Source organism: Nerophis ophidion, linkage group LG04 (assembly GCF_033978795.1).
Source record: "Nerophis ophidion isolate RoL-2023_Sa linkage group LG04, RoL_Noph_v1.0, whole genome shotgun sequence".
Classification (NCBI taxonomy): domain Eukaryota; kingdom Metazoa; phylum Chordata; class Actinopteri; order Syngnathiformes; family Syngnathidae; genus Nerophis; species Nerophis ophidion.
Window position 1 is genome coordinate 85,238,261 of NC_084614.1, and position 125,485 is coordinate 85,363,745.

General features: G+C 42.5%; 1 protein-coding gene and 1 long non-coding RNA gene across 2 annotated transcripts; one reads left to right on the top strand and one right to left on the bottom strand.

Moving 5' to 3' along the window:
• Nucleotides 1-15,348: 15,348 nt before the first annotated feature.
• On the top strand, nucleotides 15,349-115,364 carry LOC133552100 (excitatory amino acid transporter 5-like). Its single transcript, XM_061899430.1, has 11 exons — nucleotides 15,349-15,556; nucleotides 24,321-24,400; nucleotides 65,417-65,632; nucleotides 77,728-77,770; nucleotides 79,620-79,851; nucleotides 79,925-80,024; nucleotides 80,092-80,325; nucleotides 94,273-94,467; nucleotides 106,258-106,392; nucleotides 111,245-111,344; nucleotides 114,279-115,364. Exons 1-11 carry the CDS (start codon nucleotides 15,416-15,418, stop codon nucleotides 114,543-114,545), a joined length of 1,743 nt encoding a protein of 580 aa, XP_061755414.1. The 5' UTR covers nucleotides 15,349-15,415; the 3' UTR covers nucleotides 114,546-115,364.
• LOC133552101 (uncharacterized) lies at nucleotides 24,316-55,740 on the bottom strand. Its single transcript, XR_009806616.1, has 3 exons — nucleotides 55,696-55,740; nucleotides 51,429-52,000; nucleotides 24,316-24,424 (listed from the first exon to the last, which is right to left on the bottom strand). It is a non-coding gene; the product is annotated as an uncharacterized LOC133552101 (long non-coding RNA).
• Nucleotides 115,365-125,485: the final 10,121 nt, after the last annotated feature.

A 125,485-nucleotide genomic window follows, 5' to 3' on the forward strand; every position in this document is an offset into this window, starting at 1 on the left:
ATAAGCGTTTGATGAGCATACCTGAACTTTCTCCGTCATTTTTTCGGCTACTCGTGCCAGTTTTTTTTTTAAACATGTTGCAAATCCCAAATGAGCTAATATATTTGCAGAAAAATAACAATGTTTACCCGTTCGAACGTTAAATATCTTTTCTTTGCGGTCTGGTCAATTTCCTAATAAGCGTTTGATGAGCATACCTGAACTTTCTCCGTCATTTTTTGGGCTACTCGTGCCAGTTTTTTTTTAAACATGTTGCAAATCCCAAATGAGCTAATATATATTTTTTTAAAATAACAATGTTTACCCGTTCGAAAGTTAAATATCTTTTCTTTGCGGTCTGGTCAATTTCCTAATAAGCGTTTGATGAGCATACCTGAACTTTCTCCGTCATTTTTTCGGCTACTCGTGCCAGCTTTTTTGAAACATGTTGCAAATCCCAAATGAGCTAATATATTTTCAAAAAAATAACAATGTTTACCCGTTCGAACGTTAAATATCTTTTCTTTGCGGTCTGGTCAATTTCCTAATAAGCGTTTGATGAGCATACCTCAACTTTCTCCGTCATTTTTTGGGCTACTCGTGCCAGTTTTTTTTTTAAACAAGTTGCAAATCCCAAATGAGCTAATATATTTTCAAAAAAATAACAATGTTTACCCGTTCGAACGTTAAATATCTTTTCTTTGCGGTCTGGTCAATTTCCTAATAAGCGTTTGATGAGCATACCTGAACTTTCTCCGTCATTTTTTTGGCTACTCGTGCCAGTTTTTTTTTTAAACATGTTGCAAATCCCAAATGAGCTAATATATTTTCTGAAAAAACACAGCCGCCAGAGTTCAGTTCAAGCGGATCCAAGACAGCAGCCAGAGTCCCGTCCACAGGAAACCATCTCAAGCGGAGGCGGATCAGCAGCGTAGAGATGTCCCCAACCGATACAGGCGAGCGGTCCATCCTGGGTCCCGTCTTCAAACGTTATCTCCTCTGAGCCCGTTTGTTGTTTCGGCTTCAAACTCGGACAGGAGAGAGTTTGAACCCTTCTGATTAAAAGTTATTGAAAGAGTTTTGATAAGTTCTCCGGTTTGGATTTTACGCGCCTTCAAAAAAACCCCTGCGCAAATTTTCCTAAAAAATGCCATTTTTGCCTCTTTGAGCTGTAATTTGACCCATTTAAAATGCTTCAAAGTGCAAGTTAAAGCTCTACTATGCCAAGGGAAAGCCATTTATCAACAACATCCAGAAACGCCGATCTATAATTTCAACCCCTTAACATAATTCAAAACTCACCAAATTTTACACACACATCAGGACTGGCAAAAATTGCCATCTGATAAAAAACCAAACCCCAAAAATCAAATTTGCGCTCTAACGCCCCCTAGGAAAATACCCAAGCAAAACTTCTTGTAACTTCTGTTAGGAATGTCGTAGAGACATGAAACAAAAACCATCTTTAATTATTATTTGAAACTGGATTTTGCACGTCACAATAAAGTTATATAAGCCTTGCTTGTTCAATATCCAATGCAAAAGTTGTCCGGGTTCCTTTTAAAAGGTTCATTTGTTGAACCTTGGCCCGTGGATTGGTTCTGTTTAAAATTTTGGCCCACTCTGTATTTGCTTTAGGGGTTTTTTGTATATGAATGTTGGTAGAAGCGGGGTGTGAACTGGTATGGATTTCCAAAATGTTCAATGCGGTGGAATATGCGATGGGTTCTCGGCAAATGAACTTCGGCTGTGGGAACATATCTGGCCATCAAAATGAATGAGAACACCAAATCCGAACGACTCGTTCTAATCCCGGATTATCTGGGAGTGCAATCCAGAAACGGGGGGGGGGAAAAAAATTGGCAGAAGAAAGGGGATTATTTGACGGGGGGTTTGTGACAAACGACTGCTTGTTTACAAAGGAACGTGCACGACTGTCGGAGCTGAGGTGTTTAAGATTGCCATTAATTTGAGTGTGATGTAAGGATACCATCATGAAAAGCACATTTAATAAAAAAAAAACGGTATTATGGTCTTACCTTTACTTATAAATGAAGTCCATGCCAGCTCCTTCTGAAAAAAAAGCATCGATAATTTGTTTATAAAAGTCTTCCTCATCTTTCTTCAGTTCTAAAAGTTTAAGATTGCCATTAATTTGAGTGTGATGTAAGGATACCATCATGAAAAGCACATTTAATAGAAAAAAAACGTTATTATGGTCTTACCTTTACTTATAAATGAAGTCCATGCCAGCTCCTTCGGATCAAAAGCATCGATAACTTGTTTATAAAAGTCTTCCTTATCTTTCTTCAGTTTTAAAAGTCTCTCTGTCTCGATGGAGATCTTCCTTTATTACCTCCTTTAGAAAACTGTTTTATTTTAGATATGTAATCCTCCATGTTAAAAGTGCAAGCCAGACGAAAAAATAAACTCACTCTTGCTGCTTGTTGTCACTTCTTCCGCAGCCGAGTAGTCGCAAGAAGGATCACTAGCGCCCTCTACCACCAGGAGGCGGGAGTCATTCTATGACTCAGATTTGACACACGCAGCTACGGTATGTTAATAAAACATAGCTGCTTACTGTTCTTTTTAGCATATTCAGTAGCTTGGACCCACATCTGCGGTCCTCTCCAAGGTTTCTCGTAGTCATTCTCATTGGGTTGTGAGTTCTTCCTTGCCCTTATTTGGTTATGAACCAATGATGTCATTGTGGCTTCTGCAGCCCTTTGAGACACTTGTGATTTAGGGGTGTATGAATAAACATTAATTAATTGATTGACATCTCACTGGGTTGTGAGTTTTTCCTTGCCCTCATGTGGGATCTGAACTAAGGATGTCATTGTGGCTTCTGCAGCCCTTTGAGACAATTGTGTTTTAGGGCTATAAAAATAAACATTGATTGATTGATTGATGTATTGATTGATTGATTGATTGATTGACATCCTACTGGGTTGTGAGTTTTTCCTTGCTCTTATGTGGGATCTGAACCAAGGATGTCGTTGTGGCTTGTGCAGCCCTTTGAGACACTTGTGATTTAGGGCTATAAAAATAAATATTGATTGATTGATTGATTGATTGACATCCCACTGGGTTGTGAGTTTTTCCTTGCCCTCATATGGGATCTGAACCAAGGATGTTGTGGCTTGTGCAGCCCTTTGAGACACTTGTGATTTAGGGCTATATAAATAAACATTGATTGATTGATTGAAAGCTAGCTCTCCTATCAGCTAAACAGACTCAATAACTCCACGGGGACGTTTTGGTGAATTTACTGAGGACTTTGTGAAACTGAAACAATACGCATTGGAATATTAGCTAATGCTAACGTCGTTATCGTCATTACATTATGATAGCACGTACAAATACGCACGAAAACACGCCTACGGACGTCGAAAAAGAGAAGCTTTTAGTAAGTACGAATTGTTTTAGTTGTATTGTAAAACTTCAAAACGTTCCTGGTAGAATCCATACCGGTAGAAACGCTAAGGAGGACTAGAAGATGAATGAATGGTAATTCTACTTCCTGTTGAAAGCGCTATCGGTAAATGGAAGGACACTGCAGCGAGCGAACTTGTCCAAAAGATGGCGCAATAGCACAAACAATTAAAACACATTCTCGGTGTATTTGCCTGGGTTTTTTGAAAATGTTTCATTCTGAAAAAATCTGTAAATTAGCCGCGCCGTCTTATAAGCCACAGGGGTTAATGCGTAAGAAAAAAGTCGAGGTTTATAGTCCGTCGAGGGTACACTTATTAATGATGGAAAATATATATTTATCTGCGATTAATCGTTATTAGTTTTGATTTATCGACAAAATCCAAAACCAGCTTGAGTTGTTCAACAGTCCAGGTCTCCTTTGTAGTATTTTAGGCTTCATAATGGGCTACACATTCTCAATGGGGGACAGGTCTGGACTACAGGCAGGCCAGTCTGGTACCCCTACTCTTTTACTATGAAGCCTGTTGTAGCACGTGGCTTGGCATTGTCTTGCTGAAATAAGCAGGGGCGTCCATGAAAAAGATGGCAGCATATGTTGTTCCAAAACCTGTATGTACCTTTCAGCATTAATGGTGCCTTCACAGATGTGCAAGTTACCCATGCCTTGGGCACTAATGCACCCCCATACCATCACAGATGCTGGCTTTTGAACTTTGCGCCTATAACAATCCGGACGGTTCATTTCCTCTTTGTTCCAGAGGAAACAACATCCACCGTTTCCAAAAACCACTTTGAAATGAGGACTTGTCAGACCACAGAACACTTTTCCACTTTGCATCAGTCCATCTTAGATGAGCTGGGGCCCAGAAAAGCCGGCTGAGTTTCTGGGTGTTGTTGATAAATGGCTTTGGCTTTGCATTGTAGCGTTTTAACTCGCACTTACAGATGTAGCAACCAACTGTAGTTACTGACAGTGGTTCTGTGAAGTGTTCCATGCGGTGATATCCTTTACACACTGATGTCAGTTTTTGATGCGGTACCGCCTGAGGGGATCAAAAGTTCGTAATATCATCGCTAACGTGCAGTGATTTCTCCAGATTCTCTGACCTTTTTGACGATTTTACGGACCGTGGATGGTAAAATCCCTAAATTCCTTGCAATAGCTCGTTGAGAAATGTTCTAAAACTGTTCGACAATTTGCTTACAAATTTGTGACCCTCGCCCCCATCCTTGTTTGTGAATCACTTAGCATTTCATGGAAGCTGCTTTTATACCCAATCATGGCACCCACCTGTTGCCAATCAGCCCGCTCAACCTGCGGCATGTTCCAAATAAGCGTTTGATGAGCATTCCTCAACTTTCTCCGTCTTTTTTTGGGCCACAACGAAACACAACAAAGGCCTCAAATTCCAAACGAGCTATTATTTTTCTAAGAATAACGATGTTTTCCAGCTTGAAGGTTAAATATCTTGTCTTTGCCGTCTATTCAATTGAATACGAGTTGAAAAGGATTCGCAGATCATTGTATTCTGTTTTTATTCACCGTTTACACAACGTGCCGACTTCACTGGTTTTGGGGTTTTGCATGAACAAAATGCCATCTAACGGTCTGACAGCCCTAAACCGAACCAAGTCAGAGCAAACCGCATACAAATGTACTAAATGCTTTCAGTGGCAAAAGGGAATCCACTTTATTCCTCATTTTATTCTATTTTTTTCAACCTTGTTGAGCAAAATTGCCATACAGTCCAAAAGTGTGCAAGAGCTCTAAATTAAATTGCACTGGCCACCTGTTTTTATGCATTTTTATGCAACTCTACATGCCCCTAAAGCTGACCAACACGCCGGACTGTAGTCAGCTGGAGGCGTGTCTTAATGAAATTAAACAATGGATGTCCGCTAACTTTTTGCAACTTAATGCCAAAAAAACGGAAATGCTGATTATCGGTCCTGCTAGACACCGACCTCTATTTAATAATACAACTTTAACATTTGACAACCAAATAATAAAACAAGGTGACTCTGTAAAAAAACTGGGTATTATCTTCCACCCAACTCTCTCCTTTGAGTCACACATTAAAAGCGTTACTAAAACGGCCTTCTTTCATCTCCGTAATATCGCTAAAATTCGCTCCATTTTGTCCACTAAAGACGCCGAGATCATTATCCATGCGTTTGTTACGCCTCGCCTCGATTACTGTAACGTATTATTTTCGGGTCTCCCCATGTCTAGCATTAAAAGATTACAGTTGGTACAAAATGCGGCTGCTAGACTTTTGACAAGAACAAGAAAGTTTGATCATATTACGCCTGTACTGTATATACCTTTATATACATATATACATACATATATACCTATACTGTATATACCTTTATATACATATATACATACATATATACCTATACTGTATATACCTTTATATACATATATACATACATATATACCTATACTGTATATACCATTATATACATATATACATACATACATACCTATACTGTATATACCTTTATATACATATATACATACATATATACCTATACTGTATATACCTTTATATACATATATACATACATATATACCTATACTGTATATACCTTTATATACATATATACATACATATATACCTATACTGTATATACCATTATATACATATATACATACATATATACCTATACTGTATATACCTTTATATACATATATACATACATATATACCTATACTGTATATACCTTTATATACATATATACATACATATATACCTATACTGTATATACCTTTATATACATATATACATACATATATACCTATACTGTATATACCTTTATATACATATATACATACATATATACCTATACTGTATATACCTTTATATACATATATACATACATATATACCTATACTGTATATACCTTTATATACATATATACATACATATATACCTATACTGTATATACCTTTATATACATATATACATACATATATACCTATACTGTATATACCTTTATATACATATATACATACATATATACCTATACTGTATATACCTTTATATACATATACACATACATATATACCTATACTGTATATACCATTATATACATATATACATACATATATACCTATACTGTATATACCTTTATATACATATATACATACATATATACCTATACTGTATATACCTTTATATACATATATACATACATATACACCTGTACTGTATATACCTTTATATACATATATACATACATATATACCTATACTGTATATACCTTTATATACATATATACATACATATATACCTATACTGTATATACCTTTATATACATATATACATACATATATACCTATACTGTATATACCTTTATATACATATACACATACATATATACCTATACTGTATATACCTTTATATACATATACACATACATATATACCTATACTGTATATACCATTATATACATATATACATACATATATACCTATACTGTATATACCTTTATATACATATATACATACATATATACCTATACTGTATATACCTTTATATACATATATACATACATATATACCTGTACTGTATATACCTTTATATACATATATACATACATATATACCTATACTGTATATACCTTTATATACATATATACATACATATATACCTATACTGTATATACCTTTATATACATATATACATACATATATACCTATACTGTATATACCTTTATATACATATACACATACATATATACCTATACTGTATATACCATTATATACATATATACATACATATATACCTATACTGTATATACCTTTATATACATATATACATACATATATACCTATACTGTATATACCTTTATATACATATATACATACATATATACCTGTACTGTATATACCTTTATATACATATATACATACATATATACCTATACTGTATATACCTTTATATACATATATACATACATATATACCTATACTGTATATACCTTTATATACATATATACATACATATATACCTATACTGTATATACCTTTATATACATATATACATACATATATACCTGTACTGTATATACCTTTATATACATATATACATACATATATACCTATACTGGCTCACCTGCACTGGCTTCCTGTGCACTTAAGATGTGACTTTAAGGTTTTACTACTTACGTATAAAATACTACACGGTCTAGCTCCAGCCTATCTTGCCGATTGTATTGTACCATATGTCCCGGCAAGAAATCTGCCTTCAAAAGACTCCGGCTTATTAGTGATTCCTAGAGCCCAAAAAAAGTCTGCGGGCTATAGAGCGTTTTCCGTTCGGGCTCCAGTACTCTGGAATGCCCTCCCGGTAACGGTTCGAGATGCCACCTCAGTAGAAGCATTTAAGTCTCACCTTAAAACTCATCTGTATACTCTAGCCTTTAAATAGACCTCCTTTTTAGACCAGTTGATCTGCCGCTTCTTTTCTTTCTCCTATGTCCCCCCCTCCCTTGTGGAGGGGGTCCGGTCCGATGACCATGGATGAAGTACTGGCTGTCCAGAGTCGAGACCCAGGATGGACCGCTCGCCTGTATCGGTTGGGGACATCTCTACGCTGCTGATCCGCTTGAGATGGTTTCCTGTGGACGGGACTCTCGCTGCTGTCTTGGAGCCACTATGGATTGAACTTTCACAGTATCATGTTAGACCCGCTCCACATCCATTGCTTTCGGTCCCCTAGAGGGGGGGGGGGGGGGTTGCCCACATCTGAGGTCCTCTCCAAGGATTCTCAGAGTCAGCATTGTCACTGGCGTCCCACTGGGTGTGAGTTTTCCTTGCCCTTTTGTGGGTTCTTCCGAGGATGTTGTAGTCGTAATGATTTGCGCAGTCCTTTGAGACATTTGTGATTTGGGCCTATATAAATAAACATTGATTGATCTTGGAAGAAAACAGAATGCGTCGCGGTTTCCGTTTGCGTGACCTGAAACGACGGCCGGGTCCACGCCGGCAGAGATTACATAGCAACGGCGTGCAGATGTGACATCTGGGATGACAATTAGAGTGATGTCATACATTACACGGCCAGGAAATGAAATGAGATGTTTCTGTCGTCGTCTGCGGGGACGGTTGGGGGGTTTTTTATTTCCCTTCCTTAGACTCCCAACTATTCTGGTTTCTTTTGGACATATTTTTTTCCATTTACCTTGGTATTTTTTTTTTTGTCATTCGGCTGAATTGACCTGCTCTCCGCCGAGCCCGTCCACTCAATTAGCCGAGAGCTGAGCAGGTCATGACCACGCAGCTGCCTTACCACCTAATGCATTTTGGGTGTCTTTCTGTGGACGTAATCATCCGCCGGCAGTCGTTTCATTATGTCCTACAAATTTGTTGTGCTCAAGGTTCACTCGACAATCCGGCGGAGAAACGGTCTGCATGGTTGCTCCGTGCAGGGACGGCCGATTGAAAAGGAAATGTAGACTTTTGTATCCGTATCGATCGTGTGTTCGGGTTTTGGGCTAATTGCTGCGGCGTTGTTCGCAGTTTGTCCAAGTGGTGCTACCATGGCCATTGAAGGGCTACAGAGGGTCCGTCTAGGCCAGCGAGGCCTTCTCTGCTGGCCTAACGTAACCAGAAATTATAATAAAGATACAAAGTCTAATCAGAGGCAGTATTTAAGCTTGTCTTTGCCAGTCAGTCGCCCTGTGCTGACTTGTTTCATGCCTTGCCATAGTTTCGTGCTTCATGCCATGCCAAGTAAGTTATGTTTGACTTATGTTCATAGTCTGTTTATGCGTTAGCTTTCTTTCTTAGCCCAAGTTATGCCTCCGCTGTGAGCGATTTTTGTTTCTTTCTTTTTTTAGTTTAAATCAGGGGTAGGGAACCTATGGCTCTAGATCCAGATGTGGCTCTTTTGATGACTGCATCTGGCTCTCAGATAAATCTTAGCTGACATTGCCTGACACGATAATTATGAATAATTCCGCTGGAATTCACAGTGCTAAAAATAACGTTCAAAATATACAACATTCTCATGCATTTAAATCCATCCACCCGTTTCCTACCGCACCTGTTCAAGAAGTCGCATTAATGGTAAGAAGTATTTTATGTCCACCTGTCTCTGGTGGACAAAATGCCCGCTCACCTGCTTCCCGAGCACTAATCAGAGGCAGTATTTAAGCTCGTCTTTGCCAGTCAGTCGTCCTGTGCTGACTTGTTTCATGCCTTGCCATAGTTTCGTGCTTCATGCCATGCCAAGTAAGTTTTGTTCGACTTATGTTCATAGTTTGTTTATGTGTTAGCTTTCTTCCTTAGCCCAAGTTGTGCCTCCGCTGTGAGCGATTTTTGTTTGTTTCTTTTTTTAGTTTAAATCAGGGGTAGGGAACCTATGGCTCTAGAGCCAGATGTGGCTCTTTTGATGACTGCATCTGGCTCTCAGATAAGTCTTAGCTGACATTGCCTAACACGATAATTATGAATAATTCCGCTGGAATTCACAGTGCTAAAAATAACGTTCAAAATATACAACATTCTCATGCATTTAAATCCATCCATCCGTTTCCTACCGCACCTGTTCAAGAAGTCGTATTAATGGTGAGAAGTATTTTATATCCACCTGTCTCTGGTGGACAAAACGCCCGCTCACCTGCTTCCCGAGCACTAATCAGAGGCAGTATTTAAGCTTGTCTTTGCCAGTCAGTCGCCCTGTGCTGACTTGTTTCATGCCTTGCCATAGTTTCGTGCTTCATGCCATGCCAAGTAAGTTTTGTTCGATTTATGTTCATAGTCTGTTTATGCGTTAGCTTTCTTCCTTAGCCCAAGTTATGCCTCCGCTGTGAGCGATTTTTGTTTGTTTCTTTTTTTAGTTTAAATCAGGGGTAGGGAACCTATGGCTCTAGATCCAGATGTGGCTCTTTTGATGACTGCATCTGGCTCTCAGATAAATCTTAGCTGACATTGCCTAACACGATAATTATGAATAATTCCGCTGGAATTCACAGTGCTAAAAATAACGTTCAAAATATACAACATTCTCATGCATTTAAATCCATCCATCCGTTTCCTACCGCACCTGTTCAAGAAGTCGTATTAATGGTGAGAAGTATTTTATATCCACCTGTCTCTGGTGGACAAAACGCCCGCTCACCTGCTTCCCGAGCACTAATCAGAGGCAGTATTTAAGCTTGTCTTTGCCAGTCAGTCGCCCTGTGCTGACTTGTTTCATGCCTTGCCATAGTTTCGTGCTTCATGCCATGCCAAGTAAGTTTTGTTCGATTTATGTTCATAGTCTGTTTATGCGTTAGCTTTCTTCCTTAGCCCAAGTTATGCCTCCGCTGTGAGCGATTTTTGTTTGTTTCTTTTTTTAGTTTAAATCAGGGGTAGGGAACCTATGGCTCTAGAGCCAGATGTGGCTCTTTTGATGACTGCATCTGGCTCTCAGATAAGTCTTCGCTTACATTGCCTAACACGATAATTATGAATAATTCCGCTGGAATTCACAGTGCTAAAAATAACGTTCAAAATATCAAACATTCTCATGCATTTAAATCCATCCATCCGTTTCCTACCGCACCTGTTCAAGAAGTCGTATTAATGGTAAGAAGTATTTTATGTCCACCTGTCTCTGGTGGACAAAATGCCTGCTCACCTGCTTCCCGAGCACTAATCAGAGGCAGTATTTAAGCTCGTCTTTGCCAGTCAGTCGCCCTGTGCTGACTTGTTTCATGCCTTGCCATAGTTTCGTGCTTCATGCCATGCCAAGTAAGTTTTGTTCGACTTATGTTCATAGCCTGTTTATGCGTTAGCTTTCTTTCTTAGCCCAAGTTGTGCCTCCGCTGTGAGCGATTTTTGTTTGTTTCTTTTTTTAGTTTAAATCAGGGGTAGGGAACCTATGGCTCTAGATCCAGATGTGGCTCTTTTGATGACTGCATCTGGCTCTCAGATAAATCTTAGCTGACATTGCCTAACACGATAATTATGAATAATTCCGCTGGAATTCACAGTGCTAAAAATAACGTTCAAAATATAAAACATTCTCATGCATTTAAATCCATCCACCCGTTTCCTACCGCACCTGTTCAAGAAGTCGTATTAATGGTAAGAAGTATTTTATGTCCACCTGTCTCTGGTGGACAAAACGCCCGCTCACCCGCTTCCCGAGCACTAATCAGAGGCAGTATTTAAGCTTGTCTTTGCCAGTCAGTCACCCTGTGCTGACTTGTTTCATGCCTTGCCATAGTTTCGTGCTTCATGCCATGCCAAGTAAGTTTTGTTTGACTTATGTTCATAGTCTGTTTATGCGTTAGCTTTCTTTCTTAGCCCAAGTTATGCCTCCGCTGTGAGCGATTTTTGTTTCTTTCTTTTTTTAGTTTAAATTAAGTCATGTTTTTACCTAAATGCCATGTCCCGAGTAGTCCGTCTGCCTTCCTAAGAGAACGACCCCCCCCAGTCATGACATAAAATACTTCTTACCATTAATGCGACTTCTTGAACAGGTGCGGTAGGAAACGGATGGATGTATTTAAATGCATGAGAATGTTTTATATTTTAAACGTTATTTTTAGCACTGTGAATTCCAGCGGAATTATTCATAATTATCGTGTTAACAATGTCAGCTCAGATTTATCGGAGAGCCAGATGCAGTCATCGAAAGAGCCACATCTGGATCTAGAGCCATAGGTTCCCTACCCCTGGTCCAGATAATATGTATCAACTATGCTTGGGTGTGAAAACATGTCTCCACAGAGACATGTTTAAACCCGTTTTGTGAGTCCGTATGCAAGATGCTAGTTTGTGGGGGGGGGTGCCTAGAATGCAAAATGAAACCCCGCCCCGATTATCTCCGGAATTCATCTTCTCAAAATGTACTATACTCCATCCATCCATCCATCTTCTTCCGCTTATCCGAGGTCGGGTCGCGGGGGCAGCAGCCTAAGCAGGGAAACCCAGACTTCCCTCTCCCCAGCCACTTCGTCTAGCTCTTCCCGGGGGATCCCGAGGCGTTCCCAGGCCAGCCGGGAGACATAGTCTTCCCAACGTGTCCTGGGTCTTCCCCGTGGCCTCCTACGGGTTGGACGTGCCCTAAACACCTCCCTAGGGAAGCGTTCCTGACCAGAAGCCCGAACCACCTCATCTGGCTCCTCTCGATGTGAAGGAGCAGCGGCTTTACTTCGAGTTCCTCCCGGATGGCAGAGCTTCTCACCCTATCTCTAATGGAGAGACCCAAACTCATTTGGGCCGCTTGTACCCGTGATCTTATCCTTTCGGTCATGACCCAAAGCTCATGACCATAGGTGAGGATGGGAACGTAGATCGACCGGTAAATTGAGAGCTTTGCCTTCCGGCTCAGCTCCGTCTTCACCACAACAGAAAAATATTACAAATACAAAGGGTATAAAGAAAAGGGGACTCTCAGAGGAGGTACAAAACTTGGCTATGAAAACAAAACCTGCACTACGGCATGAATGAAGAAAAACGTACTTGGAACGGAACGAGAACGGGACATAGATTACAAGGGTGATGTCACCAGGCTGACTACCTGGCCATTGTGGTTTGGTGACTGCGGGATTAGGTCTCTGCTTTTTGCAGATGATGTGGTCCTGATGGCTTCATCTGGCCGGGATCTTCAGCTCTCACTGGATCGGTTCGCAGCCGAGTGTGAAGCGACCGGAATGAGAATCAGCACCTCCAAGTCCGAGTCCATGGTTCTCTCCCGCAAAAGGGTGGAGTGCCATCTCCGGGTTGGGGAGGAGACCCTGCCCCAAGTGGAGGAGTTCAAGTACCTAGGAGTCTTGTTCACGAGTGAGGGAAGAGTGGATCGTGAGATCGACAGGCGGATCGGTGCGGCGTCTTCAGTAATGCGGACGTTGTATCGATTCGTTGTGGTGAAGAAGGAGCTGAGCCGGAAGGCAAAGCTCTCAATTTACCGGTCGATCTACGTTCCCATCCTCACCTATGGTCATGAGCTTTGGGTCATGACCGAAAGGATAAGATCACGGGTACAACCGGCCCAAATGAGTTTGGGTCTCTCCCTTAGAGATAGGGTGAGAAGCTCTTTCATCCGGGAGGAACTCAAAGTAAAGCCGCTGCTCCTCCACATGGAGAGGAGCCAGATGAGGTGGTTCGGGCATCTGGTCAGGATGCCACCCGAACTTTTCCCTAGGCAGGTGTTTAGGGCACGTCCGACCGAAAGACCCAGGACACATTGGCTATGTCTCCCGGTTGGCCTGGGAACGCTTCGGGATCCCCCGGGAAGAGCTGAATGAAGTGGCTGGGGAGAGGGAAGTCCGGGCATCCCTGCTTAGGCTGCTGCCCCCGTGACCCGACCTCGGATGAGCGGAAGAAAATGGATGGATGGAAACAAAACAACGGAGTGAAAAAACAGGAACTAATGGAGTCTTGAAGTAATCCAACACAACTAAACAAAACAAGATCACAAAGACCTGACAAAAACAGTATAATTATTGTTGTAATTCACATGTCAAATAGTATTTGGCAAAAACCGGTTTGAACCGAGATTTGTGTTTGAATCCCCACCGCCGGATTCGGATTCCAAATTGAACGGCGAGTTTCCACAAGGGTTGACATCCCTCGTTTTTTCCTCCCGTTTCTCGGGTTGGGGAGGAGACCCTGCCCCAAGTGGAGGAGTTCAAGTACCTAGGAGTCTTGTTCACGAGTGAGGGAAGAGTGGATCGTGAAATCGACAGGCGGATCGGTGCGGCGTCTTCAGTAATGCGGACGTTGTACCGATCCGTTGTGGTGAAGAAGGAGCTGAGCCGGAAGGCAAAGCTCTCAATTTACCGGTCGATCTACGTTCCCATCCTCACCTATGGTCATGAGCTTTGGGTCATGACCGAAAGGATAAGATCACGGGTACAAGCGGCCCAAATGAGTTTCCAGGTCTCTCCCTTAGAGATAGGGTGAGAAGCTCTGCCATCCGGGAGGAACTCAAAGTAAAGCCGCTGCTCCTCCACATGGAGAGGAGCCAGATGAGGTGGTTCGGGCATCTGGTCAGGATGCCACCCGAACGCCTCCCTAGGGAGGTGTTTAGGGCACGTCCAACCGGTAGGAGACCACGGGGAAGACTATGTCTCCCGGCTGGCCTGGGAACGCCTCGGGATCCCCCGGGAAGAGCTAGACGAAGTGGCTGGGGAGAGGGAAGTCTGGGCTTCCCTGCTTAGGCTGCTGCCCCCGCGACCCGACCTCGGATAAGCGGAAGAAGAAGAATGGATGGATGGATTCTCGGGTTTCTTCGTTAGTGAAATAATGAAAATGAATACATCAAATTAAAGCCCCTGCGTTTAATGATCATAATAAATCAGCAATGGAAATGACATTGCAAATAATTGAAGGGATTTGTCGTACATCGACTTTCTGACTCGGTTTTTCTTTAGTCCGTTCAGTCTAGTGAATTTTGGTCGGCGTTCAACAATCCGCCGTCCAATTGTTCAGAGAGCCCTGTAATCCAGCCTTGGACGGGGAGTCGTGCGGCGCGGCCTAATAGGATAGCCGTATTAACAATAGCACCAGCTGTTGCGGGGCCCCCTGTCGGCCACCGGCAAGAGTGTAAGGGCGGGGGCGAGGCAGTGAGACGGGGGGAGGGGAGGTGATTGACGGAGATCAAGAGGTTGTCTGCGGGATGCTGTCAGTCTCATGCGGAACAACCTGGGAAGCGGCTCAGTTCGGAAACGGCGGAATTTGCAGACGTTGCTGATTTTTTTTTGGGGGGGGGGGAATGGGGGCCTGATTAGTTTTATTTACCCAACTTCAACTTGGTTTTTCTTCTTCACTTTTGTTTCAAACTGCGGCGCGGCCAGGGCCTTCCGCGGTGCACAGGTGGTTGGTTCTCGACCGTGAGCCGACTCAAAAGACTCCGCATGACTGAATAAGCCGCGACGGGGGGCCGGGGGGGGGCTTACTTTGGCGGATTGTTTTGGGTTTTTTTCTTCTGAGGAGGAGGGTTTACCGGGTTGCATTCAGGAACCCAGCGGCTTTAGAAGGAGCTGGTGGAGGATGGCAGTGGCTCTGGATGAAGTGTGGGGGCGGGTGAAGAATGTCTGCAAGCAGAACGGTCTGCTCATCCTGTCAGTGCTGGCCGTGGTAATTGGCTGCCTGCTTGGCTTCTTCCTCAGAGGCAAGCAGCTCTCTGAACAGGTCAGTTGATTCAATGCCTCCCTGTTTCCCGCCACCCCCTGTGCTATTTTCGAAACCGTCTGCTGGTACGAGAGATGACTCCCCTGTCAGGTGCCAGACGTTAGAGACTTGGGGAGCAAGAAACAACCAAAACTTCACACGTACACATACGTAAATCTGTGCAAGGGCACTCAGGTGACAACACATGAAGCAATATCCCGATAATGAGAAAATAACTATGCTTCAAAATCCATCAGGACAACCACTTGCTAGAGCACCGGGACGGTTGGTCCCATCAGTCTTTCCGATTGCCTACAGCTGCTGCTGGACTCATCTATGGATAGAAATTCCCGGTGAAGAGATTAGGAGTCAATCACTCACAGAGACACCAGGTCAACAACATCCGCATCCTTATATAATTCAGACAAGTCCGAAAGGCCGGTGGATTGAGACAGCTGCAGTTCTGCATGACATCTGTCTGCGTTCCTTTAAGTATGTCGTCTACGGATGTTCTCGTTCATCCAGGTCCTTGTAATCTCAGGGCGGTCCATCGAACGCCACTGGACTGTTTGGTTGGTCTTAAAAGACGTCTCGCCTCTCTTTGCGAGTAGGCTTCATCAGTTCATGCTCATAGGCTCGGATCTGTGTGATCTAGTCTTAGGCTTCGATTGGTCAGATCTAATCTTAGACTTAGATTGCTCTGATCTAGTCTTGGAATGTTCACATTTAGTCTAGTGGCTGGTGCCGAACCCCAAATATTTATCAATCAATCAATCAATCAATGTTTATTTATTTAGCCCCAAATCACAAATGTCTCAAAGGACTGCACAAATCATTACGACTACAACATCCTCGGAAGAACCCACAAAAGGGCAAGGAAACACATCCAGTGGGACGCCAGTGACAATGCTGACTATGAGAATCCTTGGAGAGGACCTCAGATGTGGGCAAACCCCCCCCCCCCTCTAGGGGACCGAAAGCAATGGATGTGGAGCGGGTCTAACATGATACTGTGAAAGTTCAATCCATAGTGGCTCCAACACAGCCGCCAGAGTTCAGTTCAAAGCGGATCCAAGACAGCAGCCAGAGTCCCGTCCACAGGAAACCATCTCAAGCGGAGGCGGATCAGCAGCGTAGAGATGTCCCCAACCGATACACAGGCGAGCGGTCCATCCTGGGTCTCGACTCTGGACAGCCAGTACTGTGTCGGAGCCACTATGGATTGAACTTTCACAGTATCATGTTAGACCCGCTCGACATCCATTGCTTTCGGTCCCCTAGAGGGGGGGGTTGCCCACATCTGAGGTCCTCTCCAAGGTTTCTCATAGTCAGCATTGTCACTGGCGTCCCACTAGATGTGAATTCTCCCTGCCCACTGGGTGTGAGTTTTCCTTGCCCTTTTGTGGGTTCTTCCGAGGATGTTGTAGTCGTAATGATTTGTGCAGTCCTTTGAGACATTTGTGATTTGGGGCTATATAAATAAACATTGATTGATTGATTGATACTTCATTCATGGTCATCGGACCGGACCCCCTCCACAAGGGAGGGGGGGACATAGGAGAAAGAAAAGAAGCGGCAGATCAACTGGTCTAAAAAGGAGGTCTATTTAAAGGCTAGAGTATACAGATGAGTTTTAAGGTGAGACTTAAATGCTTCTACTGAGGTAGCATCTCGAACTGTTACCGGGAGGGCATTCCAGAGTACTGGAGCCCGAACGGAAAACGCTCTATAGCCCGCAGACTTTTTTTGGGGCTCTAGGAATCACTAATAAGCCGGAGTCTTTATATTTACATTTATATTCCAAAACCAGGAGGGTGTGCTTGGGCAAGGATGGTTTCGCCCTATTCTCGTGAGGAAAAACAACTGTTTTAACGCAAATGAGCAATCCTAACCGTCAAAGCCCACGACAGTCGTCGAAATATAATCCCCCCTCGTTAGCTTCGAGGTATTTGCCGGTCCAAAACAGTCAAAACCCCCAACGTTGGCATTCTATTCCGTTGTAAAGAAATGGCATTCTGGACCCCTTCAGGGACCAGAATGTTTATAACCCCTAATTTTTGTTGGAGGCTAAATTGCAGGGTCGCAGATCACATCCTCTGTTTAGGGCTGGTTCTTTAAGTATATCGCGTGTAAACAAGACGAGAAAGTCCACTTGAGGTACGAGAATCGAGAGAAAATTTAAGGGTTCTTAAGGTACTGGATCAGTCACGACTTTGTGTTCAGTCTTGGAAGACATGTTGCTCATGCTCAAAGACTAGATAGGACAGCTCTAGTCTGGCACAGGATCTATAAAAACATGCACCACAGTTAACCCGAACAGTCCAGTCGTGATTGATTCAATGCCGTGGAGCTATGGGACATTTCACAGGATCTTTAAGTGTTGCTCACCACCAAAACGGAATATTAAGTACTGCAATTAGTACACTAATACAAACCCCATATCCATAAGAGTTGGGAAATTGTGTTAGATGTAAATATAAACGGAATACAATAATTTGCAAATCATTTTCAACCCATATTCAGTTGAATATGCTACAAAGACGACGTCAATCTCTAAAGGATATCACCACATGGGCTCAGGAACACTTCAGAAAACCACTGTCACTAAATACAGTTTGTCGCTACATCTGTAAGTGCAAGTTAAAGCTCTACAATGCAAAGCGAAAGCCATTTATCAACAACATCCAGAAACGCCGCCGGCTTCTCTGGGCCCGAGATCATCTAAGATGGACTGATGCAAAGTGGAAAAGTGTTCTGTGGCCTGACGAGTCCACATTTCAAATTTTTGGGGGAAATATTCGACATTGTGTCATCCGGACCAGAGGGGAAGCGAACCATCCAGACTGTTAGCGACGCAAAGTTCGAAAGCCAGCATGTGTGATGGTATGGGGGTGCATTAGTGCCCAAGGCATGGGTAACTTACACATCTGTGAAGGCACCATTAATGCTGAAAGGTACATACAGGTTTTGGAACCATCTAAGTGCCGTCTTTTTCATGGACGCCCCTGCTTATTTCAGCCAGACAATGACAAGCCACATTCAGCACGTGTTACAACAGCGTGGCTTCGTAAAAAAAAAGTGTGCGGGTGTTTTCCTGGCCCGCCTGCAGTCCAGACCTGTCTCCCATGGAAAATGTGTGAAGCGTAAAATAGGACAGCAGAGACCCCGGACTGTTGAAGGACTGAAGCTCTACATAAAACAAGAATGGGAACGAATTCCACTTTAAACGCTTCAAAAAGTGGTCTCTTCATTCGCCAAACGTTTATTGAGTGTTGTTTAAGTGAAGTGAATTATATTTATATAGCGCTTTTCTCGAGTGACTCAAAGCGCTTTACATAGTGAAACCAGTGTGGGTGACAATGGGAGCAGGTGGGTAAAGTGTCTTGCCCAAGGACACAACGGCGGTGACTAGGATGGCGGAAGCGGGAATCGAACCTGCAACCCTCAAGTTGCTGACACGGCCGCTCTACCAACCGAGCTGTACCGCCCTTTGAGGAAAAGGTGATGTGACACAGTGGTGAACATGCCCTTTCCCATCTACTTTGGCACGTGTTGCAGCCATGAAAATCCAAGTAAATTATTATTTGCAAAAAAAAAATAAAGATTTTGAGTTTGAACATCAAATATGTTGTTTTTGTGGCATATTTAATTGAATATGGGTTGAAAAGGATTTGCAAATATTCTGTTTATATTTACATCAAACACAAATACATATTTAATCATTTTTGTCAATGCCAATGTCTTCAAATAATTCCATCCATTGTAGTACACAAGTTTTGGCTTTCAGCCCCCGCTTGCCTCAACAAAAGTTCGTAGTCAACAACAAACTTGAGGGTGCTTTGTTTGAATCCAGCTTTTGCCGTATTATTCACTGCCGTTGTGTCCTTGAAAAAGAAGCTCTATTTTATATTTACGTGCGTGCGATCTACTGATGACATTTACAGACTGATGGGTTGTCACTTACGGCGCTCTATAAAAAGGTGGGGGGACGGTCAAAGAAAAAAAAAGGACTTCTCAGACTGGGGCCAAGGAAATAAACTTGATGGCCGATAAGCAAGCAGAAACTCATTACGACAAAGAAGCCACGCGACTTGCAGAAGGATATGGGCGAGGGGGCCCCGCGGTGGCGTAGCTGCTGCCTTTTTAGCGCCGCTCCAGCCGTCCATCACCCCTCGGGGGTTTAAGCGGTGGCAAAGGCGCAAGGTGGGGGTATTTGTACATTTGTTGTTCTTAAACTGTTTGACTATTTGCTCACGCAGTTGTGGACAAAGGGGTGTACCTCGCCCCATCCTTTCTTGTGAAAGACTGAGCAGTTTTTGGGGAGCTGTTTTTATACCCAATCATGGCACCCACCTGTTCCCAATTAGCCTGCACACCTGTGGGATGTTCCAAATAAGTGTTTGATGAGCATTCCTCAACTTTATCAGTATTTATTGCCAACTTTCCCAACTTCTTTGTCACGTGTTGCTGGCATCAAATTCTAAAGTTAATGATTATTTGCGGGAATTTTTTTTTAAATTTTATTTGCAAATCATTGACCCCAAAAAGGGAATAAGCGGTAGAAAATGGATGGATGGATGTATTCCGTTTCTATTTACATCTAACATAATTTCCCAACTCATATGGAAACAAAGCTTCTGGTTGAATTTTTGACCACTAACTCTTGACAAAATGGGTGTAGTTCAGCTAAATTTGTTGTTGTTTTTTTACATGGACTTGTTTCTTCAGCATTGTCCACACGTTTAAGTCAGGACTCTGGGAAGGCCATTCTAAAACCTTCATTCTAGCCTGATTTAGCCATTCCTTTACCACTTTTTGAGGTGTGTTTGGGGTCATTGTCCTGCTGGAACCCCCAACTGTGCCCAAGACCCAACCTCCGGGTTGATGATTTTAGCTTGTCCTGAAGAATTTGGGGGTAATCGTTCTGTTTCATTGTCCCATTTACTCTCTGTAAAGCACCAGATCTATTGGCAGCAAAACAGGCCCAGAGAATTATGCTACCACCACCATGCTTGACGGTAGACATTGTGTTCCTGGGATTAAAGGACTCACCCTTTCTCCTCCAAACAGATTTCTGTGTTACTGCTTTCAATTTTTCCTTCATCTGACCATCCAGATCCAGCATCCTGGGGATGTTGATGATTTGAACAAGATTTAACCAAAATATCTTATTTGAATAAATATTTTCTTAATTTTAATATTTTTAAACTGCAATACGCACAATATCATGCTAAAACTAAGCTAAGGATGCAAAGTCAATGGCTAAAAATAACTCCTTGCACCCTCACTCCGTACTGTACCTTAGCCCTTGGAACGGTTCTTGCCTTGAAAAGGCAATTCGGTCGTTTTGCACATCAGCTCAATGTCTGCTCGCGGAAAAACGGATATCCTAATCTACGATTTGACTCCCTCAAGTGGCCTGGAAAGCTGCAACAACAGGAGCAGGCTGTTCTGAAAACACTCCCTCCCCCCGAGGACTCCTTAATGATGGACGCTTTTGACCTCCCTCCCTCCCCCCGAGGACTCCTTAATGATGGACGCTTTTGACCTCCCTCCCTCCCCCCGAGGACTCCTTAATGATGAACGCTTTTGACCTCCCTCCCTCCCCCCCGAGGACTCCTTAATGATGAACGCTTTTGACCTCCCTCCCTCCCCCCGAGGACTCCTTAATGATGAACGCTTTTGACCTCCCTCCCTCCCCCCAAGGACTCCTTAATGATGAACGCTTTTGACCTCCCTCCCTCACCCCGAGGACTCCTTAATGATGAACGCTTTTGACCTCCCTCCTTTCCCCACGGGTACTCCTTAATGATGAACGCTTTTGACCTCCCTCCCTCCCCCCGAGGACTCCTTAATGATGAACGCTTTTGACCTCCCTCCCTCCCCCCCGAGGACTCCTTAATGATGAAAGCTTTCGACCTCCCTCCCTTCCCCACGGGTACTCCTTAATGATGAACGCTTTTGACCTCCCTCCCTCCCCCGAGGACTCCTTAATGATGAACGCTTTTGACCTCCCTCCCTCCCCGCGAGGACTCCTTAATGATGAACGCTTTTGACCTCCCTCCTTCCCCCCCCCGAGGACTCCTTCATGATGAACGCTTTTGACCTCCCTCCTTCCCCCCGAGGACTCCTTAATGATGAACGCTTTTGACCTCCCCCCCTCCCCCCGAGGACTCCTTAATGATGAACGCTTTTGACCTCCCTCCCTCCCCCCGAGGACTCCTTAATGATGACCGCTTTTGACCTCCCTCCCTCCCCCCAAGGACTCCTTAATGATGAACGCTTTTGACCTCCCTCCCTCCCCCCGAGGACTCCTTAATGATGAACGCTTTTGACCTCCCTCCCTCCCCCCAAGGACTCCTTAATGATGAACGCTTTTGACCTCCCTCCCTCACCCCGAGGACTCCTTAATGATGAACGCTTTTGACCTCCCTCCTTTCCCCACGGGTACTCCTTAATGATGAACGCTTTTGACCTCCCTCCCTCCCCCCGAGGACTCCTTAATGATGAACGCTTTTGACCTCCCTCCCTCCCCCCCGAGGACTCCTTAATGATGAAAGCTTTCGACCTCCCTCCCTTCCCCACGGGTACTCCTTAATGATGAACGCTTTTGACCTCCCTCCCTCCCCCGAGGACTCCTTAATGATGAACGCTTTTGACTTCCCTCCCTCCCCGCGAGGACTCCTTAATGATGAACGCTTTTGACCTCCCTCCTTCCCCCCCCCGAGGACTCCTTCATGATGAACGCTTTTGACCTCCCTCCTTCCCCCCGAGGACTCCTTAATGATGAACGCTTTTGACCTCCCCCCCTCCCCCCGAGGACTCCTTAATGATGAACGCTTTTGACCTCCCTCCCTCCCCCCGAGGACTCCTTAATGATGAACGCTTTTGACCTCCCCTCCCTCACCCCGAGGACTCCTTAATGATGAACGCTTTTGACCTCCCTCCCCCCGAGTACTCCTTAATGATGAACGCTTTTGACCTCCCTCCCTCCCCTCGAGGACTCCTAATGATGAACGCTTTTGACCTCCCTCCCTCCCCCCCGAGGACTCCTTCATGATGAACGCTTTTGACCTCCCTCCCTCCCCTCGAGGACTCCTTAATGATGAACGCTTTTGACCTCCCTCCCTCCCCCCGAGGACTCCTTAATGATGAACGCTTTTGACCTCCCTCCCTCCCCCCGAGGACTCCTTAATGATGAACGCCTTTGACCTCCCTCCCTCCCCCCCGAGGACTCCTTCATGATGAACGCTTTTGACCTCCCTCCCTCCCCCCGAGGACTCCTTAATGATGAACGCTTTTGACCTCCCTCCCTCCCGCCGAGGACTCCTTAATGATGAAAGCTTTCGACCTCCCTCCCTCCCCCCCCGAGGACTCCTTCATGATGAACGCTTTTGACCTCCCTCCCTCCCCCCGAGGACTCCTTAATGATGAACGCTTCTGACCTCCCTCCCTCCCGCCGAGGACTCCTTAATGATGAACGCTTTTGACCTCCCTCCCTCCCCCCGAGGACTCCTTAATGATGAACGCTTTTGACCTCCCTCCCTCCCCCCGAGGACTCCTTAATGATGAACGCTTATGACCTCCCCTCCCTCACCCCGAGGACTCCTTAATGATGAACGCTTTTGACCTCCCTCCCCCCGAGTACTCCTTAATGATGGACGCTTTTGACCTCCCTCCCTCCCCCCGAGGACTCCTTAATGATGAACGCTTTTGACCTCCCTCCCTCCCCCCGAGGACTCCTTAATGATGAACGCTTTTGACCTCCCTCCCTCCCCCCGAGGACTCCTTAATGATGAACGCTTTTGACCTCCCTCCCTCCCCCCGAGGACTCCTTCATGATGAACGCTTCTGACCTCCCTCCCGCCGAGGACTCCTTAATGATGAACGCTTTTGACCTCCCTCCCTCCCCCCGAGGACTCCTTAATGATGAACGCTTTTGACCTCCCTCCCTCCCCCAGAGGACTCCCTAATGATGAACGCTTTTGACCTCCCTCCCTCCCCCCGAGGACTCCTTAATGATGAACGCTTTTGACCTCCCTCCCTCCCCCCGAGGACTCCTTAATGATGAACGCTTTTGACCTACCTCCATCCCCCCGAGGACTCCTTGATGATGAACGCTTTTGACCTCCCTCCCTCCCCCCGAGGACTCCTTAATGATGAACGCTTTTGACCTCCCTCCCTTCCCCACGGATATTCGTTAATGATGAACGCTTTTGACCTCCCCCCCTCCCCCCGAGGACTCCTTAATGATGAACGCTTTTGACCTCCCTCCCTCCCCCCGAGGACTCCTTAATGATGAACGCTTTTGACCTCCCTCCCTCCCCCCGAGAACTCCTTAATGATGAACGCTTTTGACCTCCCTCCCACCCCCCGAGGACTACTTAATGATGAACGCTTTTGACCTCCCTCCCTTCCCCCCGAGGACTCCTTAATGATGGACGCTTTTGACCTCCCTCCCTCCTCAACGACACCTGGAGTCAAACTTTTGCTTGCATGCAGAACGGCCCCAGGCCTATGGACACTACATCAACACATCCAAGACAATGGGCATATAAACACACACACTTTCCCCCACCCCACGCCTTCACCACCGCTTGGTTCCCCTCCAGCGCCCCTCTGTTGCGAGTTGTCGTGATTGTTTGTAACGGCATTGAGGGTTTTTTCCCCCCCACTCCAGATGAGACCAGTCTAGATTGAATTTTTTGACTCATCTTCTTCCCCAGCGTTTTTACCTTTTTCCCATCTTTTACGGGGAGCTAACATTACCGTGTTCTTCCTGCAGGAGGTGAAGTACTTCCAGTTTCCCGGAGAGCTGCTCATGAGGATGTTGAAAATGCTCATATTGCCGCTGGTCGTTTCCAGGTAGGAGCAACACACCCCCTACACCTGTGACAGGGAAGGCAATAACATCGAATAAATGTCCAGTAAAAGTGTCAGAAATGCATTTTCTGTAGAATTGAACATTTTCTTCCCCGCCCGCGTTCTTTATGCTCCGACTTGTGGAGTTTTGCTATGCTTTAGACCAGGGGTCACCAACCTTTTTGAACCCAAGAGCTACTTCTTGGGTTCTGATTAATGCCAAGGGCTACCAGTTTGATACACACTTAAATAAATTGCCAGAAATAGCCAATTTGCTCGATTTACCTTTAATATATAAAAGCTATATATATATATATATTTAAAAAAATGGGTATTTCTTGTCCAGGGTGTACACCGCCTTCCGCCCGATTGTAGCTGAGATAGGCACCAGCGCCCCCCGCGACTCCAAAGGGAATAAGCGGTAGTAAATGGATGGATGGATGGGTCATTCCTTCATACATTTTCTTTCCTTTTAGGGAAGGTCTTTGGTAGAGAATAAATAATGTAAAATACACTTAATTGAACAGTTTAAAAGAGGGGAAAAAATTAAATTTTGAAACATAGTTTATCTTCAATTTCGACTCTTTAAAATGCAAAATTCAACCGAAAAAAAAGAAGAGAAAAACTAGCTAATTCGAATATTTTTGAAAAAATAAAAAAAATTAAAATTATGGAACATCATTAGTCATTTTTCCTGATTAAGATTAATTTTAAAATTTTGATGACATGTTTTAAATAAGTTAAAATCCATTCTGCAGTTTTTTTTTAGAATATATAACAAATTGGACCAAGCTATATTTCTAACAAAGACAAATTATTATTTTCTTCTAGATTTTCCACAACAAAAATTTTAAAAGAAATTCAAAAGACTTTGAAATAAGATTTAAATTTGATTTTACAGATTTTCTAGATTCGTCAGAATATTTTTATTTTATTTTAATCATAAGTTTGAAGAAATATTTCACAAATATTCTTCTTTGAAAATGAAGAATTAAGTTAAAATGTATTTATTATTCTTTACAATAAAAAAATAAATGTACTTAAACATTGATTTAAATTGTCAGGAAAGAAGAGGAAGGAATTTAAAAGGTAAAAAAGTATATGTGTTTAAAAATCCTAAAATCATTTTTAAGGTTGTATTTTTTCTCTAAAATTGTCTTTCTGAAAGTTATAAGAAGCAAAGTAAAAAAAAAATTATTTATTTATTTAAACAAGTGAAGACCAAGTCTTTCAAATATTTTCTTGGATTTTCAAATTCTTTTTGAGTTTTGTCTCTCTTAGAATTAAAAATGTCGAGCAAAGCGAGACCAACTTGCTAATAAATAAATAAAATTCAAAAAATTGAGGCAGCTCACTGGTAAGTGCTGCTTTTTGAGCTATTTTTAGAACAGGCCAGCGGGCGACTCATCTGGTCCTTACGCCAAATGATCCGGATACGAGAAAATGCATAGTGCAAGGAATTGTTTAGTACAACTTGTGTTATCTGCGATGAGGTGGCGACTTGTCCAGGGTGTACCCCGCCTTCCGCCCGATTGTTGCTGAGATAGGCACCAGCGACCCCAAAAGGGAATAAGCGGTAGTAAATGGATGGATGGATGGAAGGAACGTGTGTCATTACCAGGAAAACAGTGCAAAAAGTAACTGAAAATATGAATGAGGTTGGGTGTTGTTTATTTGTTTATAAATTGTGAATTACTTTTGGTTGTAATAGAATATCTAATTAAATAATTCATTTTAATAATACATTTTTTTTTTTTTTTACTTAATTCCTTGGCACTAACTGTGACTGGAATGATCCGCATGTGAGCAAATGCATAGTGCAAGGAATTGTTTTCATATGGAAGATTTGTTTAATACTGCGAAAAAACGGGTGTTGTTGAAAAAAAAATTGCTTAAAGGGGAACTGCACTTTTTAGGGAATTTTTGTATTAAAACAACACCCGTTTTTTTTATGCAGCTAAACAGTAAATAAATGTGATGAAAATAGTTGGATTCTGCCTTTAAAAACCTCCATTAAAGTTTTATACAGATTATATGAATATAGTAGTAACATTCCTATTAGCATTTACTATTTACGTATTACTTTTTGTTCAACATTAACAAGAACCAACAATCACTTACTGTACAAGGTCTGCTGTCATTGGGATGCCGACTGCTGAGATCTTCATATATTCCCATTTAGATGAAGAAAAGGGACTTGACTTGGACTCATGCACAAAGACTTGAGACTTGACTTGGACTCATGCACAAAGACTTGAGACTTGACTTTGACTCGTGCAAAAGGACTTGAGACTTGACTTGGACTCATACACAAAGACTTGACTTGGACTCGTGCACAAAGACTGGAAATTTGACTTGGAATAGCACACAAAGACTGGAGACTTGACTTGGACTCGTAAACAAAGACTGGAGACTTGACTTGGACTCGTACACAAAGACTGGAGACTTTACTTGGACTCCTGCAAAAAGACTTGACTTGGACTCGTGCACAAGAACTTTAGATTTGACTTGGACTGGAGCACAAAGACTTGACTTGGACTCGTAAACAAACACTGGAGACTTGACTTGGACTCATAAACAAACACTGGAGACTTGACTTGAACTCCAGCACTAAGACTTGAGACTTGACTTGGACTCATACACAAAGACTTGAGACTTGACTTGGACTCATACACAAAGACTTGAGACTTGACTTGGACTGGTGCACAAAGACTGGAAATTTGACTTGGAATAGTACACAGACTGGAGACTTGACTTGGACTCGTACACAAAGACTGGAGACTTGACTTGGACTCCTACACAAAGACTTGACTTGGACTCGTTCTCAAGAACTTGAGACTTGACTTGGACTGGAGCACAAAGACTTGAGACTTGACTTGGATGCATGCACAAAGATTTGAGACTTGACTTGGATGCATGCACAAAGACTTGAGACTTGACTTGACCTCATACACAGAGACTTAAGACTTGACTTGAACTCGTGCACAAAGACTGGAAATTTGACTTGGAATAGTACACAAAGACTGGAGACTTGACTTGGACTTGTAAACAAAGACTGGAGACTTGACTTGGACTCCTGCACAAAGACTTGACTTGGACTCGTTCACAAGAACTTGAGACTTGACTTGGACTGGAGCACAAAGACTTGAGTTGGACACGTGCACGAAGACTGGAGACTTGACTTGGACTTGTACACAAAGACTGGAGGCTAGACTTGAACTCATGCACAAAGACTGGAGACTTGACTTGGACTCATGCACAAAGACTGGAGACTTGACTTTGACTCCTGCACAAAGACTTGACTTGGACTCGTGCACAAGAACTTGAGACTTGACTTGGACTGGAGCACAAAGACTTGACTTGGACTCGTAAACAAACACTGGAGACTTGACTTGGACTCGTAAATAAACACTGGAGACTTGACTTGAACTCCTGCACTATGACTTGAGACTTGACTTGGACTCATACACAAAGACTTGAGACTTGACTTGGACTCGTGCACAAAGACTTGAGACTTGACTTGGACGCATGCACAAAGACTTGAGACTTGACTTGGACTCATACACAAAGACTTGAGACTTGACTTGGACTCATGCACAAAGACTGGAGACTTGACTTGGACTCCTGCACAAAGACTTGACTTGGACTCGTGCACAAGAACTTGAGACTTGACTTGGACTGGAGCACAAAGACTTGACTTGGACTCGTAAACAAACACTGGAGACTTGACTTGGACTCGTAAATAAACACTGGAGACTTGACTTGAACTCCTGCACTATGACTTGAGACTTGACTTGGACTCATACACAAAGACTTGAGACTTGACTTGGACTCGTGCACAAAGACTTGAGACTTGACTTGGACGCATGCACAAAGACTTGAGACTTGACTTGGACTCATACACAAAGACTTGAGACTTGACTTGGACTCGTGCACAAAGACTGGAAATTTGACTTGGAATAGTACACAAAGACTGGAGACTTGACTTGGACTCGTAAACAAAGACTGGAGACTTGACTTGGACTCGTACACAAAGAGTGGAGACTTGATGTGGACTCGTGCACAAAGACTTGAGACTTGACTTGGACGCATGCACAAAGACTTGAGACTTGACTTGTACTTATACACAAAGACTGGAGGCTAGACTTGAACTCATACACAAAGACTGGAGACTTGACTTGGACTCGTAAACAAAGACTGGAGACTTGACTTGAACTCCTGCACAAAGACTTGACTTGGACTCGTGCACAAGAACTTGAGACTTGACTTGGACTGGAGCACAAAGACTTGACTTGGACTCGTAAACAAACACTGGAGACTTGACTTGGACTCGTAAACAAACACTGGAGACTTGACTTGGATTCCTGCACTATGACTTGAGACTTGACTTGGACTCATGCACAAAGACTTGAGACTTGACTTGGACTCGTGCACAAAGACTTGAGACTTGACTTGGACACATGCACAAAGACTTGAGACTTGACTTGGACTCATACACAAAGACTTGAGACTTGAATTGGACTCGTGCACAAAGACTGGAAATTTGACTTGGAATAGTACACAAAGACTGGAGACTTGACTTGGACTCGTAAACAAAGACTGGAGACTTGACTTGGACTCGTACACAAAGACTGGAGACTTGACTTGGACTCCTACACAAAGACTTGACTTGGACTCGTTCTCAAGAACTTGAGACTTGACTTGGACTGGAGCACAAAGACTTGAGTTGGACACGTGCACAAAAACTGGAGACTTGACTTGGACTTGTACACAAAGACTGGAGGCTAGACTTGAACTCATGCACAAAGACTGGAGACTTGACTTGGACTCCTGCACAAAGACTTGACTTGGACTTGTTCACAAGAACTTGAGACTTGACTTGGACTGGAGCACAAAGACTTGACTTGGACTCGTAAACAAACACTGAAGACTTGACTTGGACTGGAGCACAAAGACTTGACTTGGACTCGTAAACAAACACTGGAGACTTGACTTGGACTAGTAAACAAACACTGGAGACTTGACTTGAACTCCTGCACAAAGACTCGAGACTTGACTTGGAATCAGACAAAAAGACTGGAGACTTGACTTGGACGCATGCACAAAGACTTGAGACTTGACTTGAACTCATACACAAAGACTTGAGACTTGACTTGGACTCATACACAAAGACTTGAGACTTGACTTGGACTCGTAAACAAACACTGGAGACTTGATTTGGACTAGTAAACAAACACTGGAGACTTGACTTGAACTCCTGCCCAAAGACTTGAGACTTGACTTGGACTCGTGCACAAAGACTGGAAATTCGACTTGGAATCAGACAAAAAGACTGGAGACTTGACTCGGACGCATGCATAAAGACTTGAGACTTGACTTGGACTCATACACAAAGACTTGAGACTTGACTTGGACTCATACACAAAGACTGGAGACTTGAATTGGACTCGTGCACAAAGACTGAAAATTTGACTTGGAATAGTAAACAAAGACTAAAGACTTGACTTGGACTCGTACACAAAGACTAGAGACTTGACTTGGATTCCTGCACAAAGACTTGACTTGGACTCATGCACAAGAACTTGAGACTTGACTTGGACTGGTGCACAAAGACTTGACTTGGACTCGTAAACAAACACTGGACACTTGACTTGGACTCGTACACAAACACTGGAGACTTGACTTGAACTCCTGCACAAAGACTCGAGACTTGACTTGTTCACCAAGACTTAACTCTTAACTTGGACAGGTGCACAAAGACTTGACTTGGACTTGTACACAACGACTGTAGACTTGACTTAGATTTATGCACAAAGACTTGAGACGTGACTTGGACTCGTGCACAAAGATTTGACTTGGACTCGTGCACAAAGACTTGAGACTTGGACTCATCCACAAAAACTTGAGATTTGACTTGGGCACATGCACAAAGACTTGAGACTTGACTGGAACACATAATATAGACTTGAGACTAGACTTGGACTTGTACACAAAGACTGAAGTTTTGACTTGGGCTCGTACACAAAGACTGAAGCCTTGACTTGGACTTGTGCACAAAAACCTTAAACTTGAATTGGACTCATGCGCAAAGCCTGGAGACTTTACTTGGACTTGTACACAAACTGTACACATAGAGTCTCGCCCTAAGCTCTAAGGTTCAGCTCCTGCGCCCCTCTATTTATTCAGGAGTTCCACAGTCAACATCCCTGAGGCTGCCTTTAAAAAGGAGTGGTCACATACGGGACAGAATGTGCTGTGATTTCACCTTGTCTCTGCTTGGTCTGCATGCTGTAGTCTTATCTGCGTTGACGTCTTTGAAGTCTTTGGCTGTTAGTGGGCTAAAACAACGATAACATCTGACAAAGTTTCGTCCTAGCACAGATAGAAAAGTCTAACTTGAGCACAATAGCTAATAACTATAGCAACGGGCCTTAAACATACTAAAGTTATGTAATAATATAAATACATTATTATTCAAACAGTGGTCGAGCGACACCGGGGACGTCCCACATGAACGCTTTCAACAAAAAAAAAGCTTTAGCACACCTTCTGGAGATGGTCTACTGCCTGGGACCGACTATTTTAGGCCCACGGCTCTTAGTCGTCTGCATGGGGTCAGTGATGTGTAACACACACACACACACACACACACACACACACACACACACACACACACACACACACACACACACACAACACACCAAAAAGGGCAAATTGTCAGGTTCAAACCCTGATGACATCAATGAAACAGACAAGAAGCAAATAAGCATGCAGAGACAGCGTTCAATTTTGCTCATGAGGAGAATGCATGGCGCTGCACACTTAGTCACAGTCTCGCTCTACGCTCTAACGTTCAGCTCCAGCACACCTTCTGAACGTTGTCTACTGCCTGGGACCGACTATTTTAGGCCCACGGCTCTTAGTTTTCTGCATGGGGTCAGTGATGTGTAACACACACACACACACACACACACACACAAAAACACACCAAAAAAGGCAAATTGTCAGGTTCAAACCCTGAGGACATCTATGAAACAGACAAGAAGCAAAGAACCATGCAGAGACAGCGTTCAATTTTGCTCATGAGGAGAATGCATGGAGCTGCACACTTAGTCACAGTCTCGCCCTACGCTCTAATGTTCAGCTCCAGCACACCTTTTGGACGTGGTCTACTGCCTGGGACCGACTATTTTAGGCCCACGGCTCTTAGTCGTCTGCATGCGGTCAGTGATGTGTACCACACACACACACACACACACACACACACACACACACACACACACACACACACACACACACACACACACACACACACACACACACACGCAAAAAGGCAAATTGTCAGATTCAAACCCCGATGACATCTATGAAACAGACAAGAAGCAAAGAACCATGCAGAGACAGCGTTCGATTTTGCTCATGAGGAGAATGCATGGAGCTGCACACTTAGCCACAGTCTCGCCCTACGCTCTAATGTTCAGCTCCAGCACACCTTCTGAACGTTGTCTACTGCCTGGGACCGACTATTTTAGGCCCACGGCTCTTAGTTTTCTGCATGGGGTCAGTGATGTGTAACACACACACACACACACACACACACACACACACACACACACACACACACACACACACACACACACACACACACACACACACACACACACACACACCAAAAAAGGCAAATTGTCAGGTTCAAACCCTGATGACATCAATGAAACAGACCAGAAGCAAATAACCATGCAGAGACAGCGTTCAATTTTGCTCATGAGGAGAATGCATGGAGCTGCACACTTAGTCACAGTCTCGCTCTACGCTCTAACGTTCAGCTCCAGCACACCTTCTGAACGTTGTCTACTGCCTGGGACCGACTATTTTAGGCCCACGGCTCTTAGTCGTCTGCATGGGGTCAGTGATGTGTACCACACACACACACACACACACACACACACACAAAAAAAGGCAAATTGTCAGGTTCAAACCCCGATGACATCTATGAAACAGACAAGAAGCAAAGAACCATGCAGAGACAGCGTTCAATTTTGCTCATGAGGAGAATGCATGGAGCTGCACACTTAGTCACAGTCTCGCCCTCCGCTCTAATGTTCAGCTCCAGCACACCTTCTGAACGTTGTCTACTGCCTGGGACCGACTATTTTAGGCCCACGGCTCTTAGTTTTCTGCATGGGGTCAGTGATGTGTAACACACACACACACACACACACACACACACAAACACACCAAAAAAGGCAAATTGTCAGGTTCAAACCCTGATGACATCAATGAAACAGACCAGAAGCAAATAACCATGCAGAGACAGCGTTCAATTTTGCTCATGAGGAGAATGCATGGAGCTGCACACTTAGTCACAGTCTCGTCCTACGCTCTAATGTTCAGCTCCAGCACATCTTCTGAGCGCGGTCTACTGCCTAGGACTGACTATTTTAGGCCCACGGCTCTTAGTCGTCTGCATGGGGTCAGTGATGTGTACCACACACACACACACACACACACACACACACACACACACCACACAAACACACAAAAAGGCAAATTGTCAGGTTCAAACCCTGATGACATCTATGAAATAGAAAAGAAGCAAAGAACCATCCAGAGACAGCCTTCGATTTTGCTCATGAGGAGAATGCATGGAGCTGCACACTTAGTCACAGTCTCGCCCTACGCTCTAACGTTCAGCTCCAGCACACCTTCTGAACGTTGTCTACTGCCTGGGACCGACTATTTTAGGCCCACGGCTCTTAGTTTTCTGCATGGGGTCAGTGATGTGTAACACACACACACACACACAAACACACCAAAAAAGGCAAATTGTCAGGTTCAAACCCTGATGACATCTATGAAACAGACAAGAAGCAAATAACCATGCAGAGACAGCGTTCAATTTTGCTCATGAGGAGAATGCATGGCGCTGCACACTTAGTCACAGTCTCGCCCTACGCTCTAATGTTCAGCTCCAGCACATCTTCTGAACGCGGTCTACTGCCTAGGACTGACTATTTTAGGCCCACGGCTCTTAGTCATCTGCATGGGGTCAGTGATGTGTACCACACACACACACACACACACACACAAAAGGCAAATTGTCATGTTCAAACCCCGATGACATCAATGAAACAGACCAGAAGCAAATAACCATGCAGAGACAGCGTTCAATTTTGCTCATGAGGAGAATGCATGGAGCTGCACACTTAGTCACAGTCTCGCCCTACGCTCTAACGTTCAGCTCCAGCACACCTTCTGAACGTGGTCTACTGCTTGGGACTGACTATTTTAGGCCCACGTCTCTTAGTCGTCTGAATGGGGTCAGTGATGTGTAACACACACACAAAAAACCCAAATCAGGCAACGGTTACATGCCGGGTGCTTTGTGCAATAAGCTACTTACAATCTGTGCACCGGCAAAGTCTGGATGAGAAGTTAATCCACCCCGCCCTCCCCGCTGTCTGCCCTCTACGTCCGTGTGTTTGGGTCTACTTTTTATCCGACGCCGCTCCACCTTGAAAAGGCCGCGGCGCGTCTCTACGTTGTGTTTTGCCTCGTTCTCCCGACCTATATATGGGCGGACCGGCTAATCCTGGTTTAGGATCCTAAAAACAAGCAGGTTGTGATAGTCCGAGTGGGACGGTGCGGACTGGGTGAGGCGCGGATCGGCTGGTCCACGCCGTGCATGGTTCAGTGGGGGCTTATCCAGGGGTGAAATAGCTGCCCTATAGCTTGCCTGTCCCCATTACCCCCAACCCCCCCACCCCCGCTCTCTCCCAACGCCATCTGCTTGCCAGCCAGAGAGGAAACCAGATTATCCCCGGCGACGCGTCATGCAGCGTCAATAGGCCCGTAAATAAATAAATAAAACTGAAAAAGGGACCGACTCATTGGAGCGATTGAAAGTACTCAAAATATAGAACAAAAATGCAAAAAACCCCAAACCGGTTCAATGTGTAATTCGTAAAAAAAACAACTAAATACAATGATTTGCGAGCCCTTTTCAAGCAGAGACAATATACGAAGCAATCAATCAATCATGGTTTATTTCTATAGTCCTAAATCACAAGTGTCTCAAAGGGCTGCACGAGAGACAACGGTTCAGAGCCCACATAAGGGCAAGGAAAAACTCACAACCCCGTGGGATGTCAATGTGAATGGCTAGGAGAAACCTTGGAAAGGACCGCAGATGTGGGTGACCCCCAAACCGTACCCCCATACCCACCTGGGGAAACCGGATGCAATGGACGTCGAGTGGATCTAGCATAATATTGTGAAAGTCCAGTCCATAGTGGATCTAACATATTAGTGAGAGTTCAGTCCATAGTGGATCTAACATAATAGTGAGAGTTCAGTCCATAGTGGATCTAACATAATAGTGAGAGTCCAGTCCATAGTGGATCTAACATAATAGTGTGAAAGTCCAGTCCATAGTGGATCTAACATAATAGTGAGAGTCCAGTCCATAGTGGATCTAACATAATAGTGAGAGTCCAGTCCATAGTGGATCTAACATAATAGTGAGAGTTCAGTCCATAGTGGATCTAACATAATAGTGAGAGTCCAGTCCATAGTGGATCTAACATAATAGTGAGAGTCCAGTCCATAGTGGATCTAACATAATAGTGAGAGTTCAGTCCATAGTGGATCTAACATAATAGTGAGAGTCCAGTCCATAGTGGATCTAACATAATAGTGAGAGTTCAGTCCATAGTGGATCTAACATAATAGTGAGAGTCCAGTCCATAGTGGATCTAACATAATAGTGTGAAAGTCCAGTCCATAGTGGATCTAACATAATAGTGTGAAAGTCCAGTCCATAGTGGATCTAACATAATAGTGAGAGTTCAGTCCATAGTGGATCTAACATAATAGTGAGAGTTCAGTCCATAGTGGATCTAACATAATAGTGAGAGTCCAGTCCATAGTGGATCTAACATAATAGTGAGAGTCCAGTCCATAGTGGATCTAACATAATAGTGTGAAAGTCCAGTCCATAGTGGATCTAACATAACAGTGAGAGTCCAGTCCATAGTGGATCTAACATATTAGTGAGAGTTCAGTCCATAGTGGATCTAACATAATAGTGAAAGTCCAGTCCATAGTGGATCTAACATAATAGTGAGAGTCCAGTCCATAGTGGATCTAACATAATAGTGAGAGTTCAGTCCATAGTGGATCTAACATAATAGTGAGAGTCCAGTCCATAGTGGATCTAACATAATAGTGTGAAAGTCCAGTCCATAGTGGATCTAACATATTAGTGAGAGTTCAGTCCATAGTGGATCTAACATAATAGTGAAAGTCCAGTCCATAGTGGATCTAACATAATAGTGAGAGTCCAGTCCATAGTGGATCTAACATAATAGTGTGAAAGTCCAGTCCATAGTGGATCTAACATATTAGTGAGAGTTCAGTCCATAGTGGATCTAACATAATAGTGAAAGTCCAGTCCATAGTGGATCTAACATATTAGTGAGAGTTCAGTCCATAGTGGATCTAACATAATAGTGTGAAAGTCCAGTCCATAGTGGATCTAACATATTAGTGAGAGTTCAGTCCATAGTGGATCTAACATAATAGATAGAGTTCAGTCCATAGTGGATCTAACATAATAGTGAGAGTTAAGTCCATAGTGGATCTAACATAATAGTGAGAGTCCAGTCCATAGTGGATCTAACATAATAGTGAGAGTCCAGTCCATAGTGGATCTAACATAATAGTGAGAGTCCAGTCCATAGTGGATCTAACATAATATTGTGAAAGTCCAGTCCATAGTGGATCTAACATAATAGTGAGAGTCCAGTCCATAGTGGATCTAACATAATAGTGAGAGTCCAGTCCATAGTGGATCTAACATAATAGTGAGAGACCAGTCCATAGCGGATCTAACATAATAGCGAGAGTCTAGTCCATAGTGGATCTAACATAATAGTGTGAGAGTCCAGTCCATAGTGGATCTAACATAACAGTGAGAGTCCAGTCCATGGTGGATCTAACATAATAGTGAGAGTCTAGTCCATAGTGGATCTAACATAATAGTGTGAGAGTCCAGTCCATAGTGGATCTAACATAATAGTGAGAGTCCAGTCCATAGTGGATCTAACATAACAGTGAGAGTCCAGTCCATAGTGGATCTAACATAATAGTGAGAGTCCAGTCCATAGTGGATCCAACATAATAGTGAGAGTCTACTCCATAGTGGATCTAATAGTTTGAAAATCCAGTCCATAGCGGATCTAACACAATAGTGAGAGTCCAGTCCATAGTGGATCTAACATAACAGTGAGAGACCAGTCCATAGTGGATCTAACATAATAGTGAGAGTCCAGTCCATAGTGGATCTAACATAACAGTGAGAGTCCAGTCCATAGTGGATCTAACATAACAGTGAGAGTCCAGTCCATAGTGGATCTAACATAATAGTGAGAGTCCAGTCCATAGTGGATCTAACATAATAGTGAGAGTCCAGTCCATAGTGGATCTAACATAACAGTGAGAGACCAGTCCATAGTGGATCTAACATAATAGTGAGAGTCCAGTCCATAGTGGATCTAACATAATAGTGAGAGTCCAGTCCATAGTGGATCTAACATAACAGTGAGAGACCAGTCCATAGTGGATCTAACATAATAGTGAGAGTCCAGTCCATAGTGGATCTAACATAATAGTGAGAGAGTCCAGTTCATAGTGGAGCTAACATAATAGTGAGAGTCCAGTTCCTAGTGGATCTAACATAATAGTGAGAGTCCAGTCCATAGTGGATCTAACATAATAGTGTGAGAATCCAGTCCATAGTGGATCTAACATAATAGTGAGAGTCCAGTCCATAGTGGATCTAACATAATAGTGAGAGTCCAGTCCATAGTGGATCTAACAGAATAGTGAGAGTCCAGTCCAAAGTGGATCTAACATAATAGTGTGAGTCCAGTCCATAGTGGATCTAACATAATAGTGAGAGTCCAGTCCATAGTGGATCCAACATAATAGTGAGAGTCCAGTCTAAGTGGATCTCACATAATAGTGAGAGTCCAGTCCATAGTGGATCTAACATAATAGTGAGAGTCCAGTCCATTGTGGATCTAACATAATAGTGTGAGAGTCTAGTCCATAGTGGATACAACATAATAGTAAGAGTCCAGTCCATAGTGGATCTAACATAATAGTGAGAGTCCAGTCCATAGTGGATCTAACATAATAGTGAGAGTCCAGTCCATAGTGGATCTAACATAACAGTGAGAGTCCAGTCCATGGTGGATCTAACATAACAGTGAGAGTCCAGTCCATAGTGGATCTAACATAACAGTGAGAGTCCAGTCCATGGTGGATCTAACATAACAGTGAGAGTCCAGTCCATGGTGGATCTAACATAACAGTGAGAGTCCAGTCCATAGTGGATCTAACATAATAGTGAGAGTCCAGTCCACAGTGGATCTAACATAATAGTGAGAGTCCAGTCCATAGTGGATCTAACATAATAGTGAGAGTCCAGTCCATAGTGGATCTAACCAAATAGTGAGAGTCCAGTCCATAGTGGACCTAACATAATAGTGAGAGTCCAGTCCATAGTGGATCTAACATAACAGTGAGAGTCCAGTCCATGGTGGATCTAACATAACAGTGAGAGTCCAGTCCATAGTGGATCTAACATAATAGTGAGAGTCCAGTCCACAGTGGATCTAACATAATAGTGAGAGTCCAGTCCATAGTGGATCTAACATAATAGTGAGAGTCCAGTCCATAGTGGATCTAACCAAATAGTGAGAGTCCAGTCCATAGTGGACCTAACATAATAGTGAGAGTCCAGTCCATAGTGGATCTAACATAACAGTGAGAGTCCAGTCCATAGTGGATTTAACATAATAGTGAGAGTCCAGTCCACAGTGGATCTAACATAATAGTGAGAGTCCAGTCCATAGTGGATCTAACATAATAGTGAGAGTCCAGTCTAAGTGGATCTCACATAATAGTGAGAGTCCAGTCCATAGTGGATCTAACATAATATTGTGAAAGTCCAGTCCATAGTGGATCTAACATAATAGTGAGAGTCCAGTCCATAGTGGATCTAACATAATAGTGAGAGTTCAGTCCATAGTGGATCTAACATAATAGTGAGAGTCCAGTCCATAGTGGATCTAACATAACAGTGAGAGTTCAGTCCATAGTGGATCTGACATAATATTGTAAGAGTCCAGTCCATAGTGGATCTAACATAATAGTGGGAGTCCAGTCCATAGTGGATCTAACATAATAGTGAGAATCCAGTCCATAGTGGATCTAACATAATAGTGAGAGTTCAGTCCATAGTGGATCCAACAGAATAGTGAGAGTCCAGTCCAAAGTGGATCTAACATAATAGTGTGAGTCCAGTCCATAGTGGATCTAACATAATAGTGAGAGTCCAGTCCATAGTGGATCTAACATAATAGTGAGAGTCCAGTCCAAAGTGGATCTAACATAACAGTGAGTGTCCAGTCTAAGTGGATCTCACATAATAGTGAGAGTCCAGTCCATAGTGGATCTAACATAATATTGTGAGAGTCCAGTCCATAGTGGATCTAACATAATAGTGAGAGTCCAGTCCATAGTGGATCTAACATAATAGTGAGAGTCCAGTCCATAGTGGATCTAACATAATATTGTGAGAGTCCAGTCCATAGTGGATCTAACATAATAGTGAGAGTCCAGTCCATAGTGGATCTAACATAATATTGTGAAAGTCCAGTCCATAGTGGATCTAACATAATAGTGAGAGTCCAGTCCATAGTGGATCTAACATAATAGTGAGAGTCCAGTCTAAGTGGATCTCACATAATAGTGAGAGTCCAGTCCATAGTGGATCTAACATAATATTGTGAGAGTCCAGTCTATAGTGGATCTAACATAATAGTAAGAGTCCAGCCTATAGTGGATCTAACATAATAGTGAGAGTCCAGTCCATAGTGGATCTAACATATTAGTGAGAGTCCAGTTTAAGTGGATCCAACATAATAGTGAGAGTCCAGTCCATAGTGGATCCAACATAATAGTGTGAGAGTCCAGTCCATAGTGGATCTAACATAATAGTGAGAGTCCAGTCCATATTGGATCTAATAGTGAGAGTCCAGTCCATAGTGGATCTAACATAACAGTGAGAGTCCAGTCCATAGTGGATCTAACCAAACAGTGAGAGTCCAGTCCATAGTGGATCTAACATAATAGTGAGAGTCTAGTCCATAGTGGATCTAATAGTTTGAGAGTCCAGTCCATAGTGGATCTAACATAATAGTGAGAGTCCAGTCTAAGTGGATCTCACATAATAGTGAGAGTCCAGTCCATAGTGGATCTAACATAATAGTGAGAGTCTAGTCCATAGTGGATCTAATAGTTTGAGAGTCCAGTCCATAGCGGATCTAACATAATAGTGTGAGTCCAGTCCATAGTGGATCTAACATAATAGTGAGAGTCCAGTCCATAGTGGATCCAACATAATAGTGAGAGTCCAGTCCATAGTGGATCTAACATAATAGTGAGAGTCCAGTCCATAGTGGATCCAACATAATAGTGAGAGTCCAGTCCATAGTGGATCTAACATAATAGTGAGAGTCCAGTCCATAGTGGATCCAACATAATAGTGAGAGTCCAGTCCATAGTGCATCCAACATAATAGTGAGAGTCCAGTCCATAGTGGATCTAACATGATAGTGAGAGTCCAGTCCATAGTGCATCCAACATAATAGTGAGAGTCCAGTCCATAGTGGATCTAACATGATAGTGAGAGTTCAGTCCATAGTGGATCTAACATAATAGTGAGAGTCCAGTCCATAGTGGATCTAACATAATAGTGAGAGTCCAGTCCATAGTGGATCTAACATAATAGTGAGAGTCCAGTCTAAGTGGATCTCACATAATAGTGAGAGTCCAGTCCATAGTGGATCTAACATAATATTGTGAGAGTCCAGTCCATAGTGGATCTAACATAATAGTGAGAGTCCAGTCCATAGTGGATCTAACATAATAGTGAGAGTCCAGTCCATGGTGGATCTAACATAACAGTGAGAGTCCAGTCCATAGTGGATCCAAAATAATAGTGAGAGTCCAGTCCAGAGCAACTTTTACTTTGCATAGTAGAGTTTTAACTTGCACTTACAGATGTAGCGACCAACTGTAAGTTACCGACAGTGGTTTTGCGAAGTGTTCCTGAGCCCATGTGGTGATATCCTTTACACACCAATGTGGCTTTTTGATGCAGTACCGCCTGAGGGATCGAAGGTCCGGAATATCGTCGCTTACGTGCAGTGATTTCTCCGGATTCTCTGAACCTTTTGATGATATTACGGACCATAGATGGTAAAATCCCTACATTCCTTGCAATAGCTGGTTGAGAAATGTTGTTCTAAAATTTGCCCACAAATTGCTGACCTTCACCCCATCTTTGTTTGTGAATGACTTAACATTTCATGGAAGCTGCTTTTATACCCAACCATGGCACCCACCTGTTGCCAACGAGCCTGCACACCTGCATGAAATAAGTGTTTGATGAGCACTCCAACACTTATATGGTCCCAACATCACAATCACTACCAGTAGCAAGAAGACAAAATGTGTTTTTTTTCTTTGCTTTTTTAATTAAATCCTTATTTGTTACTTAAAAAAAAAACAACCTGAAATATGCGACACATGCATTTGAGAAGTGTCTAACATGAAAGATCAGCGTGCCGAGTCTGTGCTTGTAAAAAGCCTGTTGCCTAGCAACGTGTGAGGTCATCGTCAATGGAGCTGCGTTTGTTGGCTTTAGCACTTTGTCGCTCTTTTGAATCTTTTCACCGGATTGTGTGTACGTTTGCTCGATAAAGAAATGGAATGTTCTTCCATGGCCGTCATGTCTTCTTGTCAACAAACGGGGTATTGTTTGGATGGCAAGTTTCTCACTTCAATCATCGATTTGTTGTTCAACATCCTTTTCACCAGATTGTGTGTACGTCTGCTCGATAAAGAGATGGAATGTGCTTCCATGGCCGTTATATCTTCTTGTCAACAAACGGGGTATTGTTTGGATGGCAAGTTTCTCATTCCAATCATTGATTTGTTGTTCAACATCCTTTTCACCGGATTGTGTGTACGTTTGCTCGATAAAGAGATGGAATGTGCTTCCATGGCCGTCATGTCTTCTTGTCAACAAACGGGGTATTGTTTGGATGGCAAGTTTCTCACTTCAAGTCATTGATTTTTTGTTCAACATTTTTTCACCAAATTGTGTGTACATCTGCTCGATAAAGAAATGGAATGTGCTTCCATGGCCGTCATGTCTTCTTGTCAACAAACGGGGTATTGTTTGGATGGCAAGTTTCTCACTCCAATCATTGATTTGTTGTTCAGTATTCTTTTGACCGGATCATGTGTACCTCTGCTTGATGGAATGTGCTTCCATGGCCGTCATGTCTTCTTGTCAACAAGCGGGGTATTGTTTGGATGGCAAGTTTCTCACTTCAATCAATGATTTGTTGTTCAGTATTCTTTTGACCGGATTGTGTGTACCTCTGCTTGATGGAATGTGCCTGCATGGCCGTCATGTCTTCTTGTCAACAAACGGGGTATTGTTTGGATGGCAAGTTTCTCACTTCAAGTCATCGATTTCTTGTTCAGTATTCTTTTGACCGGATTGTGTGTACGTTTGCTTGATAATAAGATGGAATGTGCTTCCATGGCCGTCATATCTTCTTGTCAACAAACGGGGTATTGTTTGGATGGCAAGTTTCTCACTTCAATCAATGATTTGTTGTTCAATATTCTTTTGACCAGATTGTGTGTACCTCTGCTCAATAAAAAGATGAAATGTGAATTCCATGGGCGTCATATCTTCTTGTCAACAAACGGGGTATTGTTTGGATGGCAAGTTTCTCACTTCAAGTCATTGATTTGTTGTTCAACATTTTTTCACCAAATTGTGTGTACATCTGCTTGATAATAAGATGGAATGTGCTTCCTTGGGTGTCATATCTTCTTGTCAACAAACGGGGTATTGTTTGGATGGCAGGTTTCTCACTTTAATCATTGATTAGTTGTTCAGTATTCTTTTCAACGGATTGTGTGTACATCTGCTTGATAATAAGATGGAATGTGCTTCCTTGGGTGTCATATCTTCTTGTCAACAAACGGGGTATTGCTTGGATGGCAAGTTTCTCACTTCAATCACTGATTTGTTGTTCAGTATTCCACTCTTGTGCGTGTGCATGTGTGGTTGTCTGCGGCGTGACAGTGTAGTGTTACACCAGTATATGTCATCGAGATGATTTTAGTGCGATACAGTTTGTTGCTCTCACCAGTAAAAAGATATTTCCTGCATTGAACTTGCTACACCAAAACAAAAATAGCCTGCCACGTTGCACCAAGCTATCGCTGACGGCGTTGGAACGGGCCTAAAAGTAATGAATTAGTTACTCATAAAAGTAGCGATGTTAACAACGATATACAAATCGGCTCGTTTTAGGTGGCTAGCAATGCAGCTAATGGGGGGAATCAGTTCTACCTATACAGCGTCAAGGTCACTTTCAACTCACTATTTCGGCTTCCGTCTGCATCCAACGTCTCAGTCTTCCTTCGGGCTGGCTTCTAGTAGCAGTGGTTCATCCTCAGTATATTCAGCTTCAAAAAGATAAGGTTGTGAGTCCTCATTTGTCCAAAAATAGTTGTTTTTGTTGTTTGTTAACAAGTCTGCCATGATTAGAACACACACATTTTTTTTTCCGGAAGGAAGAACACACATTTGATGCCGGAAGTCAGACGTGCGTTGCTATGGAAATAGAAATTAATGCGCGGAAGTGATACAAATGATCAAAATACGGTACATATTGCACATATTACATATTGTTATGAAGGTGTCTGTTACTACATTATATATATACTTGCAGTGTGTATATTGTACATATTACATATTGTTATGAAGGTGTCTGTTACAACATATATATATACTTGCAGTGTGTATATTGCACATATTACATATTGTTATGAAGGTGTCTGTTACTACATTATATATGTACTTGCAGTGTGTATATTGTACATATTACATATTGTTATGAAGGTGTCTGTTACTACATTATATATATACTTGCAGTGTGTATATTGTACATATTACATATTGTTATGAAGGTGTCTGTTACAACATATATATATATATTTTTTTCTGTGTGTATAGTTTACATGTTACCTATTGTTATGAAGGTGTCTGTTACTACATTATATATATACTTGTAGTGTGTATATTGTACATATTACATATTGTTATGAAGGTGTATGTCACTACATTATGAATAGAATTTCAGTGTGTATATAACACATATTACATATTGTTATGAAAGTGTCTGTTACTACACTATATATATTTATATACTTGCAGTGTGTATATTGAACAGATTACATATTTTATGAAGGTGTCTGTTACTACATTATATATATAAATATGTATATATATATATATATAAATATGTATATATATACATATATATATATATACATATATATAAAAGAGTAGTGTGTATATAACACATATTACATATTGTTATGAAAGTGTCTCTTACTACATTATATATATTTATATACTTGCAGTTTGTATATTGAACAGATTACATATTGTTATGGTGTCTGTTACTACATTATATATATAAATATGTATATATATAAAACAGTAGTGTGTATATAACACATTACATATTGTTATGAAAGTGTCTCTTACTACATTATATATATATATAAATATGTTTGTGTATATATATATATATATATATATAAATATATATATATATATATATATAAAACAGTAGTGAGTATATAACACATATTACAGATTGTTATGAAAGTGTCTCTTACTACATTATATATATACTTGCAGTGTGTATATTGAACGGATTACATATTTTATGAAGGTATCTGTTACTACATTATATATATATAAATATGTATATATATATATATATATATATATAAATATGTATATATATACATATATATATATATATATATACATATATATAAAACAGTAGTGAGTATATAACACATATTACATATTGTTATGAAAGTGTCTGTTACTACATTATATATATACTTGCAGTGTGTATATTGTACATGTTACATATTGTTATGAAGGTATCTGTTACTACATTATATATATAAATATGTATATATATATATATATATATATAAATATGTATATATATACATATATATATATATATACATATATATAAAACAGTAGTGAGTATATTGTACATATTACATATTGTTATGAAGGTGTCTGTTACTACATTATATATATACTTGCAGTGTGTATATTGTACATGTTACATATTGTTATGAAAGTGTCTGTTACTACATGATATATATACCTGCAGTGTGTATATTGTACATATTACATATTGTTATGAAAGTGTCACATTCCGTAGACTCCCAGAGACAATTAGTATCCGACGGACGAGACAAAGCTGAGCATGTGTCCGATGGCTGCCGTCATTCAATATTTGGCCTATCCGTTATCATCATAATTATTTTTTTTATTTGATGTTGTTGGTGGAAAGTGAATTATTTCATAAATTCATCATGGCTTAAGTCTTTGAAGGGTAGAAAAATGAACGTATCAACTTTAATTCGAAGACACATACACGTACTGATGGACCACTTCAGGTGTCAAGTGAAGTATTGCGTTTATTGAGTGATTCTATGACAAAGGACTGAGTACCTCGAACAAAAGGCGGGGTTAGGACACCTGAAGAATTCTGAACACACAGCGACACTCTCAGTCCTTTGTGAGTAACATAAAGACAACCACGCAACCCTAAGTGCGTCTTTCAGGAGGACAATGTTCATAAACGATAAACTGACTGACTATGCAAGAGGGGTCGGCAACCCAAAACGTTGAAAGAGCCATCCATCCATTAATCCATCATCTTCCGCTTATCCGAGGTCGGGTCGCGGGGGTAGCAGCCTAAGCAGGGAAACCCAGACTTCCCTCTCCCCAGCCACTTCGCCATTTTATACCAAAATGGATACATGGATGATACAGCAGAGGATTGGGAGAATGTCATGTGGTCAGATGAAACCAAAATAGAACTTTTTGGTATAAACTCAACTGGTGGTGTTTGGAGGAAGAAGAATGCTGAGTTGCATCCCAAGAACACCATACCTACTGTGAAGCATGGGGGTGGAAACATCATGCTTTGGGGCTGTTTTTCTGCTAAGGGGACAGGACGATTGATCCGTGTTAAGGAAAGAATGAATGGGGCCATGTATCCTGAGATTTGGAGCCAAAATCTCCTCCCATCAGTGAGAGCTTTGAATGGTTGACCAAATACTTATTTTCCAACATAATTTACAAATAAATTCTTTAAAATTCCTGGATTTTTTTTCTTTACATTCTGTCTCTCACAGTTGAAGTGTACCTATGATGAAAATGACAGACCTCTGTCATCATTTGAAGTGGGAGAACTTGCACAATCGCTGGCTGACTAAATACTTGTTTGCCCCACTGTGTCCACGCTTACCTGGGTCATGTCAGCTGGGCGGATTTAATGATCATTGACATTCTCATTTGAAACTCCGTGTGCGCTTGGTCAGTACTTAGGTGTCTCCGACCTCCGAAGTCAATATTTGTTCTGTCAATGCACCAGCAGATTATATTAGATAGTACTTTATATTAATTTGAGCGAGGATGAAAGATTCGTGGATGAGGAAAGTGAGAGTGAAGGACTAGAAAGAAAAAAAAAGACTATAGAGTGGAAGCGATTCAGATGTTATTTACTTATATTAGATAGTACTTTAAATTAATTTGAGCGAGGATGAAAGATTCGTGGATGAGGAAAGTGAGAGTGAAGGACTAGAATAAAAAGACTATAAAATGGGAGCGATTCAGATGTTATTTACTTATATTAGATTATATTAGATAGTACTTTATATTAATGTGAGCGAGGATGAAAGATTTGTGGATGAAGAAAGTGAGAGTGAAGGACTAGAAAAAAAAAGACTATAAAGTGGGAGCGATTCGGATGTTATTTACTTATATTAGATTATATTAGATAGTACTTTTTATTAATTTGAGCGAGGATGAAAAATTTGTGGATGAGGAAAGTGAGAGTGAAGGACTAGAAGAAGAAAAAAAAAGACTATAAAGTGGGAGCGATTCAGATGTTATTTACTTATATTATATTATATTAGATAGTACTTTATATTAATTTGAGCGAGGATGAAAGATTCGTGGATGAGGAAAGTGAGAGTGAAGGACTAGAAAAAAAAAAGAGTATAAAGTGGGAGCGATTCAGATGTTATTTACTTATATTAGATTATATTAGATAGTACTTTATATTAATTTGAGCGAGGATGAAAGATTCGTGGATGAGGAAAGTGAGAGTGAAGGACTAGAAAAAAAAAAGACTATAAAGTGGGAGCGATTCAGATGTAATTTACTTATATTAGATTATATTAGATAGTACTTTATATTAATTTGAGCGAGGATGAAAGATTCGTGGATGAGGAAAGTGAGAGTGAAGGACTAGAAAAAAAAGACTATAAAGTGGGAGCGATTCGGATGTTATTTACTTATATTAGATTATATTAGATAGTACTTTATATTAATTTGAGCGAGGATGAAAGATTTGTGGATGAGGAAAGTGAGAGTGAAGGACTAGAAAAAAAAGACTATAAAGTGGGAGGGATTCAGATGTTATTTACTTATAATAGATAGTACTTTATATTAATTTGAGCGAGGATAAAAGATTTGTGGATGAGGAAAGTGAGAGTGAAGGACTAGAAGAAAAAAAAAGACTATAAAGGGGGAGCGATTCAGATGTTATTTACTTATATCAGATTATATTAGATAGTACTTTATATTAATTTGAGCGAGGATGAAAGATTTGTGGATGAGGAAAGTGAGAGTGAAGGACTAGAAAAAAAAAGACTATAAAGTGGGAGCGATTCAGATGTTATTTACTTATATTAGATTGTATTAGTTAGTACTTTATATTAATTTGAGCGAGGATGAAAGATTTGTGGATGAGGAAAGTGAGAGTGAAGGACTAGGAAAAAAAAAGACTATAAAGTGGGAGCAATTCAGATGTTATTTACTTATATTAAATTATATTAGATAGTACTTTATATTAATTTGAACGAAAATGAAAGATTTGTGAATGAGGAAAGTGAGCGTGAAGGACTAGAAAAAAAAGACTATAAAGTGGGAGCGATTCAGATGTTATTTACTTATATTAGATTATATTAGATAGTACTTTATATTAATTTGAGCGAGGATGAAAGATTCGTGGATGAGGAAAGTGAGAGTGAAGGATTAAAAAGAAAAAAAAAAGACTATAAAGTGGGCGTGATTCAGATGTTATTTACTTATATTAGATAGTACTTTAAATTAATTTGAGCGAGGATGAAAGATTCGTGGATGAGGAAAGTGAGAGTGAAGGACTAGAAAGAAAAAAAAGACTATAAAGTGGGAGCGATTCAGATGTTATTTACTTATATTAGATTATATTAGATAGTACTTTATATTAATTTGAGCGAGGATGAAAGATTTGTGGATGAGGAAAGTGAGAGTGAAGGACTAGAAAAAAAAGACTATAAAGTGGGAGCGATTCAGATGTTATTTACTTATATTAGATTATATTAGATAGTACTTTATATTAATTTGAGCGAGGATGAAAGATTTGTGGATGAGGAAAGTGAGAGTGAAGGACTAGAAAACAAAAAAAGACTATAAAGTGGGAGCGATTCAGATGTTATTTACTTATATTAGATTATATTAGATAGTACTTTATATTAATTTGAGCGAGGATGAAAGATACGTGGATGAGGAAAGTGAGAGTGAAGGACTGGAAAAAAAAAGACTATAAAGTGGGAGCAATTCAGATGTTATTTACTTATATTTGATTATATCAGATAGTACTTTATATTAATTTGAGCGAGGATGAAAGATTCGTGGATGAGGAAAGTGAGAGTGAAGGACTAGGAAAAAAAAGACTATAAAGTGGGAGGGATTCAGATGTTATTTACTTATATTAGATAGTACTTTATATTAATTTGAGCGTGGATGAAAGATTCGTGGATGAGGAAAGTGGGAGTGAAGGTCTAGAAAAAAAAGACTATAAAGTGGGAGCGATTCAGATGTTATTTACTTATATTATATTATATTAGATAGTACTTTATATTAATTTGAGCGAGGATGAAAGATTTGTGGATGAGGAAAGTGAGAGTGAAGGACTAGAAAAAAAAAAGACTATAAAGTGGGAGCGATTCAGATGTTATTTACTTATATTAGATTATATTAGATAGTACTTTATATTAATTTGAGCGAGGATGAAAGATTCGTGGATGAGGAAAGTGAGAGTGAAGGACTAGAAAAAAAAAGACTATAAAGTGGGAGCGATTCAGATGTTATTTACTTATATTAGATTATATTAGATAGTACTTTATATTAATTTGAGCGAGGATGAAAGATTTGTGGATGAGGAAAGTGAGAGTGAAGGACTAGAGAAAAAAAAAAAGACTATAAAGTGGGACCGATTCAGATGTTATTTACTTATATTAGATAGTACTTTATATCAATTTGAGCGAGGATGAAAGATTCGTGGATGAGGAAAGTGAGAGTGAAGGACTAGAGAAAAAAAAAAAGACTATAAAGTGGGACCGATTCAGATGTTATTTACTTAGATTATATTAGATAGTACTTTATATTAATTTGAGCGAGGATGAGTGAGTGAGTGATCAGCAGCATAGAGATGTCCCCAACCGATACACAGGCGAGCGGGTCCATCCTGGGTCTCGACTCTGATAAAGATCCATATGAGATGGGAAAGCACGGATGGACTACGGACTTGAAATGTTATCCTGATATAACTTATCGTCAACTATTTGGTGAACAATGTTAGTGCCTACACTCTGGATGAGCTCAAGGCCTACAAGTCGCTCCAAGCCTACAATTACTTTGTGTGTGGATGGGTACAGGAAATGAAACTGGCTACAATGGAAGATAAATGTGGATGTCGAGCGGGTCTAACATGATACTGTGAAAGTTCAATCCATAGTGGCTCCAACACAGCAGCAAGAGTTAGGTTCAAAGCGGATCCAAGTCCGCAGGAAACCATCCCAAGCGGAGGCTGATCAGCCTTCCAGTTTCTGGACAACCTGCTCTACCCCCTGAGCACTGTGAGAATGAAAAGTCATTGGAACCTGGTCCACCAGGTCCTAGAGTAGATACCCTGTCCTGGAACAGAGCCGTGGGTGCAGTCTATTTTTGCGAGGGGACAAACAAAAGTCCTTTAATTCCTCAGGATTAACTAAAAAGACAAGCTTGACCCTTCATTGAGCTTTGGATCAAATGCGGATGCCTCTTCCCCGGGAAGAGAACCCTCGGCTTGGATCGTCGCTCTTTGGGTTTAGACCTCCCCGGGACAGTTGGCAGTGTCCTCCCGTGAACAAAGTCATTGTGTGCGCTGGTTCGAAAACCCTCTGCTAATGCAAGAACTGCAGGAACAGGCCGTTCTGTTCTCTCGGGTCAGGAAAACAAATGCAAGACCGTCTGGTAGCAAAATCACAAAGTTATTCAGGAAGTGAACACCAGACAATGTTGTTCTAAGGTTGAAATTATACACAAACTTATTACGGTTTCGGTTCAGTTTGGTGTACATGCTTAGTCTCTTAGAACCCCCCAGAATACCATATGTCCCAAAGTCTGTCGTGGTTCTTATCAAATAAAACGTAATGGCTCCAATAGCGCTGACCCTCCAAATAAATGCAAAAATCCTTAAATTTATTGACGAAATACGTCATTTTTGCCCAGTATTTCAACTCAAGGCCTACCTACTACAGAGGGGCCCGATCAAGTATTAACGCCGAATTAACAATCTCACTCTTGATTTTAATCGTATTTCATGACCAGCTCTAACCTACTTAGAGTTAAGCAGGATATACTTTTTCAAATAATTAAGAAACCATGTGTTAATCTCGAAGATTATTATCGAGACTTAGGTCAGGCTGGTTACCAAAATAAATACTAAACCGTCTGTACTACGAAATAAATACATCCTAATTTATTCCCTTTGGGGTCGCGCTGGTGCCTATCTCAGCTACAATAAGGCGGAAGGCGGCGTACACCCTGGACAAGTCGCCACCTCATCACAGGGCATATATATATATATATATATATGTGTATGAGTGGGAAAAATCACAACAATCACTACTTCATCTCTACAGAACTGTTTCATGAGGGGTTCCCTCAATCATCAGGAGATTTTCTTTTTTTATATCCATCCATCCATCTTCTTCCGATTATCCGACGTCTGGTCGCGGGGGCAGCAGCCTAAGCAGGGAAGCCCAGACTTCCCTCTCCCCAGCCACTTCGTCTAGCTCTTCCCGGGGGATCCCGAGGCGTTCCCAGGCCAGCCGGGAGACATAGTCTTCCCAACGTGTCCTGGGTCTTCCCCGTGCCCTAAACAACAGGCGTTCGGGTGGCAACCTGACCAGATGCCCGAACCACCTCATCTGGCTCCTCTCCATGTGGAGGAGCAGCGGCTTTACTTTGAGTTCCTCCCGGATGGCAGAGCTTCTCACCCTACCTCTAAGGGAGAGACCCAAACTCATTTGGGCCGCTTGTACCCGTGATCTTATCCTTTCGGTCATGACCCAAAGCTCATGACCATAGGTGAGGATGGGAACGTAGATCGACCGGTAAATTGAGAGCTTTGCCTTCCGGCTCAGCTCCTTCTTCACCACAACGGATCGATACAGCGTCCGCATTACTGAAGACGCCGCACCGATCCACTCTTCCCTCACTCGTGAACAAGACTCCTTGGTACTTGAACCCCTCCACTTGGGGCAGGGTCTCCTCCCCAACCTGGAGATGGCACTCCACCCTTTTCCGGGAGAGAACCATGGACTCGGATTTGGAGGTGCTGATTCTCATTCCGGCCGCTTCACACTGGTATATGTATATATATATATATATATACAGGAATGGGGTGTGAGTAAGCCAAAAGGGTGTTAATGTGTGTTACCGGATGAGTGTTACCTGTAGTGTTGAGGGAGAGGCGGAAGTCCAAAGGGCGGCAGGGCTGGCTCGGAGGTCCGTGAGCAGGCAGGTAGTCTTGGGGAGGACAATAGAGAGGCGTCAAAGTCCGTGTGCAGGCAGGAGCTCGAGATCCAAAAGGGGGCAGTCAGAAAGCCAGAGGGGAACACAGGGAAATGAGACCCACAGCTCGTAACGCGGGAACGGAGGTAGGCTGCTGGAAGACGGGGATAAAACAGCCTCCATTAAAAGTATTTAGTCAATAACATCAACAAAACTCACCTTTGTGCATTCATGCACAACGTTATAAGTTTGGTGGACAAAATGAGACGGGAAAAGAAGTGGCATTAATCAAGTCTTAGCCAACATACCCAGGGGGTTTACCTCGATCGTCTGCGGGGAAGGGACCGCCGTCGTCCCCGATTTTGCAGATTTCGTTGAGTTTATCGTTGGAAATGCATCTGCTTTGAGTGTCGCAGGATATCCGCACATTCTTGCCATCTCCGTCGTAGCATCGCTGTCGTCGGGAAAGTGTGCGGAACAAACGAGGGACTTTCTTCGCACATTCTTGATACCTTGAACATTGATTTAAATTGTCAGGAAAGAAGTGGAAGGAATTTAAGGGTTAAAACCAATAAAAATCAGTTCCCAGTAGCTTATTTTATTTTTCGAAGTTTTTTGCAAAATTTTACCCATTGTGGAATATCCCGAAAAAAGGCTTTAAAGTGCCTAATTTTCGCCAGCTGTGTGTCCACCCCCCCATTTAGGAAGATATAGCGACATTAGCTCGGATTCAGACTCGGATTTCAGCGGCTTAAACGACTCAACAGATTACGCATGTATTGAAACGGATGGTTGGAGTGTGGAGGCAGATAGCGAAAACGAAATTGAAGAAAAAAACTGCAGCTATTGAGCCAACGGGGACGAATTTGTCGACCGCCTTCTAACCAACGATTGCATCGTTTGACCACTGGAGCAACTTAAATCCGGCGATTGGTATGTGTTTGTTTGGCGTTAAATGTGGGTGGAGGGAAAGGCCGGATGCAAATATAGCTACGAATGTACATACAGCTAGCCTAAATAGCATGTTAGCATCGACTAGCCGGCAGTCATGCCGTGACCAAATATGTCAATATAAGTGAATAACATCAACAAAACTCACCTTTGTGATTTCGTTGACTTTATCGTTGGAAATGCATCTGCTTTGAGTGTCGCGGGATATACACACATCTCTGTGCCGTGTCTGTCGTAGCATAGCTGTCGTCGGTAAAATGTGCAGAACAAACGCATCTGTTGACCACTGGTGTACTTGAATCCGTCGATTGGTATGTGTTTGTTTGGCATTAAATGTGGGTGGAGGGAAAGGCTGGATGCAAATATAGCTACAAATGAGGAAAAAATGATGTGCATACAGCTAGCCTAAATAGCATGTTAGCATCGATTAGCATGCTGTGACCATTGATATGTCTGATTAGCACACTCCACGTAAGTCAACTGGAACATTTTAAAAGGGAACATTATCACAATTTCAAAAGGGTTAAAAACAATAAAAATCAGTTCCCAATGGCTTGTTGTATTTTTTGAAGTTTTTTTCAAAATTTTACCGGTCTTGGAATATCCCTGAATAAAGCTTTAAAGTGCCTTGTTTTCGCTATCTTCGAAGCCACTGTTCATTTCCCTGTGACGTCACACAGTGATGCTAATGTAAACAAACAATGGGATTAGCACAGCAAGATATAGCGACATTAGCTCGGATTCAGACTCGGATTTCAGCGGCTTAAGCGATTCAACAGATTACGCATGTATTGAAACAGATGGTTGGAGTATGAAAATATTGAAGAAGAAACTGAAGCTATTGACGCTATTCATAGCCATAGCATGGCCGAATAGCTGCGTTAGCATCGCCGGTAAAATGTGCGGACCAAACGATCAGGACTTTCGCATCTTTTGACACTGGAGCAACTTAAATCCGTCGATTGGTAAGTGTTTGTTTCGCATTAAATGTGGGTGGAAAGAAACGTAATATCGGATCTGGCTGATTAACATCAGGTGTGGCCAGCTGCCAATCAGCCACAGCTGAAGGGAAACAAAGCACTCAGGGAGACAAACAGGAAGCTGAACCAAAATAAGAGTGCTGACATGAACCAAGGACAGGAAATACTAAACACACAGAGGAGAAACTAAAACAGAGAAGAGAAGGAGGCAGGCATGGAGTGAGAAAACATGGTTTTAATATGAACAACTAGAACAAAACCAAACAAAAGGGTTCAAACCAAAAGCGCGCACGTGGGCGGATAACAAACAAAAGGCCTAGCGTGGAAGCTACCAAGTGTCTAGCAGGAAACAGAAAAACTGGAAACAGCTAATGGCTAACAAGAAAACACGAAACCAAAAAGCTAGGAGAAAACTAACTACAAATAGCTAACAGGAACAGCTTATCGCTACGACGACAAGGACAAACAGTAGCACGACAGGTAGTAGCTGTAATGATGACATCGACAAATCAGGACAGGTAGCAACGACACAAGAGCGACAAGACGTGACATCGACAAGACAATAATCCAGCACTGACTGGAGGAACAAAGCAGGTAAAATAGGAGCTGGCTGATTAACATCAGGTGTGGCCAGCTGCCAATCAGCCACAGCTGAGGGGAAACAAAGCACTCAGGGAGACAAACAGGAAGCTGAACCAAAATAAGAGTGCTGACAGGAGCCAAGGACAGGAAATACTAAACACACAGAGGAGAAACTAAAACAGAGAAGAGGAGGCAGGCATGGTGTGAGAAAAGATGGTTTTAATATAAACAACTAGAACAAAACTAAACAAAAGGGTTCAAACCAAAAGCGCGCACGTGGGCGGATAACAAACAAAAGGCCTAGCGTGGAAGCTAACAGGTGTCTAGCAGGAAACAGAAAAACTGGAAACAGCTAATGGCTAACAAGAAAACACGAAACCAAAAAGCTAGGAGAAAACTAACTACAAATAGCAAACAGGAACAGCTTATCGCTACGACGACAAGGACAAACAGTAGCACGACAGGTAGTAACTGTAATGATGACATCGACAAATCAGGACAGGTAGCAACGACACAAGAGCGACAAGACGTGACATCGACAAGACAATAATCCAGCACTGACTGGAGGAACAAAGCAGGTAAAATAGGAGCTGGCTGATTAACATCAGGTGTGGCCAGCTGCCAATCAGCCACAGCTGAGGGGAAACAAAGCACTCAGGGAGACAAACAGGAAGTTGAACCAAAATAAGAGAGCTGACAGGAACCAAGGACAGGAAATACTAAACACACAGAGGAGAAACTAAAACAGAAAAGAGAAGGAGGCAGGCATGGAGTGAGAAAACATGGTTTTAATATAAACAACTAGAACAAAACTAAACAAAAGGGTTCAAACCAAAAGCGCGCACGTGGGCGGATAACAAACAAAAGGCTTAGCGTGGAAGCTAACAGGTGTTTAGCAGGAAACAGAAAAACTGGAAACAGCTAATGGCTAACAAGAAAACACGAAACCAAAAAGCTAGGAGAAAACAAACTACGAATAGCAAACAGGAACAGCTTACCGCTACGACGACAAGGACAAATAGTAGCACGACGTAGCTGTAATGATGACATCGACAAATCAGGACAGGTAGCAACGACACAAGAGCGACAAGACAATAATCCAGCACTGACTGGAGGAAGAAAGCAGGTAAAACAGGAGCTGGCTGATTAACATCAGGTGTGGCCAGGTGCCAATCAGCCACAGCTGAGGGGAAACAAAGCACTCGGGGAGACAAACAGGAAGCTGAACCAAAATAAGAGTGCTGACAGGAACCAAGGACAGGAAATACTAAACACACAGAGGAGAAACTAAAACAGAGAAGAGAAGGAGGCAGGCATGGAGTGAGAAAACATGGTTTTAATATAAACAACTAGAACAAAACCAAACAAAGGGTTCAAACCAAAAGCGCGCACGTGGGCGGATAACAAACAAAAGGCCTAGCGTGGAAGCTAACAGGTGTCTAGCAGGAAACAGAAAAACTGAAAACAGCTAATGGCTAACAAGAAAACACGAAACCAAAAAGCTAGGAGAAAACTAACTACAAATAGCTAACAGGAACAGCTTACCGCTACGACGACAAGGACAAATAGTAGCACGACGTAGCTGTAATGATGACATCGACAAATCACGACAGGTAGCAACGACACAAGAGCGACAAGACGTGACATCGACAAGACAATAATGCTTGTTTATGGCAATAAATCATCTTTCTTACCTGCACCCTGCTTCCGGGCATCCATCTGCGAACCATGCGACACCTGTGCCATGCAAAAAAAAAAAAACGCAAATTAATCATTTAAAAATCGTACCATAGATTTTTATGGACTTTCGTCGTAGATTCAGACACTCAACGCTTGAAGAGTACTTAAGGTAAATACTTTACATCATACGCTTATTCTCCTTACTCTATGTTTGCTTTTAGGTCCAATCTTCATGCTGCACTTACCAGACCAAGGGAGATGTATTTTTTTTTTCCTTGAGTACAATTAATACAACCATTTTATGAACAATTCATTGACCTTCCACTTCGGCACTGCAGCACTCCTCTTATGCACGTTCAACGAGGTACACCCCTTTGTCCACAACTGCGTGAGCAAATAGTCAAACAGTTTAAGAACAACCTTTCTCAAAGTGACATTGCAAGAAATTTAAGTATTTCAACATCTACGTTCCATAATATCATCAAAAGGTTCAGAGAATCTGGAGAAATCACTCCACGTAAGCGGAGATATTCAACCAACATTGAATATCTGTATGAAAAACCGACATCAATCTCTAAAGGATATCACCACATGGGCTCAGGAAGACTTCAGAAAACCACTGTCACTAAATACAGTTGGTCGCTACATCTGTAAGTGCAAGTTAAAGCTCTACTATGCCAAGCAAAAGCCATTTATCAACAACACCCAGAAACGCCGCCAGCTTCTCTGGGCCCGAGATCATCTAAGATGGACTGATGCAAAGTGGACCAACCCAAAAAACCTCCCTTTTTGTCCTGAGCAAGACACTTCACCCTTGCTCCTGATGGGTGCTGGTTGGCGCCTTGCATGGCAGCTCCCTCCATCAGTGTGTGAATGTGTGTGTGAATGGGTAAATGTGGAAGTAGTGTCAAAAGCGCTTTGAGTACCTTGAAGGTAGAAAAGCGCTATACAAGTACAACCCATTTATCATTTATTTATTTATTATTTTTTCATGACAAGGAAAAAATAAAGAAAGAAAGAACCCCCCCCCGCCCGCCGGGCTGCGGGACAAATTATCAAGCGTTGATCGGTCCGCAGCTACAAAAAAGTTGGGGACCACTGCCTTAAATGGCACGGTATCGAAAACCGACATCAATCTCTAAAGGATATCACCAAGAACACTTGTCACTAAATACAGTTAGTCGCTACATCTGTAAATGCAAGTTAAAGCTCTGCTATGCAAAGCGAAAGCTATTTATCAACAACATCCAGAAACGCCGCCGGCTTCTCTGGGCCCGAGATCATCTAAGATGGACTGATGCAAAGTGGACCAACCCAAAAAACCTCCCTTTTTCATGACAAGGAAAAAATAAATAAAGAAAGAACCCCCCCGCCCGCCGGGCTACGGGACAAATTATCAAGCGTTGATCGGTCCGCAGCTACAAAAAAGTTGGGGACCACTGCCTTAAATGGCACAGTATCATCAATCTCTAAAGGATATCACCAAGAACACTTGTCACTAAATACAGTTGGTCGCTACATCTGTAAGTGCAAGTTAAAGCTCTGCTATGCAAAGCAAAAGCCATTTATCAACAACACCCAGAAACGCCGCCAGCTTCTCTGGGCCCGAGATCATCTAAGATGGACTGATGCAAAGTGGAAAAGTGTTCTGTGGTCTGACGAGTCCACATTTCAAATTGTTTTTGGAAATATTCGACATCGTGTCATCCGGACCAAAGGGGAAGCGAAGCATCCAGACTGTTATCGACGCAAAGTTGAAAAGCCAGCATCTGTGGAATTTTCCACCATTCTTCCCAAAAGAAAGCATAAGAACAAGTACAAAGCCCGTTTCCATATGAGTTGGGAAATTGTGTTAGATGTAAATATAAACAGAATACAATGATTTGCAAATCCTTTTCAAGCCATATTCAGTTGAATATGCTACAAAGACAACATATTTGATGTTCAAACTCATAAACTTTGTTTTTTTTTTGGCAAATAATAATTAACTTAGAATTTCATGGCTGCGACACGTGACAAAGTAGTTGGGAAAGGGCATGTTCACCACTGTGTTACATCACCTTTTCTTTTAACAACACTCAATAAACGTTTGGGAACTGAGGAAACTAATTGTTGAAGCTTTGAAAGTGGAATTCTTTCCCGTTCTTGTTTTATGTAGAGCTTCAGTCCTTCAACAGTCCGGGGTCTCCGCTGTCCTATTTTACGCTTCACACATTTTCCATGGGAGACAGGTCTGGACTGCAGGCGGGCCAGGAAAGTACCCGCACTCTTTTACTACGAAGCCACGCTGTTGTAACACGTGCTGAATGTGGCTTGGCATTGTCTTGCTGAAATAAGCAGGGGCGTCCATGAAAAAGATGGCGCTTAAATGGCAGAATATGTTGCTCCAAAACCTGTATGTACCTTTCAGCATTAATGGTGCCTTCACAGATGTGTAAGTTACCCATGCCTTGGGCACTAATGCACCCCCATACCATCACACATGCTGGCTTTTACACTTTGCGTCGATAACAGTCTGGATGGTTCGCTTCCCCTTTGGTCCGGATGACACGATGTCGAATATTTCCAAAAACAATTTAAAATGTGGACTCGTCAGACCACAGAACACTTTTCCACTTTGCATCAGTCCATCTTAGATGATCTCGGGCCCGGAGAAGCCGGCGGCGTTTCTGGATGTTGTTGATAAATGGCTTTTACTTTGCATAGTAGAGCTTTAACTTGAACTTACAGATGTAGTGACAAACTGTATTTAGTGACAGTGATTTTCTGAAGTGTTCCTGAGCCCATGTGGTGATATCCTTTAGCGATTGATGTCGGTTTTTGATACAGTGCTGTCTGAGGGTTCCACAGTCACGGTCATTCAATGTTGGTTTCAAACCATGCCGCTTACGTGGAGTGATTTCTCCAGATTCTCTGAACCTTTTGATGATATTATGGAGCGTAGATGTTGAAATCCCTAAATTTCTTGCAATTGCACTTTGAGAAACGTTGTTCTTAAACTGTTTGACTATTTGCTCACACAGTTGTGGACAAAGGGGTGTACCTCGCCCCATCCTTTCTTGTGAAAGACTGAGCATTTTTTGGGAAGATGTTTTTATACCCAATCATGGCACCCACCTGTTCCCAATTAGCCTGCACACCTGTGGGATGTTCCAAATAAGTGTTTGATGAACATTCATCAACTTTATCAGTATCTATTGCCACAATGTTTATCAGTTGAACATCAAATATGTTGTCTTTGTAGCATATTCAACTGAATATGGGTTGAAAAGGATTTGCAAATCATTGTATTCTGTTTATATTTACATCAAACACAATTTCCCAACTCATATGGAAACGGGTTTTGTAGCTGCAAGACCCGTAACAAAACAATGTGTCCAAAATATATTTACCATTGTGTCAGGTTCATCTATTGTATTAAACAAGACGAGAAGAAAATAATTCATCAAATTTGGCTCAATTTGAGGAGAGACGCCCGGACAGACTACACTCTTGTGCAGTGTCTCAGCACGCTCTGGCAAAAGGTTGTCTTTCTCCCCCTTTATTTTGGACTTTCTCTGACCACATGTCAACAGCTGTTTCATAAGGGACGAGGGTCGAGTACAGTTCACGGAAAAGGTCGTAAAACAGTTCAAAGAAAGGAGTTCAAAAAAGGAGGTCGCCTGGAAGGGAGTCGCGTCCTGCTTTCTCTTCGCGTTTGCAGTTCTTGGGTCAGACGATATCTTTCTGTTTTATTACCATACATGAAAGAAACAGGAACACGTTCATGTTGCCTCCCACCTTACACGGCGGAGTTTTACGAACCTTACTCTTGGTAGGTTCAAAGACGGCTTTTGGTCTTCTAGCTGGTGTTGCGTTTGAACCAGATGTTCCTCGGAGGGAATTTAAACTGCTGGTCACCCCCAAGTTCTTTTGATGACACATACGCTGATTTTAGATGAATCCCAGACAGAATAGGTATTTTGACATTTTATTCCAAAGCTTTGGGGAGACCAATCTATGAACAACACATTCCAATCGCATCGCCCAAGTTGATCTGAAACCCCTACGGAAGTCTTGCCTTTTTCCATACCTCACTAGCCCCCCTCAGAGCGAATCCACATATCTATTCTCCTTCTAAGCCTGGGGCAAGAAAAGATAACAAGGGTGTTATGGCTACCCGTCACATTCCAAGCTCGAGGTTAACCCGAGCACACCACTTGGCTGTTTTCAAATATGACTAATTAAGAGAATAAATAACTCTTGAATATGGATATATGTAGATATCTATCTCAGTCACTGGGAACTCAATTCAACACAAAGTTTTTGTGATAATTTAGATAGAATTATTCGGACAATTGACCCTATCGTTAAGATTCAAATATACCTGCTATTCCTGGTTACATTTGTGGAGGGGCAAACAAAAACAATGTCACTCACCCGCAACTCTCCCCCCACCCCCCTCTCCAGTAGCTTGGTCTTTTTCAATTTCTGCACCAAGCAATCAAAATAATTGCGGTTTAGGAAACCACTTCATTGTTTTGTTTGTTTTGGCTTCCCCAGGCAAATGAATTACAAAACAATCAGTCCTGCAAGTACGCAAACATCTGGCCCACAACAACGGTTTGTGTGCCCGTTTTTTTTTTTTTAGAAGATTGATGTCGGGCAAAGCTGCCAATCAACCCCAGCTTGACTTTTTACTGATCTGATTTGGGAGCCGGGACTACAATCTATTAGCAGAGCAGGCAAGGCTCTTGCTCCTCAGTTTAGTCCTATTATATGATATTGCATTTTGATTCTAATCACCTACAGCATTTAGCTTAAAGGGACAATGGAGTTCCCTTATTGCAGAGCTGAGCTTTTCAATCTGGCCCAACAACGTTATGATATGCAGAGATGTTTTCAAATGACCCTAAGTCATGAACTATACAAAGTATTTCAATATATGATGTACTAGTTACTATGGAGATATATGTATAGACCAAGGAGCCGGTCATTGACTTTGGGAGGTCGAGGCCACGGTCACAACCTATTGTGATCGAGGGAGTTGAGGTACAGACCGTGGACTCATTCAAGTACCTCGGGGTTTGGGTGGACAATAAGCTGGACTGGACTGTTAACCACCAGTACAAGAAAGGACAGAGCAGGCTGCACTTCCTCAGGAGACTGCAGTCCTTCAACATTTGTAGAAAACTCCTGTGGTTTCCAGTGTTCTGTTCTACATGGTAGTGTGCTGGGGTGGGGGGCAGTACATCTAAGAAGGACAGCTCCAGACTTGATCAGGCGGGCCGGTTCTACAATGGGAATGAAACTGGACTCACTGGTGACGGTGGCAGAGAAGAGGACTGTGGACCAACTAGTGAGCATCCTGGATGATGCCAGTCACCCTCTGCATAGTGTTATCAGTAGCCAGAGGAGCCTGTTCAGTTCTAGACTGCTTCATCCCAAGTGCTGGACTAATAGACTCAAGAACTCCTTTGTCCCACACGCCATTAGACTGTACAACTCCTCTCTGGGACGGGGGTACGGGGGGGTACTAGGATGACAGGGGATGCAAAACAATAACAGTGCAATACGTTTTCATAACATGGTCACTACTGCCTACTTTGTCTTGTTATAGTCTTATTTTACTGTTATATTGTTATTCCCATTGTTTTTATTCTTTTTGTAACATTTCTCTATTTTGTTTCCTTTTAAAGCCCCATTATTTACTTGTTACTCTTTTTTAAATTGATCTCAACTCTGTACACTGCTGCTGGAATTTTAATTTTCCTGAAGGAACTCTCCTGAAGGAATCAATAAAGTACTATCTATCTATCTATCTATGGTGTATCGTGATATGGCCTAAAAATATCGACATATTAATAAAAGTCTATATCCACCGTATAGTTTTTTTCTTTGACTGTATTTTTAAACCAGGGACACGATGAGGACGCTGGTGCCTAATTTCCATCCTTCGTCCCTGCGGCAATTAGTCCTTAAGAACAGGACAGCGCCAGACCCCAGGACATCAAGGCCTATCCTCGTTATTTTACCAAACAGGAGATTCTTCAGAAGAAAGCCAATACGTGTTATCCATCCATCCATCTTCTTCCGCTTATCCGAGGTCGGGTCGTGGGGGCAACAGCCTAAGCAGGGAAACCCAGACTTCCCTCTCCCCAGCCACTTCGTCTAGCTCTTCCCGGGGGATCCCGAGGCGTTCCCAGGCCAGCCGGGAGACATAGTCTTCCCAACGTGTCCTGGGTCTTCCTACCGGTTGGACGTGCCCTAAACACCTCCCTAGGGAGGCGTTCGGGTGGCATCCTGACCAGATGCCCAAACCACCTCATCTGGCTCCTCTCCATGTGAAGGAGCAGCGGCTTTACTTTGAGTTCCTCCCGGATGGAAGAGCTTCTCACCCTATCTCTAAGGGAGAGACCCAAACTCATTTGGGCCGCTTGTACCCGTGATCTTATCCTTTCGGTCATGACCCAAAGCTCATGACCATAGGTGAGGATGGGAACGTAGATCGACCGGTAAATTGAGAGCTTTGCCTTCCGGCTCAGCTCCTTCTTCAACACAACGGATCGGTACAACGTCCGCATTACTGAAGACGCCGCACCGATCCGCCTGTCGATCTCATGATCCACTCTTCCCCCACTCGTGAACAAGACTCCTAGGTACTTGAACTCCTCCACTTGGGGCAGGGTCTCCTCCCCAACCCGGGGATGGCACTCCACCCTTTTCCGGGCGAGAACCATGGACTCGGACGAATACGAATACGTGTTATATCCCGGGTAAACTTAAATGCTCCGTCGGATCCTCTTTTTTTCCAAGGGTACAGTCTTCTGAAGCTTACCGAGCGCAACGGATTCCGCAGTGCTTGTATTACGTGTAACGTAGTGCACGGATTCAATTACAGACCCTGCCAGATCATTCCAGTGACCGCTCCTTCTCATAGACCGAAGACGAGAAGTTAACCTTTATCAAACGTCATTTAAAGTGTTCAAGCTTTAGTATAGACTCTAGAGCAGTGGTTCTTTATCTTGTTGGAGGTACCAAACCCCACCATTTTGTCATGATCTGTGATCTGGATTATGTTTTACTTCCTGTTTGCGCCCCCCTTTGTTGTTTCGTTACCATGCCGGCTTATGATTTTCACCTGCCTCTGATGTTTGGACCGCGCACCCGTTTCTAATCAAGACCCTTATTTAAGCCTGTCTTTGCCAGTCAGTCGGCCTGGCGTCATTGCTTGTTTTCATGCGATACCACAGTTCGTGTTGCTCGATTCATGCCGTGTCCACGTGAGTCTTGTTTATTTCATGCCACAGTTTTGTGTTTGCTCGAAGTCATAGTTTGTTTGTTTCATGCCACAGTTTTGTGTTTGTTCCACGCCATAGTTTGTTCGTTTACCTCATGCCCTGCCAAGATTTATCGATGTTCCTACCTTCAAGCCTTGTCCGAAATAGTCCATTTGCATCCCGGGAGAAAAAACCTCGCAGTAAGCTGCGACCCTTCCGTCATGACGGAACGATCATAAGTCGGCATGGCAACCAAACAAAACAAGGGAGCGCAAACAGGAAGAGTCCAAAAACTAACAAAAGATAAACATAATCCAGACCACAGATCATGACCAATTTAGAGTTATTTGGACACTAGGGGAACATATTCTAAGTAATAAAGACTTAATTTAGAGTTATGTGGTTAGGGTTAGGATTATAATAAGGCCTTAATAATGACTAGTTAAGATCAATCAATCAATCAATGTTTACTTATATAGCCCTAAATCACTAGTGTCTCAAAGGGCTGCACAAACCACTACGGCATCCTCAGTAGGCCCACATAAGGGCAAGGAAAACTCACACCCAGTGGGACGTCGGTGACAATGATGACTAAGAACCTTGGAGAGGACGAAAGCAAGGGATGTCGAGCGGGTCTAACATGATACTGTGAAAGTTCAATCCATACTGGATCCAACACAGCCGCGAGAGTCCAGTCCAAAGCGGATCCAACACAGCAGCGAGAGTCCCGTTCACAGCGGAGCCAGCAGGAAACCATCCCAAGCGGAGGCGGATCAGCAGCGCAGATACACAGGCAAGCAGTACATGGCCACCGGATCGGACCGGACCGGACCCCCTCCACAAGGGAGAGTGGGACATAGGAGAAAAAAGAAAAGAAACGGCAGATCAACTGGTCTAAAAAGGGAGTCTATTTAAAGGCTAGAGTATACAAAAATGTTACTATTTTGCAACTAGTTAATGGTGAATATGTTCCCCATACTAAAATTTAACCTTGTTTTTTTTTACTGGTGCACAAAATGAACCGTGCATGAACATCAGCTTGTTCAAAAAAACAAAACCAAGACAGTGCATGAACTCACAACAAATGACACACCTGCTAATCAGTCAGCTGTTGCCGTAGCCGTAATACGCCGATAGGGAGAAGATTGTATTTACACGATGAGTCGGGTCTGTTTTGACGTCCGCCGAACCCCTGAGGCCGACTCACCGAACCCCTAGGGTTCGATCGAACCCAGGTTAAGAACCACTGCTCTAGAGGTCCAGTGATCTGGAATGAGATTGATAGCCTTATAAAATCAGCTCTCACTGAATCAGTTCGCAGTCGAGTGTTCAGCGGCTGGAATGAGGATCAGCATCTCCAAGTCTGAGGTCCTGGTTCTCAGCAGTAAACCGATGGCTTTTACAGTCCAGGTAGAGAACGAGACTCTGTCCCAGATGGAGGAGTTCAAGTATCTCGGGGTCCTGTTCACGAGTGAGGGGAAGATGGAGAAGGAAATCAGCCGGAGAATCGGAGCAGCTGGCGCCGTATTGCAGTCTCTCTGCCGCACTGTTGTGACGAAACGAGAGCTGAGCCAGAAGGCAAAGCTCTCGGTCTACTCTCACCTATGGTCATGAAATGTGGGTCATGACCGAAAGAGTAAGATCGCGGATACAAGCGGCCGAAATGAGTTTTCTCAGAAGGGTGGCTGGCACCTCCCTTAGAGATAGGGTGAGAAGTTCAGTCACTCAAAAGAGACTCGGAGTAGAGCCGCTGCTCCTTCGCTTGGAAAGGAGCCAGTTTAGGTGGTTCGGGCATCTCGTGCGGATGCCTCACTAGGGAGGTCCTCGTTGCACGTCCCACTGAGAAGAGACCCCACGGCAGGCCAAGGACCAGATGGGGGGATTAAATCTCCTCTCTGGCCTGGGAACGCTTTGGGATCCCCCAGGAGGAAGGTACTAATGTTGCTCTGGAGAGGGAAGTCTGGGGGTCTCTGCTGAAGCTGTTGTCCCAGCGACCCGATTCCGGATAAGCGGTTGAAGATGGATGGATAGGGGGGTGCTGGAGCCTATCTCAGCTGCATTCGGGCAGAAGGCGGGGTCCTTCTTTATAAATGTCAACCTGTTGGTAGGTTGGTATCAATCCATCAATCAATGTTTATTCATAAAGACTTAAATCACAAGTGTCTCAGAGGGCTGCACAAGCCACAACAACATCTTCGGTTCAGATACCACATGGTATGGAATTGTAAAAGGGTATTGGGTCGGTAGATTTCAGATTTTTATCCAGGGTTGAATAAATAATCTTCTTCTACTCACCCCACTGCTGATTCACTGTGAAGCTGTTGTTGCCCCCTGCAAGGTGGCACGAGTACTGCATGCATGATCAGCCCAAATTTTATCAAGCCTATTTGGAAAATGTGTGGCCGGCCGGATGTGCCGCCAATTGTTCTAATTGTGTCCTTACTTTTCTCTCTTTCTTCATCTTTGCATATTTCAGTTTGATGTCGGGTCTGGCGGCTCTGGATGCCAAATGCTCCAGCCGCCTGGGCATCATGACCATCTCCTACTACCTCTGGACCACCTTCGTGGCTGTGGTCGTGGGCATCGTCATGGTGTACATCATCCACCCCGGTGGAGCTGCTCAGAAGGAGGACTCCGATGAGAGCAAGAAGCCAATGACCAGCTCTGCCGACGCGCTGCTGGATCTCATTCGGTGAGAAAGTTTTCCCACGTTCAGTGTCTGGTAGCTTAGCGCCTGACCCCACAGAAACCCTAAAGTTAGCCTTTTATCCCCACGCACACAACCTTTTTGGTGGTCTGAAACGAGAGTTTTCAAGGACAGCCTTCAGAGTGGGAAGGTCTGAAAACTCCGGCATTGTCGTTTTCATGGGGAGAAGGGAACCGCCAGAGTACCCGAGAATTCGACGTCACTGCCTCTTTCCACAACAGCTTTTTCTAGGATTTTCGAAATAAAGGGAGGGTGGGACACTGGTAGTTTACCAGCAGGTCCGAATTGAGGTGAGATGTTTTGAGCAGTTGATGAATAACAGCTTTTTTTTATATGTACCAGAGGAAAGTGACTAGAGTTTATCTAATGTTATTTCTTTAAAAACAGAGATTATTTTGGAGGGCAATATCTGTGGTAAGTACATTCATAACAATAGAACCTAGTTGGCGCAGGGACCATCAATAAATCAATGTTTATTTGTAAAACCCTAAATCACAAGTGTCTCAAAGGGCTGCACGAGCCACAACGACAACCTCGGATTAGATCCCACAAAAGGGCAAGGAAAAACTCACAACCCAGTGGGATGTCAATGTGAATGACTATGAGAAAACCCTTGGAGAGGACCACAGATGTGGGTGACACCCCCCCCCCCCTCCCCCTCCCCTCCTCACACACACTCTAGGGGAGACCGGACGCAATGGAGTTCGAGTGGGTCTAGCATAATATAGTGAAAGTTCAGTCCATAGTGGCCCTTCGATGAGATGGCGACTTGTCCGGGGTGTACACTGCCTTCCGCTCGAATGCAACTGAGATAGGCTCCAACGACCCCCTGCGACAAGTAGTAGAAAATGGATGGATGGACAGTCCATAGTGGATCTAACATAATAGTGAGAGTCCAGTCCTTAGTGGATCTAACATAAAAGTGAGAGTCCAGTCCTTAGTGGATCTAACATAAAAGTGAGAGTCCAGTCCACAGTGGTTCTAACATAATAGTGAGAGTCCAGTCCATAGTGGATCTAACACAAGAGTGTGAGAGTCCAGTCCATAGTGGATCTAACATAATAGTGTGAGAGTCCAGTCCATAGTGGATCTAACATAATAGTGAGAGTCCAGTCCTTAGTGGATCTAACATAAAAGTGAGAGTCCAGTCCACAGTGGTTCTAACATAATAGTGAGAGTCCAGTCCATAGTGGATCTAACATAATAGTGAGAGTCCAGTCCATAGTGGATCTAACATAATAGTGAGAGTCCAGTCCATAGTGGATCTAACTTGATAGTGAGAGTCCAGTCCATAGTGGATCTAACATAATAGTGAGAGTCCAGTCCATAGTGGATCTAACATAATAGTGAGAGTCCAGTCCATAGTGGCTTTAACATAATAGTGAGAGTCTAGTCCATAGTGGATCTAACATAATAGTGAGAGTCCAGTCCTTAGTGGATCTAACATAAAAGTGAGAGTCCAGTCCACAGTGGTTCTAACATAATAGTGAGAGTCCAGTCCATAGTGGGGCCATCCCGAGCGGAGACGGGTCAGCAGCGGGGAGATGTCCCCAAACCGATGCACAGGCGAGCGGTCCATCCCGGGTCCCGACTCTGGACAGCCAGCATGGCCGGAAACCAACATTGAATGACCGTGACCTTCGATCCCTTAGACAAGTGGTCCCCAACCACGCCAAGGCTAGATTGGTACCGGGCCGCAGAATAATTATTTTTTTTTTTTAACTAAATCAACATAAAAAAACACAAGACACCCTTACAATTACTGCACCAACCCAAAAAACCTCCCTTTTTCATGACAAGGAAAAAATAAAGAAAGAAAGAACCCCCCCGGACAAATTATCAAGCGTTGATCGGTCCGCAGCTACAAAAAAGTTGGGGACCACTGCATTAAATGGCACAGTATCGAAAACCGACATCAATCTCTAAAGGATATCACCAAATACAGTTAGTCACTACATCTGTAAGTGCATGTTAAAGCTCTACTATGCAAAGTAAAAGCCATTTATCAACAACACCCAGAAACGCCGCCGGCTTCTCTGGGCCCGAGATCATCTAAGATGGACTGATGCAAAGTGGAAAAGTGTTCTGTGGTCTGACCAGTCCACTTTCAAATTGTTTTTTGGAAATATTCGACATTGTGTCATCCGGACCAAAGGGGAAGCGAACCATCCAGACTGTTATCGACGCAAAGTTGAAAAGCCAGCATGTGTGATGGTATGGGGGTGCATGGGTAACTTACACATCTGTGAAGGCACCATTAATGCTGAAAGGTACATACAGGTTTTGGAACAACATATGTTGTCATCCAAGCAACGTTATCATGGACGCCCCTGCTTATTTCAGCAAGACAATGCCAAGCAGGTGTTACAACAGCGTGGCTTTGCAAAATAAGAGTGCGGGTACTTTCCTGGCCCGCCTGCAGTCCAGACATGTCTCCCATCAAAAATATGTGGCGCATTATGAAGCGTAAAATAGGACAGCGGAGACCCCGGACTGTTGAAGGACTGAAGCTCTACATAAAACAAGAATGGGAAAGAATTCCACTTTCAAAGCATCGACAATTAGTTTCCTCAGTTCCCAAACGTTTATTGAGTGTTGTTAAAAGAAAAGGTGATGTAACACAGTGGTGAACATGCCCTTTCCCAACTACTTTGGCACGTGTTGCAGCCATGAAATTTTAAGTTAATTCCAACATCCTCACACTCCACTCACCCTGGACATTCGAACATGTTTCTCGGTTCCGAAAATTTTTACCCAGAATTACCAGGAATTTCCCTCACCCCCATTGACTTTAAATGGGAAATATACAATCTACTGCCTACCCCACATTTTTTATCCGATTTGAACCGTTCCGAAATCCGCACACTCCACTCACCCTGGACATTCAAGCATATTTCCTGGTTCTGAAAATTATTACCCGGAATTACCAGGAATTTCCCTCACCCCCATTGACTTTAAATGGGAAATATACAATCTACTGCCTATCCCACATTTTTTAATCCAATTTGAACTGTTCCAACATCCACTCACCTTGGACATTCAAGCATATTTCGCGGTTCCGAAAATTTTTACCCAGAATTACCAGGAATTTCCCTCACCCCCATTGACTTTAAATGGGAAATATACAATCTACTCCCTACCCCACATTTTTTATCCGATTAGAATTGTTCCGACATCCTCACACTCCACTCACCCTGGACATTCAAGCATATTTCCCGGTTCTGAAAATTATTACCCGGAATTACCAGGAATTTCCCTCACCCCCATTGACTTTAAATGGAAAATATAGAATCTACTGCCTATTCCACACTTTTTTATCCGATATAAACCGTTTCGACAACCACACACTCCACTCACTCTGGACATTCAAGCATATTTCACGGTTCCGAAAATTGTGACCCGGACTTACCAGGAATTTCCCTCACCCCCATTGACTTTAAATGGGAAATATACAATCTACTGCCTACCCCACATTTTTTTTAATCCGATTTGAACTGTTCCGACATCCGCACACTCCACTCACCCTGGACATTCAAGCATATTTCGCGGTTCCGAAAATTTTTACCCAGAATTACCAGGAATTTCCCTCACCCCCATTGACTTTAAATGGGAAATATACAATCTACTGCCTATCCCACATTTTTTATCCGATTTGAACCGTTCCGACATCCGCACACTCCCCTCACCAGGGAAAATTCATTCAAGCATATTTCCTGGTTCTGAAAATTATTACCCGGAATTACCAGGAATTTCCCTCACCCCCATTGACTTTAAATGGGAAATATACAATCTAGTGCCTACCCCACATTTTTTTATCCGATTTGAACTGTTCCAACAACCACACACTCCACTCACCCTGGACATTCAAGCATGTTTCCCGGTTCTGAAAATTATTACCCGGAATTACCAGGAATTTCCCTCACCCCCATTGACTTTAAATGGGAAATATACAATCTACTGCCTATCCCACAGTTCTTAACCGATTTGAACCGTTCCGACATCCTCACACTCCACTCACCCTGGACATTCAAGCATATTTCCTGGTTCTGAAAATTGTGACCCGGAATTACCAGGAATTTCCCTCACCCCCATTGACTTTAAATGGGAAATATACAATCTACTGCCTATTCCACACTTTTTTATCCAATTTGAACCGTTCCGACAACCTTACACTCCATTCACCCTGGACATTCAAGCATATTTCGCGGTTCCGAAAATGTTTACCCAGAATTACCAGGAATTTCCCTCACCCCCATTGACTTTAAATGGGAAATATACAATCTACTGCCTGTCCCACATTTCTCATCCGATTTGAACCATTCTAACATCCACTCACCCTGGACATTCAAGAATATTTCCCGGTTCCGAAAATTGTGACCCGGAATTACCAGGAATTTCCCTCACCCCCATTGACTTTAAAAGGGAAATATACAATCTACTCCCTATTCCACATTTCTCATCCGATTTGAACGATTCTAACATCCACTCACCTTGGACATTAAAGCATATTTCCCGGTTCCGAAAATTGTTATCCAGAATTACCAGGAATTTCCCTCACCCCCATTGACTTTAAATGGGAAATATACAATCTACTGCCTACCCCACAGTTCTTAACCGATTTGAACCGTTCCGACATCCTCACACTCCACTCACCCTGGACATTCAAGCATATTTCCTGGTTCTGAAAATTATTACCCGGAATTACCAGGAATTTCCCTCACCCCCATTGACTTTAAATGGGAAATATACAATCTACTGCCTACCCCACATTTTTTATCCGATTTGAACTGTTCCAACATCCACTCACCCTGGACATTCAAGCATATTTCGCGGTTCCGAAAATTGTTACCCGGAATTACCAGGAATTTCCCTCACCCCCATTGACTTTAAATGGGGAATAAACAATCTACTGCCTATTCCACACTTTTTTATCCGATATAGTTTATGAGTTTGAACATCAAATATTGTCTTTGAAGTGCATTCAGTTGAATATGGGTTGAAAATGATTTGCAAATCGTTGTATTCCGTTTATATTTACATCAGCGGACACATTATCGCCAATCGTCTCTCAGTGTGGTCCCTGAGTCAAAAAGGGTTCCCTCGTGTTTGTGCAGAGGCAGTGCACCTATTGGTGGTTGTGGCCCCGAAACGACTGCATTCAGTGTTTAAGCCAAGGGCCGGCCCTCGTGTCTCGACTAATTGACCTGCAGCACAGCTCTCAAGGCGTATTTTGGGAAGGTTAGCAGGTTACCAGGAAGGGGGAGGGTGTACTAAGTCCAGCATGGTGCAGATGGACTACCGAGAGTACCGCCCAAATCTGCGGAGCACTTTCCAGACCTGTCAGTCTGTGTTCAAAAAGCGACTTCTGTCAGTCGCCACCTCGAGGGACGCAGTCGCATGGACGGTCGCTCTGGGCGCCGTCTCGTGCGGCGACTGCTCGGCGAAGGAGGAAAATCCCTCGAGATGTTGGGTGCCAGCGGGTCAACGTGCTAAGCTAATTAGAGCTGCTCAAGACCGGCGGGGGGGAGGGGGGTGTTTGAGGTCAGCTCAGGGACATCAATCACCACACTGAGTGGGTCAGTGTGACAGCGGGTCAGTGGGCTGAAAACTGCGGGAAAGCCCCGTTCGCCGCACTTTCCCTGACACATGAAACGTGAGCAATTTGCACTTTCCACTTTAATCAGCAGACGGCAATATAGTGCTGAATATCTTGTGGCAATTCCAGTTGTCACACACACAAGGTGTGGTGAAATTAAATTTCATTCAACCCATGCCCTTGTTCACCCCCTGGGATGTGAGGGGAGCAGTGAGCAGCAGCGGTGGCCCGCGCCCGGGAATCATTTTGGTGATTTAACCCCCAATTCCAACCCTTTGACGCTAAGGGTCCCATTTTTATACCGTTCAATCATCCATCCATCCATCCATCCATCATCTTCCGCTTATCCGAGGTCGGGTCGCGGGGGCAGCAGCCTAAGCAGGGAAGCCCAGACTTCCCTATCTCCAGCCACTTCGTCTAGCTCTTCCCGGGGGATCCCGAGGCGTTCCCAGGCCAGCCGGGAGACATAGTCTTCCCAACGTGTCCTGGGTCTTCCCCGTGGCCTCCTACCAGCTGGACGTGCCCTAAACACCTCCCTAGGGAGGCGTTCGGGTGGCACCGTTCAATCAATCAAAGTTTATTTATATAGCCCTGAATCACAAGTGTCTCAAAGGGCTGCACAAGCCACAACGACATCCTCGGTTCAGAGCCCACATAAGGGGCAAGGAAAAACTCACAACCCAGTGGGATGTCAATGTGAATGACTATGAATAACCCTGGGGAGGACCGCTAGACCGGATGCAATGGATGTCAAGTGGGTCTAGCTTAATATTAGGAAAGTCCAGTCCTTAGTGGATCTAACATAGTAGCGAGAGTCCAGTCCATAGTGGGGCCGGCAGGAGACCATCCCAAGCGGAGATGTCCCCAACCCATGCACAGGCGAGCGGTCCACTTCTGAACAGCCAGCACTTCATTCATGGCCACCGGACATGTCCCCCATTCCACAAGGGAGAGGGGGGCACAGTAGAAAAGAAAAGAAGCGGCAGATCAACTGGTCTAAAAAGGGGGTCTATTTAAAGGCTAGAGTATACAGATGAGTTTTAAGGTGAGACTTAAATGCTTCTACTGAGGTGGCATCTCGAACTGTTACCGGGAGGGCATTCCAGAGTCTTGGAGCCCCAATAGAAAACGCTCTATAGCCCGCAGACTTTGTGTGGGCTCTGGGAATCACTAATAAGCCGGAGTTCTTTGAACGCAGATTTCTTGCCGGGACATACAATCCGCAAGATAGGACGGAGCTTGACCGTGTAGTATTTTATACGTAAGTAGTAAAACCCTAAAGGCACATCTTAAGTGCACAGGAAGCCAGTACAAGCGTAGTATGATCAAGCTTTCGCAATGTATAGTCTTTGGTATGACTCGGCCGGGGTTTGAACTCACAACCTCAGGGCGGACACTCTAACGTCAAGGCACTGAAAAATTATTACCGTATTTCTTTGAATATAGTATGCGCCTGACTAGAATTACTGCCGTTTCGCAAAATAATTAGCCCATGCTTAGCATTACCGCCAGCTCAGGATAAACCCCGGGTCAAACTCGTTTTGCAAAATATTATTTTTATTAGCGCATGTCTACAATCTCCGCCGGGTCAAACTCGTTTCGCCAAATAATTAGCATATGCCTAAAATTTCCACCGGGTCAAACTCGTCACGTCACAAGTGACACTTCACCTGTCATCATTTTCAAAATTTGAAATCGCATAAAGGGTAGAAGATTAAGAGCTATTCAGTAGGATTTACGGTCCAAGCTGTTGAATATGCTAAAAAGAACAGTAAGCAACTATGTTTTATCAATATACCGTAGCTGCGTGTGTCAAATATTAGTCATTAAATGACTCCCGCCTCCTGGTGGTAGAGGGCGCTAGTGATCCTTCCTGCGACAACTCGGCTGCAGAAGAAGTGACAACAAGCAGCGATCGTTTATTTTTTCCTCTCGCTTGCACTTTTAACACGGGGGATTACATATCTAAAATAAAAAAGTGTTCTAAACTGGGCTTTCAATCGAAGAAGAAAGTAATAAAGGGTGATCTCCATCGAGGGAGAGACTTTTAAAACTGAAGAAAGATAAGGAAGACTTCTATGAACAAGTTATCGATGCTTTTGATCAGAAGGAGCTGCGCATGGACTTCATTTATAAGTAAAGGTAAGACCATAATAACGTTTTTTTTATTAAATGTGCTTTTTATGATGGTATCCTTACATCACACTCAAATTTATAAGCGTAGGCCTAAATTTACCGCATGAGGTTTTAAATTAATCAGCGCCCCGGCGGCAATCCAAGGAAATACGGCAACCCACCAATGTTTAAAAATGCTAAACGTTTCACCGAAATAAGTCGCGTTGAACGGCAAAAATCAACTCATGAGCGGAGCCTGGAAAGTCGGACTTTGTGCCGATTATGTCGGCGGGCTGACGTTCGCAGGCTGTCAGCGTGTGTGCGTTTGTTGTAGAAGAGCACAGCTGGGCTTTGGGTTTATCTCACAAAGCTTCTTTAAAGCCCTCACCTATCATGCAGCCACGCTATATCGGTAGTGCGCCCGTGGTTGGGGTGTGCACGTCAGCGTCTGCGATAAGCACGCCTAATGAGCTCGGCGAGCGCCGATACGAGGATTCTTAGGATTCTCGGTTTGGATGCAAAATTGGCCGACGCATAGGCCGGGGATTGACTTGCCGATCACCGCACGTTGGACCCCTCGTCAACACGGAGTGCGGCCGTCGACTGCAGCTGTCGGACGTAAAGACGGGCTTGAGCAACCTGTCGATAAGGAATTACAGTAATCCAGCCTCAAGGTCACTAAAGCGCGGACCAGTTTTTCAGCATCAGAGAGAAGCAGGAAATGTTGAAAGAGACCCTTGATGATTCTAATCTACATTTAACACACTTCTTTGTGGTCTGGATCAGTTGTTCTTAACCACAGGGCCCCCTTTGAGGGACGGCAAAAAATATCCGTTTCTCGCTACTCAGTTGTAATACACTTTTCCACCACTTGTGGCAGTAATGACAATATCAAACAAACAGAAGAAATCTGGCGCTAAAGTCATGTATACGTGTATTTAAGCACAAAAATTAGAACCAAAGGTGGTAAGGCTGTATTTGCGTTTGCACTTGAATTCCATTGGCAGGTTTACCACAGCAACATCATAGTATTTATTTTGAATTTAGTTCAAATGTGTTTATTTTTGCCCTGCGTAAATATATGCAAAGAAAATTCTCATCCTTTTTCATGAGGCCCTTCTTTTCAGTTAATTGCAATCCCGGTAGGAATCGCGCCAAACCGCGTGAGTGGAACTGAAATGTTTGAATGTCCAGGGTGAGTGGAGTGTGCGGGTGTTGGAACGGTTCAAATCGGATAAAAAATGTGGGGTAGGCAGTAGATTGTATATTTCCCATTTAAAGTCAATGGGGGTGAGGGAAATTCCTGGTAATTCTGGGTAACAATTTTCGGAACCGAGAAACATGCTTGAATGTCTAGGGTGAGTGGAGTGTGCGGAACGGTTCAAATCGGATAAAAAAGTGTGGAATAGGCAGTAGATTGTATATTTCCCATTTAAAGTCAATGGGGGTGAGGGAAATTCCTGGTAAATCCGGGTAACAATTTTCGGAACCGAGAAACATGCTTGAATGTCCAGGGTGAGTGGAGTGTGTGGTTGTTGGAACAGTTCATATCGGATAAAAAAGTGTGGGGTAGGCAGTAGATTGTATATTTCCCATTTAAAGTCAATGGGGGTGAGGGAAATTCCTGGTAAATCCGGGTAACAATTTTCAGTACCGAGAAACATGTTTGAATGTCCAGGGTGAGTGGAGTGTGAGGATGTCGGAACGGTTTATATCGGATAAGAAAGTGTGGAATAGGCAGTAGATAGTATATTTCCCATTTAAAGTCAATGGGGGTGAGGGAAATTCCTGGTAATTCTGGTAACAATTTTCGGAACCGAGAAACATGCTTGAAAGTCCAAGGTGAGTGGATGTCGGAACAGTTCAAATCGGATGAGAAATGTGGGATAGGGGAGTAGATTGTGTATCTCCCACTTAAATTCAATGGGGTGAGGGAAATTCCTGGTAATTACGTGTAACAATTTTCAGTACCGAGAAACATGCTTGAATGTCCAGGGTGAGTGGATGTTGGAACGGTTCAAATCGGATGAGAAATGTGGGATAGGCAGTAGATTGTATATTTCCCATTTAAAGTCAATGGGGGTGAGGGAAATTCCTGGTAATTGCGGGTCAAAATTTTTGGAACCGAGAAACCTGTTTGAATGTCCAGAGTGAGTGGAGAATGAGGATGTTGGAACGGTTCAAAACGGATGAGAAATGTGGGATAGGCAGTAGATTGTATATTTCCTTTTTAAAGTCAATGTGGGTGAGGGAAATTGCTGGTAATTACGGGTAATAACTTTCGGAACCGGGAAACCTGTTTGAATGTCCAAGGTGAGTGGATGTTGGAATGGTTCAAATCGGATGAGAAATGTGGGAAAGGCAGTAGATTGTATATTTCCCATTTAAATTCAATGGGGGTGAGGGAAATTCCTGGTAATTACGGGTAACAATTTTCAGAACCAAGAAACATGCTTGAATTTCTAGGGTGAGTGGAGTGTGCGGATGTTGGAACAGTTCAAATCGGATAAGAAATGTGGGATAGGCAGTAGATTGTATAATTTCCCATTTAAAGTCAATGGGGTGAGGGAAATTCCTGGTAATTACGGGTAATAATTTTCGGAACCGGGAAACCTGTTTGAATGTCCAAGGTGAGTGGATGTTGGAATGGTTCAAATCGGATGAGAAATGTGGGAAAGGCAGTAGATTGTATATTTCCCATTTAAATTCAATGGGGGTGAGGGAAATTCCTGGTAATTACGGGTAACAATTTTCAGAACCAAGAAACATGCCTGAATTTCTAGGGTGAGTGGAGTGTGCGGATGTTGGAACAGTTCAAATCGGATAAGAAATGTGGGATAGGCAGTAGATTGTATAATTTCCCATTTAAAGTCAATGGGGTGAGGGAAATTCCTGGTAATTACGGGTAATAATTTTCGGAACCGGGAAACCTGTTTGAATGTCCAAGGTGAGTGGATGTTGGAATAGTTCAAATCGGATGAGAAATGTGGGATAGGCAGTAGATTGTATAATTTCCCATTTAAAGTCAATGGGGGTGAGGGAAATTCCTGGTAATTCTGGGTAACAATTTTCGGAACCGAGAAACACGCTTGAATGTCCAGGGTGAGTGGACTTAAATGCTTCTACTGAGGTAGCATCTCGAACTGTTACCGGGAGGGCATTCCAGAGTACTGGAGCCCGAACGGAAAACGCTCTATAGCCCGCAGACTTTTTTTGGGCTCTAGGAATCACTAATAAGCCGGAGTCTTTTGAAGGCAGATTTCTTGCCGGGACATATGGTACAATACAATCGGCAAGATAGGATGGAGCTAGACCGTGTAGTATTTTATACGTAAGTAGTAAAACCTTAAAGTCACATCTTAAGTGCACAGGAAGCCAGTGCAGGTGAGCCAGTATAGGTATATATGTATGTATATAAAGGTATATACAGTATAGGTATATATGTATGTATATATGTATATAAAGGTATATACAGTATAGGTATATATGTATGTATATATGTATATAAAGGTATATACAGTATAGGTATATATGTATGTATATATGTATATAAAGGTATATACAGCACAGGCGTAATGTGATCAAACTTTCTTGTTCTTGTCAAAAGTCTAGCAGCCGCATTTTGTACCAACTGTAATCTTTTAATGCTAGACCCGAAAATAATACGTTACAGTAATCGAGACGAGGCGTAACAAACGCATGGATAATGATCTCGGCGTCTTTAGTGGACAAAATGGAGCAAATTTTAGCGATATTACGGAGATGAAAGAAGGCCGTTTCAGTAACGCTTTTAATGTGTGACTCAAAGGAGAGAGTTGGGTGGAAGATAATACCCAGATTCTTTACCGAGTCGCCTTGTTTAATCGTTTGGTTGTCAAATGTTAAAGTTGTATTATTAAATAGAGGTCGGTGTCTAGCAGGACCGATAATCAGCATTTCCGTTTTTTTGGCGTTAAGTTGCAAAAAATTAGCGGACATCCATTGTTTAATTTCATTAAGACACGCCTCCAGCTGACTACAGTCCGGCGTGTTGGTCAGCTTTAGGGGCATGTAGAGTTGGGTGTCATCAGCATAGTCGATATCCTGCGACACTCAAAGCAGATATCCAAAATGTACTATGACTATTATTCAATCTGTGTTCCAGGAAGAACTCTGCATGTTTGTTTTTTTAAGGGACTGACTCACAAAAGCACCAGACCTTTTTCCTCGTTTGGTTTTTTCTAGTATATTTGTCTCTCGAGCCAATTTCCGAGACGCATCTTTACAGGGAATCGCACCGGCTCTGTGGACTGTTGCTGTCCCGTGTCTCGGCGCTCACTGTGATCATGTCAAAGATCTTCATTGGACTATTTTCACTTTTCTTTTTCAGGAACATGTTCCCTGCAAACCTGGTTCAAGCCACCTTTCAGCAGGTAAGCACAACCGTCGCATACTTTTTGAGGAGAAGAAACGGTACTTTTGCATTGAGTTTCATTCCGATCCTTATGTTATTTATATCGTAATTAACGATAAAAGCTTGCAAAGACCTTTTCTTACGTCAGCCACCCTGCTTGTGAATTATATCATCATCATATTATACTTCCGGCAGACTTGACTGTTTGACCGATCCAAAGTACAACATAGAATTCACAGTGCAGCTACAGGTAGCTGAAACAGGTCGGTATTTTTTAAATATGTGATAAAATAGAGACCTACTTACCTCTTTAAAGGCCTACGGAAATGAGATGTTCTTATTTAAACGGGGATAGCAGCTCCTTTCTATGTGTCATACTTGATCATTTCGCCATATTTTTGCTGAAAGGATTTAGTAGAGAACATCGACGAGAAAGATCGCAACTTTTGGTCGCTGATAAAAAAAGCCTTGCCTGTACCGCAAGTGCGCGTGACGTCACGGGTTGTGGAGCTCCTCACATCTGAACGTTGTTTCCCCATTAATTGGAGCGAGGTTGAAAGATTCGTGGATGAGGAAAGTGAGAGTGAAGGACTAGAAAAAAAAAAAAAGAAAAACACAGGGCAGTGGGAGCCATTCAGATGTTATTAGACACGTTTACTAGGATCATTCTGGAAAATCCCTTATCTGCTTATTGTGTTACTAGTGTTTTAGTGAGATTATACTGTCGTACCTGATAGTCGGAGGGGTGTCTCTAAGGGAAGCCACGTTTCTCGACCGGGCAGAGCTTTTTATCCTCCCTCCTCCACGGTGGAAGCATCCCACACTCGGGGGTGGCCGGTCGGAGGAGGCAAGAGAGTCCACAGTTGCCTTTTCGACAGGTGCACGAGGAACGACGCGAGCTCCGCTCATGTCTACGGTGTATCGGCTTGGGGACATCTCTGCGCTGCTGATCCGCCTCCGCTTGGGATGGTTTCCTGCTGGCTCCGCTGTGAACGGGACTCTCGCTGCTGTCTTGGATCCGCTTTGGACCGGACTCTTGCGACTGTGTTGGATCCAGTATGGATTGAACTTTCACAGTATCATGTTAGACCCGCTCGACATCCATTGCTTTCCTCCTCTCCAAGGTTCTCATAGTCATCATTGTCACCGACGTCCCACTGGGTGTGAGTTTTCCTTGCCCTTATGTGGGCCTACTGAGGATGTCATAGTGGTTTGTGCAGCCCTTTGAGACACTAATGATTTAGGGCTATATAAGTAAACATTGATTGGTGGTTGATTGATTGATATTACCATTGATATTATTGGGACGGTATAGCTCGGTTGGTAGAGCGGCCGTGCCAGCAACTTGAGGGTTGCAGGTTCGATCCCAGCTTGCACCATCCTAGTCACTGCCGTGGTGTCCTTGGGCAAGACACTTTACCCACCTGCTCCCAGTGCCACCCACACTGGTTTAAATGTAACTTCGATATTTGGCGAAACGAGTTCGACCCGGGGGAAATTCGATATATGCGCTAATAAAAATAATATTTTGCGAAACGAGTTTGACCGGGCAGTAATTCTAGACAGGTGCATACTATATACCCGGCGTCAATTCAAAGAAATACGGTAAGCATGATTTAATGTACCTTACATTTTATTTGATAATTGTACGTCATGGAGTTGCATACAATAATAAGTCACCTAGGTGCCCTACGTTATTTTTTAGGTATTACTGTTTTTCTATATTGTTTATTTCTTACTGTTTTCGCAACAAAAGCTCCTTGAATCCTTGAATCAGATCACGGATGATCTAATTCCAGGTGATGATCTGATCTCTGCTCGTTACTTCTTACGAGTACTAAGAGCCTGTTCTGCTTTTCGGTTTCAAGTATCGCACCCAACGAGTTCCAGAGTACATCCCCAAGCCGACAGTAGCCCAGCTCCTGGACGAGACGACCACTCGGCGGGTGTACATCTACGGTATCCAGGATGACAACGGAACCGACATCCAGAACTTTTCCCTTGATCTCACGCCGCCGCCGGACGTCATCATGAAAACGTCGCCCGGTACGAGCGAGGGCATGAACGTGCTGGGGATCGTCATTTTCTCGGCCACCATGGGTAAGAGGCTCTCGTGTGGGATTCTAAAAAGAAACAAAACGGGTGGGTTCCGCGCTGAACGCCTTTCTTCCAGGGATCATGCTGGGCAGGATGGGGCCCAACGGAAGCGCACTGGTGAACTTCTGCCAGAGTGTGAATGAAGCGGTCCTGAAGATTGTTGCCATTGTCATCTGGTAAGAACCATGACAATCATCCGTAATCAGTAGCTCAGTTCTAACATGTTTGCTGTCCCCTTCTCAGGTATTTCCCCTTCGGGATTGTCTTCCTGGTGGCCGGGAAGATCTTGGAGATGGACGATCCATCAGCGATGGGGAAGAAGTTGGGCTTTTATGCCATCACGGTGGTGATGGGTTTGGTACTGCATGGTCTGTTCATCCTCCCCGCCATGTACTTCTTCATCACCAAGAAGAGCCCCATTGTCTACATCAGAGGAATCCTGCAGGCCTTGCTTATTTCCTTGGCCACCTCCTCCAGGTAAATATGGACTACTCAAAGCACTTCGGAAATGTTCCCAATATACAGGACTGTCTCAGAAAATTGGAATATTGTGATAAAGTCCTTTTATTTTCTGTAATTGTGGCGGTCCGGTCCCTGGACGATCAGTGTCAGAGCTTGGTCCGCATTGCCGGCAGTAAGTCGGGCACGTTTCCAGTGAGGGTTGGATTCCGCCAAGGTTGCCCTTTGTCACCGGTTCTGTTCATAACTTTTATGGACGGAATTTCTAGGCGCAGTCAAGGCGTTGAGGGGTTCCGGTTTGGTGGCTTCAGGATTAGGTCTCTGCTTTTTGCAGATGATGTGGTTCTGATGACTTCATCTGGCCAGGATCTTCAGCTCTCACTGAGTGTGAAGCGACTGGGATGAGAATCAGCACCTCCAAATCCGAGTCCATGGTTCTCACCCGCAAAAGGGTGGAGTGCCATCTCCGGGTTGGGGAGGAGACCCTGCCCCAAGTGGAGGAGTTCAAGTACCTAGGAGTCTTGTTCACGAGTGAGGGAAGAGTGGATCGTGAGATCGACAGGCGGATCGGTGCGGCGTCTTCAGTAATGCGGACGCTGTATCGATCCGTTGTGGTGAAGGCAAAGCTCTCTATTTACCGGTCGATCTACGTTCCCATCCTCACCTATGGTCATGAGCTTTGGGTCATGACCGAAAGGATAAGATCACGGGTACAAGCGGCCGAAATGAGTTTCCTCCGCCTTAGAGATAGGGTGAGAAGCTCTGTCATCCGGGAGGAATTCAAAGTAAAGCCGCTGCTCCTCCACATGGAGAGGAGCCAGATGAGGTGGTTCGGGCATCTGGTCAGGATGCCCGAACCACGGTCCACGGTTCTTGCCCGGAATAGGGTGGAGTTGGGGGGGAGACCTTGTTCACGAGTGAGGGAAGAGTGGATCGTGAGATCGACAGGCGGATCGGTGCGGCGTCTTCAGTAATGCGGACGTTGTACCGATCCGTTGTGGTGAACAAAGCTCTCTATTTACCGGGCGATCTACGTTCTCATCCTCACCTATGGTCATGAGCTTTTGGTTACGACCGAAAGGACAAGACCACGGGTACAAGCGGCCCAAATGAGTTTCCTCCGGCGGGTGGCGGGGCTCTCCCTTAGAGATAGGGTGAGAAGCTCTGCCACCTGGGGGGAGCTCAAAGTAAAGCCGCTGGGTGGCATAGCCCGGTTGGTAGAGTGGCCGTGCCAGCAACTTGAGGGTTGCAGGTTCGATTCCTGCTTCCGCCATCCTAGTCACTGCCGTTGTGTCCTTGGGCAAGACACTTGACCCACCTGCTCCCAGTGCCACCCACACTGGTTTAAATGTAACTTAGATATTGGGTTTCACAATGTAAAGCGCTTTGAGTCACTAGAGAAAAGCGCTATATAAATATAATTCACTTCACTTCATTCACTGCTCCTCCACATCGAGAGGAGCCAGGGACGGCGTGGCGCAGTGGGAGAGTGGCCGTGCGCAACCCGAGGGTCCCTGGTTCAAATCCCACCTAGTACCAACCTCGTCACGTCCGTTGTGTCCTGAGCAAGACACTTCACCCTTGCTCCTGATGGGTGCTGGTTGGCGCCTTGCATGGCAGCTCCCTACATCAGTGTGTGAATGTGGAAGTAGTGTCAAAGCGCTTTGATTACCTTGAAGGTAGAAAAGCGCTATACAAGTACAACCCATTTATCATTTATTTATCATGAGGTGGTTCGGGCATCTGGTCAGGATGCCACCCGAACGCCTCCCTAAGGATGTGTTTCGGGCACGTCCGACCTGTAGGAGGCCACGGGGAAGACTTAGGACACGTTGGGAAGACTATGTCTCCCGGCTGGCCTGGGAACGCCTCGGTATTCCCCGGGAGGAGTTGGACAAAGTGGCTGGGGAGAGGGAAGTCTGGGCTTCCCTGCTTAGGCTGCTGCCCCCACGACCCGACCTCGGATAAGCGGAAGAGGATGGATGGATGGATGGATGGATTTTCTGTAATGCAACTAAAAACATGAACATGTCATACTTTCTGGATTCATTACACATCAACTGAAAAATTGCGGGCCTTTTATTATTTTAATATTGCTGATTATGGCATACAGCTTAAAAATCCTATCTCAAAAAATTTGAATATTACTGCCTTAATGCGGTGTGGCACTATTCAGTTTTATAAGCCTTGCTTGTTCCATATTCAGTGTTAAAGCAAATCAGAGTAGCAAATTTGAGTAATAATTAAAATTGTATTCATGCACTTTCTCTTGCTACTTCAAGGCTTGAATGTTTGATTCATTCTTTGTTGTTATTTTATTTCCAAATGTATTATCAGCCTGTGGAAAAAGTTTATTTTTATATTTACCTGAGAAGGCTGCAAATAAAAAAGAGGCATTAAATGTTTATTAGGATCCGCCAAGGACCCTATTGAAACTGGTGCGTTTTATTATTATTATTAGGGTCCGCCAGGCCCATTGCCAAAGGACTCCACAGGAGTCCTTTGGCAATGAGCCAAGGACCCTATTGAAACGGCTGTGTTTTATTATTATTCTTTATTATTAGGGTCCACCAGGCCCTTTGCAAAGGACTCCTGTGGAGTCCTTTGCAAAGGGCCAAGGACCCTATTGAAACTGGTGCGTTTTATTATTATTATTAGGGTCCGCCAGGCCCATTGCCAAAGGACTCCACAGGAGTCATTTGCAAAGGGCCAAGGACCCTATTGAAACTGGTGCGTTTTATTATTATTATTAGGGCCAAGGACCCTATTGAAACGGCTGTTTTATTATTATTCTTTATTATTAGGGTCCACCAGGCCCTTTGCAAAGGACTCCACAGGAGTCCTTTGGCAATGGGCCAAGGACCCTATTGAAACGGCTGTGTTTTATTATTATTCTTTATTATTAGGGTCCACCAGGCCCTTTGCAAAGGACTCCTGTGGAGTCCTTTGCAAAGGGCCAAGGACCCTATTGAAACTGGTGCGTTTTATTATTATTATTAGGGTCCGCCGGAGTCCTTTGCAAAGGGCCAAGGACCCTATTGAAACTGGTGCGTTTTATTATTATTATTAGGGTCCGCCAGGCCCGTTGCCAAAGGACTCCACAGGAGTCCTTTGCAAAGGGCCAAGGACCCTATTGAAACTGCTGTGTTTTATTATTATTCTTTATTAGGGCCCGCATGGCCCATTGCCAAAGGACCTATTGTTTTTCGTGCGTTTTATTATTCTTTATTTATTATTATTCCGACGCCTCTTTGAACTGTGATTTGACCCTCTGAACATGCTTCAAAACTCACCAAATTTCAAACACTCATCAGAACTGGCGAAAATTGCCATCTAATAAAAAAAAAAAAAAAACCCCAAAAATCAAAAATGCGCTCTAGCGCCCCCTAGGAAAAAAAAACAGAATGCTTGTAACTTCCGTTAGGAATGTCGTAGAGACATGAAACAAAAACCTCTATGTAGGTCTGACTTAGACCTAAATTTCCAATTAGAAACGTTTATAGCAAAAATCAACAGGAAGTTGCCAAAAACCCCTTCGAAGCAAAATTTGCCTAAAAAAATGCAATTTTTGCCTCTTTGCGCTGTAATTTGACCCCTTTAAAATGTTTCAAAACTCACCAAACTTGGCCCACACATGAGGACTGGCAAAAATTGCAATCTAGTCGAAAAACCAAATTGCGTTCTAGCGCAATTTTTGAATAAAACACAGAAAAAACTGCTCCTAGGAAGAAAACACAAACAAAACTGCTTGTGACTTCCGGTAGGAATGTCGGAGAGACATGAAACAAAAACTTCTATGTAGGTCTCACTTAGACCTACATTTTAATTATTGACATCCTTCAGCAAAAATCAACAGGAAGTTGGCAATCACCCCTTCAAAATAAAAGTTTTGTAAACACCCGTCACCTTTTTTCAAAAGTTATCTCTTAGCGCGTTTGTTGTTTCGGCTTCAAACTCGCACAGGGGAGAGATTGAACCCTTCTGATTAAAAGTAGAGAACAGAGTTTTGATTACTGCTCCGGTTTTGATTTTACGCGCCTTCAAAGAACCCCTGCGCAAAGTTACCTAAAAAATTTAATTTTTGCCTCTTTGAGCTATAATTTGACCCCTTTAAAATGCTTCTAAGGGCAAGTTAAAGCTCTACTATACAAAGCGAAAGCCATTTATCAACAACATCCAGAAACGCCGATATGTAATTTGACCCCCTTACCATGCTTTAAAACTCAACAAATTTTACACACACATCAGGACTGGTGAAAATTGCCATCTAATAAAAAACCAAACCCTAAAAATCAAAATTGCGCTCTAGCGCCCCCTAGGAAAAAACCCAGACAAAACTGCATATAACTTCTGTTAGAAATGTCGTACAGACATGAAATAAAAACCTCTATGTTGGTCTGACTTAGACCAGGGCTTGAGTAGCAGCAGCAGCAGCCAAAGGCGGACCCGACCAACGCTGCTTGCAGCTTTAATTTTAAATTATTATTATTAGGGCCCGCATGGCCCATTGCCAAAGGACCTATTGTTTTTCGTGCGTTTTATTATTCTTTATTTATTATTATTCCGACGCCTCTTTGAACTGTAATTTGACCCCCTGAACATGCTTCAAAACTCACCAAATTTCACACACTCATCAGAACTGGCGAAAATTGCCATCTAATAAAAAAACCAAACCCCAAAAATCAAAAATGCGCTCTAGCGCCCCCTAGGAAGAAACAAAAAACAGACTGCTTGTAACTTCCGCTAGCAATGTCGTAGAGACATGAAACAAAAACCTCTATGTAGGTCTGACTTAGACCTAAATTTCCAATTAGAAACGTCTATAGCAAAAATCAACAGGAAGTTGCCAAAAAACCCTTCGAAGCAAAATTTGCCTAAAAAAAATGCAATTTTTGCCTCTTTGCGCTGTAATTTGACCCCTTTAAAATGTTTCAAAACTCACCAAACTTGGCACACACATCAGGACTGGCAAAAATTGCAATCTAGTCGAAAAACCAAATTGCGCTCTAGCGTAATTTTTGAATAAAACACAGAAAAAACTGCTCCTAGGAAGAAAACACAAACAAAACTGCTTGTAACTTCCGATAGGAATGTCGGAAAGAAATGAAACAAAAACCTCCATGTAGGTCTCACTTAGACCTACATTTTAATGATCAACATCCTTCAGCAAAAATCAACAGGAAGTTAAAAATTACCCTTTCAAAATAAAAGTTTTGTAAACACCCGTCACCTTTTTTCAAAAGTTATCTCCTAGCGCGTTTGTTGTTTCAGCTTCAAACTCGCACAGAAGAGTGTTTGAAACCTTCTAATTAAAAGTTATCAAAAGAGTTTTGATTACTGCTCCGGTTTGGATTTTACGCGCCATCAAAAAAACCTGCGCAAATTTTCCTAAAAAATGTAATTTTTGCCTCTTTGAGCTGTAATTCGGCCCCCTTAAAATGCTTCAAGGTGCAAGTTAAAGCACTACTATGCAAAGCGAAAGCCATTTCTCAACAACATCCAGAAAAAACAATCTGTAATTTCACCCCCTTAACATGCTTCAAAACTCCCCAAATTTTACACACACATTAGGACTGGCGAAAATTGCCATCTAATAAAAAAACAAACCCTAAAAATCAAAATTGCACTCTAGCGCCCCCTAAGAAAAAACAGACAAAACTGCTTGTAACTTCTGTTAGAAATGTCGTAGAGACATGAAATAAAAACCTTTATGTTGGTCTGACTTAGACCAGGGCTTGAGTCTCGGCGGCAGCAGCCAAAGGCGGGCCCGACCAACGCTGCTTGCAGCTTCAATTATTATTGTTATTTTCAAACTCGATTTTGCATGTCACTATAAAGTTATATAAGCCTTGCTTGTTCAATATTTAATGCAAAACTTATTTGGGTCTCTACTAAAAGGTTAATTTGTTCAACCTTTGTCCAGTTGTACATTTTGGCCCACTCCGTGTTTGAGTTTGATACCCCTGCTTTATAGACTTAACAGGACTTTGTTGTGTAAAATTGGCTTTAAATATCATTTTTGCCAACGTCTGCCAGTTATTGGTGTGGCACACACTGATGAATGAATGATGAATGAATGATTGGTGGCGGCCACGCTTCCGTCAGTCTACCCCAGAGCAGCTGTGGCTACAGATGTAGCTTACCACCACAGGGTGTGAATGAATGATGAGTCCCACTTCTCTGTGAGCGCTTTGAGTATCGAACAATAGAAAAGCGCGATATAAATCTAATCCATTATTATTATTTTATTACCGGCGTGGAACTTTCCTAACATCCTCATCAAAAAAGGTTATTTTTTGTTGTTGTTTTGTTTATTTCTATTGCTGCTATTTTGAATGTCAGACATTTCCTTCCCTGTTCAGAACCTTCCAGAGTTAAGTGCTTTTGGTCTGTCTGTCAATTTGTTTGAAGGCTGTTCTCTCTTTTTCCTGGATTTTCAGTCTGTTTGAGAACTTGTGGGAGCTTCAAAATGTTCTCTTCATTCAAAGCACTAAACTCTAGTACCTTGAGAACATGTGCGCGGTCTATCCTTTCCTTTGGTGCAGAACGGAATACCGTATTTCCTTGAATTGCCGCCAAGGCGCTAATTGATTTAAAACCTCTTCTCACTCCGGCGCTTACCCAAGGCACGCGGTAAATTTAGGCCTGAGCTTATAAATTTGAGTGTGATGTAAGGATACCGTGATGAAAGGCACATTTAATAAAAAAAATGTTATTATGGTCTTACCTTTACTTATAAATGAAGTCCATGCGCAGCTCCTTCTGATCAAACGCATTGATAACTTGTTTATAAATGATAAATGGGTTGTACTCGTATAGCGCTTTTCTACCTTCAAGGTACTCAAAGCGCTTTGACACTATTTCCACATTTACTCATTCACACACTGATGGAGGGAGCTGCCATGCAAGGCGCTAACCAGCACCCATCAGGAGCAAGGGTGAAGTGTCTTGCTCAGGACACAACGGACGTGACGAGGTGGGGATTGAACCAGGGACCCTCGGGTTGCGCACGGCCACTCTCCCAACTGCGCCACGCAGTTTTAAAAGTCGAGATCTTCCTTTATTACCTCCTGCTTCGATTGAAAGTCCAGTTTAGAAAACGGTTTTATTTTAGATATGTAATCCTCCGTGTTAAAAGTGCAAGCCAGAGGAAAAAATAAACGGCTGCTGCTCACTCTTGCTGCTTGTACTTCCGCAGCCGAGTTGTCGCAAGAAGGATCACTAGCGCCCTCTACCACCAGGAGGCGGGAGTCATTTAATGACTCGTATTTGACACACGCAGCTACGGTATATTAATAAAACATAGCTGCTTACTGTTCTTTTTAGCATATTCAATAGCTTGGACCTTAAATCCTACTGAAAACTCATTTGTATACTCTAGCCTTTAAATAGACTCCCTTTTTAGACCAGTTGATCTGCCGTTTCTTTTCTTTTTCTCCTATGTCCCACTCTCCCTTGTGGAGGGGTTCCGGTCCGATCCGGTGGCCATGTACTGCTTGCCTGTGCATCGGCTGGGGACATATCTGCGCTGCTGATCCGCCTCCGCTTGGGATGGTTTCCTGCTGGCTCCGCTGTGAACGGGACTGTCGCTGCTGTGTCGGATCCGCTTTGGACTGGACTCTCGCGACCGTGTTGGATCCATTATGGATTGAACTTTCACAGTATCATGTTAGACCCGCTCGACATCCATTGCTTTCCTCCTCTCCAAGGTTCTCATAGTCATCATTGTCACCGACGTCCCACTGGGTGTGAGTTTTCCTTGCCCTTATGTGGGCCTACCGAGGATGTCGTCGTGGTTTGTGCAGCCCTTTGAGACACTAGTGATTTAGGGCTATATAAGTAAACATTGATTGATTGAATAGCTCTTAATTGTCTTCATTTATTGCGATTTCAAATTGTTGAAATCAGCCTCCTCCAGTTTGAAAATGATGACAGGGGAAGTGTCACTGGTGACGTGACGAGTTTGACCCGGAGGATATTCCAGGCATATGCTAATTATTTGGCGAAACGAGTTTGACCCGGCGGAAATTCTAGACATACGGTAATAAAAAATAATATTTTGTGAAACGAGTTTGACCCGGGGGCTTCACGGTGGCAGAGGGGTTAGTGCGTCTGCCTCACAATACGAAGGTCCTGCAGTCCTGGGTTCAAATCCAGGCTCGGGATCTTTCTGTGTGGACTTTGCATGTTCTCCCCGTGAATGCGTGGGTTCCCTCCGGGTACTCCGGCTTCCTCCCACCTCCAAAGACATGCACCTGGGGATAAGTTGATTGGCAACACTAAATGGTCCCTAGTGTGTGAATGTGAGTGTGAATGTTGTCTGTCTATCTGTGTTGGCCCTGCGATGAGGTGGCGACTTGTCCAGGGTGTACCCCGCCTTCCGCCAGATTGTAGCTGAGATAGGCGCCAGCGACCCCAAAAGGGAATAAGCGGTAGAAAATGGATGGATGGATGGAGTTTGACCCGGCATTAATCCTGAGCCGGCGGTAATGCTAAGCATGGGCTAATTATTTAGCAAAACGAGTTTGACCCGGTAGTAATTCTAGGCAGGCGCATACCATATACCCAGCGGCAATTCAAAGAAATACGGAATGGGTATTCAGATCCTCTGTACCAGTGCTTCTGGATCTAAGAACGCATATGATTGAAGTATTTTTATTGATAGTGCACAAGGAGCTTCTAAAACCCTGGTACAAACCGCAGGTTTCTTCACTAATGGAGCCGAACTCTGGTCAGGTTGCTACGTTCTGCAGAATGTTGGGTTGTTTCTGAGAACATGTTTGAGAAATGGGTATTTGTTGACAACCTTTACCTGAATTCCCCGGTGACAGGGATCCAAAGCACAAGCCTTTGGACTCGGGGAAATCACATTTTTCCTTGTAAGGCCTTTGTTTGATTAGCCTGCAGCAATGCAAAATATGTCCTTTGTGACAAAAATCACTTTGCCATACCATAATTGCCCATTTTTCAGCCAATTCAGCCTGCCTAAAAGGGGAACTGCTAATGCCTATTGTTCACAATCATTACGAGAGACAAGAAGACATGTCTTTTTCTAATTATAAAATATTAAAGACGAGCAAAAACGTTTGGAAGATGCGGATTATGGACGTCATCGTTGTAGCCTTCAAAGCCTCTTAAAACAACTTCAAAACCCTCCATTGACGTTTTATATACACACTGCATGTATAAATATGATAATATGTAATATGTACAAACCCCGTTTCCATATGAGTTGGGAAATTGTGTTAGATGTAAATATAAACAGAATACAATGATTTGCGAATCATTTTCGACCCATATTCAGTTGAATATGCTACAAAGACAACATATTTGATGTTCAAACTCATAAACATTTTTTTGTGTGCAAGTAATCATTAACTTTAGAATTTGATGTGAGCAACACGTGACAAAAAAGTTGGGAAAGGTGGCAAAAAATACTGATAAAGTTGAGGAATGCTCATCAAACACTTATTAGGAACATCCCACAGGTGATTGGCTATAAAAACAGCTTCCCAAAAAATATTTTCACGAGAAAGGATGGGGCGAGGTACACCCCTTTGTCCACAACTGCGTGAGCAAATAGTCAAACAGTTTAAGAACAACCTTTCTCAAAGTGACATTGCAAGAAATTTAGGGATTTCAACATCTACGCTCCATAATATCATCAAAAGGTTCAGAGAATCTGGAGAAATCACTCCACGTAAGCGGCATGGCCGGAAACCAACATTGAATGACCGTGACCTTCCATTTGCATCAAAAACCGACATCAATCTCTAAAGGATATCACCACATGGGCTCAGGGACACTTCAGAAAACCACTGTCACTAAATACAGTTTCTCGCTACATCTGTAAGTGCAAGTTAAAGCTCTACTATGCAAAGCGAAAGCCATTTATCAACAACATCCAGAAACGCCTCTAAAGAGCCGAATTAATTCTTCTTTGCAAGCAGTATCAATCAATGTTTATTTATATAGCCCCAAATCACAAATGTCTCAAAGGACTGCACAAATCATTACGACTACAACATCCTCGGAAGAACCCACAAAAGGGCAAGGAAAACTCACACCCAGTGGGCAGGGAGAATTCACATCCAGTGGGACGCCAGTGACAATGCTGACTATGAGAAACCTTGGAGAGGACCTCAGATGTGGGCAACCCCCCCCCCCCTCTAGGGGACCGAAAGCAATGGATGTCGAGCGGGTCTAACATGATACTGTGAAAGTTAAATGATAAATGGGTTGTACTTGTATAGCGCTTTTCTACCTTCAAGGTACTCAAAGCGCTTTGACACTACTTCCACATTTACCCATTCACACACACATTCACACACTGATGGAGGGAGCTGCCATGCAAGGCGCCAACCAGCACCCATCAGGAGCAAGGGTGAAGTGTCTTGCTCAGGACACAACGGACGTGACGAGGTTGGTTCTAGGTGGGATTTGAACCAGTGACCCTCGGGTTGCGCTCGGCCACTCTCCCACTGCGCCACGCCGTCCCTATTTGCCGTCCCTAATTTCAATCCATAGTGGCTCCAACACAGCCGCGAGAGTTCAGTTCAAAGCGGATCCAAGACAGCAGCGAGAGTCCCGTCCACAGGAAACCATCTCAAGCGGAGGCGGATCAACAGCGTAGGGATGTCCCCAACCGATACATCCTGGGTCTCGACTCTGGACAGCCAGTACTTCATCCATGGTCATCGGACCGGACCCCCTCCACAAGGGAGGGGGGGACATAGGAGAAAGAAAAGAAGCGGCAGATCAACTGGTCTAAAAAGGAGGTCTATTTAAAGTATACAGATGAGTTTTAAGGTGAGACTTAAATGCTGAGGTAGCATCTCGAACTGTTACCGGGAGGGCATTCCAGAGTACTGGAGCCCGAACGGAAAACGCTCTATAGCCCGCAGACTTTTTTTGGGCTCTAGGAATCACTAATAAGCTGGAGTCTTTTGAAGGCAGATTTCTTGCCGGGACATATGGTACAATACAATCGGCAAGATAGGATGGCGCTAGACCGTGTAGTATTTGATACGTAAGTAGTAAAACCTTAAAGTCACATCTTAAGTGCACAGGGGGATCAAACCATCCTACGTAATAGGATTTTTGGAATCATCGATCGACATTGTTGTGCAAGTTATGTGCAATCATTACTGGCTCACAAGCTGTGGGCTGAGACTCTCCTGTCGTTACTTAGTGACGCCTCGGGGTCGATTCCACTTTAAAAAAAATGTCCGCAGCCCCGCATGGGGCAGCTATTTTTATATCGGTGATTGGGTGTTGTCGTGGTTCCAGGATGTCGTGTGAAAAGGTCCGTTGATGTACCATAACTAACTGTACCAGGAGCTGTAGTGTCTCTTTGGTACCTTCCAGACCCTTTTTTGGACATGCATTTTTATTACAAACCCCGTTTCCATATGAGTTGGGAAATTGTGTTAGATGTAAATAAAAACAGAATACAATAATTTGCAAATCCTTTTCAACCCATATTCAGTTGAATGCACTACAAAGACAACATATTTGATGTTCAAACTTCATCCATCTTCTTCCGCTTATCCGAGGTCGGGACGCGGGGGCAGCAGCCTAAGCAGGGAAGCCCAGACTTCCCTCTCCCCAGCCACTTCGTCCAGCTCTTCCCGGGGGATCCCGAGGCGTTCCCAGGCCAGCCGGGAGACATAGTCTTCCCAACGTGTTCTGGGTCTTCCTACTGGTCGGACGTGCCCTAAACACCTCCCTAGGGAGGCGTTCGGGTGGCATCCTGACCAGATGCCCGAACCACCTCATCTGGCTCCTCTCCATGTGGAGGAGCAGCGGCTTTACTTTGAGTTCCTCCCGGATGGCAGAGCTTCTCACCCTATCTCTAAGGGAGAGACCCAAACTCATTTGGGCCGCTTGTACCCGTGATCTTATCCTTTCGGTCATGACCCAAAGCTCATGACCATAGGTGAGGATGGGAACGTAGATCGAACGGTAAATTGAGAGCTTTGCCTTCCGGCTCAGCTCCTTCTTCACCACAACGGATCGGTACGACGTCCGCATTACTGAAGACGCCGCACCGATCCGCCTGTCGATCTCACCATCCACTCTTCCCTCACTCGTGAACAAGACTCCTAGGTACTTGAACTCCTCCACTTGGGGCAGGGTCTCCTCCCCAACCCGGAGATGGCACTCCACCCTTTTCCGGGCGAGAACCATGGACTCGGACTTGGAGGTGCTGATTCTCATTCCGGCTAAAATGAAGAATTAAATAATTTTTATTTTTTTTTGTCAAATGAAGTGAATTATATTTATATAGCGCTTTTCTCTAGTGATCAAAGCGCGTTTACATAGTGAAACCCAATATCTAAGTTACATTTAAACCAGTGTGGGTGGCACTGGGAGCAGGTGGGTAAAGTGTCTTGCCCAAGGACACAACGGCAGTAAATAGGATGGCGGAAGCGGGAATCGAACCTGCAACCCGCAAGTTGCTGGCACGGCCGCTCTACCAACCGAGCTATACAATAAAAAAAATACATTTACTTGAACATTGATTTAAATTGTCAGGAAAGAAGAGGAAGGAATTTAAAAGGTAAAAAGGTATTAAAAATCCTAAAATCATTTTTAAGGTTGTATTTTTTCTCTAAAATTGTCTTTCTGAAAGTTATAAGAAGCAAAGTAAACAAAATAATGTATTTATTTAAACAAGTGAAGACCAAGTCTTTCAAATATTTTCTTGGATTTTCAAATTCTATTTGAGTTTTGTCTCTCTTAGAATTAAAAATGTCGAGCAAAGCCAGACGAGCTTGCTAGTAAATAAATAAAATTAAAAAAATTTGAGGCAGCTCACTGGTAAGTGCTGCTATTTTTAGAACAGGCCAGGATTAAAAATGTCGAGCTTGCTAGTAAATAAAAAAAATTAAAAAAAATTGAGGCAGCTCACTGGTAAGTGCTGCTATTTTTAGAACAGGCCAGAATTAAAAATGTCGAGCTTGCTAGTAAATAAAAAAAAATTTAAAAAATTGAGGCAGCTCACTGGTAAGTGCTGCTATTTTTAGAACAGGCCGGAATTAAAAATGTCGAGCTTGCTAGTAAATAAATAAAATTTAAAAAATTTGAGGCAGCTCACTGGTAAGTGCTGCTATTTTTAGAACAGGCCAGAATTAAAAATGTCGAGCTTGCTAGTAAATAGAAAATTTTTTTAAAAATTGAGGCAGCTCACTGGTAAGTGCTGCTATTTTTAGAACAGGCCAGAATTAAAAATGTCGAGCTTGCTAATAAATAAATACAATTTAAAAAAAATAGAGGCAGCTCACTGGTAAGTGCTGCTATTTTAAGAACAGGCCGGAATTAAAAATGTCGAGCTTGCTAGTAAATAAATAAAATTAAAAAAAATTGAGGCAGCTCACTGATAAGTGCTGCTATTTTTAGAACAGGCCGGAATTTAAAATGTCGAGCTTGCTAATAAATAAATACAATTTAAATAAATAGAGGCAGCTCACTGGTAAGTGCTGCTATTTTTAGAACAGGCCGGAATTTAAAATGTCGAGCTTGCTAATAAATAAATACAATTTAAATAAATAGAGGCAGCTCACTGGTAAGTGCTGCTATTTTTAGAACAGGCCAGAATTAAAAATGTCGAGCTTGCTAATAAATAAATACAATTTAAAAAAAATAGAGGCAGCTCACTGGTAAGTGCTGCTATTTTTAGAACAGGCCAGAATTAAAAATGTTGAGCTTGCTAGTAAATAAATACAATTTTAAAATATTGTGGCAGCTCACTGGTAAGTGCTGCTATTTGAGCTATTTTTAGAACAGGCCAGCGGGCGACTCATCTGATCCTTACGGGTGACCTGGTGCTCTAGAGAAAAGCGCTATATAAATATAATTCCCTTCACTTCAAATTGGGTGGAAAAAAAATAACCCTGCATTTTTTGGAGGGGGGCGAGTGGCTTCAGTGAACGTCAACAAAAGCAGATCTTCTCTTTGTTTCAGCTCGGCCACCCTGCCTATCACCTTCAAGTGCCTCCTGGAGAACAACCACATTGACCGCCGCATCATCCGCTTCGTCTTGCCGGTGGGGGCCACCATCAACATGGACGGCACCGCCCTCTACGAGGCTGTGGCGGCCATCTTTATTGCCCAGGTCAACAACTACGAGCTGGACTTTGGGCAAATCATCACAATCAGGTGAGGCGGCAGCGACGGAGCCTCAAGATTAGAAAATTCTGCTCATGAAAGCCAAGTTTTTCAAAATGTATTTTCCGTGAGAGCCATATCATATTTTTTTAAACCGAATACAACTAAATGTGTGCATTTTTAAGTAAGACCAACATTTTTAGAGTATAATAAGTCTCTTATTCTTTTTAATAACATTGTTATTCTGAAGCTAACCAATAATAAATCAAATGTCATGTCTGTTGATCATGTTTTTGTTTGTCCTTTGGACTCTTTAAGTTCCTGTTTTTTTTCCACTCCCTTGTCTGGTTTCCTTGGTTACTCATTTTGTCCACCTGTGTCTGGTGGACAAAACGCCTGCTCACCTGCTTCCCGAGCACTAATCAGAGGCAGTATTTAAGCTCGTCTTTGCCAGTCAGTCGCCCTGTGCTGACTTGTTTCATGCCTTGCCATAGTTTCGTGCTTCATGCCATGCCAATTAAGTTTTGTCATAGTCTGTTTATGCGTTAGCTTTGTTCTTTAGCCCAAGTTGTGCCTCCGCAGTGAGCGATTTTTGTTTGTATATTTTTTTAGTTCAAATTAAATCATGTTTTTACCTAAATGCCATTTCCCGAGTAGTCCGTCTGCCTTCCTGGGAGGACGACCCCGCAGCAAGCTGCAACCCACCCCCCTAATCGTGACATAAAATACTTCTTACCATTAATGCGACTTCTTGAACAGGTGTGGTAGAATACGGATGGATGGATATAAATGCATGAGAATGCTTTATGTTTTGCACGTTATTTTTAGCACTGTGATTACCAGCGAAAACGCCCGCTCACCTGCTTCCCGAGCACTAATCAGAGGCAGTATTTAAGCTCGTCTTTGCCAGTCAGTCGCCCTGTGCTGACTTGTTTCATGCCTTGCCATAGTTTTGTGCTTCATGCCATGCCAAGTAAGTTTTGTTTGATTAACGTTCTTATCCTGTTTATGCGTTAGCTTTGTTCTTTAGCCCAAGTTGTGCCTCCGCTGTGAGCGCTTTTTGTTTGTACCTTTTTTAAGTCACAATTAAATAATCATGTTTTTACTTGAACGCCATGTCCCGACCCCGCAACAAGCTGCGACCCCCCCATCGTGACAGAAAAAAACAGGAACTTAAAGAGTCCAAAGGTCGACATAACATAGCCAAACAAGACCTGATCAAAGACATGACACCTACTGCTATGCATCAAGTGTTCATTCAAGGCTAAGGCAAAATATGGAGATATACAAACCCCCGTTTCCATATGAGTTGGGAAATTGTGTTTGATGTAAATATAAAAGGAATACAATAATTTGCAAATCCTTTTCAAGCCATATTCAGTTGAATATGCTACAAAAGACAAGATATTTGCTGTTCAAACTCAAACTTAATTTTCTTTTTGCAAATAATAATCAACTTAGAATTTCATGGCTGCAACACGTGCCAAAGTAGTTGGGAAAGGGCATGTTCACCACTGTGTTACATCATATTTTCTTTTAACAACACTCAATAAACGTTTGGGAACTGAGGAAACTAATTGTTGAAGCTTTGAAAGTGGAATTCTTTCCCATTCTTGTTTTATGTAGAGCTTCAGTCCTTCAACACTCGTATTTTACGCTTCATAATGCGCCACACATTTTTGATGGGAGACAGGTCTGGACTGCAGGCGGGCCAGGAAAGTACCCGCACTCTTTTTTTACGAAGCCACGCTGTTGTAACACGTGCTGAATGTGGAATGGCATTGTCTTGCTGAAATAAGCAGGGGCGTCCATGAAAAAGACGGCGCTTAGACGGCAGCATATGTTGTTCCAAAACCTGTATGTACCTTTCTGTGACGTCTAGGTGGCATTGTGGCGTATGTTTGGGTTCTCGTGGTGCAGCGGAGATGGAACACAGCGTAAAAATAGTCCGACTACAAAAACAAACTAATAACAAAAACACTTGCACTATAGACAAACCAACAGAACTTAGCATAGGAGCTAGAAAGAACAGAAAGTGCTAGTATCTAAACTAGGGACAAGGAAATAAACAAAATAGCCTGGAAGCTAATCGAATAACAAAAGTACTTTACCACAATGAGACGTCATCTGTTGCGTGAGGCAAACTATAGTCCGAGAGCGAAAGGCAAACAAAGACAGGCATATATCGGGGCAGAAATCATCAGGGGCAGGTGCGCGTGATCAAAAACCAGAAACAGGTGACACTAAATGCGTAACTAGGCAACCGAAACAAACCAGGAAGTGCAACCAGGAACTAAAGATGTCAAATACAAAACAGGCTGTGATAACAAAACCAGAATATGTCATGGTCCAAGACTTGGACCATGACACTTTCAGCATTAATGGTGCCTTCACAGATGTGTAAGTTACCCATGCCTTGGGCACTAATGCACCCCCATACCATCACACATGCTGGCTTTTACACTTTGCGTCGATAACAGTCTGGATGGTTCGCTTCCCCTTTGGTCCGGATGACACAATGTCGAATATTTCCCCCCCAAAATTTTAAATGTGGACTCGTCAGACCACAGAACACTTTTCCACTTTGTATGAATCCGTTTTAGATGATCTCGGGCCCAGAGAAGCCGGACGCGTTTCTGGATGTTGTTGATAAATGGCTTTCGCTTTGCATAGTAGAGCTTTAACTTGCACTTACAGATGTAGCGACCAACTGTATTTAGTGACAGTGGTTTTCTGAAGTGTTCCTGAGCCCATGTGGTGATATCCTTTAGAAATTTATGTCGGTTTTTGATACAGTGCCGTCTGAGGGATCGAAGGTTAAGATCATTCAATGTTGTGAGTGATTTCTCTGGAGTGATTTCTCCAGATTCTCTGAACCTTTTGATAATATTATGCACCGTAGATGTTGAAATACCTAAATTTCTTGCAATTGCACTTTGAGAAAGGTTGTTCTTAAACTGTTTGACTATTTGCTCACGCAGTTGTGGACAAAGGGGTGTACCTCGCCCCATCCTTTCTTGTGAAAGACTGAGCAGTTTTTGGGAAGCTGTTTTTATACCCAATCATGGCACCCACCTTAGCCTGATATCGGGCCCAGAGAAGACGGGTGGCGTTTCTGGATGTTGTTGATAAATGGCTTTCGCTTTGCATAGTAGAGCTTTAACTTGCACTTACAGATGTAGCAACGAACTGTATTTAGTGTAAGTGGTTTTCTGAAGTGTTCCTTAGCCCATGTGGTGATATCCTTTTAGAGATTGATTTCGGTTTTTGATACAGTGCCGTCTGAGGGATCAAAGGTTAAGATCATTCAATGTTGGTTTCCGGCCATGCTGCTTACGTGGAGTGATTTCTCCAGATTCTCTGAACCTTTTGATGATATTATGGAGCGTAGATGTTGAAATCCCTAAATTTCTTGCAATTGCACTTTGAGAAAGGTTGTTCTTAAACTGTTTGACTATTTGCTCACGCAGTTGTGGACAAAGGGGTGTACCTCGCCCCATCCTTTCTTGTGAAAGACTGAGCATTTTTTTGGGAAGCTGTTTTTATACCCAATCATGGCACCCACCTTAGCCTGATATCGGGCCCAGAGAAGCCGGGTGGCATTTCTGGATGTTGTTGATAAATGGCTTTCGCTTTGCATAGCAGAGCTTTAACTTGCACTTACAGATGTAGCAACGAACTGTATTTAGTGACAGTGGTTTTCTGAAGTGTTCCTGAGCCAATGTGGTGATATCCTTTAAAGATTTATGTCGGTTTTTGATACAGTGCCGTCTGAGGGATCGAAGGTTAAGATCATTCAATGTTGGTTTCCGGCCATGCCGCTTACGTGGAGTGATTTCTCCAGATTCTCTGAACCTTTTGATGATATTATGGAGCGTAGATGTTGAAATCCCTAAATTTCTTGCAATTGCACTTTGAGAAAGGTTGTTCTTAAATTGTTTGACTATTTCCTCACGCAGTTGTGGACAAAGGGGTGTACCTCGCCCCATCCTTTCTTGTGAAAGACTGAGCATTTTTTTGGGAAGCTGTTTTTATACCCAATCATGGCACCCACCTGTTCCCAATTAACCCAAAAGTGATGTTTTGAAAAAGACTGTAAAGTATCGGGCAATCACTTACTGGAACAGACTTCCACAATATCTGCTATCAATCACCAGCATTTAAGAATAGACTAAAAGGAGAAGTATTGCGTAAAGAGATTATTCTAGATTGTACCTAATGTCATGACTGTTTTTATTGACTGTTGAGTATTTCATTGATTATGGGATAAGCAGCAGAAAATGGATGGATGATACTTTTCCGTCACTTATTGTTTGTCTTTGGTACACTAATGTGTATATTTTAGGCCATTGGTTCTTTGTTTTATTTTTGCACAAATGTATACAGTATATCTATTTTTATATTGCTATTTTTATCTTTGGTATGAAAATCATTATGTAACAACATTTATTAGCATTTTATTGGTTCTTTGTTGTTGCTATTTTTGTATTACGACAATTTATTATTGGATCATGTACTGCATTTTAATCGTTTGTTCTGTGGTTGTCTGATGTTTTTTGCCTGGACCCCAGGAAGAATAGTCTCCACCGGGGCGGTTTAGCTCGGTTGGTAGAGCGGCCGTGCCAGCAACTTGAGGGTTGCAGGTTCGATTCCCGCTTCCGCCATCCTGGTCACTGCCGTTGTGTCCTTGGGCAAGACACTTTACCCACCTGCTCCCAGTGCCACCCACACTGGTTTAAATGGAACTTAGATATTGGGTGTCACTATGTAAAGCGCTTTGAGTCACTAGAGAAAAGCGCTATATAAATATAATTCACTTCACTTCACTCCACTGCGGTGTAGACTAATGGGGATCCTTAATAAACTAAACTAAACTAATAAATTAAACTGAAGCCCGCACACCTGTGGGATGTTCCAAATAAGTGTTTGATGAGCATTCCTCAACTTTATCAGTAGTTATCGCCACCTTTGCCAACTTCTTTGTCACGAGTTGCTGGCATCAAATTCTAAAGTTAATGATTTTTTTTATCAGTTTGAACATCAAATATGTTGTCTTTGTAGCATATTCAACTGAATATGGCTTGAAAATGATCATTGTATTCTGTTTATATTTACATCAAACACAATTTCCCAACTCATATGGAAACGGGGTTTGTATATCGTCTATCGTGACCAGAGGTGGGTAGTAAGGCGCTACATTTACTCCGTTACATCTACTTGAGTAACTTTTCGGATAAATTGTACTTTTAAGAGTAGTTTTTATGCAACATACTTTTACTTGAGTATATTTATAAAGAAGAAACGCTACTTTTACTCCGCTCCATTTATCTACAATCAGCTCGTTACTCGCTACTTTTTTTTTATCGCTCTGTTAATGCACGTTTTGTTTGTTTTGATTTTGTCAGACACGCATTCAAAGTAGGAACTACGCATGCCTGCGTTTCACCAGTCAAATGCAGTCACTGGTGACGTTTGTTTTCTTTTCACCAATCAAATGCAGTCACTGGTGACGTTTGACTCTGTTTCACCAATCAAATGCAGTCACTGGTGACGTTTGTTTTCTTTTCACCAATCAAATGCAGTCACTGGTGACGTTTGACTCCCTTTCACCAATCAAATGCAGTCACTGGTGACGTTTGACTCTTTTTCACCAATCAAATGCAGTCACTGGTGACGTTTGACTCTGTTTCACCAAATGCAGTCACTGGTGACGTTTGACTCTTTTTCACCAATCAAATGCAGTCACTGGTGACGTTTGACTCCCTTTCACCAATCAAATGCAGTCACTGGTGACGTTTGTTTTCTTTTCACCAATCAAATGCAGTCACTGGTGACGTTTGACTCTGTTTCACCAATCAAATGCAGTCACTGGTGACGTTTGTTTTCTTTTCACCAATCAAATGCAGTCACTGGTGACGTTTGACTCTGTTTCACCAATCAAATGCAGTCACTGGTGACGTTTGTTTTCTTTTCACCAATCAAATGCAGTCACTGGTGACGTTTGACTCTGTTTCACCAATCAAATGCAGTCACTGGTGACATTTGACTCTGTTTCACCAATCAAATGCAGTCACTGGTGACGTTAGACTCTTTTTCACCAATCAAATGCAGTCACTGGTGACGTTTGACTCCCTTTCACCAATCAAATGCAGTCACTGGTGACGTTGGACCAATCAAACAAAACCAGACGGTCACATGACCGTCACACGTCGCACCCGACTTAAAAAAGTTGAAAAACTTATTGGGGTGTTACCATTTAGTGGTCAATTGTGCAGAATATGTACTGTACTGTGCAATCTACTAATAAAAGTTTCAATCTATCAACCAATCAATCAAAACTGTAAAGGAAAAAAGACACTTTTTATTTCAACCGTACTTCCCGTCAAAAGCCTAAAGACTGATCGCACAGTTCCTGTCTTCACAATAAAAGCGCCGCTCCATCGCGCCTGCGCTAACAAAATAAGAGTCTCCGAAAGCCAGCACAAACAAGCTAGCAAACTACGGAGTTTTCCGCCAATGTATTTCTTGTAAAGTGTATAAAAACGAATATGGAAGCTGGACAAATAAGATGCCAAAAACCAACGACTTTCATGATGTATTAGACAGAAAAGAGGAACTTTTTTTCTCCTCCATTTGAAAACGTGGACATTATCAGCACTATACTGTCTGATTCCAATCAATGCAAGTCATCAGAATCAGGTAATACACCAACTTATATTCTTGTCTTCATGAAAGATAGGAATCTATATGTTAAACATGCATGTATATTCATTAAAACACCTTTAACATGTCAACAAAAACGGCAAAATAAAAAACTATAAATTATATAATGTATATATATATATATATATATATATATGATATGTGTGTGTATGTATATATGAGGTAGATCACCTCGACTTGGTCATTTATTAAGTAATTGATTAACGTTATTGGGGTGTTACCATTTAGTGCTCAATTGTAGGGAATATGTACTGTACTGTGCAATCTACTAATACAAGTTTCAATCAATCAATCAATCAATCAATCAATGCCTACAGAGCCTATGGTGCTGTTAAGTTATTGTGGCCCAATTTGCCTTAATTTTTTGATTTTAATGTATTATTATTTAATATATATTATTGTTTTAGTTGCTTAAGAGATATTCCTGGCTATGAATTCGCTCATTGCTATTTTTATGTTTTTGTGCATTACTTGTTGCCGTAATCATTAAACAAACAGGTTACTCATCAGTACTTGAGTAGTTTTTTCACAACATACTTTTTACTTTTATCCCATCCATCCATTTCCTACCGCTTATTCCCTATCGGGGTCGCGGGGGGCGCTGGCGCCTATCTCAGCTACAGTCGGGCGGAAGGCGGGGTACACCCTGGACAAGTCGCCACCTTACTCAAGTAAATATTTGGATGACCACTCCTTACTTTTACTTGAGTAATACATCTCTAAAGTAACAGTACTGTTACTTGAGTACAATTTCTGGCTACTCTACCCACCTCTGATCGTGACACGGCCTAAAAATATCGAGATATGTGCTAGATGAGAATTAATCCTCATCCTTCACTTACTGCGTTTTGTAAAACACGGCCAAATAGGGCATTTGCTGCCTACACGTAAATGTAAATATGACACAGATTATGCCTCGCGTGATCTTCTTAGTCAGATCTGCCGAATCAGTCTGGAACGACCACCAACACTCCCAGATTGTCGCTGGACGTGCGTGGCGCAGGTGGACCCGAGCGTGCGGGTCCAGGTGGACGGATGTGCGACGGACAAGTGCGTCCCTCTGATTGAAAATGGTCCCGGCGTAATAACATTAAGCAGACCTCCCGGCCCAGAGTTGCAGGCTGTGCTCGTTCCCTCGTAATCCTCTGGCGGTAAAACCCGAATGACCCGCCTGACTCGTGTCCCTTGTCACGCCAGAACCGGAATGGTTCTGTGCTGCTTGGCTGCCGCCCAGGTGTCCTTAGGCACAATCACTTGTGTATCCTACATGCTTGTCTAATTCTCTTCTGCATGAATGTTTAGCATCCGACCACCGACACGCACCGTCGAAATATTTTAGCAGATGTGAAGTGAAGTGAATTATATTTATATAGCGCTTTTCTCAAGTGACTCAAAGCGCTTTACATATCTAAGTTACATTTAAAGCAGTGTGGGTGGCACTGGGAGCAGGTGGGTAAAGTGTCTTGCCCAAGGACACAACGGCAGTGACTAGGATGGCGGAAGCGGGAATCGAACCTGCAACCCTCAAGTTGCTGGCACGGCCGCTCTACCAACCGAGCTATACCGCCCCATCGCTTTTTTACCGTATTTTTCGGACTAACGTATTTCCTTGAATTGCCGCCGGGGCGCTAATTAATCTAAAACCTCTTCTCACTCCGGCACTTACCAAAGGCATGCGGTAAATTTATCAATCAATCAATCAATGTTTACTTATATAGCCCTAAATCACGAGTGTCTCAAAGGGCTGCACAAACCACAACACGAACCACTACGACATCCTCGGTAGGCCCACATAAGGGCAAGGAAAAACTCACACCCGGTGGGACGTCGGTGACAATGATGACTATGAGAACCTTGGAGAGGAGGAAAGCAATGGATGTCGAGCGGGTCTAACATGATACTGTGAAAGTTCAATCCATAATGGATCCAACACAGTAGGCCTGCATTTATAAATTTGAGTGTGATGTAAGGATACCATCATGAAAAGCACATTTTATAAAAAAAAACAAAACGTTATTATGGTCTTACCTTTACTTATAAATGAAGTCCATGCGCAGCTCCTTCTGAAAAAAAACATCAATAACTTGTTTATAAAAGTCTTCCTTATCTTTCTTCAGTTTTAAAAGTCTCTCTGTCTCGATGGAGATTTTCCTTTATTACCTCCTGCTTCGATTGAAAGTCCATCCATCCATTTCCTACCGCTTATTCCCTTTTAGGGTCGCGGGGGGCGCTGGCGCCTATCTCAGCTACAATCGGGCGGAAGGCGGGGTACACCCTGGACAAGTCGCCACCTCATCGCAGGGCCAACACAGATAGACAGACAACATTCACACTCACATTCACACACTAGGGACCATTTAGTGTTGCCAATCAACCTATCCCCAGGTGCATGTCTTTGGAGGTGGGAGGGGCCTATCCCCAGGTGCATGTCTTTGGAAGTGGGAGGAAGCCGGAGTACCCGGAGGGAACCCACGCATTCACGGGGAGAACATGCAAACTCCCCACAGAAAGATCCCGAGTCTGGATTTGAACCCAGGACTGCAGGACCTTCGTATTGTGGGGCAGACGTACTAACCCCTCTACCACCGTGAAGCCCGGATTGAAAGTCCAGTTTAGAAAATTATTTTATTTTAGATATGTAATCCTCCATGTTAAAAGTGCAAGCGAGAGGAAACAATAAACGATCGCTGGTTGTTGTCACTTCTTCTGCAGCCAAGTAGTCGCAAGAAGGATCACTAGCGCCCTCTACCACAGGAGGCGGGAGTCATTTAATGACTCATATTTGACACACGCAGCTACGGTATATTAATAAAACATAGCTGCTTACTGTTCTTTTTAGCATATTCAATAGCTTGGACCGTAAATCCTACTGAAAAGCTCTTAATCTTCGTCCCTTTATGCAATTTCAAATTATTGAAATTGGCTTCTTCCATTTTGAAAATGATGACAGGTGAAGTGTCACTCGTGACGTGACGAGTTTGACCCGGAGGATATTCTAGGCTTATGCTAATTATTTGGCAAAACCAGTTTGACCCGGCGGAAATTCTAGACATGCGCTAATAAAAATAATATTTTGCGAAACGAGTTTGACCCGGGGGCTTCACGGTGGCAGAGGGGTTAGTGCGTCTGTAGTCCTGGGTTCAAATCCAGGCTCGGGATCTTTCTGTGTGGAGTTTGCATGTTCTCCCCGTGAATGCGTGGGTTCCCTCCGGGTACTCCGGCTTCCTCCCACTTCCAAAGACATGCACCTGGGGATAGGTTGATTGGCAACACTAAATTGGCCCTAGTGTGTGAATGTGAGTGTGAATGTTGTCTGTCTATCTGTGTTGGCCCCTGCGCTGAGGTGGCGACTTGTCCAGGGTGTACCCCGCCTTCCGCTACATAATAGCTCTTAATCTTCTTCATTTATTGCGATTTCAAATTGTTGAAATCAGCCTCCTCCAGTTTGAAAATGATGACGGGTGAAGTGTCACTCGTGACGTGACGAGTTTGACCCGGAGGATATTCTAGGCTTATGCTAATTATTTGGCGAAATGAGTTTGACCTAGCAGAAATTCTACACATTCGCTAATAAAAATAATATTTTGCAAAACGAGTTTGACCCGGCAGTAATTCTAGGCAGGCGCATACTATATACCCGGCAGGAATGCAAGGATATACGTTATTTGAATGACTCTTACCATAATATGTTACGCTAACATAGCAGGCACCTTCTCAGTTGGTTATTTATGCCTCATATAACGTACACTTATTCAGTCTGTTGTTCACTATTCTTTATTTCTTTCAAATTGACTTTCAAATGTCTATTCTTGCTGTTAGATTTTATCAAATAAATTTCCCCCAATAATGAGACTTATACTCTAGTGCAGGGGTAGGGAACCTATGGCTCTAGAGCCAGATCTGAGCTGACATTGCTTAACATGATACGTAATGAATAATTCCACTTGTAATAAGTGTTCAAAATAATGTTCCAAACATAAAACATTCTCATGCATTTTTAGTCCATCCATCCGTTTACTACCGCACCTGTTCAAGAAGTTGCGTTAAGAAGTTATTTATTTATTATTGGTTAGTGTGGGGCTTGTCCTCCTGGGGGTTCTTCAGACCACCAAGCACTGACATGGGAGCCCGTTTCAGGGTTACACTATTGTTTTATTTTTCAATAAGTCTCTCAGTTGCTTTACAGCAATTGTATTGTTCTCTTTCGTTCTTGCTCGCGCTCTGGCTCCAGCCCCAACCCCGTCTCTCCTCCTGGCTGCTGCTTATAACAAAGCGACAGGTGATTAGATAACAAGGCTCATCTACGCACCTGTCGGTGATTTCGAGGCCGATCCTGGCACACCCCAGTTTGCTGCAGGCCCGCGGGCCACGCCCCCTCCACAGTTAGCTTCAGAATAACAATGTTATGACAAAGAATAAGAGACCTATTATACTCTAGAAATGTTGGTCTTACTTAAAAATGCACACGTTTAGTTGTGTGCAGTGTTAAAAAAAATATTATATGGCTCTTACGGAAAGACATTTTAAAATATTTGGCTTTTTGGCTCTCTCGGCCAAAAAGGTTCCCGACCCCTGCTCTAGTGCGACGGATATGTTTTTTTCCTTCTTTATTGTGCATTTTCGGCAGGTGTGACCTATACTCCGGAGGGACTTATAATCGGAAAAATACGATAATTAGGAAGGAAATGAAAATATGCCTTGTTTCTTTTACATCCACTGAAAAAAATGATAATAAATGCAGTCTTTTGTCAGCTCGGTTGGTAGAGTGGCCGTGCCAGCAACTTGAAGGTTGCAGGTTCGATTCCCGCTTGTGCCATCCTAGTTACTGCCGTTGTGTCCTTGGGCAAGACACTTTACCCACCTGCTCCCAGTGCCACCCACACTTGTTTAAATGTAACTTAGATATTGGGTTTCACTATGTAAAGCGTTTTGAGTCACTTGAGAAAAGCGCTATATAAATATAATTCACTTCACAACTTTTTAACTTGAGTGGGCTGAATTCAACATAATCTCCCAGCAGCCTTTGCAACATTTGAGACCGTCGCTGACAAGTCAGCCCGCGGATTCGTGAAAACAAAAAGGGTTTGATTTGTAAACATGTGGTATCCTTTCTTTCAGCATCACTGCCACTGCGGCCAGTATCGGTGCAGCCGGAATCCCTCAAGCGGGGCTCGTCACCATGGTGATCGTGCTGACCTCCGTGGGCCTGCCGACCGATGACATCACTCTCATCATTGCTGTCGACTGGGCTTTGTGAGTAGGACTTGTGGGCTTTTAAAGGGCCGAAACCCAGGGGCCTCACGTCATTTAAAGTGGCCCGCGGCGTCATTTTATGTGCTGTGCCACGTCATTTAAAGTGGTCCACAACATCATTTAAAATGGCCTTTCACATTATTTTATGTAGTCCACTACCACATAATTGTAATTTAGCCCGCCAGTTAATTTAAAGTGGCCCGTCACGTCATTTTATGTGCTCTGCCACTTCACTTTACGTGGTCCACAACATAATTTCAATTGGCCTGTCGCGTCATTTAAAGTGGCCCGCCGCATAATCTTATGTGCTCCGTCACTTCATTTTGTGTGGCCTACTATGTCATTTAATTTGGCCTGCCACTTCATTTTATGTGATCTACCACATAATTGCAACATGGCACATTGCATCATTTTACATGGTCTGCCACATAATTGTAAAGTGGCCCGTCACAGCATTTACATGGTACGCAACTTCATTTAACGTGGCTCGTCACGTCATTTAAAGTGGCCCACCGCATAATGTTATGCGCTCCGTCACTTCATTTCATGCGACCCGCCACGCCATTGTATGTGTCCGCCACATCGCTTAATGTGGTTTTCCACATCATTTAATGTGCCCCACCAACTCATTTAATGTGGCTTGTGTGGTCTGCCACATAATTGTAATGTAGTCCGCCAAATTATTCAATGTGGCCCATCACGTCATTTTATGTGGTCTGTCACTTCACTTTACGTGGCCCGCAACATAATTTCAAGTGGCCTGTTGCGTCATTTAATGTGGCCCGCCGCATCATCTTATGTGCTTTGTCACTTCATTTTGCGTGGCCCACTATGTCATTTAAAATGACCTGCCACTACATTCTATGTGATTTGCCACATAATTGTAACGTGGCCCATCGCATCATTTTACATGGTCTGCCACATAATTGTAAAGTGGCCTGTCGCATCATCTTATGTGCTCCGTCATTTCATTTCCACGTGGCCCACTACGTCATTTAAATTGGCCTGCCACTTCATTTTATGTGATCTGCCACATAATTGCAACATGGCCCATTGCATCATTTTACAATGTAACGTGGCCCATTACATCATTTTAGATGGTCCGCAACTTCATTTAAGTGGCCTGTCACATCATTTAAAGTGGCCCACCGCATAATGTCATGTGCTCCGTCACTTCATTTTATGCTGCCCGCCATGCCATTGTATGTGCCCGCCACTAAGCTTAACTTGGTCCTCCACATCATTTAATGTGCCCCACCACCTCATTTAAAGTGGCCCGCCACGTCATTTTATGTGCTCCACCACCTCATTTATTGCAACCCCCGACATTCTTTTCTAGGCCCGTCACATCATTTTACGTGCTGCGCAATTTCATATAATGTGGCCTGTCACGTCATTTAAAGTGGCCCGCCACATAATGTTATCTGCTCCCTCACTTCATTTCAATCGGCCTGCCACGCCATTGTATGTGCCCGCCACATCGCTTAACGTGGTCCTCCACATCATTTAATGTGCCCCACCACCTCATTTAAAGTGGCCCGCCACATCATTTTATGTGCTCCACCACCTCATTTATTGCAACCACCGACATTCTTTTCTGGGCCTGTCACATCATTTTACGTGCTGCGCAATTTCATATAATTTGGCCTGTCACGTCATTTAAAGTGGCCCGCCACATAATGTTATCTGCTCAGTCACTTCATTTCAAGCGGCCCACCACGCCATCGCTTAACGTGGTCCTCTACATCATTTAATGTGCCCCACCACCTCATTTAAAGTGGCCCGCCACATCATTTTATGTGCTCCACCACCTCATTTATTGCAACCCCCGACATTCTTTTCTGGGCCCGTCACATCATTTTACGTGCTGCGCAATTTCATATAATTTGGCCTGTCACGTCATTTAAAGTGGCCCGCCACATAATGTTATCTGCTCCCTCACTTCATTTCAAGCGGCCCACCACGCCATTGTATGTGCCCGCCACATCGCTTAACGTGGTCCTCGACATCATTTAATGTGCCCCACCACCTCATTTAAAGTGGCCCGCCACATCATTTTATGCGCTCCACCACGTCATTTTATGTGCTCCACCACCTCATTTTATGTGCTCCACCACCTCATTTATTGCAACCCCCGAAATTATTTTCTGGGGGCGTCACATTATTTTACGTGCTGCGCAATTTCATATAATTTGGCCTGTCACATCATTTAAAGTGGCCCGCCACATAATGTTATCTGCTCCCTCACTTCATTTCATTCGGCCTGCCACGCCATTGTATGTGCCCGCCACATTGCTTAACGTGGTCCTCCACATCATTTAATGTGCCCCACCACATCATTTAAAATGGCCCGCCACATCATTTTATGCGCTCCACCACATCATTTTATGTGCTCCACCACGTCATTTATTGCAACCCCCGAAATTATTTTCTGGGCCCGTCACATCATTTTACGTGCTGCGCAATTTCATATAAATTGGCCTGTCACGTCATTTAAAGTGGCCCGCCACATAATGTTATCTGCTCCCTCACTTCATTTCAACCGGCCCGCCACGCCATTGTATGTGCCCGCCACATCGCTTAACGTGGTCCTCGACATCATTTAATGTGCCCCACCACCTCATTTCAAGTGGCCCGCCACTTCATTTTATGTGCTCCACCACCTCATTTATTGCAACCCCCGACATTCTTTTCTGGGCCCGTCACATTATTTTACGTGCTGCGCAATTTCATATAAAGTGGTCTGTCACGTCATTTAAAGTGGCCCGCCACATAATGTTATGTGCTTCGTCACTTCATTTCAACCGGCCTGCCACGCCATTGTATGTGCCCGCCACTAAGCTTAACGTGGTCCTCCACATCATTTAATGTGCCCTACCAAAACATTTAAGGTGGCCCGCCACATCATTTTATGTGCTCCCCTCATTTATTGTAACCCCCAACATCCTTTTCTGGGCACGTCACTTCATTTTAAGTGGTCCGCCATTTGAGACACCGAGAGAACCAAAAATCACTTGCAAAATGTCAATAAATGAAAAGGTGCTTTATGTGAAATATTAACAAACTTAAAATGTTTTATCAAACCAAGTTATGACATATTTTTAATGGCAAATTTCACTGTACGTCACTTAAGTGACTTTGAGCCCCACCTATGCTCAACTTTGTTATTTTGCACTTAAACATATTTATCAAAATATGTAATTATCATGTATTTATAATAAAAACCCCGTTTCCATATGAGTTGGGAAATTGTGTTAGATGTAAATATAAACAGAATACAATGATTTGCAAATCCTTTTCAACCCATATTCAGTTGAATGCACTAAAAAGACAACATATTTGATGTTCAAACTCATAAATTGTATCTTTTTTTTTGCAAATAATAATTAACTTAGAATTTCATGGCTGCAACACATGCCAAAGTAGTTGGGAAAGGGCATGTTCACCACTGTGTTACACCACCTTTTCTTTTAACAACACTCAATAAACGTTTGGGAACTGAGGAAACTAATTGTTGAAGCTTTGAAAGTGGAATTCTTTCCCATTCTTGTTTTATGTAGAGCTTCAGTCCTTCAACAGTCCGGGGTCTCCGCTGTCGGATTTTACGCTTCATAATGGGTTCGATGGCAGACAGGCGGGCCAATAAAGTACCTGCACTCTTTTTTTCCGAAGCCACGCTGTTGTAACACGTGCTGAGCATTGTCTTGATGAAATAAGCAGGGGCGTCCATGAAAAAGATGGCGCATACGTTGTTCCAAAACCTGTATGTACCTTTCAGCATTAATGGTGCCTTCACAGATGTGTAAGTTACCCATGCCTTGGGCACTAATGCACCCCCATACCATCACACATGCTGGCTTTTCCACTTTGCGTCGATAACAGTCTGGATGGTTCGCTTCCCCTTTGGTCCGGATGACACAATGTCGAATATTTCCAAAAACAATTTGAAATGTGGACTCGTGAGACCACAGAACACTTTTCCACTTTGCATCAGTCCATCTTAGATGACCTCGGGCCCAGAGAAGCCGGCGGCGTTTCTGGATGTTGTTGATAAATGGCTTTCGCTTTGCATAGTAGAGCTTTAACTTGCACTTACAGATGTAGCGACCAACTGTATTTAGTGACAGTGGTTTTCTGAAGTGTTCCTGAGCCCATGTGGTGATATCCTTTAGAGATTGATGTCGGTGTTGGCTGAGGGATCGAAGGTCACGGTCATTCAATGTTGGTTTCCGGCCATGCTGCTTACGTGGAGTGATTTCTCCAGATTCTCTGAACCTTTTGATGATATTATGGAGCGTCGATGTTGAAATCCCTAAATTTCTTGCAATTGCACTTTGAGAAACGTTGTTTTTTTTTAACTTTTTAACTATTTGCTCACACAGTTGTGGACAAAGGGGTGTACCTCGCCCCATCCTTTCTTGTGAGAGACTGAGCATTTTTTTGGGAAGCTGTTTTTATACCCCTGCACACTTGTGGGATGCTCCAAATAAGTGTTTGATGAGCATTAATTGCCACCTTTCCCAACTTCTTTGTCATGTGTTGCTGGCATCAAATTCTAAAGTTAATGATTATTTGCAATAAAAAATAAAAAATAATGAGTTTGAACTTTAAATATGTTGTCTTTGTAGCATATCCAACTGAATATGGTTTGAAAATAACTTGCAAATCTTTATATTCCGTTTATATTTACATCTAACACAATTTCCCAAATGATATGGAAACGTGGTTTGTAATCAAAAACATGCAAGCAGGTCTGAGTCAAATCATTAGAACTCACCTTAAAATGTAAGGTAGGTAATGAAACCCGTGCCTTCTTTTCCACGTGATCGAAAGATGACTTGTTGTCACGCAGGGACCGGTTCAGGACCATGGTCAACGTGATGGGTGATGCCTTGGCCACAGGGATCATGGCCCACATCTGCAGGAAAGACTTCATTAAAGAAGGCGAACAGGTGAGGCGTTTAACTTGCTTATGAACAGTAGAGAAAACAATAAAAGGTAATAACGCCAGGACGTGGACTTTGGTGAGGTAATGACGTCTTTAATCTTAACTCAAAAATATTATAAAAACAAAAGGCGCTCTCAGTAGAGGTTCAAAACTTGGCTATGAGAACTAAAACTCACACCATGGGAGAACTATGAACATAAAACAAAACTTACAAACTGTGGCATGAAAAACTTACTTGGACCGAGAAAGGAACATGGATCATCGGCATGGGTGTGTAGGAGGTGATAAGGGTGAGTAGAAGGTGATGTCGCCAGGATGACTGCCTGGCAACTGCAGGCTCAAATGGGGACGTGGTGAATGACGACAGGTGCATGAGTCCAAGCGAGTCAGGTGCGTGAGTCGTGAGAACAGGTGAACTGATTGGTAGTCATGGAACCAAAAACAAACCGGGGTGCGCAAAAACAGGAACTAAAGTTGACAAGAACTAAAGTTGTAATAAAGTTGACAAACAATGCTGTTTTTTTGTGAGTGAGTCGAGTTACCAGAATGACCGAAAAAAAATACCTTTAGGGATATATTCATAAGCTTTTTGATGTGGACAAGTCACTCACTTCGTACACACACATTTGAAAATGGAAACACACATTACATACTTGATAGTTGGTGTTGATACATAAAATGAATACCGGATTAAAGGAGCCATTTTTTTTAGTTTTTTTCTAAAATGAAAAAACTACCTTGAAATGGTAGTTAATTGGTCAAAATGTTGTATAGATTATGTTTTACAGATTATCTTCAAGCCCCTTTGTGACAGTCGCTTCCGGATGCGCCGTTTTGTGGGCGGGTCTTATTCGTGTGGCTCACCTTCGGCGGCGTCTTCTCCCGTCATCTTTGTCGTAGCGGTGTAGCGTGCAAGGATGGGAGTGGAAGAAGTGTCAAAAGATGGAGCCCGCCATCCTAGTCACTGCCGTTGTGTCCTTGGGCAAAGACACTTTACCCATGTGCTCCCAGTGCCACCCACACTGGTTTAAATGTAACTTAGATATTGGGTTTCACTATCAATAATTCATCATTAATTTACTTACTATTTTAACCTTTTATCTGTTTACCTACTTTTTTCATCCTTCCATCTTCTTTTACTTATATTTACTTACTATTTTACCTTCTACGTTTACCTACTGTTTTAACCTTCTATCTTCTTTTACTTATGTTACCCTACTTTTTGGTACCTTTTTTTTTACCTATATTTTACCTTCTTCATCTTATGTTTACCTACTGTTTTACCTTCTTCTATGTTTACCTACTTTTTTAGACTTCTACCCTCTTTTACCTACTTTTTTCATCCTTCCATCTTTCATTTTACTTATGTTTACTTACTATTTTACCTTCTATGTTTACCTACTTTTTTAACCTTCTATCTTCTTTTACTTATGTTACCCTACTTTTTGGTACCTTTTTTTTACCTATATTTTACCTTCTTCATCTTATGTTAACCTACTGTTTTATCTTCTCTTCTTTTACTTATGTTTACTTACTATTTTAAACTTTTATCTGTTTACCTACTTTTTTCATCCTTCCATCTTCTTTTACTTATATTTACTTACTATTTTACCTTCTACGTTTACCTACTTTTTTAACCTTCTATCTTATTTTACTTATGTTACCCTACTTTTTGGTACCTTTTTTTATATATATTTGACCTTTTTCAACTTATGTTTACCTACTGTTTTACCTTTTTCTATGTTTACCTACTTTTTCAGACTTCTACCCTCTTTTACCTACTATCTTCTTTTACTTATGTTACCTTACTTTTTGGTACCTTTTTTTATCTATATTTTACCTTTTTCAACTTATGTTTACCTACTGTTTTACCTTTTTCTATGTTTACCTACTTTTTTAGATTTCTACCCTCTTTTACCTACTTTTTTAACCTTCTATCTTCTTTTACTTATGTTACCCTACTTTTGGTACCTTTTTTTAACCTATATTTTACCTTCTTCAACTGATGTTTACCTACTGTTTTACCTTTTTCTATGTTTACCTACTTTTTTAGACTTCTACCCTATTTTACCTACTTTTTTCATCCTTCCATTTTACTTATGTTTACTTACTATTTTACCTTCCACGTTTACCTACTTTTTCAACCTTCTATCTTCTTTTACTTATGTTACCCTATTTTTTAGTACCTTTTTTTACCTATATTTTACCTTTTTCATCTTATGTTAACCTACTGTTTTATCTTCTTCTGTTTACCTACTTTATTAAACTTCTACCCTCTTTTACCTACTTTTTTCATCCTTCCATCTTCCATTTTACTTATGTTTACTTACTATTTTACCTTCTATGTTTACCTACTTTTTTAACCTTCTATCTTCTTTTACTTATGTTACCCTACTTTTTGGTACCTTTTTTTTACCTATATTTTACCTTCTTCAACTGATGTTTACCTACTGTTTTACCTTTTTCTATGTTTACCTACTTTTTTAGACTTCTACCCTCTTTTACCTACTTTTTTATCCTTCCATCTTCTTTTACTTATGTTTACTTACTATTTTAACCTTTTATCTGTTTACCTACTTTTTTGTACCTTCTTAGTTACATTTTCACCGAAATGATCCATTTTAAAAGCTACAGCATTAGCATATAGCATATCGCAGTTAGCATCCCATTACCCACAATGCACTTCTGCCATGACCCTACCCCGCCAAATTGTGACGATTTCTGACATTTTCTTCGTCTCTTCCGCGAAAGAGATAAATAATATTATTTGATATTTTACGGTAATGTGTTAATAATTTCACACAAGTCGCACCCCCGGCCAAACTATGAAAAAAACTGCGACTTATGGTCGGAAAAATACGGTAAAAACTTTTTTACTTTCTCCCGTTTACGTACGTTTACCTACATTTTCCGACCTACTTCTACCTGCCTCCCCCAGGTACCTCTGATCTGCGAGACCAAGCCCATGATCAGCATCCAGCAGATGATGAGCTACCAGAACCAGAAGAACGGCTGCTACCAGCCTCCTCCGGCGGGCAGCAGGCAGGACCACTTGTCCCCGGACGTGGCGCGGCTCATCCAGCTGGAGGAGGGGGTCCGGCCGACGGAGAGGAGGAAACAGGCGCTCACCTCTCACCACAAGAGAGGCCACAGGGACAAGGAGCACTGTTCCATCGACATGAACGGCCTGGAGACCAACGTGTAGAACTCAGCTGCTGGACCTGGTTCCTCTCATGAAGGCGGCACACCTTCCGGCTCTCAGCGTGCAGGAGCTGCAAAAAAGACAACTTTCTTTTTTTAATATCTTAAAAATGGTACACATTTGCCTGTGTGTGTTTGTGAGTTGTCCATAAAGTATCTAATGTGGATTCTATTTGGTACCAGTTGTCCATACAGTATCTAACATGGATTCTATTTGGTACCACTTGTCCATACAGTATCTAATGTGGATTTTATTTGGTACCAGTTGTCCATAAAGTATCTAATGTGGATTTTATTTGGTACCAGTTGTCCATAAAGTATCTAATGTGGATTCTATTTGGTACCAGTTGTCCATAAAGTATCTAATGTGGATTCTATTTGGTACCAGTTGTCCATACAGTATCTAACATGGATTCTATTTGGTACCAGTTGTCCATACAGTATCTAACATGGATTCTATTTGGTACCAGTTGTCCATAAAGTATCTAACATGGAGTCTATTTGGTACCAGTTGTCCATACAGTATCTAAGGTGGATTCTCTTTGGTACCAGTTGTCCATACAGTATTTAACATGGATTCTATTTGGTACCAGTTGTCCATACAGTATCTAAGGTGGATTCTATTTGGTACCAGATGTCCATACAGTATCTAACATGGATTCTATTTGGTACCAGCTGTCCATAAAGTATCTAATGTGGATTCTATTTGGTACCAGTTGTCCATAAAGTATCTAATGTGGATTCTATTTGGTACCAGTTGTCCATACAGTATCTAACATGGATTCTATTTGGTACCAGTTGTCCATACAGTATCTAATATAGATTCCACTTGGTACCAGTTGTCCATAAAGTATCTAACGTGGATTCTATTTGGTACCAGTTGTCCATAAAGTATCTAATGTGGATTCTATTTGGTACCAGTCGCCCATACAGTATCTAATGTGGATTCTATTTGGTACCAGTAGTCAATACATTATCTAATGTGGATTCTATTTGGTACCAGTTGTCCATACAGTATCTAATGTGGATTCTATTTGGTACCAGTTGTCCATACAGTATCTAACATGGATTCTATTTGGTACCAGTTGTCCATAAAGTATCTAATGTGGATTCTATTTGGTACCAGTTGTCCATACAGTATCTAAGGTGGATTCTATTTGGTACCAGTTGTCCATACAGTATCTAAGGTGGATTCTATTTGGTACCAGTTGTCCATAAAGTATCTAATGTGGATTCTATTTGGTACCAGTTGTCCATACAGTATCTAAGGTGGATTCAATTTGGTACCAGTTGTCCATACAGTATCTAACATGGATTCTATTTGGTACCAACTGTCCATACAGTATCTAACATGGATTCTATTTGGTACCAGCTGTCCATACAGTATCTAACACGGATTATATTTGGTACCAGTTGTCCATACAGTATCTAACATGGATTCTATTTGGTACCGCTTGTCCATACAGTATCTAACATGGATTCTATTTGGTACCAGTTGTCCATAAAGTATCTAACATGGATTCTATTTGGTACCAGTTGTCCATAAAGTATCTAACATGGATTCTATTTGGTACCAGCTGTCCATACAGTATCTAACATGGATTCTATTTGGTACCAGCTGTCCATAAAGTATCTAACATGGATTCTATTTGGTACCAGCTGTCCATACAGTATCTAACATGGATTCTATTTGGTACCAGTTGTCCATACAGTATCTAATGTGGATTCTATTTGGTACCAGTTGTCCATACAGTATCTAACATGGATTCTATTTGGTACCAGCTGTCCATACAGTATCTAACATGGATTCTATTTGGTACCGCTTGTCCATACAGTATCTAACATGGATTCTATTTGGTACCACTTGTCCATACAGTATCTAACATGGATTCTATTTGGTACCAGTTGTCCATACAGTATCTAACATGGATTCTTTTTGGTACCAGTTGTCCATACAGTATCTAACATGGATTATATTTTGGTACCAGTTGTCCATACAGTATCTAACATGGATTCTATTTGGTACCAGTTGTCCATACAGTATCTAACATGGATTCTATTTGGTACCACTTGTCCATACAGTATCTAACATGGATTCTATTTGGTACCACTTGACCATACAGTATCTAACATGGATTCTATTTGGTACCACTTGTCCATACAGTATCTAACGTGGATTCTATTTGGTACCAGTTGTCCATACAGTATCTAACATGGATTCTATATGGTACCAGTTATCCATAAAGTCTCTAATATGGAGTCTATTTGGTACCACTTGTCCATACAGTATCTAATATGGATTCCACTTGGTACCAGTTGTCCATAAAGTATCTAACATGGATTCTATATGGTACCAGTTGTCCATAAAGTATCTAACATGGATTCTATTTGGTACCAGTTGTCCATAAAGTATCTAACATGGATTCTATTTGGTACCAGTTGTCCATAAAGTATCTAACATGGATTCTACTTGGTACCAGTTGTCCATAAAGTATCTAATGTGGATTCTATTTGGTACCAGTTGTCCATAAAGTATCTAACGTGGATTCTATTTGGTACCAGTTGTCCATACAGTATCTAACATGGAGTCTATTTGGTACCAGTTGTCCATACAGTATCTAACATGGATTCTATTTGGTACAGTTGTCCATACAGTATCTAACATGGATTCTATTTGGTACCGCTTGTCCATACAGTATCTAACATGGATTCTATTTGGTACCAGTTGTCCATACAGTATCTAACATGGATTCTATTTGGTACCAGTTTTCCATACAGTATCTAACATGGATTCTATTTGGTACCAGCTGTCCATACAGTATCTAACATGGATTCTATTTGGTACCAGTTGTCCATACAGTATCTAACATGGATTCTATTTGGTACCACTTGTCCATACAGTATCTAACGTGGATTCTATTTGGTACCAGTTGTCCATACAGTATCTAACATGGATTCTATTTGGTACCAGTTGTCCATACAGTATCTAACATGGATTCTATTTGGTACCAGTTGTCCATACAGTATCTAACATGGATTCTATTTGGTACCAGTTGTCCATACAGTATCTAACATGGATTCTATTTGGTACCACTTGTCCATACAGTATCTAACGTGGATTCTATTTGGTACCAGTTGTCCATACAGTATCTAACATGGATTCTATTTGGTACCAGTTGTCCATACAGTATCTAACATGGATTCTATTTGGTACCAGTTGTCCATACAGTATCTAACGTAGATTTTTTTTGGTACCAGCTGTCCATACAGTATCTAACATGGATTCTATTTGGTACCAGTTGTCCATACAGTATCTAACATGGATTCTATTTGGTACCACTTGTCCAGACAGTATCTAATGTGGATTCTCTTTGGTACCAGCTGTCCATACAGTATCTAATGTGGATTCTATTTGGTACCAGTTGTCCATACAGTATCTAACATGGATTCTATTTGGTACCAGTTGTCCATACAGTATCTAACATGGATTCTATTTGGTACCAGTTGTCCATACAGTATCTAATGTGGATTCTATTTGGTACCACTTGTCCATGCAGTATCTAACATGGAGTCTATTTGGTACCAGTTGTCCATACAGTATCTAACATGGATTCTATTTGGTACCAGTTGTCCATACAGTATCTAACATGGATTCTATTTGGTACCAGTTGTCCATACAGTATCTAACGTAGATTCTTTTTGGTACCAGCTGTCCATACAGTATCTAACATGGATTCTATTTGGTACCAGTTGTCCATACAGTATCTAACATGGATTCTATTTGGTACCACTTGTCCAGACAGTATCTAATGTGGATTCTCTTTGGTACCAGCTGTCCATACAGTATCTAATGTGGATTCTATTTGGTACCAGTTGTCCATACAGTATCTAACATGGATTCTATTTGGTACCAGTTGTCCATACAGTATCTAACATGGATTCTATTTGGTACCAGTTGTCCATAAAGTATCTAACATGGAGTCTATTTGGTACCAGTTGTCCATACAGTATCTAACATGGATTATATTTGGTACCAGTTGTCCATACAGTATCTAACATGGATTCTATTTGGTACCAGTTGTCCATACAGTATCTAACATGGATTCTATTTGGTACCAGTTGTCCATACAGTATCTAACATGGATTCTATTTGGTACCGCTTGTCCATACAGTATCTAACATGGATTCTATTCGGTACTAATTGTCCATACAGAATCTAAGGTGGATTCTATTTGGTACCACGTGTCCATACAGTATCTAATTTGGATTCTATTTGGTACCAGTTGTCCATACAGTATCTTCCATGGATTCTTTTTGGTACCAGTTGTCCATACAGTATCTAATATGGATTCTATTTGGTACCACTTGTCCATACAGAATCTAACATGGATTCTATTTGGTACCAGTTGTCCATACAGTATCTAACATGGATTCTATTTGGTACCACTTGTCCATACAGTATCTAACATGGATTCTATTTGGTACCAGTTGCGAGGCTTGTGTTTGCTTATGTCAAGAAGTCATTGCTTTTCCAGCAGTGAGTCAGCGAAGAAAGAGCAGAACAGAAAAAAGCTTTTATCAGATTGGATTTCGAGAGAAGCTTTTCCTTCTGCATGGAGCTTGAAAAACAAAAACGTCCATTAGCTTCTCGCCCACTACAGTGACTTTATTGGAATCAAAACAATTGTACTGTTTTGTGTTTGCCACCAAAACAGACACAAAGTTATTGGAATACTGAATTTGAGTCGCTCCCAAAACTTTGGGTTACGACGCGATTCTGGTATTAAAAAGTACTTTGTCAAAGTCATCCTTCATCTGTCAGTCTCTCCAGGACTTCACGATTGTGTCACACCTCCTAAATTCCACCAGTACCCGCAAATTTTGCCAAATCAGCGTTATTTCTTGTGTTGCCGAAGCGGAAACGTCCAAGCATGGCAAAGAATCAACTGACTCGCATAGCTCAGACCTACTTCCTGTCCTGTCCACAGCGCTAAGATTTCTGGGTAACTTGAAAATCTTGAATATCGCGCAAACAGTTCGTTTGCAGAAATTAGATTTACCGGATGAAACTAACATGGGATCATAACAAAAATACTTTAAATGAAGCACTGGCAGTCCAAAGTCTGGACCTGGGGTGGACCACTTGTCTGTGCATCTGTTGGCCACGTCTGTGCGCTGCTGACCTGTCTCCGCTTGGGATGGTCTCCTGCTGGCCTCACTATGGACTGGACTCTCACTGTTATGTTGGATCTACTATGGACTGGACTCTCACTATTATGTTAGATCCACTATGGACTGGACTCTCACTATTATGTTAGATCCACAATGGACTGGACCCTCACTATTATGTTAGATCCACTACAAACTGGACTCTCACTATTATGTTAGATCCACAATGGACTGGACTCCCACTATTATGTTAGATCCACTATGGACTGGACTCTCACACTATTATGTTAGATCCACTATGGACTGGACTCTCACTAATATGTTAGATCCACTATGGACTGGACTCCCACTATTATGTTAGATCCACTATGGACTGGACTCTCACTATTATGTTAGATCCACTATGGACTGGACTCTCACTATTATGTTAGATCCACTATGGACTGGACTCTCACTATTATGTTAGATCCACTATGGACTGGACTCTCACTATTATGTTAGATCCACTATGGACTGGACTCTCCCTATTATGTTAGATCCACTATGGACTGGACTCTCACTATTATGTTAGATCCACTACGGTCTGGACTCTCCCTGTTATGTTAGATCCACTATGGACTGGACTCTCACTAATATGTTAGATCCACTATGGACTGGACTCTCACTATTATGTTAGATCCACTATGGACTGGAATCCCACTATTATGTTGGATCCACTATGGACTGGACTCTCTCACTATTATGTTAGATCCACTATGGACTGGACTCTCACTATTATGTTGGATCCACTATGGACTGGACTCTCACAATATTATGTTAGATCCACTATGGACTGGACTCTCACTATTATGTTAGATCCACTATGGACTGGACTCTCACTATTATGTTAGATTCACTATGGACTGGACTCTCACTATTATGTTTGATCCACTATGGACTGGACTCTCCCTATTATGTTAGATCCACTATGGACTGGACTCTCACTATTATGTTAGATCCACTACGGTCTGGACTCTCCTTGTTATGTTAGATCCACTATGGACTGGACTCTCCCTATTATGTTAGATCCACTATGGACTGGACTCTCACTAATATGTTAGATCCACTATGGACTGGACTCTCACTATTATGTTAGATCCACTATGGACTGGACTCTCACTATTATGTTGGATCCACTATGGACTGGACTCTCACAATATTATGTTAGATCCACTATGGACTAGACTCTCACACTATTATGTTAGATCCACTATGGACTGGACTCTAACTTTTATGTTAGATCCACTACGGTCTGGACTCCCACTATTATGTTAGATCCACTATGGACTGGACTCCCACTATTATGTTAGATCCACTATGGACTGGACTCTCACACTATTATGTTAGATCCACTATGGACTGGACTCTCATTATTATGTTAGATCCACTATGGACTGGACTCTCACTATTATGTTAGATCCACTATGGACTGGACTCTCACTATTATGTTAGATCCACTATGGACTGGACTCTCACTATTATGTTAGATCCACTATGGTCTAGACTTTCACAATATTATGTTAGATCCATTATGGACTGGACTCTCACTATTATGTTAGATCCATTATGGACTGGACTCTCACTTTTATATTAGATCCACTATGGACTGGACTCTCACACTATTATGTTAGATCCACTATGGACTGGACTCTCTCACTATTATGTCAGATCCACTATGGACTGGACTCTCTCACTATTATGTCAGATCCACTATGGACTGGACTCTCACTATTATGTTAGATCCACTATGGACTGGACTCTCACTATTATGTTAGATCCACTATGGACTGGACTCTCACTATTATGTTAGATCCACTATGGTCTAGACTTTCACAATATTATGTTAGATCCATTATGAACTGGACTCTCACTATTATGTTAGATCCATTATGGACTGGACTCTCACTTTTATATTAGATCCACTATGGACTGGACTCTCACACTATTATATTAGATCCACTATGGACTGGACTCTCGCACTATTATGTCAGATCCACTATGGACTGGACTCTCACTATTATGTTAGATCCACTATGGACTGGACTCTCACTATTATGTTAGATCCACTATGGACTGGACTATGACTAATATGTTAGATCTACTATGGACTGGACTCTAACAATATTCGACATCCATCGCACCGGTCGTCCGGAAACGAGGTTGGGGGGTTAGATTCCCACATCTGGGGTCCCCTCCAAGGTTTCTCACTGTCCCATTGGGTTGAGTTTTTCCTTGCCCTGATGTGGGATCTAAGCCGAGGATGTCGTTGCGGCTTGTGCAGCCCTTTGAGACACTAGTGATTTAGGGCTATATAAGTAAACATTGATTAATCGTTTTGATGATTATTGCTCACAGCTTATGAAAATGACAGTTTTCAAACCATGATTATCAAAAATTTTATTTTTTTTGTAGTTTCATCTCTACATGAACGTTTAGCAACACACCGACATGCTCACTTCCTGGCTACACGTACTTTAGGGCTGCATCAATGAATCGATGAAATCAACAAAAATTAGGGATATTCCGATCATATCGGACTGCCGATATTATCGCCGGATAAATGTTTTGAAATTCAATTTTGGAAATTATCGGTATCAGTTTCAAAAAGTAATATTTTAACTTTTTAAAATGCCGGCCCATTTGCATAATATCTCAAGCTTTTCACACACACACACAAGTGAATGCAATGCATACTTGGTCAACAGCCATACAGGTCACACTGAGGGTGGCCGTATAAACTTGAACACTGTTACAAATATGTGAACCCACATCAAACAAGAATGACGAACACATTTCGGGAGAACATCTTCAACTTAACACAACAGAACAAATACACACCGACATGCTCACTTCCTGGCTACACGTACCTTAGGGCTGCAGCAACAAATCGATTAAATCAATAAAAATTTGGGATATTCCGATCATATCGGACTGCCGATATTATTGCCCGATAAATGTTTTGAAATTTAATTTTGGAAATTATCGGTATCAGTTTCAAAATTGTCGGCATCAGTTTCAAAAAGTAATATTTTAACTTTTTAAAATGCCGGCCCAGTTGCATAATATTTCAAGCTTTTCACACACACACAAGTGAATGCAATGCATACTTGGTCAACAGCCATACAGGTCACACTGAGGGTGGCCGTATTAACTTTAACACTGTTACAAATATGTGAACCCACATCAAACAAGAATGGCAAACACATTTCGGGAGAACATCCTCAACGTAACACAACAGAGCAAATACACACCGACATGCTCACTTCCTGGCTACACGTACTTTAGGGCTGCAGCAACGAATCGATTAAATCAATAAAAATTAGGGATATTCCGATCATATCGGACTGCCGATATTATCGCCCGATAAATGTTTTGAAATTCAATTTTGGAAATTATCGGTATCAGTTTCAAAATTATCGGTATCAGTTTCAAAAAGTAATATTTTAACGTTTTAAAATGCCGATCCAGTTGCATAATATCTAAAGCTTATCACACACACACACACAAGTGAATGCAAGGCATACTTGGTCAACAGCCATACAGGTCACACTAAGGGTGGCCGTATAAACAACTTTAACACTGTTACAAATATGTGAACCCACATCAAACAAGAATGACGAACACATTTCGGGAGAAGATCCTCACCGTAACACCCAGGACCCCTTGCAGCAGTAACTCTTCCGGGACGCTACAATATACACCGCCTGCTACCCCCTTACCCTCCCCCCACTTCAACCTCCTCATGCTCGCTCAGGGAGAGCATGTCCCAAATTCCGAGCTGCTGTTTTGAGGCATGTTAAAAAAAAACAACGCACTTTGTGACTTCAATAATAAATATGGCAGCGCCATGTTGGCATTTTTTCCATAACTTGAGTTGATTTATTTTGGAAAAACCTTGTTACGTTATTTAACGCATCCAGCGAGGCATCGCAACACAATTAGGCATAATAAATGTCTTCCACGACCGTATATATCGGTTGATATCGGAATCGGTAATTCAGAGTCGGACAATATCGGAATATCGTCAAAAAGCCATTATCGGACAACCTTAATTAAAATCGATTCTACAAATAGTCGGCGATTAATTTAGTCATGGATTCGTTGGATCTATGCTATGCGGCTACGTCTCATGAGGTGGCAGTAAGGCAGCCAATGACGTGGCATGTACAGGTCATGTGACCACGCCGTCTCCTTGACCTGAAAACATTCGAAAAATGGTGGAGGAAAACAGTACCGATAGTTCAGCGGGGGAACATCTTGAGGTTATTTCTTCACTGGAGAAAAGTGTACGATCTAGATTGTCTAAAGTGTGGGAACACTTTACTTAAAAGCAGTGGTTCTCAAATGGGGGTAAGCGTACCCCTGGGGGGTACTTGAAGGTATGCCAAGGGGTACGTGAGATTCGAAAAATAGCAACAATTAAAAAATCCTTTATAAATATATTTACTGAACAATACTTCAACAAAACATGAATGTAAGTTCATAAACTGTGAAAAAAAAAAATACAACAATGCAATATTCAGTGTTGACAGCTAGATTTTTTTGTGGAAATGTTCCATCGGTAAAGAATCTGGCTATTATCTTCGACCCAACTCTCTCCTTTGAGTCACACATTAAAAGCGTTACTAAAACGGCCTTCTTTCATCTCCGTAATATCGATAAAATTCGCTCCATTTTGTCCACTAAAGACGCCGAGATCATTATTATCCATGCGTTTGTTACGCCTCGTCTCGATTACTGTACCGTATTATTTTCGGGTCTCCCCATGTCTAGCATTAAAAGATTACAGTTGGTACAAAATGCGGCTGCTAGACTTTTGACAAGAACAAGAAAGTTTGATCACATTACGCCTGTACTGTATATACCTTTATATACATATATACATACATATATACTGTATATACCTTTATATACATATATACATACATATATACTGTATATACCTTTATATACATATATACATACATATATACTGTATATACCTTTATATACATATATACATACATATATACCTATACTGTATATACCTTTATATACATATATACATACATATATACCTATACTGTATATACCTTTATATACATATATACATACATATATACCTATACTGTACATACCTTTATATACATATATACATACATATATACCTATACTGTATATACCTTTATATACATATATACATACATATATACCTATACTGGCTCACCTGCACTGGCTTCCTGTGCACTTAAGATGTGACTTTAAGGTTTTACTACTTACGTATAAAATACTACACGGTCTAGCTCCATCCTATCTTGCCGATTGTATTGTACCATATGTCCCGGCAAGAAATCTGCCTTCAAAAGACTCCGGCTTATTGGTGATTCCTAGAGCCCAAAAAAAGTCTTCGGGCTATAGAGCGTTTTCCGTTCGGGCTCCAGTACTCTGGAATGCCCTCCCGGTAACAGTTCGAGATGCTACCTCAGTAGAAGCATTTAAGTCTCACCTTAAAACTCATCTGTATACTCTAGCCTTTAAAAAGACCTCCTTTTTAGACCAGTTGATCTGCTGCTTCTTTTCTTTCTCCTATGCCCCCCCCCCCCTTGTGGAGGGGGTCCGGTCCGATGACCATGGCTGAAGTACTGGCTGTCCAGAGTCGGGACCCAGGATGGACCGCTCGCCTGTGTATCGGTTGGGGACATCTCTACGCTGCTGATCCGCCTCCGCTTGAGATGGTTTCCTGTGGACGGGACTCGC

Bases quoted from the DNA above. Each gene is read 5' to 3' on its own strand.
- LOC133552100 (XM_061899430.1), top strand. From the start codon at position 15,416: ATGGCAGTGGCTCTGGATGAAGTGTGGGGGCGGGTGAAGAATGTCTGC. The intron at 77,771-79,619 runs GTAAGCACAACC...TTCGGTTTCAAG, and splicing joins TTCAAGCCACCTTTCAGCAG to TATCGCACCCAACGAGTTCC. The intron at 106,393-111,244 runs GTGAGTAGGACT...GTTGTCACGCAG, and splicing joins ATTGCTGTCGACTGGGCTTT to GGACCGGTTCAGGACCATGG.